We start from the raw sequence: 139,012 nt of genomic DNA, 5'->3' as shown, positions 1-139,012 counted from the left end.
GCCTCCTTCCTGTTGTCTGGTAGTAGATTGGTACCACTACTGGCTCCTTCCTGTTGTCTGGTAGTAGATTGGTACCACTACTGTCTCCTTCCTGTTGTCTGGTAGTAGATTGGTACCACTACTGCCTCCTTCCTGTTGTCTGGTAGTAGATTGGTACCACTACTGCCACCTTCCTGTTGTCTGGTAGTAGATTGGTACCACTACTGTCTCCTTCCTGTTGTCTGGTAGTAGATTGGTACCACTACTGTCTCCTTCCTGTTGTCTGGTAGTAGATTGGTACCACTACTGCCTCCTTCCTGTTGTCTGGTAGTAGATTGGTACCACTACTGTCTCCTTCCTGTTGTCTGGTAGTAGATTGGTACCACTACTGTCTCCTTCCTGTTGTCTGGTAGTAGATTGGTACCACTACTGCCTCCTTCCTGTTGTCTGGTAGTAGATTGGTACCACTACTGTCTCCTTCCTGTTGTCTGGTAGTAGATTGGTACCACTACTGCCTCCTTCCTGTTGTCTGGTAGTAGATTGGTACCACTACTGTCTCCTTCCTGTTGTCTGGTAGTAGATTGGTACCACTACTGTCTCCTTCCTGTTGTCTGGTAGTAGATTGGTACCACTACTGTCTCCTTCCTGTTGTCTGGTAGTAGATTGGTACCACTACTGCCTCCTTCCTGTTGTCTGGTAGTAGATTGGTACCACTACTGCCTCCTTCCTGTTGTCTGGTAGTAGATTGGTACCACTACTGTCTCCTTCCTGTTGTCTGGTAGTAGATTGGTACCACTACTGCCTCCTTCCTGTTGTCTGGTAGTAGATTGGTACCACTACTGCCTCCTTCCTGTTGTCTGGTAGTAGATTGGTACCACTACTGCCTCCTTCCTGTTGTCTGGTAGTAGATTGGTACCACTACTGCCTCCTTCCTGTTGTCTGGTAGTAGATTGGTACCACTACTGTCTCCTTCCTGATGTCTGGTAGTAGATTGGTACCACTACTGCCTCCTTCCTGTTGTCTGGTAGTAGATTGGTACCACTACTGTCTCCTTCCTGTTGTCTGGTAGTAGATTGGTACCACTACTGTCTCCTTCCTGTTGTCTGGTAGTAGATTGGTACCACTACTGCCTCCTTCCTGTTGTCTGGTAGTAGATTGGTACCACTACTGTCTCCTTCCTGTTGTCTGGTAGTAGATTGGTACCACTACTGCCTCCTTCCTGTTGTCTGGTAGTAGATTGGTACCACTACTGCCTCCTTCCTGTTGTCTGGTAGTAGATTGGTACCACTACTGTCTCCTTCCTGATGTCTGGTAGTAGATTGGTACCACTACTGCCTCCTTCCTGTTGTCTGGTAGTAGATTGGTACCACTACTGTCTCCTTCCTGTTGTCTGGTAGTAGATTGGTACCACTACTGTCACCTTCCTGTTGTCTGGTAGTAGATTGGTACCACTACTGCCTCCTTCCTGTTGTCTGGTAGTAGATTGGTACCACTACTGTCTCCTTCCTGTTGTCTGGTAGTAGATTGGTACCACTACTGCCTCCTTCCTGTTGTCTGGTAGTAGATTGGTACCACTACTGCCTCCTTCCTGTTGTCTGGTAGTAGATTGGTACCACTACTGTCTCCTTCCTGTTGTCTGGTAGTAGATTGGTACCACTACTGTCTCCTTCCTGTTGTCTGGTAGTAGATTGGTACCACTACTGTCTCCTTCCTGTTGTCTGGTAGTAGATTGGTACCACTACTGTCTCCTTCCTGTTGTCTGGTAGTAGATTGGTACCACTACTGCCTCCTTCCTGTTGTCTGGTAGTAGATTGGTACCACTACTGTCTCCTTCCTGTTGTCTGGTAGTAGATTGGTACCACTACTGTCTCCTTCCTGTTGTCTGGTAGTAGATTGGTACCACTACTGCCTCCTTCCTGTTGTCTGGTAGTAGATTGGTACCACTACTGTCTCCTTCCTGTTGTCTGGTAGTAGATTGGTACCACTACTGCCTCCTTCCTGTTGTCTGGTAGTAGATTGGTACCACTACTGTCTCCTTCCTGTTGTCTGGTAGTAGATTGGTACCACTACTGTCTCCTTCCTGTTGTCTGGTAGTAGATTGGTACCACTACTGTCTCCTTCCTGTTGTCTGGTAGTAGATTGGTACCACTACTGTCTCCTTCCTGTTGTCTGGTAGTAGATTGGTACCACTACTGCCTCCTTCCTGTTGTCTGGTAGTAGATTGGTACCACTACTGTCTCCTTCCTGTTGTCTGGTAGTAGATTGGTACCACTACTGTCTCCTTCCTGTTGTCTGGTAGTAGATTGGTACCACTACTGTCTCCTTCCTGTTGTCTGGTAGTAGATTGGTACCACTACTGCCTCCTTCCTGTTGTCTGGTAGTAGATTGGTACCACTACTGTCTCCTTCCAACTGCCTGGTAGTAGATTGGTACCACTACTGCCTCCTTCCTGTTGTCTGGTAGTAGATTGGTACCACTACTGCCTCCTTCCTGTTGTCTGGTAGTAGATTGGTACCACTACTGTCTCCTTCCTGTTGTCTGGTAGTAGATTGGTACCACTACTGTCTCCTTCCTGTTGTCTGGTAGTAGATTGGTACCACTACTGCCTCCTTCCTGTTGTCTGGTAGTAGATTGGTACCACTACTGCCTCCTTCCTGTTGTCTGGTAGTAGATTGGTACCACTACTGTCTCCTTCCTGTTGTCTGGTAGTAGATTGGTACCACTACTGTCTCCTTCCTGTTGTCTGGTAGTAGATTGGTACCACTACTGTCTCCTTCCTGTTGTCTGGTAGTAGATTGGTACCACTACTGCCTCCTTCCTGTTGTCTGGTAGTAGATTGGTACCACTACTGCCTCCTTCCTGTTGTCTGGTAGTAGATTGGTACCACTACTGTCTCCTTCCTGTTGTCTGGTAGTAGATTGGTACCACTACTGCCTCCTTCCTGTTGTCTGGTAGTAGATTGGTACCACTACTGCCTCCTTCCTGTTGTCTGGTAGTAGATTGGTACCACTACTGCCTCCTTCCTGTTGTCTGGTAGTAGATTGGTACCACTACTGCCTCCTTCCTGTTGTCTGGTAGTAGATTGGTACCACTACTGCCTCCTTCCTGTTGTCTGGTAGTAGATTGGTACCACTACTGTCTCCTTCCTGTTGTCTGGTAGTAGATTGGTACCACTACTGCCTCCTTCCTGTTGTCTGGTAGTAGATTGGTACCACTACTGTCTCCTTCCTGTTGTCTGGTAGTAGATTGGTACCACTACTGTCTCCTTCCTGTTGTCTGGTAGTAGATTGGTACCACTACTGCCTCCTTCCTGTTGTCTGGTAGTAGATTGGTACCACTACTGCCTCCTTCCTGTTGTCTGGTAGTAGATTGGTACCACTACTGTCTCCTTCCTGTTGTCTGGTAGTAGATTGGTACCACTACTGTCTCCTTCCTGTTGTCTGGTAGTAGATTGGTACCACTACTGCCTCCTTCCTGTTGTCTGGTAGTAGATTGGTACCACTACTGTCTCCTTCCTGTTGTCTGGTAGTAGATTGGTACCACTACTGCCTCCTTCCTGTTGTCTGGTAGTAGATTGGTACCACTACTGCCTCCTTCCTGTTGTCTGGTAGTAGATTGGTACCACTACTGCCTCCTTCCTGTTGTCTGGTAGTAGATTGGTACCACTACTGCCTCCTTCCTGTTGTCTGGTAGTAGATTGGTACCACTACTGCCTCCTTCCTGTTGTCTGGTAGTAGATTGGTACCACTACTGCCTCCTTCCTGTTGTCTGGTAGTAGATTGGTACCACTACTGTCTCCTTCCTGTTGTCTGGTAGTAGATTGGTACCACTACTGTCTCCTTCCTGTTGTCTGGTAGTAGATTGGTACCACTACTGCCTCCTTCCTGTTGTCTGGTAGTAGATTGGTACCACTACTGCCTCCTTCCTGTTGTCTGGTAGTAGATTGGTACCACTACTGCCTCCTTCCTGTTGTCTGGTAGTAGATTGGTACCACTACTGTCTCCTTCCTGTTGTCTGGTAGTAGATTGGTACCACTACTGCCTCCTTCCTGTTGTCTGGTAGTAGATTGGTACCACTACTGCCTCCTTCCAGCTGTCTGGTAGTAGATTGGTACCACTACTGCCTCCTTCCTGTTGTCTGGTAGTAGATTGGTACCACTACTGCCTCCTTCCTGTTGTCTGGTAGTAGATTGGTACCACTACTGCCTCCTTCCTGTTGTCTGGTAGTAGATTGGTACCACTACTGCCTCCTTCCTGTTGTCTGGTAGTAGATTGGTACCACTACTGCCTCCTTCCTGTTGTCTGGTAGTAGATTGGTACCACTACTGCCTCCTTCCTGTTGTCTGGTAGTAGATTGGTACCACTACTGCCTCCTTCCTGTTGTCTGGTAGTAGATTGGTACCACTACTGTCTCCTTCCTGTTGTCTGGTAGTAGATTGGTACCACTACTGCCTCCTTCCTGTTGTCTGGTAGTAGATTGGTACCACTACTGCCTCCTTCCTGTTGTCTGGTAGTAGATTGGTACCACTACTGCCTCCTTCCTGTTGTCTGGTAGTAGATTGGTACCACTACTGCCTCCTTCCTGTTGTCTGGTAGTAGATTGGTACCACTACTGCCTCCTTCCTGTTGTCTGGTAGTAGATTGGTACCACTACTGCCTCCTTCCTGTTGTCTGGTAGTAGATTGGTACCACTACTGTCTCCTTCCTGTTGTCTGGTAGTAGATTGGTACCACTACTGTCTCCTTCCTGTTGTCTGGTAGTAGATTGGTACCACTACTGCCTCCTTCCTGTTGTCTGGTAGTAGATTGGTACCACTACTGTCTCCTTCCTGTTGTCTGGTAGTAGATTGGTACCACTACTGCCTCCTTCCTGTTGTCTGGTAGTAGATTGGTACCACTACTGTCTCCTTCCTGTTGTCTGGTAGTAGATTGGTACCACTACTGCCTCCTTCCTGTTGTCTGGTAGTAGATTGGTACCACTACTGCCTCCTTCCTGTTGTCTGGTAGTAGATTGGTACCACTACTGTCTCCTTCCTGTTGTCTGGTAGTAGATTGGTACCACTACTGCCTCCTTCCTGTTGTCTGGTAGTAGATTGGTACCACTACTGTCTCCTTCCTGTTGTCTGGTAGTAGATTGGTACCACTACTGCCTCCTTCCTGTTGTCTGGTAGTAGATTGGTACCACTACTGCCTCCTTCCTGTTGTCTGGTAGTAGATTGGTACCACTACTGTCTCCTTCCTGTTGTCTGGTAGTAGATTGGTACCACTACTGCCTCCTTCCTGTTGTCTGGTAGTAGATTGGTACCACTACTGTCTCCTTCCTGTTGTCTGGTAGTAGATTGGTACCACTACTGCCTCCTTCCTGTTGTCTGGTAGTAGATTGGTACCACTACTGTCTCCTTCCTGTTGTCTGGTAGTAGATTGGTACCACTACTGCCTCCTTCCTGTTGTCTGGTAGTAGATTGGTACCACTACTGCCTCCTTCCTGTTGTCTGGTAGTAGATTGGTACCACTACTGCCTCCTTCCTGTTGTCTGGTAGTAGATTGGTACCACTACTGTCTCCTTCCTGTTGTCTGGTAGTAGATTGGTACCACTACTGCCTCCTTCCTGTTGTCTGGTAGTAGATTGGTACCACTACTGTCTCCTTCCTGTTGTCTGGTAGTAGATTGGTACCACTACTGCCTCCTTCCTGTTGTCTGGTAGTAGATTGGTACCACTACTGTCTCCTTCCTGTTGTCTGGTAGTAGATTGGTACCACTACTGTCTCCTTCCTGTTGTCTGGTAGTAGATTGGTACCACTACTGCCTCCTTCCTGTTGTCTGGTAGTAGATTGGTACCACTACTGCCTCCTTCCTGTTGTCTGGTAGTAGATTGGTACCACTACTGTCTCCTTCCTGTTGTCTGGTAGTAGATTGGTACCACTACTGCCTCCTTCCTGTTGTCTGGTAGTAGATTGGTACCACTACTGCCTCCTTCCTGTTGTCTGGTAGTAGATTGGTACCACTACTGTCTCCTTCCTGTTGTCTGGTAGTAGATTGGTACCACTACTGCCTCCTTCCTGTTGTCTGGTAGTAGATTGGTACCACTACTGCCTCCTTCCTGTTGTCTGGTAGTAGATTGGTACCACTACTGCCTCCTTCCTGTTGTCTGGTAGTAGATTGGTACCACTACTGCCTCCTTCCTGTTGTCTGGTAGTAGATTGGTACCACTACTGCCTCCTTCCTGTTGTCTGGTAGTAGATTGGTACCACTACTGCCTCCTTCCTGTTGTCTGGTAGTAGATTGGTACCACTACTGCCTCCTTCCTGTTGTCTGGTAGTAGATTGGTACCACTACTGTCTCCTTCCTGTTGTCTGGTAGTAGATTGGTACCACTACTGTCACCTTCCTGTTGTCTGGTAGTAGATTGGTACCACTACTGCCTCCTTCCTGTTGTCTGGTAGTAGATTGGTACCACTACTGTCTCCTTCCTGTTGTCTGGTAGTAGATTGGTACCACTACTGTCTCCTTCCTGTTGTCTGGTAGTAGATTGGTACCACTACTGCCTCCTTCCTGTTGTCTGGTAGTAGATTGGTACCACTACTGTCTCCTTCCTGTTGTCTGGTAGTAGATTGGTACCACTACTGCCTCCTTCCTGTTGTCTGGTAGTAGATTGGTACCACTACTGTCTCCTTCCTGTTGTCTGGTAGTAGATTGGTACCACTACTGTCTCCTTCCTGTTGTCTGGTAGTAGATTGGTACCACTACTGCCTCCTTCCTGTTGTCTGGTAGTAGATTGGTACCACTACTGCCTCCTTCCTGTTGTCTGGTAGTAGATTGGTACCACTACTGTCTCCTTCCTGTTGTCTGGTAGTAGATTGGTACCACTACTGCCTCCTTCCTGTTGTCTGGTAGTAGATTGGTACCACTACTGCCTCCTTCCTGTTGTCTGGTAGTAGATTGGTACCACTACTGTCTCCTTCCTGTTGTCTGGTAGTAGATTGGTACCACTACTGCCTCCTTCCTGTTGTCTGGTAGTAGATTGGTACCACTACTGCCTCCTTCCTGTTGTCTGGTAGTAGATTGGTACCACTACTGTCTCCTTCCTGTTGTCTGGTAGTAGATTGGTACCACTACTGTCTCCTTCCTGTTGTCTGGTAGTAGATTGGTACCACTACTGTCTCCTTCCTGTTGTCTGGTAGTAGATTGGTACCACTACTGTCTCCTTCCTGTTGTCTGGTAGTAGATTGGTACCACTACTGCCTCCTTCCTGTTGTCTGGTAGTAGATTGGTACCACTACTGCCTCCTTCCTGTTGTCTGGTAGTAGATTGGTACCACTACTGCCTCCTTCCTGTTGTCTGGTAGTAGATTGGTACCACTACTGTCTCCTTCCTGTTGTCTGGTAGTAGATTGGTACCACTACTGCCTCCTTCCTGTTGTCTGGTAGTAGATTGGTACCACTACTGCCTCCTTCCTGTTGTCTGGTAGTAGATTGGTACCACTACTGCCTCCTTCCTGTTGTCTGGTAGTAGATTGGTACCACTACTGTCTCCTTCCTGTTGTCTGGTAGTAGATTGGTACCACTACTGCCTCCTTCCTGTTGTCTGGTAGTAGATTGGTACCACTACTGCCTCCTTCCTGTTGTCTGGTAGTAGATTGGTACCACTACTGCCTCCTTCCTGTTGTCTGGTAGTAGATTGGTACCACTACTGTCTCCTTCCTGTTGTCTGGTAGTAGATTGGTACCACTACTGTCTCCTTCCTGTTGTCTGGTAGTAGATTGGTACCACTACTGCCTCCTTCCTGTTGTCTGGTAGTAGATTGGTACCACTACTGTCACCTTCCTGTTGTCTGGTAGTAGATTGGTACCACTACTGTCTCCTTCCTGTTGTCTGGTAGTAGATTGGTACCACTACTGTCTCCTTCCTGTTGTCTGGTAGTAGATTGGTACCACTACTGCCTCCTTCCTGTTGTCTGGTAGTAGATTGGTACCACTACTGTCTCCTTCCTGTTGTCTGGTAGTAGATTGGTACCACTACTGTCTCCTTCCTGTTGTCTGGTAGTAGATTGGTACCACTACTGCCTCCTTCCTGTTGTCTGGTAGTAGATTGGTACCACTACTGTCTCCTTCCTGTTGTCTGGTAGTAGATTGGTACCACTACTGCCTCCTTCCTGTTGTCTGGTAGTAGATTGGTACCACTACTGTCTCCTTCCTGTTGTCTGGTAGTAGATTGGTACCACTACTGTCTCCTTCCTGTTGTCTGGTAGTAGATTGGTACCACTACTGTCTCCTTCCTGTTGTCTGGTAGTAGATTGGTACCACTACTGCCTCCTTCCTGTTGTCTGGTAGTAGATTGGTACCACTACTGCCTCCTTCCTGTTGTCTGGTAGTAGATTGGTACCACTACTGCCTCCTTCCTGTTGTCTGGTAGTAGATTGGTACCACTACTGCCTCCTTCCTGTTGTCTGGTAGTAGATTGGTACCACTCCTGCCTCCTTCCTGTTGTCTGGTAGTAGATTGGTACCACTACTGCCTCCTTCCTGTTGTCTGGTAGTAGATTGGTACCACTACTGTCTCCTTCCTGTTGTCTGGTAGTAGATTGGTACCACTACTGTCACCTTCCTGTTGTCTGGTAGTAGATTGGTACCACTACTGCCTCCTTCCTGTTGTCTGGTAGTAGATTGGTACCACTACTGTCACCTTCCTGTTGTCTGGTAGTAGATTGGTACCACTACTGTCTCCTTCCTGTTGTCTGGTAGTAGATTGGTACCACTACTGTCTCCTTCCTGTTGTCTGGTAGTAGATTGGTACCACTACTGCCTCCTTCCTGTTGTCTGGAAGTAGATTGGTACCACTACTGTCTCCTTCCTGTTGTCTGGTAGTAGATTGGTACCACTACTGTCTCCTTCCTGTTGTCTGGTAGTAGATTGGTACCACTACTGCCTCCTTCCTGTTGTCTGGTAGTAGATTGGTACCACTACTGTCTCCTTCCTGTTGTCTGGTAGTAGATTGGTACCACTACTGCCTCCTTCCTGTTGTCTGGTAGTAGATTGGTACCACTACTGTCTCCTTCCTGTTGTCTGGTAGTAGATTGGTACCACTACTGTCTCCTTCCTGTTGTCTGGTAGTAGATTGGTACCACTACCGTCTCCTTCCTGTTGTCTGGTAGTAGATTGGTACCACTACTGTCACCTTCCTGTTGTCTGGTAGTAGATTGGTACCACTACTGCCTCCTTCCTGTTGTCTGGTAGTAGATTGGTACCACTACTGTCTCCTTCCTGTTGTCTGGTAGTAGATTGGTACCACTACTGTCTCCTTCCTGTTGTCTGGTAGCAGATTGGTACCACTACTGTCTCCTTCCTGTTGTCTGGTAGTAGATTGGTACCACTACTGCCTCCTTCCTGTTGTCTGGTAGTAGATTGGTACCACTACTGTCTCCTTCCAACTGCCTGGTAGTAGATTGGTACCACTACTGCCTCCTTCCTGTTGTCTGGTAGTAGATTGGTACCACTACTGTCTCCTTCCTGTTGTCTGGTAGTAGATTGGTACCACTACTGTCTCCTTCCTGTTGTCTGGTAGTTGATTGGTACCACTACTGTCTCCTTCCTGTTGTCTGGTAGTAGATTGGTACCACTACTGTCTCCTTCCTGTTGTCTGGTAGTAGATTGGTACCACTACTGTCTCCTTCCTGTTGTATGGTAGTAGATTGGTACCACTACTGCCTCCTTCCTGTTGTCTGGTAGTAGATTGGTACCACTACTGTCTCCTTCCTGTTGTCTGGTAGTAGATTGGTACCACTACTGCCTCCTTCCTGTTGTCTGGTAGTAGATTGGTACCACTACTGTCTCCTTCCTGTTGTCTGGTAGTAGATTGGTACCACTACTGTCTCCTTCCTGTTGTCTGGTAGTAGATTGGTACCACTACTGCCTCCTTCCAACTGCCTGGTAGTAGATTGGTACCACTACTGCCTCCTTCCTGTTGTCTGGTAGTAGATTGGTACCACTACTGTCTCCTTCCTGTTGTCTGGTAGTAGATTGGTACCACTACTGTCTCCTTCCTGTTGTCTGGTAGTAGATTGGTACCACTACTGTCTCCTTCCTGTTGTCTGGTAGTAGATTGGCACCACTACTGTCTCCTTCCTGTTGTCTGGTAGTAGATTGGTACCACTACTGCCTCCTTCCTGTTGTCTGGTAGTAGATTGGTACCACTACTGTCTCCTTCCTGTTGTCTGGTAGTAGATTGGTACCACTACTGCCTCCTTCTTGTTGTCTGGTAGTAGATTGGTACCACTACTGTCACCTTCCTGTTGTCTGGTAGTAGATTGGTACCACTACTGCCTCCTTCCTGTTGTCTGGTAGTAGATTGGCACCACTACTGTCTCCTTCCTGTTGTCTGGTAGTAGATTGGTACCACTACTGCCTCCTTCCTGTTGTCTGGTAGTAGATTGGTACCACTACTGTCACCTTCCTGTTGTCTGGTAGTAGATTGGTACCACTACTGTCTCCTTCCTGTTGTCTGGTAGTAGATTGGTACCACTACTGTCTCCTTCCTGTTGTCTGGTAGTAGATTGGTACCACTACTGTCTCCTTCCTGTTGTCTGGTAGTAGATTGGTACCACTACTGCCTCCTTCCTGTTGTCTGGTAGTAGATTGGTACCACTACTGCCTCCTTCCTGTTGTCTGGTAGTAGATTGGTACCACTACTGTCTCCTTCCTGTTGTCTGGTAGTAGATTGGTACCACTACTGTCTCCTTCCTGTTGTCTGGTAGTAGATTGGTACCACTACTGCCTCCTTCCTGTTGTCTGGTAGTAGATTGGTACCACTACTGCCTCCTTCCTGTTGTCTGGAAGTAGATTGGTACCACTACTGTCTCCTTCCTGTTGTCTGGTAGTAGATTGGTACCACTACTGTCTCCTTCCTGTTGTCTGGTAGTAGATTGGTACCACTACTGCCTCCTTCCTGTTGTCTGGTAGTAGATTGGTACCACTACTGTCTCCTTCCTGTTGTCTGGTAGTAGATTGGTACCACTACTGCCTCCTTCCTGTTGTCTGGTAGTAGATTGGTACCACTACTGTCTCCTTCCTGTTGTCTGGTAGTAGATTGGTACCACTACTGTCTCCTTCCTGTTGTCTGGTAGTAGATTGGTACCACTACTGTCTCCTTCCTGTTGTCTGGTAGTAGATTGGTACCACTACTGTCACCTTCCTGTTGTCTGGTAGTAGATTGGTACCACTACTGCCTCCTTCCTGTTGTCTGGTAGTAGATTGGTACCACTACTGTCTCCTTCCTGTTGTCTGGTAGTAGATTGGTACCACTACTGTCTCCTTCCTGTTGTCTGGTAGCAGATTGGTACCACTACTGTCTCCTTCCTGTTGTCTGGTAGTAGATTGGTACCACTACTGCCTCCTTCCTGTTGTCTGGTAGTAGATTGGTACCACTACTGTCTCCTTCCAACTGCCTGGTAGTAGATTGGTACCACTACTGCCTCCTTCCTGTTGTCTGGTAGTAGATTGGTACCACTACTGTCTCCTTCCTGTTGTCTGGTAGTAGATTGGTACCACTACTGTCTCCTTCCTGTTGTCTGGTAGTTGATTGGTACCACTACTGTCTCCTTCCTGTTGTCTGGTAGTAGATTGGTACCACTACTGTCTCCTTCCTGTTGTCTGGTAGTAGATTGGTACCACTACTGTCTCCTTCCTGTTGTCTGGTAGTAGATTGGTACCACTACTGTCTCCTTCCTGTTGTATGGTAGTAGATTGGTACCACTACTGCCTCCTTCCTGTTGTCTGGTAGTAGATTGGTACCACTACTGTCTCCTTCCTGTTGTCTGGTAGTAGATTGGTACCACTACTGTCTCCTTCCTGTTGTCTGGTAGTAGATTGGTACCACTACTGCCTCCTTCCTGTTGTCTGGTAGTAGATTGGTACCACTACTGCCTCCTTCCTGTTGTCTGGTAGTAGATTGGTACCACTACTGCCTCCTTCCAACTGCCTGGTAGTAGATTGGTACCACTACTGCCTCCTTCCTGTTGTCTGGTAGTAGATTGGTACCACTACTGTCTCCTCCCTGTTGTCTGGTAGTAGATTGGTACCACTACTGTCTCCTTCCTGTTGTCTGGTAGTAGATTGGTACCACTACTGTCTCCTTCCTGTTGTCTGGTAGTAGATTGGCACCACTACTGTCTCCTTCCTGTTGTCTGGTAGTAGATTGGTACCACTACTGCCTCCTTCCTGTTGTCTGGTAGTAGATTGGTACCACTACTGTCTCCTTCCTGTTGTCTGGTAGTAGATTGGTACCACTACTGCCTCCTTCTTGTTGTCTGGTAGTAGATTGGTACCACTACTGTCACCTTCCTGTTGTCTGGTAGTAGATTGGTACCACTACTGCCTCCTTCCTGTTGTCTGGTAGTAGATTGGTACCACTACTGTCTCCTTCCTGTTGTCTGGTAGTAGATTGGTACCACTACTGTCTCCTTCCTGTTGTCTGGTAGTAGATTGGTACCACTACTGTCTCCTTCCTGTTGTCTGGTAGTAGATTGGTACCACTACTGCCTCCTTCCTGTTGTCTGGTAGTAGATTGGTACCACTACTGCCTCCTTCCTGTTGTCTGGTAGTAGATTGGTACCACTACTGTCTCCTTCCTGTTGTCTGGTAGTAGATTGGTACCACTACTGCCTCCTTCCTGTTGTCTGGTAGTAGATTGGTACCACTACTGCCTCCTTCCTGTTGTCTGGTAGTAGATTGGTACCACTACTGCCTCCTTCCTGTTGTCTGGTAGTAGATTGGTACCACTACTGCCTCCTTCCTGTTGTCTGGTAGTAGATTGGTACCACTACTGCCTCCTTCCTGTTGTCTGGTAGTAGATTGGTACCACTACTGTCTCCTTCCTGTTGTCTGGTAGTAGATTGGTACCACTACTGTCTCCTTCCTGTTGTCTGGTAGTAGATTGGTACCACTACTGTCTCCTTCCTGTTGTCTGGTAGTAGATTGGTACCACTACTGTCTCCTTCCTGTTGTCTGGTAGTAGATTGGTACCACTACTGCCTCCTTCCTGTTGTCTGGTAGTAGATTGGTACCACTACTGCCTCCTTCCTGTTGTCTGGTAGTAGATTGGTACCACTACTGTCTCCTTCCTGTTGTCTGGTAGTAGATTGGTACCACTACTGTCTCCTTCCTGTTGTCTGGTAGTAGATTGGTACCACTACCGTCTCCTTCCTGTTGTCTGGTAGTAGATTGGTACCACTACTGTCTCCTTCCTGTTGTCTGGTAGTAGATTGGTACCACTACTGCCTCCTTCCTGTTGTCTGGTAGTAGATTGGTACCACTACTGCCTCCTTCCTGTTGTCTGGTAGTAGATTGGTACCACTACTGCCTCCTTCCTGTTGTCTGGTAGTAGATTGGTACCACTACTGCCTCCTTCCTGTTGTCTGGTAGTAGATTGGTACCACTACTGCCTCCTTCCTGTTGTCTGGTAGTAGATTGGTACCACTACTGTCTCCTTCCTGTTGTCTGGTAGTAGATTGGTACCACTACTGCCTCCTTCCTGTTGTCTGGTAGTAGATTGGTACCACTACTGTCTCCTTCCTGTTGTCTGGTAGTAGATTGGTACCACTACTGCCTCCTTCCTGTTGTCTGGTAGTAGATTGGTACCACTACTGTCTCCTTCCTGTTGTCTGGTAGTAGATTGGTACCACTACTGCCTCCTTCCTGTTGTCTGGTAGTAGATTGGTACCACTACTGTCTCCTTCCTGTTGTCTGGTAGTAGATTGGTACCACTACTGCCTCCTTCCTGTTGTCTGGTAGTAGATTGGTACCACTACTGTCTCCTTCCTGTTGTCTGGTAGTAGATTGGTACCACTACTGTCTCCTTCCTGTTGTCTGGTAGTAGATTGGTACCACTACTGTCTCCTTCCTGTTGTCTGGTAGTAGATTGGTACCACTACTGCCTCCTTCCTGTTGTCTGGTAGTAGATTGGTACCACTACTGTCTCCTTCCTGTTGTCTGGTAGTAGATTGGTACCACTACTGCCTCCTTCCTGTTGTCTGGTAGTAGATTGGTACCACTACTGTCTCCTTCCTGTTGTCTGGTAGTAGATTGGTACCACTACTGCCTCCTTCCTGTTGTCTGGTAGTAGATTGGTACCACTACTGCCTCCTTCCTGTTGTCTGGTAGTAGATTGGCACCACTACTGCCTCCTTCCTGTTGTCTGGTAGTAGATTGGTACCACTACTGCCTCCTTCCTGTTGTCTGGTAGTAGATTGGTACCACTACTGCCTCCTTCCTGTTGTCTGGTAGTAGATTGGTACCACTACTGCCTCCTTCCTGTTGTCTGGTAGTAGATTGGTACCACTCCTGCCTCCTTCCTGTTGTCTGGTAGTAGATTGGTACCACTACTGCCTACTTCCTGTTGTCTGGTAGTAGATTGGTACCACTACTGTCTCCTTCCTGTTGTCTGGTAGTAGATTGGTACCACTACTGCCTCCTTCCTGTTGTCTGGTAGTAGATTGGTACCACTACTGCCTCCTTCCTGTTGTCTGGTAGTAGATTGGTACCACTACTGCCTCCTTCCTGTTGTCTGGTAGTAGATTGGTACCACTACTGTCTCCTTCCTGTTGTCTGGTAGTAGATTGGTACCACTCCTGCCTCCTTCCTGTTGTCTGGTAGTAGATTGGTACCACTACTGTCTCCTTCCTGTTGTCTGGTAGTAGATTGGTACCACTACTGCCTCCTTCCTGTTGTCTGGTAGTAGATTGGTACCACTACTGTCTCCTTCCTGTTGTCTGGTAGTAGATTGGTACCACTACTGCCTCCTTCCTGTTGTCTGGTAGTAGATTGGTACCACTACTGCCTCCTTCCTGTTGTCTGGTAGTAGATTGGTACCACTACTGTCTCCTTCCTGTTGTCTGGTAGTAGATTGGTACCACTACTGTCTCCTTCCTGTTGTCTGGTAGTAGATTGGTACCACTACTGCCTCCTTCCTGTTGTCTGGTAGTAGATTGGTACCACTACTGTCTCCTTCCTGTTGTCTGGTAGTAGATTGGTACCACTACTGTCTCCTTCCTGTTGTCTGGTAGTAGATTGGTACCACTACTGTCTCCTTCCTGTTGTCTGGTAGTAGATTGGTACCACTACTGCCTCCTTCCTGTTGTCTGGTAGTAGATTGGTACCACTACTGCCTCCTTCCTGTTGTCTGGTAGTAGATTGGTACCACTACTGCCTCCTTCCTGTTGTCTGGTAGTAGATTGGTACCACTACTGTCTCCTTCCTGTTGTCTGGTAGTAGATTGGTACCACTACTGTCTCCTTCCTGTTGTCTGGTAGTAGATTGGTACCACTACTGCCTCCTTCCTGTTGTCTGGTAGTAGATTGGTACCACTACTGCCTCCTTCCTGTTGTCTGGTAGTAGATTGGTACCACTACTGTCTCCTTCCTGTTGTCTGGTAGTAGATTGGTACCACTACTGTCTCCTTCCTGTTGTCTGGTAGTAGATTGGTACCACTACTGCCTCCTTCCTGTTGTCTGGTAGTAGATTGGTACCACTACTGCCTCCTTCCTGTTGTCTGGTAGTAGATTGGTACCACTACTGTCTCCTTCCTGTTGTCTGGTAGTAGATTGGTACCACTACTGCCTCCTTCCTGTTGTCTGGTAGTAGATTGGTACCACTACTGCCTCCTTCCTGTTGCCTGGTAGTTTCCCCTCCTCCTACTACACTCTGTTGTTCAACACCAATACCTTATCCAGAGCCTCATCACTAAGATGGGCCAACATCAATCAATCAAGTTTATTTTATATAGCCCTTCGTACATCAGCTAATATCTCGAAGTGCTGTACAGAAACCCAGCCTAAAACCCCAAACAGCTAGTAATGCAGGTGTAGAAGCACGGTGGCTAGGAAAAACTCCCTAGAAAGGCCAAAACCTAGGAAGAAACCTAGAGAGGAACCAGGCTATGAGGGTTGGCCAGTCCTCTTCTGGACATAACATAGCACACCTCATCTTTCCCAGGTGAAGTTAACCCAGCCGTACCTATTGCCCTTTTCACCTCTGCCATGGCGCATTCTACGCATCATGTACATCCTCCCTCCTATCCAGCACTCCAGGATGCCCCTCCTCTCTTGTTCTCTCTCTCCCCCTCCTCTGACAAATTTACCGAGCGATGCACTTAGACAAACGCTTTGGCCATCATCTCTGCCTTCTCCACACCTGCTACTGCCACATCCTTCCCACTCGTCAACGCTGGATAATCCCACTCCCTTCTGACCCCACTCATCCTCTTAGTCATCCCCCACACTTCTCCCACAGGTGTCGCCCTTCCAATGGTGTCACAGAACCGATGCCAACATGACCTCTTTGCCTGACGGATAGTTCTCCTCATCAGGGATGAGTGGCTACTCTCCTCATCACTCCTTCCGTGGCCTCCTACTGCTCTTAAACGCTAGTAAAAACCAAATGCATGCTTGTCAACCGTTCGCTGCCCGCACCCGCCCGCCTGACTAGCATCACTACTCTGGACGGTTCCGACCTAGAATATGTGGACAACTATAAATACCTAGGTGTCTGGTTAGACTGTAAACTCTCCTTCCAAACTCATATTAAACATCTCCAATCCAAAATCAAATCTAGAATCGGGTTTCTATTCCGCAACAAAGCCTCCTTCACTCACGCCGCCAACTTACCCTAGTAAAACTGACTATCCTACCAATCCTCGACTTCGGCGATGTCATCTACAAAATATCTTCCAATACTCTACTCAGCAAACTGGATGCAGTCTATCACAATGCCATCCGTTTTGTTACCAAATCACCTTATACCACCCACCACTGCGGCCTGTATGCTCTAGTCGGCTGGCCCTCGCTACATGTTCGTCGCCAGACCCACTGGCTCCAGGTCATCTATAAGTCTATGCTAGGTAAAGCTCCGCCTTATCTCAGTTCACTGGTCACGATAACAACACCCACCCGTAGCACACGCTCCAGCAGGTATAGCTCACTGATCATCCCCAAAGCCAACACCTCATTTGGCCGCCTTTCCTTCCAGTTCTCTGCTGCCAGTGACTGGAACGAATTGCAAAAATCGCTGAAGTTGGAGACTTTTATTTCCCTCACCAACTTTAAACATCAGCTATCTGAGCAGCTAACCGATCGCTGCAGCTGTACATAGTCCATCTGTAAATAGCCCACCCAATCTACCTACCTCATCCCCATACTGTTTTTATTTACTTTTCTGCTCTTTTGCACACCAGTATCTCTACTTGCACATCATCATCTGCTCATTTATCACTCCAGTGTTAATCTGCTAAATTGTAATTATTCGCTCCTATGGCCTATTTATAGCCTTACCACCTCTCGCCATTTGCACACACTGTATATAGACTTTCTTTTTTCTACTATGTTATTGACTTGTTTATTGTTTATTCCATGTGTAACTCTGTGTTGTTGTTTGTGTCGAACTGCTTTGCTTTATTTTGGCCAGGTCGCAGTTGTAAATGAGAACATGTTCTCAACTTGCCTACCTGGCTAAATAAAGGGGAAACAAAAAACGAAATAAAAAGGGTCTGGGGTTTCCCAAACTCCGTCCTGGGTGTACGTTTTGGCTGATTAAAATAACCAACTCATAATCAAGCTTTGATTATTTGAATCAGCTGTGTCGCGTTAGAGCAACAACCAAAACCGGCACCCAGGACCGAGTTTGGGAACCCCTGGCGTAGATGACGTAGATACCCCCCCCACACACAGTTGGCTGACTCTCCGCCGTAGATGGCTGTCAGTTGGGGCTAGCCAGCTAACTCACCTTTGACAACGATAACATTCAGACTATTTTCGCAAGGCAGAAATAGCAATACCAAAATGGATCAACAGTTTGAGGAAATAGATTCGTCTGGGCAGTGGCAAAACCTTTATAATGTAAGTTGGTCATTCAATGTGTTATTTTTGGTTGCTAACCTAGCAAACGTTAGCTATGTTGCTAACTAAATAGGCTAGCTATCTGCCGGTTACCAGCTAGCAATTATGCACATTCTCCATCATACTAGTTAGCCCAAACGATGTAATTTTAACGGTATATTGAATGGATAATACTAGTCAAACTGGTGTTCATCCTGAAAGATAAACTAAGCTTTACAGGAAAAGAGTCAGACTTCCGGAAAACGTGCATCAACATTAGCTGGCTAGCCTGTTTCTGAGAAGTCGCAAAGACTTCCTGAAATACTATGTGCGCATGTGTTGCCAATGCCATGTCTAGGAAACTGGGCAGATTACAGTGAAGTGGATGTCTAGAACACAAGTTAACAACCTATATAACTAGCTTCTCGGCCACAAGGAACACTGTTTTCTAATTCTAGTTAATATGAGAGCGTTATAGGTCATGTTTGATTTGTTTTTCGTGCATGTACATGCACGCTAGTAGTCCATGAGCCAGGGGGCCCGGTCGGGATCACTTGGGTCAACGATTCTTTTGAAGGTTTATATCCCTAGAGTTGAAACGTGTGTGATAGCAGTGTAGCAACGGCAGCTTTCTGTCTGTTATCACAGTTTGTTTTATCCCGTTAATTTTTCCAATAGGGATTTTACTATGACAAACAATGTCAGTAGACAACAAGGTATTGCTCACTTATACCCTTTTAATCATATATAATTGTTACGCTTAGATTCACAGTTATCCATCAGACATATTTTCAGAATGTTCTGGTCAATAGCCCTCTAGTGTACATATCAGAATGACTTGTATAAATAGCTTTAAAAAGGAAACCCTATCTGACAAGTGGTTCTGAAAGGTCATGAAATTACCTTTCCAATTTTATATATAATGTAAACAACTTTGAAAGCACCAACAACAACAACTATTGTTTATAAATCGCCCATATTGTAACATTGTAATGGGGCAGCTATGTTTTTGAAATGTGACTTTGGTTATAGAATCACCAAGTTGCTCACACACACACACAGCTAGAACAGGTTTTTAAAGGGATTTGTATTTACAGGGCCGTCACAGAATTCACACCATTAACCCCACAGAAGCCTTTTCCCAATATGGCCGCTCAACAACTCTATGCAGTCTTATTGGACAATTTCACAGGACCTGCATGAAATATAATTGTACTATGCCCATAAATGTTCATAGTGATGTAGAATTAACAACCACATGAGGCAGATATATATATAAAGATGTTGAATTATTCACATAATTGTAAGAATGTAGCCAGAAATCTTTCTAAATCGCTGACTTCTGATGTTCTGATCAATAATGGCAACATGTCGTCTTCAAACATGTGAAATGGATATGTACATGTGAAGCAGTCATGGATGTGAGTTGATTACAACGGTGTCCCAGTAGCTGCTTTCATTATGAGGACTATAATCCTAATGCCTGCATTCCATTACAATGTAGTCAAATCCAATGTTGGGTCTGTTGAGGCCAATTATATTACTTTTAGTATTATAGTAGCAGGGTTATAGAGGTTCTAGGCTAGGGATAGGACACAGGGTTATAGACAGTTATAGTAGATGGGCTAGGGACAGGATATATGTTATAGTAGATGGTCTAGGCTAGGGACAGGATATATGTTATAGACAGGGTTATAGTAGAGGGTCTAGGGACAGGATATATGTTATAGACAGGGTTATAGTAGAGGGTCTAGGGACAGGATATATGTTATAGACAGGGTTATAGTAGAGGGTCTAGGGACAGGATATATGTTATAGACAGGGTTATAGTAGAGGGTCTAGGGACAGGATATATGTTATAGACAGGGTTATAGTAGAGGGTCTAGGGACAGGATATATGTTATAGACAGGGTTATAGTAGAGGGTCTAGGGACAGGATATATGTTATAGACAGGGTTATAGTAGAGGGTCTAGGGACAGGATATATGTTATAGACAGGGTTATAGTAGAGGGTCTAGGGACAGGATATATGTTATAGACAGGGTTATAGTAGAGGGTCTAGGGACAAGATATATGTTATAGACAGGGTTATAGTAGAGGGGCTAGGGACAGGATATATGTTATAGACATGGTTATAGTAGAGGGTCTGGGGACAGGATATATGTTATAGACAGGGTTATAGTAGAGGGGCTAGGGACAGGATATATGTTATAGACAGGGTTATAGTAGAGGGTCTAGGGACAGGATATATGTTATAGACAGGGTTATAGTAGAGGGGCTAGGGAAAGGATATATGTTATAGACAGGGTTATAGTAGAGGGTCTAGGGACAGGATATATGTTATAGACAGGGTTATAGTAGAGGGGCTAGGGAAAGGATATATGTTATAGACAGGGTTATAGTAGAGGGTCTAGGGACAGGATATATGTTATAGACAGGGTTATAGTAGATGGTCTAGGGACAGGATATATGTTATAGACAGGGTTATAGTAGAGGGTCTAGGGACAGGATATATGTTATAGACAGGGTTATAGTAGAGGGTCTAGGGACAGGATATATGTTATAGACAGGGTTATAGTAGAGGGTCTAGGCTAGGGACAGGATATATGTTATAGACAGGGTTATAGTAGAGGGTCTAGGCTAGGGACAGGATATATGTTATAGACAGGGTTATAGTAGAGGGTCTGGGCTAGGGGCAGGATATATGTTATAGACCGGGTTATAGTAGAGGGTCTAGGGACAGGATATAGTTAGGTAGTGTATACCCAGAAGCAAGCTGACCTAGCTAATTAGTTAGGTAGTGTATACCCAGTAGTAAGCTGACCTAGCTAGTTAGTTAGGTAGTGTATACCCGGTAGCCAGTAGTAAGCTGACCTAGCTAATTAGTTAGGTAGTGTATACCCAGTAGTAAGCTGACCTAGCTAGTTAGTTAGGTAGTGTATACCCGGTAGCCAGTAGTAAGCTGACCTAGCTAGTTAGTTAGGTAGTGTATACCCAGTAGTAAGCTGACCTAGCTAATTAGTTAGGTAGTGTATACCCGGTAGTAAGCTGACCTAGCTAATTAGTTAGGTAGTGTATACCCGGTAGTAAGCTGACCTAGCTAATTAGTTAGGTAGTGTATACCCAGTAGTAAGCTGACCTAGCTAATTAGTTAGGTAGTGTATACCCAGTAGCCAGTAGTAAGCTGACCTAGCTAGTTAGTTAGGTAGTGTATACCCGGTAGTAAGCTGACCTAGCTAATTAGTTAGGTAGTGTATACCCGGTAGTAAGCTGACCTAGCTAATTAGTTAGGTAGTGTATACCCAGTAGTAAGCTGACCTAGCTAGTTAGTTAGGTAGTGTATACCCGGTAGCTAGTAGTAAGCTGACCTAGCTAGTTAGTTAGGTTGTGTATACCCGGTAGCTAGTAGTAAGCTAACCTAGCTAATTAGTTATGTAGTGTATACCCAGTAGTAAGCTGACCTAGCTAATTAGTTAGGTAGTGTATACCCGGTATTAAGCTGACCTAGCTAATTAGTTAGGTAGTGTATACCCGGTAGCCAGTAGTAAGCTGACCTAGCTAATTAGTTAGGTAGTGTATACCCAGTAGTAAGCTGACCTAGCTAATTAGTTAGGTTGTGTATACCTGGTAGTAAGCTGACCTAGTTAGTTAGTTAGGTAGTGTATACCCAGTAGTAAGCTGACCTAGCTAATTAGTTAGGTAGTGTATACCCAGTAGTAAGCTGACCTAGCTAATTAGTTAGGTAGTGTATACCCAGTAGTAAGCTGACCTAGCTAATTAGTTAGGTAGTGTATACCCAGTAGTAAGCTGACCTAGCTAATTAGTTAGGTAGTGTATACCCAGTAGCCAGCTGACCTAGCTAATTAGTTAGGTAGTGTATACCCGGTAGTAAGCTGACCTAGTTAGTTAGTTAGGTAGTGTATACCCTCTAGCCAGTAGTAAGCCTTCCTCAGAAGTTTATAACTTGTTTGTTAATGCTCTTACTGCAGATGTCTGCTGGTAGTTGCTGTAGATAAAGACCTGTACACATTTCAATGACAATCAAATTCACAGTCACTGGCTGGTATTTGTTCTGGTTCTTTCTCAGGAAATCCGAAACCAAGCTAGCGACTATTCATATAAGATGGCAAAACTTCCAGAGAATCAGAATCGAAACCGATACAGAGATGTCAGCCCCTGTGAGTATTTTTGTCTGTGCAACTATCATTCATGTAGTACCCTACACTAGTCATCAATGTGATGAATGTTTACACCTTGACGATTCACAATAGTTTTAATTTACACATTTTAAACATCTTTTGTCTCTGGTTTCAGATGATCACAGTCGCGTTAAACTTGAAAAATCTGAAAATGACTACATCAATGCAAGTTTAGTCATGGTGGAGGAAGCTCAAAGATCCTATATTCTGTCTCAGGTCAGTACATACAAGTAGTTTAGTCATGGTGGAGGAAGCTCAAAGATCCTATATTCTGTCTCAGGTCAGTACATACAAGTAGTTTAGTCATGGTGGACGAAGCCCAAAGATCCTACATTGTGTCTCAGGTCAGTACATACAAGTAGTTTAGTCATGGTGGACGAAGCCCAAAGATCCTATATTCTGTCTCAGGTCAGTACATACAAGTAGTTTAGTCATGGTGGACGAAGCTCAAAGATCCTATATTCTGTCTCAGGTCAGTACATACAAGTAGTTTAGTCACGGTGGACGAAGCCCAAAGATCCTATATTCTGTCTCAGGTCAGTACATACAAGTAGTTTAGTCATGGTGGACGAAGCTCAAAGATCCTATATTCTGTCTCAGGTCAGTACATACAAGTAGTTTAGTCATGGTTGAGGAAGCCCAAAGATCCTATATTCTGTCTCAGGTCAGTACATACAAGTAGCTCAGACGTTTCCATTCATTATGTACTGATCACTGAAATGAGGTTTTCACTAAACAGGTACTAGGGATTGTGGATCTACATGTTGAGGGTTGGTCTGTGATGAGGCAGTGTGTTGTCTGTGTTTCAGTTGGTGATGAGGCAGTGTGTTGTCTGTGTTTCAGTTGGTGATGAGGCAGTGTGTTGGTCTGTGTTTCAGTTGGTGATGAGGCAGTGTGTTGTCTGTGTTTCAGTTGGTGATGAGGCGGTGTGTTGTCTGTGTTTCAGTTGGTGATGAGGCAGTGTGTTGTCTGTGTTTCAGTTGGTGATGAGGCGGTGTGTTGTCTGTGTTTCAGTTGGTGATGAGGCAGTGTGTTGTCTGTTTCAGTTGGTGATGAGGCGGTGTGTTGTCTGTGTTTCAGTTGGTGATGAGGCGGTGTGTTGTCTGTTTCAGTTGGTGATGAGGCAATGTGTTGTCTGTGTTTCAGTTGGTGATGAGGCAGTGTGTTGTCTGTGTTTCAGTTGGTGATGAGGCAGTGTGTTGGTCTGTGTTTCAGTCTGTGATGAGGCAGTGTGTTGTCTGTGTTTCAGTTGGTGATGAGGCAGTGTGTTGGTCTGTGTTTCAGTTGGTGATGAGGCAGTGTGTTGGTCTGTGTTTCAGTTGGTGATGAGGCAGTGTGTTGGTCTGTGTTTCAGTTGGTGATGAGGCAGTGTGTTGGTCTGTGTTTCAGTTGGTGATGAGGCAGTGTGTTGTCTGTTTCAGTTGGTGATGAGGCAGTGTGTTGTCTGTGTTTCAGTTGGTGATGAGGCAGTGTGTTGTCTGTGTTTCAGTTGGTGATGAGGCGGTGTGTTGTCTGTGTTTCAGTTGGTGATGAGGCGGTGTGTTGTGTTTCAGTTGGTGATGAGGCGGTGTGTTGTCTGTGTTTCAGTTGGTGATGAGGCAGTGTGTTGTCTGTGTTTCAGTTGGTGATGAGGCAGTGTGTTGTGTTTCAGTTGGTGATGAGGCAGTGTGTTGTCTGTGTTTCAGGTGATGAGGCAGTGTGTTGTCTGTGTTTCAGTCTGTGATGAGGCAGTGTGTTGTGTTTTCTCCCAAAGGGCCCCCTGAAGAACACCTGCGGCCACTTCTGGTTGATGGTCTGGGAGCAGAACTCCAAAGCTGTTATAATGCTGAACAGAATCGTAGAGAAGGGGTCTGTAAGTAGCCTACATGTTATAATGCTGAACAGAATCCTAGAGAAGGGGTCTGTAAGTAGCCTACATGTTATAATGCTGAACAGAATCCTAGAGAAGGGGTCTGTAAGTAGCCTACATGTTATAATGCTGAACAGAATCCTAGAGAAGGGGTCTGTAAGTAGCCTACATGTTATAATGCTGAACAGAATCGTAGAGAAGGGGTCTGTAAGTAGCCTACATGTTATAATGCTGAACAGAATCATAGAGAAGGGGTCTGTAAGTAGACTACATACATGTTATAAAGCGGAACAGAATCATAGAGAAGGGCTCTGTAAGTAGCCTACATGTTATAATGCTGAACAGAATCCCAGAGAAGGGGTCTGTAAGTAGCCTACATGTTATAATGCTGAACAGAATCCTAGAGAAGGGGTCTGTAAGTAGCCTACATGTTATAATGCTGAACAGAATCCTAGAGAAGGGGTCTGTAAGTAGCCTACATGTTATAATGCTGAACAGAATCCTAGAGAAGGGGTCTGTAAGTAGCCTACATGTTATAATGCTGAACAGAATCATAGAGAAGGGGTCTGTAAGTAGCCTACATACATGTTATAAAGCGGAACAGAATCATAGAGAAGGGGTCTGTAAGTAGCCTACATAATGTTATAATGCTGAACAGACTCCTAGAGAAGGGGTCTGTAAGTAGCCTACATGTTATAATGCTGAACAGAATCCTAGAGAAGGGGCCTGTAAGTAGCCTACATGTTATAATGCTGAACAGAATCATAGAGAAGGGGTCTGTCAGTAGCCTACATACATGTTATAAAGCGGAACAGAATCATAGAGAAGGGGTCTGTAAGTAGCCTACATAATGTTATAATGCTGAACAGACTCCTAGAGAAGGGGTCTGTAAGTAGCCTACATGTTATAATGCTGAACAGAATCCTAGAGAAGGGGCCTGTAAGTAGCCTACATGTTATAATGCGGAACAGACTCCTAGAGAAGGGATCTGTAAGTAGCCTACATGTTATAATGCTGAACAGAATCCTAGAGAAGGGGTCTGTAAGTAGCCTACATGTTATAATGCTGAACCGTATCCTAGAGAAGGGGTCTGTAAGTAGCCTACATGTTATAATGCTGAACAGAATCCTAGAGAAGGGGTCTGTAAGTAGCCTACATGTTATAATGCTGAACAGAATCCTAGAGAAGGGGTCTGTAAGTAGCCTACATGTTATAATGCTGAACAGAATCCTAGAGAAGGGGTCTGTAAGTAGCCTACATGTTATAATGCTGAACAGAATCCTAGAGAAGGGGTCTGTAAGTAGCCTACATGTTATAATGCTGAACAGAATCCTAGAGAAGGGGTCTGTAAGTAGCCTACATGTTATAATGCTGAACAGAATCCTAGAGAAGGGGTCTGTAAGTAGCCTACATAATGTTATAATGCTGAACCGTATCCTAGAGAAGGGGTCTGTAAGTAGCCTACATGTTATAATGCTGAACAGAATCCTAGAGAAGGGGTCTGTAAGTAGCCTACATGTTATAATGCTGAACAGAATCCTAGAGAAGGGGTCTGTAAGTAGCCTACATGTTATAATGCTGAACAGAATCGTAGAGAAGGGGTCTGTAAGTAGCCTACATGTTATAATGCTGAACAGAATCCTAGAGAAGGGGTCTGTAAGTAGCCTACATGTTATAATGCTGAACAGAATCCCAGAGAAGGGGTCTGTAAGTAGCCTACATGTTATAATGCTGAACAGAATCCTAGAGAAGGGGTCTGTAAGTAGCCTACATGTTATAATGCTGAACAGAATCCTAGAGAAGGGGTCTGTAAGTAGCCTACATAATGTTATAATGCTGAACAGAATCCTAGAGAAGGGGTCTGTAAGTAGCCTACATAATGTTATAATGCTGAACAGACTCCTAGAGAAGGGGTCAGTAAGTAGCCTACATGTTATAATGCTGAACAGAGTCCCAGAGAAGGGATCTGTAAGTAGCCTACATGTTATAATGCTGAACAGAATCCCAGAGAAGGGGTCTGTAAGTAGCCTACATGTTATAATGCTGAACAGAATCCTAGAGAAGGGGTCTGTAAGTAGCCTACATGTTATAATGCTGAACAGAATCCTAGAGAAGGGGTCTGTAAGTAGCCTACATGTTATAATGCTGAACAGAATCCCAGAGAAGGGGTCTGTAAGTAGCCTACATGTTATAATGCTGAACAGAATCCCAGAGAAGGGGTCTGTAAGTAGCCTACATGTTATAATGCTGAACAGAATCCTAGAGAAGGGGTCTGTAAGTAGCCTGCATGTTATAATGCTGAACAGAATCCTAGAGAAGGGGTCTGTAAGTAGCCTACATGTTATAATGCTGAACAGAATCCTAGAGAAGGGGTCTGTAAGTAGCCTACATGTTATAATGCTGAACAGAATCCTAGAGAAGGGGTCTGTAAGTAGCCTACATGTTATAATGCTGAACAGAATCCTAGAGAAGGGGTCTGTAAGTAGCCTACATGTTATAATGCTGAACAGAATCCTAGAGAAGGGGTCTGTAAGTAGCCTACATGTTATAATGCTGAACAGAATCCTCGAGAAGGGGTCTGTAAGTAGCCTACATGTTATAATGCTGAACAGAATCCCAGAGAAGGGGTCTGTAAGTAGCCTACATGTTATAATGCTGAACAGAATCGTAGAGAAGGGGTCTGTAAGTAGCCTACATGTTATAATGCTGAACAGAATCCTAGAGAAGGGGTCTGTAAGTAGCCTACATAATGTTATAATGCTGAACAGAATCCTAGAGAAGGGATCTGTAAGTAGCCTACATGTTATAATGCTGAACAGAATCGTAGAGAAGGGGTCTGTAAGTAGCCTACATGTTATAATGCTGAACAGAATCGTAGAGAAGGGATCTGTAAGTAGCCTACATGTTATAATGCTGAACAGAATCCTAGAGAAGGGGTCTGTAAGTAGCCTACATGTTATAATGCTGAACAGAATCCTAGAGAAGGGATCTGTAAGTAGCCTACATGTTATAATGCTGAACAGAATCCTAGAGAAGGGGTCTGTAAGTAGCCTACATGTTATAATGCTGAACAGAATCCTAGAGAAGGGGTCTGTAAGTAGCCTACATGTTATAATGCTGAACAGAATCCTAGAGAAGGGATCTGTAAGTAGCCTACATGTTATAATGCGGAACAGAATCCTAGAGAAGGGGTCTGTAAGTAGCCTACATAATGTTATAATGCTGAACAGAATCCTAGAGAAGGGATCTGTAAGTAGCCTACATGTTATAATGCTGAACAGAATCCTAGAGAAGGGGTCTGTAAGTAGCCTACATGTTATAATGCTGAACAGAATCCTAGAGAAGGGGTCTGTAAGTAGCCTACATGTTATAATGCTGAACAGAATCCTAGAGAAGGGATCTGTAAGTAGCCTACATGTTATAATGCTGAACAGAATCCTAGAGAAGGGGTCTGTAAGTAGCCTACATGTTATAATGCTGAACAGAATCCTAGAGAAGGGGTCTGTAAGTAGCCTACATAATGTTATAATGCTGAACAGAATCCTAGAGAAGGGATCTGTAAGTAGCCTACATGTTATAATGCTGAACAGAATCCTAGAGAAGGGGTCTGTAAGTAGCCTACATAATGTTATAATGCTGAACAGAATCCTAGAGAAGGGGTTGGCATCCCTCTCTGACAGACAAGCCTGTGCTTTAGGTTTACACCACACTCTAGGCCACAACACCAAGTATGGACCAACACACCGCGGTTCATTGTACAGTAATCCCTCGTTTATCGCGGGGGTTACGTTCCGAAAATGACCCGCGATAAGTGAAATCCGCGAAATAGAAAACTTTTTTTTTTTTTACAATTAGCAACTATTACATGTATACAAATACAGTGACTCACGTGTAGGCCGTTTCACTGCTCTTCAGACTGGGCCGCTGCATCCTGACTGCGCTCTGCAGTGTTCTCTTCTTCTGAAGCCCGCGGTGCAGGTGTGTTTGTTCGGGAGAAGAACATAGTGATAGGCAGCTGTTGTCGCTCTTTTTTCTTCTTTGCAAAAAGATCCTTGTACACCGACATGCCACCATCGATTACGTTGGAGAACTGTAATGAACGGCTCATCAAAGGGTCCCATTCCTCAGCTACTCGCTTAAGTTCAGTGGCCATTCGCACCATGGTTGCTAAGCGATGGTTGCTAAGCGATGATTTTATGTACGTACACATAACTGCACGAGACGACAAAATGATAGCACAATTCGTAGCATGTTTTGATACAAGAAGCGGGAGTGAGTTTTTAGCGAATCAGAATGCAGAGCACAATGCACCAAAAAAAATAAAAAAATGCATTATGAAAATCCGCGAAATAGCGAATCCGCGATAAGTGAACCGCGAAGTGGCGAGGGATCACTGTATCTCTGTCCAGGGTACTGTGATCATCATGCACAGATGGACCAGGGACCTGCAGGAGCTAGTTAGCCATCCCATCAGGTGTTCAGGTTGGGCTAATCACTAATGTATTGTCCCCCTGAGGGACAGACTGACTGATGTATTGTCCCCCTGAGGGACAGACTGACTGATGTATTGTCCCACTGCGGGACAGACTGACTGATGTATTGTCCCCCAACAGGAGAAGTGTGCTCAGTACTACAGCTGAGGAACAGACTGACTGATGTATTGTCCCCCTGAGAGACAGACTGACTGATGTATTGTCCCCCTGAGGGACAGACTGACTGATGTATTGTCCCACTGCGGGACAGACTGACTGATGTATTGTCCCCCAACAGGAGAAGTGTGCTCAGTACTACAGCTGAGGGACAGACTGACTGATGTATTGTCCCCCAACAGGAGAAGTGTGCTCAGTACTACAGCTGAGGAACAGACTGACTGATGTATTGTCCCCCAACAGGAGAAGTGTCCTCAGTACTACAGCTGAGGAACAGACTGACTGATGTATTGTCCCCCAACAGGAGAAGTGTCCTCAGTACTACAGCTGAGGGACAGACTGACTGATGTATTGTCCCACTGCGGGACAGACTGACTGATGTATTGTCCCACTGCGGGACAGACTGACTGATGTATTGTCCCACTGCGGGACAGACTGACTGATGTATTGTCCCACTGCGGGACAGACTGACTGATGTATTGTCCCACTGCGGGACAGACTGACTGATGTATTGTCCCACTGAGGGACAGACTGACTGATGTATTGTCCCACTGCGGGACAGACTGACTGATGTATTGTCCCCCAACAGGAGAAGTGTCCTCAGTACTACAGCTGAGGGACAGACTGACTGATGTATTGTCCCACTGAGGGACAGACTGACTGATGTTTTGTCCCCCCCAACAGGAGAAGTGTCCTCAGTACTACAGCTGAGGGACAGACTGACTGATGTATTGTCCCACTGAGGGACAGACTGACTGATGTATTGTCCCCCTGAGGGACAGACTAACTGATGTATTGTCCCCCCCAACAGGAGAAGTGTCCTCAGTACTACAGCTGAGGGACAGACTGACTGATGTATTGTCCCACTGAGACAGACTGACTGATGTATTGTCCCACTGCGGGACAGACTGACTGATGTATTGTCCCACCGAGGGACAGACTGACTGATGTATTGTCCCACTGAGGGACAGACTGACTGATGTATTGTCCCACTGCGGGACAGACTGACTGATGTATTGTCCCCCTGCGGGACAGACTGACTGATGTATTGTCCCCCTGCGGGACAGACTGACTGATGTATTGTCCCCCTGCGGGACAGACTGACTGATGTATTGTCCCACTGAGGGACAGACTGACTGATGTATTGTCCCACTGCGGGACAGACTGACTGATGTATTGTCCCCCAACAGGAGAAGTGTCCTCAGTACTACAGCTGAGGGACAGACTGACTGATGTATTGTCCCACTGAGGGACAGACTGACTGATGTTTTGTCCCCCCCAACAGGAGAAGTGTCCTCAGTACTACAGCTGAGGGACAGACTGACTGATGTATTGTCCCACTGAGGGACAGACTGACTGATGTATTGTCCCCCTGAGGGACAGACTAACTGATGTATTGTCCCCCCCAACAGGAGAAGTGTCCTCAGTACTACAGCTGAGGGACAGACTGACTGATGTATTGTCCCACTGCGGGACAGACTGACTGATGTATTGTCCCACCGAGGGACAGACTGACTGATGTATTGTCCCACTGCGGGACAGACTGACTGATGTATTGTCCCACTGCGGGACAGACTGACTGATGTATTGTCCCACTGCGGGACAGACTGACTGATGTATTGTCCCCCTGCGGGACAGACTGACTGATGTATTGTCCCCCTGCGGGACAGACTGACTGATGTATTGTCCCCCTGCGGGACAGACTGACTGATGTATTGTCCCCCTGCGGGACAGACTGACTGATGTATTGTCCCACTGCGGGACAGACTGACTGATGTATTGTCCCACCGAGGGACAGACTGACTGATGTATTGTCCCACTGCGGGACAGACTGACTGATGTATTGTCCCACTGCGGGACAGACTGACTGATGTATTGTCCCCCTGCGGGACAGACTGACTGATGTATTGTCCCCCTGCGGGACAGACTGACTGATGTATTGTCCCCCTGCGGGACAGACTGACTGATGTATTGTCCCACTGCGGGACAGACTGACTGATGTATTGTCCCACTGAGGGACAGACTGACTGATGTATTGTCCCCCAACAGGAGAAGTGTCCTCAGTACTACAGCTGAGGGACAGACTGACTGATGTATTGTCCCCCTGAGAGACAGACTGACTGATGTATTGTCCCACTGAGGGACAGACTGACTGATGTATTGTCCCCCCCAACAGGAAAAGTGTCCTCAGTACTACAGCTGAGGGACAGACTGACTGATGTATTGTCCCCACTGAGGGACAGACTGACTGATGTATTGTCCCACTGAGGGACAGACTGACTGATGTATTGTCCCACTGAGGGACAGACTGACTGATGTATTGTCCCCACTGAGGGACAGACTGACTGATGTATTGTCCCACTGAGGGACAGACTGACTGATGTATTGTCCCACTGAGGGACAGACTGACTGATGTATTGTCCCCCAACAGGAGAAGTGTCCTCAGTACTACAGCTGAGGAACAGACTGACTGATGTATTGTCCCCCAACAGGAGAAGTGTGCTCAGTACTACAGCTGAGGGACAGACTGACTGATGTATTGTCCCCCTGAGGGACAGACTGACTGATGTATTGTCCCACTGAGGGACAGACTGACTGATGTATTGTCCCCCTGAGGGACAGACTGACTGATGTATTGTCCCACTGAGACAGACTGACTGATGTATTGTCCCCCTGAGGGACAGACTGACTGATGTATTGTCCCACTGAGGGACAGACTGACTGATGTATTGTCCCCCTGAGGGACAGACTGACTGATGTATTGTCCCCCAACAGGAGAAGTGTCCTCAGTACTACAGCTGAGGAACAGACTGACTGATGTATTGTCCCCCAACAGGAGAAGTGTCCTCAGTACTACAGCTGAGGGACAGACTGACTGATGTATTGTCCCCCAACAGGAGAAGTGTCCTCAGTACTACAGCTGAGGGACAGACTGACTGATGTATTGTCCCACTGAGGGACAGACTGACTGATGTATTGTCCCACTGAGAGACAGACTGACTGATGTATTGTCCCCCCAACAGGAGAAGTGTGCTCAGTACTGGCCTACAGCTGAGGGACACCAGCTGTCTTACACTGACACGGGGTTCGTTGTGACGCTCGTGAAGGAAGAGGACAAGTCCTACTACATCATACGAGTGTTGGAGCTGAGGAACACAGAGGTGAGCTCTGCTTCTCCACGGACTCTGTGTCATGAGGACGTTAACACGGTCACTGTAATTAAATCACATGCCTTTTTTGTCCAGACAGGAGGAACCAGAGAGATATACCATTTTCACTACACCACCTGGCCTGACTTCGGCGTCCCAGAATCCCCGGCCTCTTTCCTCAACTTCCTGGTCAAGGTGCGGGAGTCTGGCTCATTGGGGACGGAGCACGGGCCCGCCGTGGTCCACTGCAGCGCTGGGATTGGACGCTCGGGAACCTTCTCATTGGTTGACACGTGTCTCATCCTGGTAACATCAATACTTCCTGTTTTGACATTGTAATTGAATGCCCAACTTGGTATGAAAGTAGACTAGTGTCCTGTTCAGGGGCTGTACTTGGACATTAGTCTGGTTCCTGCTACAGACACAGGAGATTCTGTCTCGGACAAGGCTTCACTACTTGGTATGAGAGTAGACTAGTGTCCTGTTCAGGGGCTGTACTTGGACATTAGGCTGGTTCCTGCTACAGACACAGGAGATTCTGTCTCGGACAAGGCTTCACTACTTGGTATGAAAGTAGACTAGTGTCCTGTTCAGGGGCTGTACTTGGACATTAGGCTGGTTCCTGCTACAGACACAGGAGATTCTGTCTCGGACAAGGCTTCACTACTTGGTATGAAAGTAGACTAGCGTCCTGTTCAGGGGCTGTACTTGGACATTCAGCTGGTTCCTGCTACAGACACAGGAGATTCTGTCTCGGACAAGGCTTCACTACTTGGTATGAAAGTAGACTAGCGTCCTGTTCAGGGGCTGTACTTGGACATTAGGCTGGTTCCCGCTACAGACACAGGAGATTCTGTCTCGGACAAGGCTTCACTACTTGGTATGAAAGTAGACTAGCGTCCTGTTCAGGGGCTGTACTTGGACATTAGGCTGGTTCCCGCTACAGACACAGGAGATTCTGTCTCGGACAAGGCTTCACTACTTGGTGTTTCACATCAGCTCCTGGTCAAACTGTATTTTCTTTTTATTATTATTTCACCTTTATTTAACCAGGTAGGCCAGTTGAGAACAAGTTCTCATTTACAACTGCGACCTGACCAAGATAAAAGCAAAGCAGTGCGACACAAACAACAACACAGAGTTACACATAATCAAACGTACAGTCAAATAATACAATAGAAAAGTCTATGTACAGTGTGTGTACAAATGTATTAAGATCAGGGAGGTAAGGCAGTAAATAGGCCATAGAGGTGAAATAATTACAATTTAGCGAGATACTCTGGTGCAAAGGAGCAAAAAATATATAACAATATGGGGATGAGGTAGTTGGGTGGGCTATTTACAGATGGGCTATGTCTCCAGTCTAAATTCACTGCATTATGTTGAACAGCCAGTCTTCACTTGTCCCTGATGTTGGAGGTTAAGTCATTCTCTCTCTCTCCCGTCCAGATGGACAAGAGGAAGGACCCGTCGTCAGTGGACATTCAGAGGGTTCTGCTGGACATGAGGGAGTACCGGATGGGTCTGATCCAGACTCCTGACCAGCTACGTTTCTCCTACAGGGCTGTCCTGGAGGGAGCCAAGAGCATCATGGGGGACTGCTCTGTACAGGTAACACCGCTAACACTAACCACACACCTAGCTAGCTAGAGGGAGCCAAGAGCATCATGGGGGACTGCTCTGCACAGGTAACACCGCTAACACTAACCACACACCTAGCTAGCTGGAGGGAGCCAAGAGCATCATGGGGGACTGCTCTGTACAGGTAACACCGCTAACACTAACCACACACCTAGCTAGCTAGAGGGAGCCAAGAGCATCATGGGGGACTGCTCTGTACAGGTAACACCGCTAACACTAACCACACACCTAGCTAGCTAGAGGGAGCCAAGAGCATCATGGGGGACTGCTCTGTACAGGTAACACCGCTAACACTAACCACACACCTAGCTAGCTGGAGGGATCCAAGAGCATCATGGGGGACTGTACAGGTAGGGAGACTGCTCTATCTGTCTGTCTGAGGAGCTGTTGGTCATGAAGTACTGGTCTGTCTACAGAGCCAGTGGAGCGAGCTGTCCAGAGAGGACAGAGCGACAGTGTGTGAATCACCGCCCGCCCCCACTCTACCCCCACCACGGCCTTTAGACACCCCCACTCTACCCCCGCCACGGCCTTCAGACGCCCCCACTCTACCCCCGCCACGGCCTTTAGACACCCCCACTCTACCCCCACCACGGCCTTCAGACGCCCCCGCTCTACCCCCGCCACGACCTTCAGACGCCCCCACTCTACCCCCGCCACGGCCTTCAGACACCCCCACTCTACCCCCGCCACGGCCTTTAGACACCCCCACTCTACCCCCACCACGGCCTTCAGACGCCCCCGCTCTACCCCCACCACGGCCTTTAGATAGCCCCGCCCCCACTCTACCCCCACCACGGCCTTTAGATGGCCCCGCCCCCACTCTACCCCCGCCACGGCCTTCAGACACCCCCACTCTACCCCCACCACGACCTTCAGACACCCCCACTCTACCCCCTCCACGGCCTTCAGACACCCCCACTCTACCCCCACCACGACCTTCAGACACCCCCACTCTACCCCCTCCACGGCCTTCAGACACCCCCACTCTACCCCCTCCACGGCCTTCAGACACCCCCACTCTACCCCCTCCACGGCCTTCAGACACCCCCACTCTACCCCCGCCACGACCTTCAGACGCCCCCGCTCTACCCCCACCACGGCCTTTAGATGGCCCCGCCCCCACTCTACCCCCGCCACGGCCTTTAGACGCCCCCACTCTACCCCCGCCACGACCTTTAGACACGCCCGCCCCCCCGTCCCCCAGTCGTCCCTCCGTAAAGCCCAGCGGCCAGCCACGGCCCTGTGTGGAGCCTGAGGCTGTGGCGTTGTCCAGAGAGGACCGGACGTCAGGAGACGGGACAGATCCAGACAGCTCAGAGAAGGACCTGGCGGAGGTGCCATGGTCAGTAAACCTCGAGGTGTATTCCCCCTCTCCAGCTTCTTTCTATCGCCTGCTTAACTCCTCCTGCTGAAGCTGTGGGCCTTTAGTGCCGGGCAGACTGTTCAGATGGCGCTCAATTAGGACCCCTTCTAGACTCACATGTTTAGATGGCACTCAATTAGGACCCCTTCTAGACTCACATGTTTAGATGGCATTCAATTAGGACCCCTTCCAGACTCACATGGTTAGATGGCACTCAATTAGGACCCCTTCCAGACTCACATGTTTAGATGGCACTCAATTAGGACCCCTTCCAGACTCACATGTTTAGATGGCACTCAATTAGGACCCCTTCCAGACTCACATGTTTAGATGGCACTCAATTAGGACCCCTTCCAGACTCACATGTTTAGATGGCACTCAATTAGGACCCCTTCCAGACTCACATGTTTAGATGGCACTCAATTAGGACCCCTTCCAGACTCACATGTTTAGATGGCACTCAATTAGGACCCCTTCCAGACTCACATGTTTAGATGGCACTCAATTAGGACCCTTCCAGACTCACATGTTTAGATGGCACTCAATTAGGACCCCTTCCAGACTCACATGTTTAGATTTCATTCAATTAGGACCCTTCCAGACTCACATGTTTAGATGGCACTCAATTAGGACCCCTTCCAGACTCACATGTTTAGATTTCATTCAATTAGGATCCCTTCCAGACTCACATGTATAGTTGGCACTCAACTAGGACCCTTCTAGACTCACATGTTTAGATGGCACTCAATTAGGACCCTTCTAGACTCACATGTTAAGATGGCACTCAATTAGGACCCCTTCTAGACTCACATGTTTAGATGGCACTCAATTAGGACCCTTCTAGACTCACATGTTTAGATGGCACTCAATTAGGACCCCTTCTAGACTCACATGTTTAGATGGCACTCAATTAGGACCCCTTCCAGACTCACATGTTTAGATGGCATTCAATTAGGACCCTTCTAGACTCACATGTTTAGATGGCACTCAATTAGGACCCCTTCTAGACTCACATGTTTAGATGGCACTCAATTAGGACCCCTTCCAGACTCACATGTTTAGATGGCATTCAATTAGGACCCCCTTCCAGACTCACATGTTTAGATGGCACTCAATTAGGACCCCTTCCAGACTCACATGTTTATATGGCACTCAATTAGGACCCCTTCCAGACTCACATGTTTAGATGGCACTCAATTAGGACCCCTTCTAGACTCACATGTTTAGATTTCATTCAATTAGGACCCTTCCAGACTCACATGTTTAGATGGCACTCAATTAGGACCCCTTCCAGACTCACATGTTTAGATGGCACTCAACTAGGACCCTTCTAGACTCACATGTTTAGATGGCACTCAATTAGGACCCTTCCAGACTAACATGTTTAGATGGCACTCAATTAGGACCCCTTCTAGACTCACATGTTTAGATGGCACTCAATTAGGACCCCTTCCAGACTCACATGTTTAGATTTCATTCAATTAGGATCCCTTCTAGACTCACATGTTTAGATGGTATTCAATTAGGACCCCTTCTAGACTCACATGTTTAGATGGCACTCAATTAGGACCCTTCCAGACTCACATGTTTAGATGGCACTCAATTAGGACCCTTCCAGACTCACATGTTTAGATGGCTTTCAATTAGGATCGTTTCAGACTCACATGTTTAGATGGCACTCAATTAGGATCGTTTCAGACTCACATGTTTAGATGGCATTCAATTAGGATCGTTTCAGACTCACATGTTTAGATGGCACTCAATTAGGACCCTTCTAGACTCTCATGTTTAGATGGCACTCAATTAGGACCCCTTCCAGACTCACATGTTTAGATGGCACTCAATTAGGACCCCTTCCAGACTCACATGTTTAGATGGCACTCAATTAGGACCCCTTCTAGACTCACATGTTTAGATTTCATTCAATTAGGACCCTTCCAGACTCACATGTTTAGATGGCACTCAATTAGGACCCCTTCCAGACTCACATGTTTAGATGGCACTCAATTAGGACCCCTTCCAGACTCACATGTTTAGATGGCATTCAATTAGGACCCCCTTCCAGACTCACATGTTTAGATGGCACTCAATTAGGACCCCTTCCAGACTCACATGTTTAGATGGCACTCAATTAGGACCCCTTCCAGACTCACATGTTTAGATGGCACTCAATTAGGACCCCTTCTAGACTCACATGTTTAGATTTCATTCAATTAGGACCCTTCTAGACTCACATGTTTAGATGGCACTCAATTAGGACCCTTCCAGACTAACATGTTTAGATGGCACTCAATTAGCACCCCTTCCAGACTCACATGTTTAGATGGCACTCAATTAGGACCCCTTCCAGACTCACATGTTTAGATGGCATTCAATTAGGATCCCTTCCAGACTCACATGTTTAGATGGCACTCAATTAGGACCCCTTCTAGACTCACATGTTTAGATGGCACTCAATTAGGACCCCTTCTAGACTCACATGTTTAGATGGCACTCAATTAGGACCCTTCTAGACTCACATGTTTAGATGGCACTCAATTAGGACCCTTCCAGACTCACATGTTTAGATGGCACTCAACTAGGACCCCTTCCAGACTCACATGTTTAGATGGCACTCAATTAGGACCCCTTCCAGACTCACATGTTTAGATTTCATTCAATTAGGATCCCTTCCAGACTCACATGTTTAGTTGGCACTCAACTAGGACCCTTCTAGACTCACATGTTTAGATGGCACTCAATTAGGACCCTTCTAGACTCACATGTTAAGATGGCACTCAATTAGGACCCCTTCTAGACTCACATGTTTAGATGGCACTCAATTAGGACCCCTTCTAGACTCACATGTTTAGATTTCATTCAATTAGGACCCTTCCAGACTCACATGTTTAGATGGCACTCAATTAGGACCCCTTCCAGACTCACATGTTTAGATGGCACTCAACTAGGACCCTTCTAGACTCACATGTTTAGATGGCACTCAATTAGGACCCTTCCAGACTAACATGTTTAGATGGCACTCAATTAGGACCCCTTCTAGACTCACATGTTTAGATGGCACTCAATTAGGACCCCTTCCAGACTCACATGTTTAGATGGCATTCAATTAGGACCCCCTTCCAGACTCACATGTTTAGATGGCACTCAATTAGGACCCCTTCCAGACTCACATGTTTAGATGGCACTCAATTAGGACCCTTTCCAGACTCACATGTTTAGATGGCACTCAATTAGGACCCCTTCTAGACTCACATGTTTAGATTTCATTCAATTAGGACCCTTCCAGACTCACATGTTTAGATGGCACTCAATTAGGACCCCTTCTAGACTCACATGTTTAGATGGCACTCAATTAGGACCCCTTCTAGACTCACATGTTTAGATGGCACTCAATTAGGACCCTTCTAGACTCACATGTTTAGATGGCACTCAATTAGGACCCCTTCTAGACTCACATGTTTAGATGGCACTCAATTAGGACCCCTTCCAGACTCACATGTTTAGATGGCACTCAATTAGGACCCCTTCCAGACTCACATGTTTAGATGGCACTCAATTAGGACCCCTTCCAGACTCACATGTTTAGATGGCATTCAATTAGGATCCCTTCCAGACTCACATGTTTAGATGGCACTCAATTAGGACCCCTTCTAGACTCACATGTTTAGATGGCACTCAATTAGGACCCCTTCCAGACTCACATGTTTAGATGGCACTCAATTAGGATCCCTTCTAGACTCACATGTTTAGATGGCACTCAATTAGGATCCCTTCTAGACTCACATGTTTAGATGGCACTCAATTAGGATCGTTTCAGACTCACATGTTTAGATGGCACTCAATTAGGATCGTTTCAGACTCACATGTTTAGATGGCATTCAATTAGGATCGTTTCAGACTCACATGTTTAGATGGCACTCAATTAGGACCCTTCTAGACTCTCATGTTTAGATGGCACTCAATTAGGACCCCTTCCAGACTCACATGTTTAGATGGCACTCAATTAGGACCCCTTCTAGACTCACATGTTTAGATGGCACTCAATTAGGACCCCTTCTAGACTCACATGTTTAGATGGCACTCAATTAGGACCCTTCTAGACTCACATGTTTAGATGGCACTCAATTAGGACCCCTTCTAGACTCACATGTTTAGATGGCACTCAATTAGGACCCCTTCCAGACTCACATGTTTAGATGGCACTCAATTAGGACCCCTTCCAGACTCACATGTTTAGATGGCACTCAATTAGGACCCCTTCCAGACTCACATGTTTAGATTTCATTCAATTAGGATCCCTTCCAGACTCACATGTTTAGTTGGCACTCAACTAGGACCCTTCTAGACTCACATGTTTAGATGGCACTCAATTAGGACCCTTCTAGACTCACATGTTTAGATGGCACTCAATTAGGACCCCTTCTAGACTCACATGTTTAGATGGCACTCAATTAGGACCCCTTCCAGACTCACATGTTTAGATGGCACTCAATTAGGACCCCTTCCAGACTCACATGTTTAGATGGCATTCAATTAGGACCCCCTTCCAGACTCACATGTTTAGATGGCACTCAATTAGGACCCCTTCCAGACTCACATGTTTAGATGGCACTCAATTAGGACCCCTTCCAGACTCACATGTTTAGATGGCACTCAATTAGGACCCCTTCCAGACTCACATGTTTAGATGGCACTCAATTAGGACCCCTTCCAGACTCACATGTTTAGATGGCACTCAATTAGGACCCCTTCTAGACTCACATGTTTAGATTTCATTCAATTAGGACCCTTCTAGACTCACATGTTTAGATGGCACTCAATTAGGACCCTTCCAGACTAACATGTTTAGATGGCACTCAATTAGCACCCCTTCCAGACTCACATGTTTAGATGGCACTCAATTAGGACCCCTTCCAGACTCACATGTTTAGATGGCATTCAATTAGGATCCCTTCCAGACTCACATGTTTAGATGGCACTCAATTAGGACCCCTTCTAGACTCACATGTTTAGATGGCACTCAATTAGGACCCCTTCTAGACTCACATGTTTAGATGGCACTCAATTAGGACCCTTCTAGACTCACATGTTTAGATGGCACTCAATTAGGACCCTTCCAGACTCACATGTTTAGATGGCACTCAACTAGGACCCCTTCCAGACTCACATGTTTAGATGGCACTCAATTAGGACCCCTTCCAGACTCACATGTTTAGATTTCATTCAATTAGGATCCCTTCCAGACTCACATGTTTAGTTGGCACTCAACTAGGACCCTTCTAGACTCACATGTTTAGATGGCACTCAATTAGGACCCTTCTAGACTCACATGTTAAGATGGCACTCAATTAGGACCCCTTCTAGACTCACATGTTTAGATGGCACTCAATTAGGACCCCTTCTAGACTCACATGTTTAGATTTCATTCAATTAGGACCCTTCCAGACTCACATGTTTAGATGGCACTCAATTAGGACCCCTTCCAGACTCACATGTTTAGATGGCACTCAACTAGGACCCTTCTAGACTCACATGTTTAGATGGCACTCAATTAGGACCCTTCCAGACTAACATGTTTAGATGGCACTCAATTAGGACCCCTTCTAGACTCACATGTTTAGATGGCACTCAATTAGGACCCCTTCCAGACTCACATGTTTAGATGGCATTCAATTAGGACCCCCTTCCAGACTCACATGTTTAGATGGCACTCAATTAGGACCCCTTCCAGACTCACATGTTTAGATGGCACTCAATTAGGACCCTTTCCAGACTCACATGTTTAGATGGCACTCAATTAGGACCCCTTCTAGACTCACATGTTTAGATTTCATTCAATTAGGACCCTTCCAGACTCACATGTTTAGATGGCACTCAATTAGGACCCCTTCTAGACTCACATGTTTAGATGGCACTCAATTAGGACCCCTTCTAGACTCACATGTTTAGATGGCACTCAATTAGGACCCTTCTAGACTCACATGTTTAGATGGCACTCAATTAGGACCCCTTCTAGACTCACATGTTTAGATGGCACTCAATTAGGACCCCTTCCAGACTCACATGTTTAGATGGCACTCAATTAGGACCCCTTCCAGACTCACATGTTTAGATGGCACTCAATTAGGACCCCTTCCAGACTCACATGTTTAGATGGCATTCAATTAGGATCCCTTCCAGACTCACATGTTTAGATGGCACTCAATTAGGACCCCTTCTAGACTCACATGTTTAGATGGCACTCAATTAGGACCCCTTCCAGACTCACATGTTTAGATGGCACTCAATTAGGATCCCTTCTAGACTCACATGTTTAGATGGCACTCAATTAGGATCCCTTCTAGACTCACATGTTTAGATGGCACTCAATTAGGATCGTTTCAGACTCACATGTTTAGATGGCACTCAATTAGGATCGTTTCAGACTCACATGTTTAGATGGCATTCAATTAGGATCGTTTCAGACTCACATGTTTAGATGGCACTCAATTAGGACCCTTCTAGACTCTCATGTTTAGATGGCACTCAATTAGGACCCCTTCCAGACTCACATGTTTAGATGGCACTCAATTAGGACCCCTTCCAGACTCACATGTTTAGATGGCACTCAATTAGGACCCCTTCTAGACTCACATGTTTAGATTTCATTCAATTAGGACCCTTCCAGACTCACATGTTTAGATGGCACTCAATTAGGACCCCTTCCAGACTCACATGTTTAGATTTCATTCAATTAGGATCCCTTCCAGACTCACATGTTTAGTTGGCACTCAACTAGGACCCTTCTAGACTCACATGTTTAGATGGCACTCAATTAGGACCCTTCTAGACTCACATGTTAAGATGGCACTCAATTAGGACCCCTTCTAGACTCACATGTTTAGATGGCACTCAATTAGGACCCTTCTAGACTCACATGTTTAGATGGCACTCAATTAGGACCCCTTCTAGACTCACATGTTTAGATGGCACTCAATTAGGACCCCTTCCAGACTCACATGTTTAGATGGCATTCAATTAGGACCCCCTTCCAGACTCACATGTTTAGATGGCACTCAATTAGGACCCCTTCCAGACTCACATGTTTAGATGGCACTCAATTAGGACCCCTTCCAGACTCACATGTTTAGATGGCACTCAATTAGGACCCCTTCTAGACTCACATGTTTAGATTTCATTCAATTAGGACCCTTCCAGACTCACATGTTTAGATGGCACTCAATTAGGACCCCTTCCAGACTCACATGTTTAGATGGCACTCAACTAGGACCCTTCTAGACTCACATGTTTAGATGGCACTCAATTAGGACCCTTCCAGACTAACATGTTTAGATGGCACTCAATTAGGACCCCTTCTAGACTCACATGTTTAGATGGCACTCAATTAGGACCCCTTCCAGACTCACATGTTTAGATGGCATTCAATTAGGACCCCCTTCCAGACTCACATGTTTAGATGGCACTCAATTAGGACCCCTTCCAGACTCACATGTTTAGATGGCACTCAATTAGGACCCTTTCCAGACTCACATGTTTAGATGGCACTCAATTAGGACCCCTTCTAGACTCACATGTTTAGATTTCATTCAATTAGGACCCTTCCAGACTCACATGTTTAGATGGCACTCAATTAGGACCCCTTCTAGACTCACATGTTTAGATGGCACTCAATTAGGACCCCTTCTAGACTCACATGTTTAGATGGCACTCAATTAGGACCCTTCTAGACTCACATGTTTAGATGGCACTCAATTAGGACCCCTTCCAGACTCATTTTTAGATGGCACTCAATTAGGACCCCTTCCAGACTCATTTTTAGATGGCACTCAATTAGGACCCCTTCCAGACTCATTTTTAGATGGCACTCAATTAGGACCCCTTCTAGACTCACATGTTTAGATGGCACTCAATTAGGACCCCTTCCAGACTCACATGTTTAGATGGCATTCAATTAGGACCCCCTTCCAGACTCACATGTTTAGATGGCATTCAATTAGGACCCCCTTCCAGACTCACATGTTTAGATGGCATTCAATTAGGACCCCCTTCCAGACTCACATGTTTAGATGGCACTCAATTAGGACCCTTCCAGACTCACATGTTTAGATGGCACTCAATTAGGACCCCTTCCAGACTCATTTTTAGATGGCACTCAATTAGGACCCCTTCCAGACTCACATGTTTAGATGGCACTCAATTAGGACCCCTTCTAGACTCACATGTTTAGATGGCACTCAATTAGGACCCCCTTCCAGACTCACATGTTTAGATGGCACTCAATTAGGACCCCTTCCAGACTCACATGTTTAGATGGCACTCAATTAGGACCCCTTCCAGACTCACATGTTTAGATGGCACTCAATTAGGACCCCTTCCAGACTCACATGTTTAGATGGCACTCAATTAGGACCCCCTTCCAGACTCACATGTTTAGATTTCATTCAATTAGGACCCCTTCCAGACTCACATGTTTAGATTTCATTCAATTAGGATCCCTTCCAGACTCACATGTTTAGTTGGCACTCAACTAGGACCCTTCTAGACTCACATGTTTAGATGGCACTCAATTAGGACCCCTTCCAGACTCATTTTTAGATGGCACTCAATTAGGACCCCTTCCAGACTCATTTTTAGATGGCACTCAATTAGGACCCCTTCTAGACTCACATGTTTAGATGGCACTCAATTAGGACCCTTCTAGACTCACATGTTTAGATTTCATTCAATTAGGACCCTTCCAGACTCACATGTTTAGATGGCACTCAATTAGGACCCCTTCCAGACTCACATGTTTAGATTTCATTCAATTAGGATCCCTTCCAGACTCACATGTTTAGTTGGCACTCAACTAGGACCCTTCTAGACTCACATGTTTAGATGGCACTCAATTAGGACCCTTCTAGACTCACATGTTAAGATGGCACTCAATTAGGACCCCTTCTAGACTCACATGTTTAGATGGCACTCAATTAGGACCCTTCTAGACTCACATGTTTAGATGGCACTCAATTAGGACCCCTTCTAGACTCACATGTTTAGATGGCACTCAATTAGGACCCCTTCCAGACTCACATGTTTAGATGGCATTCAATTAGGACCCCCTTCCAGACTCACATGTTTAGATGGCACTCAATTAGGACCCCTTCCAGACTCACATGTTTAGATGGCACTCAATTAGGACCCCTTCCAGACTCACATGTTTAGATGGCACTCAATTAGGACCCCTTCTAGACTCACATGTTTAGATTTCATTCAATTAGGACCCTTCCAGACTCACATGTTTAGATGGCACTCAATTAGGACCCCTTCCAGACTCACATGTTTAGATGGCACTCAATTAGGACCCCTTCTAGACTCGCATGTTTAGATGGCACTCAATTAGGACCCCTTCCAGACTCGCATGTTTAGATGGCACTCAATTAGGACCCCTTCCAGACTCACATGTTTAGATGGCACTCAATTAGGACCCCTTCCAGACTCACATGTTTAGATGGCATTCAATTAGGACCCCCTTCCAGACTCACATGTTTAGATGGCACTCAATTAGGACCCCTTCCAGACTCACATGTTTAGATGGCACTCAATTAGGACCCCTTCCAGACTCACATGTTTAGATGGCACTCAATTAGGACCCCTTCCAGACTCACATGTTTAGATTTCATTCAATTAGGACCCTTCCAGACTCACATGTTTAGATGGCACTCAATTAGGACCCCTTCCAGACTCACATGTTTAGATGGCACTCAATTAGGACCCCTTCCAGACTCACATGTTTAGATGGCACTCAATTAGGACCCCTTCCAGACTCACATGTTTAGATGGCACTCAATTAGGACCCCTTCCAGACTCACATGTTTAGATGGCACTCAATTAGGACCCCTTCCAGACTCACATGTTTAGATGGCACTCAATTAGGACCCCTTCCAGACTCACATGTTTAGATGGCACTCAATTAGGACCCCTTCTAGACTCACATGTTTAGATGGCACTCAATTAGCACCCCTTCCAGACTCACATGTTTAGATGGCACTCAATTAGGACCCCTTCCAGACTCACATGTTTAGATGGCACTCAATTAGGACCCCTTCCAGACTCATATGTTTAGATGGCACTCAATTAGGACCCCTTCCAGACTCATATGTTTAGATGGCACTCAATTAGGACCCTTCTAGACTCACATGTTTAGATGGCACTCAATTAGGACCCTTCCAGACTCACATGTTTAGATGGCACTCAATTAGGACCCCTTCCAGACTCACATGTTTAGATGGCACTCAATTAGGACCCCTTCCAGACTCACATGTTTAGATGGCACTCAATTAGGACCCCTTCTAGACTCACATGTTTAGATGGCACTCAATTAGGACCCCTTCTAGACTCACATGTTTAGATGGCACTCAATTAGCACCCCTTCCAGACTCATTTTTAGATGGCACTCAATTAGGACCCCTTCCAGACTCATTTTTAGATGGCACTCAATTAGGACCCCTTCCAGACTCATTTTTAGATGGCACTCAATTAGGACCCTTCTAGACTCTCATGTTTAGATGGCACTCAATTAGGACCCCTTCCAGACTCGCATGTTTAGATGGCACTCAATTAGGACCCCTTCCAGACTCGCATGTTTAGATGGCACTCAATTAGGACCCCTTCCAGACTCACATGTTTAGATGGCACTCAATTAGGACCCCTTCCAGACTCACATGTTTAGATGGCACTCAATTAGGACCCCTTCCAGACTCACATGTTTAGATGGCACTCAATTAGGACCCCTTCTAGACTCACATGTTTAGATGGCACTCAATTAGCACCCCTTCCAGACTCATTTTTAGATGGCACTCAATTAGGACCCCTTCCAGACTCATTTTTAGATGGCACTCAATTAGGACCCCTTCCAGACTCATTTTTAGATGGCACTCAATTAGGACCCTTCTAGACTCTCATGTTTAGATGGCACTCAATTAGGACCCCTTCCAGACTCACATGTTTAGATGGCACTCAATTAGGACCCCTTCCAGACTCGCATGTTTAGATGGCACTCAATTAGGACCCCTTCCAGACTCGCATGTTTAGATGGCACTCAATTAGGACCCCTTCCAGACTCGCATGTTTAGATGGCACTCAATTAGGACCCCTTCCAGACTCACATGTTTAGATGGCACTCAATTAGGACCCCTTCCAGACTCACATGTTTAGATAGCACTCAATTAGGACCCCTTCCAGACTCACATGTTTAGATGGCACTCAATTAGGACCCCTTCCAGACTCACATGTTTAGATGGCACTCAATTAGGACCCCTTCCAGACTCACATGTTTAGATGGCACTCAATTAGGACCCCTTCCAGACTCACATGTTTAGATGGCACTCAATTAGGACCCCTTCCAGACTCACATGTTTAGATGGCACTCAATTAGGACCCCTTCCAGACTCACATGTTTAGATGGCACTCAATTAGGACCCCTTCCAGACTCACATGTTTAGATGGCACTCAATTAGGACCCCTTCCAGACTCACATGTTTAGATGGCACTCAATTAGGACCCCTTCCAGACTCACATGTTTAGATGGCACTCAATTAGGACCCCTTCCAGACTCACATGTTTAGATGGCACTCAATTAGGACCCCTTCCAGACTCACATGTTTAGATGGCACTCAATTAGGACCCCTTCCAGACTCACATGTTTAGATGGCACTCAATTAGGACCCCTTCCAGACTCACATGTTTAGATGGCACTCAATTAGGACCCCTTCCAGACTCATATGTTTAGATGGCACTCAATTAGGACCCTTCTAGACTCACATGTTTAGATGGCACTCAATTAGGACCCTTCCAGACTCACATGTTTAGATGGCACTCAATTAGGACCCCTTCCAGACTCACATGTTTAGATGGCACTCAATTAGGACCCCTTCCAGACTCACATGTTTAGATGGCACTCAATTAGGACCCCTTCTAGACTCACATGTTTAGATGGCACTCAATTAGCACCCCTTCCAGACTCATTTTTAGATGGCACTCAATTAGGACCCCTTCCAGACTCATTTTTAGATGGCACTCAATTAGGACCCCTTCCAGACTCATTTTTAGATGGCACTCAATTAGGACCCTTCTAGACTCTCATGTTTAGATGGCACTCAATTAGGACCCCTTCCAGACTCGCATGTTTAGATGGCACTCAATTAGGACCCCTTCCAGACTCGCATGTTTAGATGGCACTCAATTAGGACCCCTTCCAGACTCACATGTTTAGATGGCACTCAATTAGGACCCCTTCCAGACTCACATGTTTAGATGGCACTCAATTAGGACCCCTTCCAGACTCACATGTTTAGATGGCACTCAATTAGGACCCCTTCCAGACTCACATGTTTAGATGGCACTCAATTAGGACCCTTCCAGACTAACATGTTTAGATGGCACTCAATTAGCACCCCTTCCAGACTCACATGTTTAGATGGCACTCAATTAGGACCCCTTCCAGACTCACATGTTTAGATGGCATTCAATTAGGATCCCTTCCAGACTCACATGTTTAGATGGCACTCAATTAGGACCCCTTCTAGACTCACATGTTTAGATGGCACTCAATTAGGACCCCTTCTAGACTCACATGTTTAGATGGCACTCAATTAGGACCCTTCTAGACTCACATGTTTAGATGGCACTCAATTAGGACCCTTCCAGACTCACATGTTTAGATGGCACTCAACTAGGACCCCTTCCAGACTCACATGTTTAGATGGCACTCAATTAGGACCCCTTCCAGACTCACATGTTTAGATTTCATTCAATTAGGATCCCTTCCAGACTCACATGTTTAGTTGGCACTCAACTAGGACCCTTCTAGACTCACATGTTTAGATGGCACTCAATTAGGACCCTTCTAGACTCACATGTTAAGATGGCACTCAATTAGGACCCCTTCTAGACTCACATGTTTAGATGGCACTCAATTAGGACCCCTTCTAGACTCACATGTTTAGATTTCATTCAATTAGGACCCTTCCAGACTCACATGTTTAGATGGCACTCAATTAGGACCCCTTCCAGACTCACATGTTTAGATGGCACTCAACTAGGACCCTTCTAGACTCACATGTTTAGATGGCACTCAATTAGGACCCTTCCAGACTAACATGTTTAGATGGCACTCAATTAGGACCCCTTCTAGACTCACATGTTTAGATGGCACTCAATTAGGACCCCTTCCAGACTCACATGTTTAGATGGCATTCAATTAGGACCCCCTTCCAGACTCACATGTTTAGATGGCACTCAATTAGGACCCCTTCCAGACTCACATGTTTAGATGGCACTCAATTAGGACCCTTTCCAGACTCACATGTTTAGATGGCACTCAATTAGGACCCCTTCTAGACTCACATGTTTAGATTTCATTCAATTAGGACCCTTCCAGACTCACATGTTTAGATGGCACTCAATTAGGACCCCTTCTAGACTCACATGTTTAGATGGCACTCAATTAGGACCCCTTCTAGACTCACATGTTTAGATGGCACTCAATTAGGACCCTTCTAGACTCACATGTTTAGATGGCACTCAATTAGGACCCCTTCTAGACTCACATGTTTAGATGGCACTCAATTAGGACCCCTTCCAGACTCACATGTTTAGATGGCACTCAATTAGGACCCCTTCCAGACTCACATGTTTAGATGGCACTCAATTAGGACCCCTTCCAGACTCACATGTTTAGATGGCATTCAATTAGGATCCCTTCCAGACTCACATGTTTAGATGGCACTCAATTAGGACCCCTTCTAGACTCACATGTTTAGATGGCACTCAATTAGGACCCCTTCCAGACTCACATGTTTAGATGGCACTCAATTAGGATCCCTTCTAGACTCACATGTTTAGATGGCACTCAATTAGGATCCCTTCTAGACTCACATGTTTAGATGGCACTCAATTAGGATCGTTTCAGACTCACATGTTTAGATGGCACTCAATTAGGATCGTTTCAGACTCACATGTTTAGATGGCATTCAATTAGGATCGTTTCAGACTCACATGTTTAGATGGCACTCAATTAGGACCCTTCTAGACTCTCATGTTTAGATGGCACTCAATTAGGACCCCTTCCAGACTCACATGTTTAGATGGCACTCAATTAGGACCCCTTCCAGACTCACATGTTTAGATGGCACTCAATTAGGACCCCTTCTAGACTCACATGTTTAGATTTCATTCAATTAGGACCCTTCCAGACTCACATGTTTAGATGGCACTCAATTAGGACCCCTTCCAGACTCACATGTTTAGATTTCATTCAATTAGGATCCCTTCCAGACTCACATGTTTAGTTGGCACTCAACTAGGACCCTTCTAGACTCACATGTTTAGATGGCACTCAATTAGGACCCTTCTAGACTCACATGTTAAGATGGCACTCAATTAGGACCCCTTCTAGACTCACATGTTTAGATGGCACTCAATTAGGACCCTTCTAGACTCACATGTTTAGATGGCACTCAATTAGGACCCCTTCTAGACTCACATGTTTAGATGGCACTCAATTAGGACCCCTTCCAGACTCACATGTTTAGATGGCATTCAATTAGGACCCCCTTCCAGACTCACATGTTTAGATGGCACTCAATTAGGACCCCTTCCAGACTCACATGTTTAGATGGCACTCAATTAGGACCCCTTCCAGACTCACATGTTTAGATGGCACTCAATTAGGACCCCTTCTAGACTCACATGTTTAGATTTCATTCAATTAGGACCCTTCCAGACTCACATGTTTAGATGGCACTCAATTAGGACCCCTTCCAGACTCACATGTTTAGATGGCACTCAACTAGGACCCTTCTAGACTCACATGTTTAGATGGCACTCAATTAGGACCCTTCCAGACTAACATGTTTAGATGGCACTCAATTAGGACCCCTTCTAGACTCACATGTTTAGATGGCACTCAATTAGGACCCCTTCCAGACTCACATGTTTAGATGGCATTCAATTAGGACCCCCTTCCAGACTCACATGTTTAGATGGCACTCAATTAGGACCCCTTCCAGACTCACATGTTTAGATGGCACTCAATTAGGACCCTTTCCAGACTCACATGTTTAGATGGCACTCAATTAGGACCCCTTCTAGACTCACATGTTTAGATTTCATTCAATTAGGACCCTTCCAGACTCACATGTTTAGATGGCACTCAATTAGGACCCCTTCTAGACTCACATGTTTAGATGGCACTCAATTAGGACCCCTTCTAGACTCACATGTTTAGATGGCACTCAATTAGGACCCTTCTAGACTCACATGTTTAGATGGCACTCAATTAGGACCCCTTCCAGACTCATTTTTAGATGGCACTCAATTAGGACCCCTTCCAGACTCATTTTTAGATGGCACTCAATTAGGACCCCTTCCAGACTCATTTTTAGATGGCACTCAATTAGGACCCCTTCTAGACTCACATGTTTAGATGGCACTCAATTAGGACCCCTTCCAGACTCACATGTTTAGATGGCATTCAATTAGGACCCCCTTCCAGACTCACATGTTTAGATGGCATTCAATTAGGACCCCCTTCCAGACTCACATGTTTAGATGGCATTCAATTAGGACCCCCTTCCAGACTCACATGTTTAGATGGCACTCAATTAGGACCCTTCCAGACTCACATGTTTAGATGGCACTCAATTAGGACCCCTTCCAGACTCATTTTTAGATGGCACTCAATTAGGACCCCTTCCAGACTCACATGTTTAGATGGCACTCAATTAGGACCCCTTCTAGACTCACATGTTTAGATGGCACTCAATTAGGACCCCCTTCCAGACTCACATGTTTAGATGGCACTCAATTAGGACCCCTTCCAGACTCACATGTTTAGATGGCACTCAATTAGGACCCCTTCCAGACTCACATGTTTAGATGGCACTCAATTAGGACCCCTTCCAGACTCACATGTTTAGATGGCACTCAATTAGGACCCCCTTCCAGACTCACATGTTTAGATTTCATTCAATTAGGACCCCTTCCAGACTCACATGTTTAGATTTCATTCAATTAGGATCCCTTCCAGACTCACATGTTTAGTTGGCACTCAACTAGGACCCTTCTAGACTCACATGTTTAGATGGCACTCAATTAGGACCCCTTCCAGACTCATTTTTAGATGGCACTCAATTAGGACCCCTTCCAGACTCATTTTTAGATGGCACTCAATTAGGACCCCTTCCAGACTCATTTTTAGATGGCACTCAATTAGGACCCCTTCTAGACTCACATGTTTAGATGGCACTCAATTAGGACCCTTCTAGACTCACATGTTTAGATTTCATTCAATTAGGACCCTTCCAGACTCACATGTTTAGATGGCACTCAATTAGGACCCCTTCCAGACTCACATGTTTAGATTTCATTCAATTAGGATCCCTTCCAGACTCACATGTTTAGTTGGCACTCAACTAGGACCCTTCTAGACTCACATGTTTAGATGGCACTCAATTAGGACCCTTCTAGACTCACATGTTAAGATGGCACTCAATTAGGACCCCTTCTAGACTCACATGTTTAGATGGCACTCAATTAGGACCCTTCTAGACTCACATGTTTAGATGGCACTCAATTAGGACCCCTTCTAGACTCACATGTTTAGATGGCACTCAATTAGGACCCCTTCCAGACTCACATGTTTAGATGGCATTCAATTAGGACCCCCTTCCAGACTCACATGTTTAGATGGCACTCAATTAGGACCCCTTCCAGACTCACATGTTTAGATGGCACTCAATTAGGACCCCTTCCAGACTCACATGTTTAGATGGCACTCAATTAGGACCCCTTCTAGACTCACATGTTTAGATTTCATTCAATTAGGACCCTTCCAGACTCACATGTTTAGATGGCACTCAATTAGGACCCCTTCCAGACTCACATGTTTAGATGGCACTCAATTAGGACCCCTTCTAGACTCGCATGTTTAGATGGCACTCAATTAGGACCCCTTCCAGACTCGCATGTTTAGATGGCACTCAATTAGGACCCCTTCCAGACTCACATGTTTAGATGGCACTCAATTAGGACCCCTTCCAGACTCACATGTTTAGATGGCATTCAATTAGGACCCCCTTCCAGACTCACATGTTTAGATGGCACTCAATTAGGACCCCTTCCAGACTCACATGTTTAGATGGCACTCAATTAGGACCCCTTCCAGACTCACATGTTTAGATGGCACTCAATTAGGACCCCTTCCAGACTCACATGTTTAGATTTCATTCAATTAGGACCCTTCCAGACTCACATGTTTAGATGGCACTCAATTAGGACCCCTTCCAGACTCACATGTTTAGATGGCACTCAATTAGGACCCCTTCCAGACTCACATGTTTAGATGGCACTCAATTAGGACCCCTTCCAGACTCACATGTTTAGATGGCACTCAATTAGGACCCCTTCCAGACTCACATGTTTAGATGGCACTCAATTAGGACCCCTTCCAGACTCACATGTTTAGATGGCACTCAATTAGGACCCCTTCCAGACTCACATGTTTAGATGGCACTCAATTAGGACCCCTTCTAGACTCACATGTTTAGATGGCACTCAATTAGCACCCCTTCCAGACTCACATGTTTAGATGGCACTCAATTAGGACCCCTTCCAGACTCACATGTTTAGATGGCACTCAATTAGGACCCCTTCCAGACTCATATGTTTAGATGGCACTCAATTAGGACCCTTCTAGACTCACATGTTTAGATGGCACTCAATTAGGACCCTTCCAGACTCACATGTTTAGATGGCACTCAATTAGGACCCCTTCCAGACTCACATGTTTAGATGGCACTCAATTAGGACCCCTTCCAGACTCACATGTTTAGATGGCACTCAATTAGGACCCCTTCCAGACTCACATGTTTAGATGGCACTCAATTAGGACCCCTTCTAGACTCACATGTTTAGATGGCACTCAATTAGGACCCCTTCTAGACTCACATGTTTAGATGGCACTCAATTAGCACCCCTTCCAGACTCATTTTTAGATGGCACTCAATTAGGACCCCTTCCAGACTCATTTTTAGATGGCACTCAATTAGGACCCCTTCCAGACTCATTTTTAGATGGCACTCAATTAGGACCCTTCTAGACTCTCATGTTTAGATGGCACTCAATTAGGACCCCTTCCAGACTCGCATGTTTAGATGGCACTCAATTAGGACCCCTTCCAGACTCGCATGTTTAGATGGCACTCAATTAGGACCCCTTCCAGACTCGCATGTTTAGATGGCACTCAATTAGGACCCCTTCCAGACTCACATGTTTAGATGGCACTCAATTAGGACCCCTTCCAGACTCACATGTTTAGATGGCACTCAATTAGGACCCCTTCTAGACTCACATGTTTAGATGGCACTCAATTAGCACCCCTTCCAGACTCATTTTTAGATGGCACTCAATTAGGACCCCTTCCAGACTCATTTTTAGATGGCACTCAATTAGGACCCCTTCCAGACTCATTTTTAGATGGCACTCAATTAGGACCCTTCTAGACTCTCATGTTTAGATGGCACTCAATTAGGACCCTTCTAGACTCTCATGTTTAGATGGCACTCAATTAGGACCCCTTCCAGACTCACATGTTTAGATGGCACTCAATTAGGACCCCTTCCAGACTCGCATGTTTAGATGGCACTCAATTAGGACCCCTTCCAGACTCGCATGTTTAGATGGCACTCAATTAGGACCCCTTCCAGACTCACATGTTTAGATGGCACTCAATTAGGACCCCTTCCAGACTCACATGTTTAGATGGCACTCAATTAGGACCCCTTCCAGACTCACATGTTTAGATAGCACTCAATTAGGACCCCTTCCAGACTCACATGTTTAGATGGCACTCAATTAGGACCCCTTCCAGACTCACATGTTTAGATGGCACTCAATTAGGACCCCTTCCAGACTCACATGTTTAGATGGCACTCAATTAGGACCCCTTCCAGACTCACATGTTTAGATGGCACTCAATTAGGACCCCTTCCAGACTCACATGTTTAGATGGCACTCAATTAGGACCCCTTCCAGACTCACATGTTTAGATGGCACTCAATTAGGACCCCTTCCAGACTCACATGTTTAGATGGCACTCAATTAGGACCCCTTCCAGACTCACATGTTTAGATGGCACTCAATTAGGACCCCTTCCAGACTCACATGTTTAGATGGCACTCAATTAGGACCCCTTCCAGACTCACATGTTTAGATGGCACTCAATTAGGACCCCTTCCAGACTCACATGTTTAGATGGCACTCAATTAGGACCCCTTCCAGACTCACATGTTTAGATGGCACTCAATTAGGACCCCTTCCAGACTCACATGTTTAGATGGCACTCAATTAGGACCCCTTCCAGACTCACATGTTTAGATGGCACTCAATTAGGACCCCTTCCAGACTCATATGTTTAGATGGCACTCAATTAGGACCCTTCTAGACTCACATGTTTAGATGGCACTCAATTAGGACCCTTCCAGACTCACATGTTTAGATGGCACTCAATTAGGACCCCTTCCAGACTCACATGTTTAGATGGCACTCAATTAGGACCCCTTCCAGACTCACATGTTTAGATGGCACTCAATTAGGACCCCTTCTAGACTCACATGTTTAGATGGCACTCAATTAGCACCCCTTCCAGACTCATTTTTAGATGGCACTCAATTAGGACCCCTTCCAGACTCATTTTTAGATGGCACTCAATTAGGACCCCTTCCAGACTCATTTTTAGATGGCACTCAATTAGGACCCTTCTAGACTCTCATGTTTAGATGGCACTCAATTAGGACCCCTTCCAGACTCGCATGTTTAGATGGCACTCAATTAGGACCCCTTCCAGACTCGCATGTTTAGATGGCACTCAATTAGGACCCCTTCCAGACTCGCATGTTTAGATGGCACTCAATTAGGACCCCTTCTAGACTCGCATGTTTAGATGGCACTCAATTAGGACCCCCTTCCAGACTCACATGTTTAGATGGCACTCAATTAGGACCCCTTCTAGACTCACATGTTTAGATGGCACTCAATTAGGACCCCTTCCAGACTCGCATGTTTAGATGGCACTCAATTAGGACCCCTTCCAGACTCGCATGTTTAGATGGCACTCAATTAGGACCCCTTCCAGACTCGCATGTTTAGATGGCACTCAATTAGGACCCCTTCCAGACTCGCATGTTTAGATGGCACTCAATTAGGACCCCTTCCAGACTCGCATGTTTAGATGGCACTCAATTAGGACCCCTTCCAGACTCGCATGTTTAGATGGCACTCAATTAGGACCCCTTCCAGACTCGCATGTTTAGATGGCACTCAATTAGGACCCCTTCCAGACTCACATGTTTAGATGGCACTCAATTAGGACCCCTTCCAGACTCACATGTTTAGATGGCACTCAATTAGGACCCCTTCCAGACTCACATGTTTAGATGGCACTCAATTAGGACCCCTTCCAGACTCACATGTTTAGATGGCACTCAATTAGGACCCCTTCCAGACTCACATGTTTAGATGGCACTCAATTAGGACCCCTTCCAGACTCACATGTTTAGATGGCACTCAATTAGGACCCCTTCCAGACTCACATGTTTAGATGGCACTCAATTAGGACCCCTTCCAGACTCACATGTTTAGATGGCACTCAATTAGGACCCCTTCCAGACTCACATGTTTAGATGGCACTCAATTAGGACCCCTTCCAGACTCACATGTTTAGATGGCACTCAATTAGGACCCCTTCCAGACTCACATGTTTAGATGGCACTCAATTAGGACCCCTTCCAGACTCACATGTTTAGATGGCACTCAATTAGGACCCCCTCCAGACTCACATGTTTAGATGGCACTCAATTAGGACCCCCTTCCAGACTCACATGTTTAGATGGCACTCAATTAGGACCCCTTCTAGACTCACATGTTTAAATGGCACTCAATTAGGACCCCTTCCAGACTCACATGTTTAGATGGCACTCAATTAGGACCCTTCTAGACTCACATGTTTAGATGGCACTCAATTAGGACCCTTCTAGACTCACATGTTTAGATGGCACTCAATTAGGACCCCTTCCAGACTCACATGTTTAGATGGCACTCAATTTGGACCCCTTCTAGACTCACATGTTTAGATGGCACTCAATTAGGACCCCTTCTAGACTCACATGTTTAGATGGCACTCAATTAGGACCCCTTCTAGACTCACATGTTTAGATGGCACTCAATTAGGACCCCTTCTAGACTCACATGTTTAGATGGCACTCAATTAGGACCCCTTCCAGACTCACATGTTTAGATTTCATTCAATTAGGATCCCTTCCAGACTCACATGTTTAGATCGCACTCAATTAGGATCGTTTCAGACTCACATGTTTAGATGTCATTCAATTAGGATCGTTTCAGACTCACATGTTTAGATGGCACTCAATTAGGACCCTTCTAGACTCTCATGTTTAGATGGCACTCAATTAGGACCCCTTCCAGACTCACATGTTTAGATTTCATTCAATTAGGACCCCTTCCAGACTCACATGTTTAGATGGCACTCAATTAGGACCCCTTCCAGACTCACATGTTTAGATGGCACTCAATTAGGACCCCTTCCAGACTCACATGTTTAGATGGCACTCAATTAGGACCCCTTCCAGACTCACATGTTTAGATGGCACTCAATTAGGACCCCTTCCAGACTCACATGTTTAGATGGCACTCAATTAGGACCCCTTCCAGACTCACATGTTTAGATGGCACTCAATTAGGACCCCCTCCAGACTCACATGTTTAGATGGCACTCAATTAGGACCCCTTCCAGACTCACATGTTTAGATGGCACTCAATTAGGACCCTTCTAGACTCACATGTTTAGATGGCACTCAATTAGGACCCTTCTAGACTCACATGTTTAGATGGCACTCAATTAGGACCCCTTCCAGACTCACATGTTTAGATGGCACTCAATTTGGACCCCTTCTAGACTCACATGTTTAGATGGCACTCAATTAGGACCCCTTCTAGACTCACATGTTTAGATGGCACTCAATTAGGACCCCTTCTAGACTCACATGTTTAGATGGCACTCAATTAGGACCCCTTCCAGACTCACATGTTTAGATTTCATTCAATTAGGATCCCTTCCAGACTCACATGTTTAGATCGCACTCAATTAGGATCGTTTCAGACTCACATGTTTAGATGTCATTCAATTAGGATCGTTTCAGACTCACATGTTCAGATGGCACTCAATTAGGACCCTTCTAGACTCTCATGTTTAGATGGCACTCAATTAGGACCCCTTCCAGACTCACATGTTTAGATTTCATTCAATTAGGACCCCTTCCAGACTCACATGTTTAGATGGCACTCAATTAGGACCCCTTCCAGACTCACATGTTTAGATTTCATTCAATTAGGATCCCTTCCAGACTCACATGTTTAGTTGGCACTCAACTAGGACCCTTCTAGACTCACATGTTTAGATGGCAATCAATTAGGACCCTTCCAGACTAACATGTTTAGATGGCACTCAATTAGGACCCTTCCAGACTCACATGTTTAGATGGCACTCAATTAGGACCCTTCCAGACTCACATGTTTAGATGGCACTCAATTAGGACCCTTTCCAGACTCACATGTTTAGATGGCTTTCAATTAGGATCGTTTCAGACTCACATGTTTAGATGGCACTCAATTAGGATCGTTTCAGACTCACATGTTTAGATGGCATTCAATTAGGATCGTTTCAGACTCACATGTTCAGATGGCACTCAATTAGGACCCTTCTAGACTCTCATGTTTAGATGGCACTCAATTAGGACCCCTTCCAGACTCACATGTTTAGATTTCATTCAATTAGGACCCCTTCCAGACTCACATGTTTAGATGGCACTCAATTAGGACCCCTTCCAGACTCATATGTTTAGATGGCACTCAATTAGGACCCTTCTAGACTCACATGTTTAGATGGCACTCAATTAGGACCCTTCCAGACTCACATGTTTAGATGGCACTCAATTAGGACCCCTTCCAGACTCACATGTTTAGATGGCACTCAATTAGGACCCCTTCCAGACTCACATGTTTAGATGGCACTCAATTAGGACCCCTTCCAGACTCACATGTTTAGATGGCACTCAATTAGGACCCCTTCCAGACTCACATGTTTAGATGGCACTCAATTAGGACCCCTTCCAGACTCACATGTTTAGATGGCACTCAATTAGGACCCCTTCCAGACTCACATGTTTAGATGGCACTCAATTAGGACCCCTTCCAGACTCACATGTTTAGATGGCACTCAATTAGGACCCCTTCCAGACTCACATGTTTAGATGGCACTCAATTAGGACCCCTTCCAGACTCACATGTTTAGATGGCACTCAATTAGGACCCCTTCCAGACTCACATGTTTAGATGGCACTCAATTAGGACCCCTTCCAGACTCACATGTTTAGATGGCACTCAATTAGGACCCCTTCCAGACTCACATGTTTAGATGGCACTCAATTAGGACCCCTTCCAGACTCACATGTTTAGATGGCACTCAATTAGGACCCCTTCCAGACTCACATGTTTAGATGGCACTCAATTAGGACCCCTTCCAGACTCACATGTTTAGATGGCACTCAATTAGGACCCCTTCCAGACTCACATGTTTAGATGGCACTCAATTAGGACCCCTTCCAGACTCACATGTTTAGATGGCACTCAATTAGGACCCCTTCCAGACTCACATGTTTAGATGGCACTCAATTAGGACCCCTTCCAGACTCACATGTTTAGATGGCACTCAATTAGGACCCCCTCCAGACTCACATGTTTAGATGGCACTCAATTAGGACCCCCTTCCAGACTCACATGTTTAGATGGCACTCAATTAGGACCCCTTCCAGACTCACATGTTTAAATGGCACTCAATTAGGACCCCTTCCAGACTCACATGTTTAGATGGCACTCAATTAGGACCCTTCTAGACTCACATGTTTAGATGGCACTCAATTAGGACCCTTCTAGACTCACATGTTTAGATGGCACTCAATTAGGACCCCTTCCAGACTCACATGTTTAGATGGCACTCAATTTGGACCCCTTCTAGACTCACATGTTTAGATGGCACTCAATTAGGACCCCTTCTAGACTCACATGTTTAGATGGCACTCAATTAGGACCCCTTCTAGACTCACATGTTTAGATGGCACTCAATTAGGACCCCTTCCAGACTCACATGTTTAGATGGCACTCAATTAGGACCCCTTCCAGACTCACATGTTTAGATCTCATTCAATTAGGATCCCTTCCAGACTCACATGTTTAGATGTCATTCAATTAGGATCGTTTCAGACTCACATGTTTAGATGGCACTCAATTAGGACCCTTCTAGACTCATGTTTAGATGGCACTCAATTAGGACCCCTTCCAGACTCACATGTTTAGATTTCATTCAATTAGGACCCCTTCCAGACTCACATGTTTAGATGGCACTCAATTAGGACCCCTTCCAGACTCACATGTTTAGATGGCACTCAATTAGGACCCCTTCCAGACTCACATGTTTAGATGGCACTCAATTAGGACCCCTTCCAGACTCACATGTTTAGATGGCACTCAATTAGGACCCCTTCCAGACTCACATGTTTAGATGGCACTCAATTAGGACCCCTTCCAGACTCACATGTTTAGATGGCACTCAATTAGGACCCCCTCCAGACTCACATGTTTAGATGGCACTCAATTAGGACCCCCTTCCAGACTCACATGTTTAGATGGCACTCAATTAGGACCCCTTCTAGACTCAAATGTTTAAATGGCACTCAATTAGGACCCCTTCCAGACTCACATGTTTAGATGGCACTCAATTAGGACCCTTCTAGACTCACATGTTTAGATGGCACTCAATTAGGACCCTTCTAGACTCACATGTTTAGATGGCACTCAATTAGGACCCCTTCCAGACTCACATGTTTAGATGGCACTCAATTTGGACCCCTTCTAGACTCACATGTTTAGATGGCACTCAATTAGGACCCCTTCTAGACTCACATGTTTAGATGGCACTCAATTAGGACCCCTTCTAGACTCACATGTTTAGATGGCACTCAATTAGGACCCCTTCCAGACTCACATGTTTAGATTTCATTCAATTAGGATCCCTTCCAGACTCACATGTTTAGATCGCACTCAATTAGGATCGTTTCAGACTCACATGTTTAGATGTCATTCAATTAGGATCGTTTCAAACTCACATGTTCAGATGGCACTCAATTAGGACCCTTCTAGACTCTCATGTTTAGATGGCACTCAATTAGGACCCCTTCCAGACTCACATGTTTAGATTTCATTCAATTAGGACCCCTTCCAGACTCACATGTTTAGATGGCACTCAATTAGGACCCCTTCCAGACTCACATGTTTAGATTTCATTCAATTAGGATCCCTTCCAGACTCACATGTTTAGTTGGCACTCAACTAGGACCCTTCTAGACTCACATGTTTAGATGGCAATCAATTAGGACCCTTCCAGACTAACATGTTTAGATGGCACTCAATTAGGACCCTTCCAGACTCACATGTTTAGATGGCACTCAATTAGGACCCTTCCAGACTCACATGTTTAGATGGCACTCAATTAGGACCCCTTCCAGACTCACATGTTTAGATGGCTTTCAATTAGGATCGTTTCAGACTCACATGTTTAGATGGCACTCAATTAGGATCGTTTCAGACTCACATGTTTAGATGGCATTCAATTAGGATCGTTTCAGACTCACATGTTTAGATGGCATTCAATTAGGATCGTTTCAGACTCACATGTTTAGATGGCACTCAATTAGGACCCCTTCTAGACTCTCATGTTTAGATGGCACTCAATTAGGACCCCTTCCAGACTCACATGTTTAGATGGCACTCAATTAGGACCCCTTCCAGACTCACATGTTTAGATGGCACTCAATTAGGACCCCTTCTAGACTCACATGTTTAGATGGCACTCAATTAGGACCCCTTCCAGACTCACATGTTTAGATTTCATTCAATTAGGATCCCTTCCAGACTCACATGTTTAGTTGGCACTCAACTAGGACCCTTCTAGACTCACATGTTTAGATGGCACTCAATTAGGACCTCTTCTAGACTCACATGTTTAGATGGCACTCAATTAGGACCCCTTCTAGACTCACATGTTTAGATGGCACTCAATTAGGACCCCTTCTAGACTCACATGTTTAGATGGCACTCAATTAGGACCCCTTCTAGACTCACATGTTTAGATGGCACTCAATTAGGACCCCTTCCAGACTCACATGTTTAGATTTCATTCAATTAGGATCCCTTCTAGACTCACATGTTTAGATGGTATTCAATTAGGAACCCTTCTAGACTCACATGTTTAGATGGCACTCAATTAGGACCCTTCCAGACTCACATGTTTAGATGGCACTCAATTAGGACCCTTCCAGACTCACATGTTTAGATGGCTTTCAATTAGGATCGTTTCAGACTCACATGTTTAGATGGCACTCAATTAGGATCGTTTCAGACTCACATGTTTAGATGGCATTCAATTAGGATCGTTTCAGACTCACATGTTTAGATGGCACTCAATTAGGACCCTTCTAGACTCTCATGTTTAGATGGCACTCAATTAGGACCCCTTCCAGACTCACATGTTTAGATGGCACTCAATTAGGACCCCTTCTAGACTCACATGTTTAGATTTCATTCAATTAGGTCCCTTCCAGACTCACATGTTTAGATTTCATTCAATTAGGATCCCTTCCAGACTCACATGTTTAGTTGGCACTCAACTAGGACCCTTCTAGACTCACATGTTTAGATGGCACTCAATTAGGACCCTTCTAGACTCACATGTTTAGATGGCACTCAATTAGGACCCCTTCCAGACTCACATGTTTAGATGGCACTCAATTAGGACCCCTTCCAGACTCACATGTTTAGATGGCATTCAATTAGGACCCCCTTCCAGACTCACATGTTTAGATGGCACTCAATTAGGACCCCTTCCAGACTCACATGTTTAGATGGCTTTCAATTAGGACCCCTTCCAGACTCACATGTTTAGATGGCACTCAACTAGGACCCCTTCCAGACTCACATGTTTAGATGGCACTCAATTAGGACCCCTTCCAGACTCACATGTTTAGATGGCACTCAATTAGGACCCCTTCCAGACTCACATGTTTAGATGGCACTCAATTAGGACCCCTTCCAGACTCACATGTTTAGATGGCACTCAATTAGGACCCCTTCCAGACTCACATGTTTAGATGGCACTCAATTAGGACCCCTTCCAGACTCACATGTTTAGATGGCACTCAATTAGGACCCCTTCTAGACTCACATGTTTAGATGGCACTCAATTAGGACCCCTTCTAGACTCACATGTTTAGATGGCACTCAATTAGGACCCCTTCTAGACTCACATGTTTAGATGGCACTCAATTAGGACCCCTTCCAGACTCACATGTTTAGATGGCTTTCAATTAGGATCGTTTCAGACTCACATGTTTAGATGGCACTCAATTAGGATCGTTTCAGACTCACATGTTTAGATGGCATTCAATTAGGATCGTTTCAGACTCACATGTTTAGATGGCACTCAATTAGGACCCTTCTAGACTCTCATGTTTAGATGGCACTCAATTAGGACCCCTTCCAGACTCACATGTTTAGATGGCATTCAATTAGGACCCCCTTCCAGACTCACATGTTTAGATGGCACTCAATTAGGACCCCTTCCAGACTCACATGTTTAGATGGCACTCAATTAGGACCCTTTCCAGACTCACATGTTTAGATTTCATTCAATTAGGACCCTTCCAGACTCACATGTTTAGATGGCACTCAATTAGGACCCCTTCCAGACTCACATGTTTAGATGGCACTCAACTAGGACCCTTCTAGACTCACATGTTTAGATGGCACTCAATTAGGACCCCTTCCAGACTAACATGTTTAGATGGCACTCAATTAGGACCCCTTCTAGACTCACATGTTTAGATGGCACTCAATTAGGACCCCTTCCAGACTCACATGTTTAGATGGCACTCAATTAGGACCCCTTCCAGACTCACATGTTTAGATTTCATTCAATTAGGATCCCTTCTAGACTCACATGTTTAGATGGTATTCAATTAGGACCCCTTCTAGACTCACATGTTTAGATGGCACTCAATTAGGACCCTTCCAGACTCACATGTTTAGATGGCACTCAATTAGGACCCCTTCCAGACTCACATGTTTAGATGGCACTCAATTAGGACCCCTTCCAGACTCACATGTTTAGATGGCACTCAATTAGGACCCCTTCCAGACTCACATGTTTAGATGGCACTCAATTAGGACCCCTTCCAGACTCACATGTTTAGATGGCACTCAATTAGGACCCCTTCCAGACTCACATGTTTAGATGGCACTCAATTAGGACCCCTTCTAGACTCACATGTTTAGATGGCACTCAATTAGGACCCCTTCTAGACTCACATGTTTAGATGGCACTCAATTAGGACCCCTTCTAGACTCACATGTTTAGATGGCACTCAATTAGGACCCCTTCCAGACTCACATGTTTAGATGGCTTTCAATTAGGATCGTTTCAGACTCACATGTTTAGATGGCACTCAATTAGGATCGTTTCAGACTCACATGTTTAGATGGCATTCAATTAGGATCGTTTCAGACTCACATGTTTAGATGGCACTCAATTAGGACCCTTCTAGACTCTCATGTTTAGATGGCACTCAATTAGGACCCCTTCCAGACTCACATGTTTAGATGGCATTCAATTAGGACCCCCTTCCAGACTCACATGTTTAGATGGCACTCAATTAGGACCCCTTCCAGACTCACATGTTTAGATGGCACTCAATTAGGACCCCTTCCAGACTCACATGTTTAGATGGCACTCAATTAGGACCCCTTCCAGACTCACATGTTTAGATGGCACTCAATTAGGACCCCTTCCAGACTCACATGTTTAGATGGCACTCAATTAGGACCCCTTCCAGACTCACATGTTTAGATGGCACTCAATTAGGACCCCTTCCAGACTCACATGTTTAGATGGCACTCAATTAGGACCCCTTCCAGACTCACATGTTTAGATGGCACTCAATTAGGACCCCTTCCAGACTCACATGTTTAGATGGCACTCAATTAGGACCCCTTCCAGACTCACATGTTTAGATGGCACTCAATTAGGACCCCCTCCAGACTCACATGTTTAGATGGCACTCAATTAGGACCCCCTTCCAGACTCACATGTTTAGATGGCACTCAATTAGGACCCCTTCTAGACTCACATGTTTAAATGGCACTCAATTAGGACCCCTTCCAGACTCACATGTTTAGATGGCACTCAATTAGGACCCTTCTAGACTCACATGTTTAGATGGCACTCAATTAGGACCCTTCTAGACTCACATGTTTAGATGGCACTCAATTAGGACCCCTTCCAGACTCACATGTTTAGATGGCACTCAATTTGGACCCCTTCTAGACTCACATGTTTAGATGGCACTCAATTAGGACCCCTTCTAGACTCACATGTTTAGATGGCACTCAATTAGGACCCCTTCTAGACTCACATGTTTAGATGGCACTCAATTAGGACCCCTTCTAGACTCACATGTTTAGATGGCACTCAATTAGAATCCCTTCCAGACTCACATGTTTAGATCGCACTCAATTAGGATCGTTTCAGACTCACATGTTTAGATGGCACTCAATTAGGATCGTTTCAGACTCACATGTTTAGATGGCACTCAATTAGGACCCTTCTAGACTCTCATGTTTAGATGGCACTCAATTAGGACCCCTTCCAGACTCACATGTTTAGATTTCATTCAATTAGGACCCCTTCCAGACTCACATGTTTAGATGGCACTCAATTAGGACCCCTTCCAGACTCACATGTTTAGATGGCACTCAATTAGGACCCCTTCCAGACTCACATGTTTAGATGGCACTCAATTAGGACCCCTTCCAGACTCACATGTTTAGATGACACTCAATTAGGACCCCTTCCAGACTCACATGTTTAGATGGCACTCAATTAGGACCCCTTCCAGACTCACATGTTTAAATGGCACTCAATTAGGACCCCTTCCAGACTCACATGTTTAGATGGCACTCAATTAGGACCCTTCTAGACTCACATGTTTAGATGGCACTCAATTAGGACCCTTCTAGACTCACATGTTTAGATGGCACTCAATTAGGACCCCTTCCAGACTCACATGTTTAGATGGCACTCAATTTGGACCCCTTCTAGACTCACATGTTTAGATGGCACTCAATTAGGACCCCTTCTAGACTCACATGTTTAGATGGCACTCAATTAGGACCCCTTCTAGACTCACATGTTTAGATGGCACTCAATTAGGACCCCTTCCAGACTCACATGTTTAGATTTCATTCAATTAGGACCCCTTCCAGACTCACATGTTTAGATGGCACTCAATTAGGACCCCTTCCAGACTCACATGTTTAGATTTCATTCAATTAGGATCCCTTCCAGACTCACATGTTTAGTTGGCACTCAACTAGGACCCTTCTAGACTCACATGTTTAGATGGCAATCAATTAGGACCCTTCCAGACTAACATGTTTAGATGGCACTCAATTAGGACCCTTCCAGACTCACATGTTTAGATGGCACTCAATTAGGACCCTTCCAGACTCACATGTTTAGATGGCAATCAATTAGGACCCTTCCAGACTAACATGTTTAGATGGCACTCAATTAGGACCCTTCCAGACTCACATGTTTAGATGGCACTCAATTAGGACCCTTCCAGACTCACATGTTTAGATGGCACTCAATTAGGACCCCTTCCAGACTCACATGTTTAGATGGCTTTCAATTAGGATCGTTTCAGACTCACATGTTTAGATGGCACTCAATTAGGATCGTTTCAGACTCACATGTTTAGATGGCATTCAATTAGGATCGTTTCAGACTCACATGTTTAGATGGCATTCAATTAGGATCGTTTCAGACTCACATGTTTAGATGGCACTCAATTAGGACCCCTTCTAGACTCTCATGTTTAGATGGCACTCAATTAGGACCCCTTCCAGACTCACATGTTTAGATGGCACTCAATTAGGACCCCTTCCAGACTCACATGTTTAGATGGCACTCAATTAGGACCCCTTCTAGACTCACATGTTTAGATGGCACTCAATTAGGACCCCTTCCAGACTCACATGTTTAGATTTCATTCAATTAGGATCCCTTCCAGACTCACATGTTTAGTTGGCACTCAACTAGGACCCTTCTAGACTCACATGTTTAGATGGCACTCAATTAGGACCCCTTCTAGACTCACATGTTTAGATGGCACTCAATTAGGACCCCTTCTAGACTCACATGTTTAGATGGCACTCAATTAGGACCCCTTCTAGACTCACATGTTTAGATGGCACTCAATTAGGACCCCTTCTAGACTCACATGTTTAGATGGCACTCAATTAGGACCCCTTCCAGACTCACATGTTTAGATTTCATTCAATTAGGATCCCTTCTAGACTCACATGTTTAGATGGTATTCAATTAGGAACCCTTCTAGACTCACATGTTTAGATGGCACTCAATTAGGACCCTTCCAGACTCACATGTTTAGATGGCACTCAATTAGGACCCTTCCAGACTCACATGTTTAGATGGCTTTCAATTAGGATCGTTTCAGACTCACATGTTTAGATGGCACTCAATTAGGATCGTTTCAGACTCACATGTTTAGATGGCATTCAATTAGGATCGTTTCAGACTCACATGTTTAGATGGCACTCAATTAGGACCCTTCTAGACTCTCATGTTTAGATGGCACTCAATTAGGACCCCTTCCAGACTCACATGTTTAGATGGCACTCAATTAGGACCCCTTCTAGACTCACATGTTTAGATTTCATTCAATTAGGTCCCTTCCAGACTCACATGTTTAGATGGCACTCAATTAGGACCCCTTCCAGACTCACATGTTTAGATTTCATTCAATTAGGATCCCTTCCAGACTCACATGTTTAGTTGGCACTCAACTAGGACCCTTCTAGACTCACATGTTTAGATGGCACTCAATTAGGACCCTTCTAGACTCACATGTTTAGATGGCACTCAATTAGGACCCCTTCCAGACTCACATGTTTAGATGGCACTCAATTAGGACCCCTTCCAGACTCACATGTTTAGATGGCATTCAATTAGGACCCCCTTCCAGACTCACATGTTTAGATGGCACTCAATTAGGACCCCTTCCAGACTCACATGTTTAGATGGCACTCAATTAGGACCCCTTCCAGACTCACATGTTTAGATGGCACTCAATTAGGACCCCTTCTAGACTCACATGTTTAGATTTCATTCAATTAGGACCCTTCCAGACTAACATGTTTAGATGGCACTCAATTAGCACCCCTTCTAGACTCACATGTTTAGATGGCTTTCAATTAGGACCCTTCCAGACTCACATGTTTAGATGGCTTTCAATTAGGATCGTTTCAGACTCACATGTTTAGATGGCACTCAATTAGGATCGTTTCAGACTCACATGTTTAGATGGCATTCAATTAGGATCGTTTCAGACTCACATGTTTAGATGGCACTCAATTAGGACCCTTCTAGACTCTCATGTTTAGATGGCACTCAATTAGGACCCCTTCCAGACTCACATGTTTAGATGGCACTCAATTAGGACCCCTTCTAGACTCACATGTTTAGATTTCATTCAATTAGGTCCCTTCCAGACTCACATGTTTAGATGGCACTCAATTAGGACCCCTTCCAGACTCACATGTTTAGATTTCATTCAATTAGGATCCCTTCCAGACTCACATGTTTAGTTGGCACTCAACTAGGACCCTTCTAGACTCACATGTTTAGATGGCACTCAATTAGGACCCTTCTAGACTCACATGTTTAGATGGCACTCAATTAGGACCCCTTCCAGACTCACATGTTTAGATGGCACTCAATTAGGACCCCTTCCAGACTCACATGTTTAGATGGCATTCAATTAGGACCCCCTTCCAGACTCACATGTTTAGATGGCACTCAATTAGGACCCCTTCCAGACTCACATGTTTAGATGGCACTCAATTAGGACCCCTTCCAGACTCACATGTTTAGATGGCACTCAATTAGGACCCCTTCTAGACTCACATGTTTAGATTTCATTCAATTAGGACCCTTCCAGACTAACATGTTTAGATGGCACTCAATTAGCACCCCTTCTAGACTCACATGTTTAGATGGCTTTCAATTAGGACCCCTTCCAGACTCACATGTTTAGATGGCACTCAACTAGGACCCCTTCCAGACTCACATGTTTAGATGGCACTCAATTAGGACCCCTTCCAGACTCACATGTTTAGATGGCACTCAATTAGGACCCCTTCCAGACTCACATGTTTAGATGGCACTCAATTAGGACCCCTTCCAGACTCACATGTTTAGATGGCACTCATTTAGGACCCCTTCCAGACTCACATGTTTAGATGGCACTCAATTAGGACCCCTTCCAGACTCACATGTTTAGATGGCACTCAATTAGGACCCCTTCCAGACTCACATGTTTAGATGGCACTCAATTAGGACCCCTTCTAGACTCACATGTTTAGATGGCACTCAATTAGGACCCCTTCTAGACTCACATGTTTAGATGGCACTCAATTAGGACCCCTTCTAGACTCACATGTTTAGATGGCACTCAATTAGGACCCCTTCCAGACTCACATGTTTAGATGGCTTTCAATTAGGATCGTTTCAGACTCACATGTTTAGATGGCACTCAATTAGGATCGTTTCAGACTCACATGTTTAGATGGCACTCAATTAGGATCGTTTCAGACTCACATGTTTAGATGGCATTCAATTAGGATCGTTTCAGACTCACATGTTTAGATGGCACTCAATTAGGACCCTTCTAGACTCTCATGTTTAGATGGCACTCAATTAGGACCCCTTCCAGACTCACATGTTTAGATGGCACTCAATTAGGACCCCCTTCCAGACTCACATGTTTAGATGGCACTCAATTAGGACCCCTTCCAGACTCACATGTTTAGATGGCACTCAATTAGGACCCTTTCCAGACTCACATGTTTAGATTTCATTCAATTAGGACCCTTCCAGACTCACATGTTTAGATGGCACTCAATTAGGACCCCTTCCAGACTCACATGTTTAGATGGCACTCAACTAGGACCCTTCTAGACTCACATGTTTAGATGGCACTCAATTAGGACCCCTTCCAGACTAACATGTTTAGATGGCACTCAATTAGGACCCCTTCTAGACTCACATGTTTAGATGGCACTCAATTAGGACCCCTTCCAGACTCACATGTTTAGATGGCACTCAATTAGGACCCCTTCCAGACTCACATGTTTAGATGGTATTCAATTAGGACCCCTTCTAGACTCACATGTTTAGATGGCACTCAATTAGGACCCTTCCAGACTCACATGTTTAGATGGCACTCAATTAGGACCCTTCCAGAATCACATGTTTAGATGGCACTCAATTAGGACCCCTTCCAGACTCACATGTTTAGATGGCTTTCAATTAGGATCGTTTCAGACTCACATGTTTAGATGGCACTCAATTAGGACCCTTCTAGACTCTCATGTTTAGATGGCACTCAATTAGGACCCCTTCCAGACTCACATGTTTAGATTTCATTCAATTAGGACCCCTTCCAGACTCACATGTTTAGATGGCACTCAATTAGGACCCCTTCCAGACTCACATGTTTAGATGGCACTCAATTAGGACCCCTTCCAGACTCACATGTTTAGATGGCACTCAATTAGGACCCCTTCCAGACTCACATGTTTAGATGGCACTCAATTAGGACCCCTTCCAGACTCACATGTTTAGATGGCACTCAATTAGGACCCCTTCCAGACTCACATGTTTAGATGGCACTCAATTAGGACCCCTTCCAGACTCACATGTTTAGATGGCACTCAATTAGGACCCCCTCCAGACTCACATGTTTAGATGGCACTCAATTAGGACCCCCTTCCAGACTCACATGTTTAGATGGCACTCAATTAGGACCCCTTCTAGACTCAAATGTTTAAATGGCACTCAATTAGGACCCCTTCCAGACTCACATGTTTAGATGGCACTCAATTAGGACCCTTCTAGACTCACATGTTTAGATGGCACTCAATTAGGACCCTTCTAGACTCACATGTTTAGATGGCACTCAATTAGGACCCCTTCCAGACTCACATGTTTAGATGGCACTCAATTTGGACCCCTTCTAGACTCACATGTTTAGATGGCACTCAATTAGGACCCCTTCTAGACTCACATGTTTAGATGGCACTCAATTAGGACCCCTTCTAGACTCACATGTTTAGATGGCACTCAATTAGGACCCCTTCTAGACTCACATGTTTAGATGGCACTCAATTAGGACCCCTTCTAGACTCACATGTTTAGATGGCACTCAATTAGGACCCCTTCCAGACTCACATGTTTAGATTTCATTCAATTAGGATCCCTTCTAGACTCACATGTTTAGATGGTATTCAATTAGGAACCCTTCTAGACTCACATGTTTAGATGGCACTCAATTAGGACCCTTCCAGACTCACATGTTTAGATGGCACTCAATTAGGACCCTTCCAGACTCACATGTTTAGATGGCTTTCAATTAGGATCGTTTCAGACTCACATGTTTAGATGGCACTCAATTAGGATCGTTTCAGACTCACATGTTTAGATGGCACTCAATTAGGACCCTTCTAGACTCTCATGTTTAGATGGCACTCAATTAGGACCCCTTCCAGACTCACATGTTTAGATGGCACTCAATTAGGACCCCTTCCAGACTCACATGTTTAGATGGCACTCAATTAGGACCCCTTCTAGACTCACATGTTTAGATTTCATTCAATTAGGTCCCTTCCAGACTCACATGTTTAGATGGCACTCAATTAGGACCCCTTCCAGACTCACATGTTTAGATTTCATTCAATTAGGATCCCTTCCAGACTCACATGTTTAGTTGGCACTCAACTAGGACCCTTCTAGACTCACATGTTTAGATGGCACTCAATTAGGACCCTTCTAGACTCACATGTTTAGATGGCACTCAATTAGGACCCCTTCTAGACTCACATGTTTAGATGGCACTCAATTAGGACCCTTCTAGACTCACATGTTTAGATGGCACTCAATTAGGACCCCTTCCAGACTCACATGTTTAGATGGCACTCAATTAGGACCCCTTCCAGACTCACATGTTTAGATGGCACTCAATTAGCACCCCTTCTAGACTCACATGTTTAGATGGCACTCAATTAGGACCCCTTCTAGACTCACATGTTTAGATTTCATTCAATTAGGACCCTTCCAGACTAACATGTTTAGATGGCACTCAATTAGCACCCCTTCTAGACTCACATGTTTAGATGGCTTTCAATTAGGACCCCTTCCAGACTCACATGTTTAGATGGCACTCAACTAGGACCCCTTCCAGACTCACATGTTTAGATGGCACTCAACTAGGACCCCTTCCAGACTCACATGTTTAGATGGCACTCAATTAGGACCCCTTCCAGACTCACATGTTTAGATGGCACTCAATTAGGACCCCTTCCAGACTCACATGTTTAGATGGCACTCAATTAGGACCCCTTCCAGACTCACATGTTTAGATGGCACTCAATTAGGACCCCTTCCAGACTCACATGTTTAGATGGCACTCAATTAGGACCCCTTCCAGACTCACATGTTTAGATGGCACTCAATTAGGACCCCTTCTAGACTCACATGTTTAGATGGCACTCAATTAGGACCCCTTCTAGACTCACATGTTTAGATGGCACTCAATTAGGACCCCTTCTAGACTCACATGTTTAGATGGCACTCAATTAGGACCCCTTCCAGACTCACATGTTTAGATGGCTTTCAATTAGGATCGTTTCAGACTCACATGTTTAGATGGCACTCAATTAGGATCGTTTCAGACTCACATGTTTAGATGGCATTCAATTAGGATCGTTTCAGACTCACATGTTTAGATGGCACTCAATTAGGACCCTTCTAGACTCTCATGTTTAGATGGCACTCAATTAGGACCCCTTCCAGACTCACATGTTTAGATGGCATTCAATTAGGACCCCCTTCCAGACTCACATGTTTAGATGGCACTCAATTAGGACCCCTTCCAGACTCACATGTTTAGATGGCACTCAATTAGGACCCTTTCCAGACTCACATGTTTAGATTTCATTCAATTAGGACCCTTCCAGACTCACATGTTTAGATGGCACTCAATTAGGACCCCTTCCAGACTCACATGTTTAGATGGCACTCAACTAGGACCCTTCTAGACTCACATGTTTAGATGGCACTCAATTAGGACCCTTCCAGACTAACATGTTTAGATGGCACTCAATTAGGACCCCTTCTAGACTCACATGTTTAGATGGCACTCAATTAGGACCCCTTCCAGACTCACATGTTTAGATGGCACTCAATTAGGACCCCTTCCAGACTCACATGTTTAGATTTCATTCAATTAGGATCCCTTCTAGACTCACATGTTTAGATGGTATTCAATTAGGACCCCTTCTAGACTCACATGTTTAGATGGCACTCAATTAGGACCCTTCCAGACTCACATGTTTAGATGGCACTCAATTAGGACCCTTCCAGAATCACATGTTTAGATGGCACTCAATTAGGACCCCTTCCAGACTCACATGTTTAGATGGCTTTCAATTAGGATCGTTTCAGACTCACATGTTTAGATGGCACTCAATTAGGATCGTTTCAGACTCACATGTTTAGATGGCATTCAATTAGGATCGTTTCAGACTCACATGTTTAGATGGCACTCAATTAGGACCCTTCTAGACTCATGTTTAGATGGCACTCAATTAGGACCCCTTCCAGACTCACATGTTTAGATTTCATTCAATTAGGACCCTTCCAGACTCACATGTTTAGATGGCACTCAATTAGGACCCCTTCTAGACTCACATGTTTAGATGGCACTCAATTAGGACCCCTTCCAGACTCACATGTTTAGATGGCATTCAATTAGGACCCCCTTCCAGACTCACATGTTTAGATGGCACTCAATTAGGACCCCTTCCAGACTCACATGTTTAGATGGCACTCAATTAGGACCCTTTCCAGACTCACATGTTTAGATGGCACTCAATTAGGACCCCTTCTAGACTCACATGTTTAGATTTCATTCAATTAGGACCCTTCTAGACTCACATGTTTAGATGGCACTCAATTAGGACCCCTTCTAGACTCACATGTTTAGATGGCACTCAATTAGGACCCTTCTAGACTCACATGTTTAGATGGCACTCAATTAGGACCCCTTCTAGACTCACATGTTTAGATGGCACTCAATTAGGACCCCTTCCAGACTCACATGTTTAGATGGCATTCAATTAGGACCCCCTTCCAGACTCACATGTTTAGATGGCATTCAATTAGGACCCCCTTCCAGACTCACATGTTTAGATGGCATTCAATTAGGACCCCCTTCCAGACTCACATGTTTAGATGGCACTCAATTAGGACCCCTTCCAGACTCACATGTTTAGATGGCACTCAATTAGGACCCTTCCAGACTCACATGTTTAGATGGCACTCAATTAGGACCCCTTCCAGACTCACATGTTTAGATGGCACTCAATTAGGACCCCTTCCAGACTCACATGTTTAGATGGCACTCAATTAGGACCCCTTCCAGACTCATGTTTAGATGGCACTCAATTAGGACCCCTTCCAGACTCATTTTTAGATGGCACTCAATTAGGACCCCCTTCCAGACTCACATGTTTAGATGGCACTCAATTAGGATCGTTTCAGACTCACATGTTTAGATGGCACTCAATTAGGATCGTTTCAGACTCACATGTTTCGATGGCACTCAATTAGGACCCCTTCCAGACTCACATGTTTAGATGGCACTCAATTAGGACCCCTTCCAGACTCACATGTTTAGATGGCACTCAATTAGGACCCTTCCAGACTCACATGTTTAGATGGCACTCAATTAGGACCCCTTCCAGACTCACATGTTTCGATGGCACTCAATTAGGACCCCTTCTAGACTCACATGTTTAGATGGCACTCAATTAGGACCCCTTCTAGACTCACATGTTTAGATGGCACTCAATTAGGACCCTTCCAGACTCACATGTTTAGATGGCACTCAATTAGGACCCCTTCTAGACTCACATGTTTAGATGGCACTCAATTAGGACCCCTTCTAGACTCACATGTTTAGATGGCACTCAATTAGGACCCCTTCCAGACTCACATGTTTAGATGGCACTCAATTAGGACCCTTTCCAGACTCACATGTTTAGATGGCACTCAATTAGGACCCCTTCCAGACTCACATGTTTAGATGGCACTCAATTAGGACCCCTTCTAGACTCACATGTTTAGATGGCACTCAATTAGGACCCCTTCCAGACTCACATGTTTAGATGGCACTCAATTAGGACCCCTTCCAGACTCACATGTTTAGATGGCACTCAATTAGGACCCCTTCCAGACTCACATGTTTAGATGGCACTCAATTAGGACCCCTTCTAGACTCACATGTTTAGATGGCACTCAATTAGGACCCCTTCCAGACTCACATGTTTAGATTTCATTCAATTAGGATCCCTTCTAGACTCACATGTTTAGATGGTATTCAATTAGGACCCCTTCTAGACTCACATGTTTAGATGGCACTCAATTAGGACCCTTCCAGACTCACATGTTTAGATGGCACTCAATTAGGACCCTTCCAGACTCACATGTTTAGATGGCTTTCAATTAGGATCGTTTCAGACTCACATGTTTAGATGGCACTCAATTAGGATCGTTTCAGACTCACATGTTTAGATGGCATTCAATTAGGATCGTTTCAGACTCACATGTTTAGATGGCACTCAATTAGGACCCTTCTAGACTCTCATGTTTAGATGGCACTCAATTAGGACCCCTTCCAGACTCACATGTTTAGATGGCACTCAATTAGGACCCCTTCCAGACTCACATGTTTAGATGGCACTCAATTAGGACCCCTTCTAGACTCACATGTTTAGATTTCATTCAATTAGGACCCTTCCAGACTCACATGTTTAGATGGCATTCAATTAGGACCCCCTTCCAGACTCACATGTTTAGATGGCACTCAATTAGGACCCCCTTCCAGACTCACATGTTTAGATGGCACTCAATTAGGACCCCTTCCAGACTCACATGTTTAGATGGCACTCAATTAGGACCCTTCTAGACTCACATGTTAAGATGGCACTCAATTAGGACCCCTTCTAGACTCACATGTTTAGATGGCACTCAATTAGGACCCTTCTAGACTCACATGTTTAGATGGCACTCAATTAGGACCCCTTCTAGACTCACATGTTTAGATGGCACTCAATTAGGACCCCTTCCAGACTCACATGTTTAGATGGCATTCAATTAGGACCCCCTTCCAGACTCACATGTTTAGATGGCACTCAATTAGGATCGTTTCAGACTCACATGTTTAGATGGCATTCAATTAGGATCGTTTCAGACTCACATGTTTAGATGGCACTCAATTAGGACCCTTCTAGACTCTCATGTTTAGATGGCACTCAATTAGGACCCCTTCCAGACTCACATGTTTAGATGGCACTCAATTAGGACCCCTTCCAGACTCACATGTTTAGATGGCACTCAATTAGGACCCCTTCTAGACTCACATGTTTAGATTTCATTCAATTAGGTCCCTTCCAGACTCACATGTTTAGATGGCACTCAATTAGGACCCCTTCCAGACTCACATGTTTAGATTTCATTCAATTAGGATCCCTTCCAGACTCACATGTTTAGTTGGCACTCAACTAGGACCCTTCTAGACTCACATGTTTAGATGGCACTCAATTAGGACCCTTCTAGACTCACATGTTTAGATGGCACTCAATTAGGACCCCTTCTAGACTCACATGTTTAGATGGCACTCAATTAGGACCCTTCTAGACTCACATGTTTAGATGGCTTTCAATTAGGACCCCTTCTAGACTCACATGTTTAGATGGCACTCAATTAGGACCCTTCTAGACTCACATGTTTAGATGGCACTCAAGTAGGACCCTTCCAGACTAACATGTTTAGATGGCACTCAATTAGGACCCCTTCTAGACTCACATGTTTAGATGGCACTCAATTAGGACCCCTTCCAGACTCACATGTTTAGATGGCACTCAACTAGGACCCCTTCCAGACTCACATGTTTAGATGGCACTCAATTAGGACCCCTTCCAGACTCACATGTTTAGATTTCATTCAATTAGGATCCCTTCTAGACTCACATGTTTAGATGGTATTCAATTAGGACCCCTTCTAGACTCACATGTTTAGATGGCACTCAATTAGGACCCTTCCAGACTCACATGTTTAGATGGCACTCAATTAGGACCCCTTCCAGACTCACATGTTTAGATGGCATTCAATTAGGACCCCCTTCCAGACTCACATGTTTAGATGGCACTCAATTAGGACCCCTTCCAGACTCACATGTTTAGATGGCACTCAATTAGGACCCCTTCCAGACTCACATGTTTAGATGGCACTCAATTAGGACCCCTTCTAGACTCACATGTTTAGATTTCATTCAATTAGGACCCTTCCAGACTCACATGTTTAGATGGCACTCAATTAGGACCCCTTCCAGACTCACATGTTTAGATGGCACTCAACTAGGACCCTTCTAGACTCACATGTTTAGATGGCACTCAATTAGGACCCTTCCAGACTAACATGTTTAGATGGCACTCAATTAGGACCCCTTCTAGACTCACATGTTTAGATGGCACTCAATTAGGACCCCTTCCAGACTCACATGTTTAGATGGCACTCAACTAGGACCCCTTCCAGACTCACATGTTTAGATGGCACTCAATTAGGACCCCTTCCAGACTCACATGTTTAGATTTCATTCAATTAGGATCCCTTCTAGACTCACATGTTTAGATGGTATTCAATTAGGACCCCTTCTAGACTCACATGTTTAGATGGCACTCAATTAGGACCCTTCCAGACTCACATGTTTAGATGGCTTTCAATTAGGATCGTTTCAGACTCACATGTTTAGATGGCACTCAATTAGGACCCCTTCCAGACTCACATGTTTAGATGGCACTCAATTAGGACCCCTTCTAGACTCACATGTTTAGATTTCATTCAATTAGGACCCCCTTCCAGACTCACATGTTTAGATGGCACTCAATTAGGATCGTTTCAGACTCACATGTTTAGATGGCATTCAATTAGGATCGTTTCAGACTCACATGTTTAGATGGCACTCAATTAGGACCCTTCTAGACTCTCATGTTTAGATGGCACTCAATTAGGACCCCTTCCAGACTCACATGTTTAGATGGCACTCAATTAGGACCCCTTCCAGACTCACATGTTTAGATGGCACTCAATTAGGACCCCTTCTAGACTCACATGTTTAGATTTCATTCAATTAGGTCCCTTCCAGACTCACATGTTTAGATGGCACTCAATTAGGACCCCTTCCAGACTCACATGTTTAGATTTCATTCAATTAGGATCCCTTCCAGACTCACATGTTTAGTTGGCACTCAACTAGGACCCTTCTAGACTCACATGTTTAGATGGCACTCAATTAGGACCCTTCTAGACTCACATGTTTAGATGGCACTCAATTAGGACCCCTTCTAGACTCACATGTTTAGATGGCACTCAATTAGGACCCTTCTAGACTCACATGTTTAGATGGCTTTCAATTAGGACCCCTTCTAGACTCACATGTTTAGATGGCACTCAATTAGGACCCTTCTAGACTCACATGTTTAGATGGCACTCAATTAGGACCCTTCCAGACTAACATGTTTAGATGGCACTCAATTAGGACCCCTTCTAGACTCACATGTTTAGATGGCACTCAATTAGGACCCCTTCCAGACTCACATGTTTAGATGGCACTCAACTAGGACCCCTTCCAGACTCACATGTTTAGATGGCACTCAATTAGGACCCCTTCCAGACTCACATGTTTAGATTTCATTCAATTAGGATCCCTTCTAGACTCACATGTTTAGATGGTATTCAATTAGGACCCCTTCTAGACTCACATGTTTAGATGGCACTCAATTAGGACCCTTCCAGACTCACATGTTTAGATGGCACTCAATTAGGACCCCTTCTAGACTCACATGTTTAGATGGCACTCAATTAGGACCCCTTCCAGACTCACATGTTTAGATGGCATTCAATTAGGACCCCCTTCCAGACTCACATGTTTAGATGGCACTCAATTAGGACCCCTTCCAGACTCACATGTTTAGATGGCACTCAATTAGGACCCCTTCCAGACTCACATGTTTAGATGGCACTCAATTAGGACCCCTTCTAGACTCACATGTTTAGATTTCATTCAATTAGGACCCTTCCAGACTCACATGTTTAGATGGCACTCAATTAGGACCCCTTCCAGACTCACATGTTTAGATGGCACTCAACTAGGACCCTTCTAGACTCACATGTTTAGATGGCACTCAATTAGGACCCTTCCAGACTAACATGTTTAGATGGCACTCAATTAGGACCCCTTCTAGACTCACATGTTTAGATGGCACTCAATTAGGACCCCTTCCAGACTCACATGTTTAGATGGCACTCAATTAGGACCCCTTCTAGACTCACATGTTTAGATGGCACTCAATTAGGACCCCTTCCAGACTCACATGTTTAGATGGCACTCAATTAGGACCCCTTCTAGACTCACATGTTTAGATGGCACTCAATTAGGACCCCTTCCAGACTCACATGTTTAGATGGCACTCAATTAGGACCCCTTCCAGACTCACATGTTTAGATGGCACTCAACTAGGACCCCTTCCAGACTCACATGTTTAGATGGCACTCAATTAGGACCCCTTCCAGACTCACATGTTTAGATTTCATTCAATTAGGATCCCTTCTAGACTCACATGTTTAGATGGTATTCAATTAGGACCCCTTCTAGACTCACATGTTTAGATGGCACTCAATTAGGACCCTTCCAGACTCACATGTTTAGATGGCTTTCAATTAGGATCGTTTCAGACTCACATGTTTAGATGGCACTCAATTAGGACCCCTTCCAGACTCACATGTTTAGATGGCACTCAATTAGGATCGTTTCAGACTCACATGTTTAGATGGCACTCAATTAGGACCCCTTCCAGACTCACATGTTTAGATGGCACTCAATTAGGACCCCTTCTAGACTCACATGTTTAGATTTCATTCAATTAGCACCCCTTCTAGACTCACATGTTTAGATGGCACTCAATTAGGACCCCTTCTAGACTCACATGTTTAGATGGCACTCAATTAGGACCCCTTCTAGACTCACATGTTTAGATGGCATTCAATTAGGACCCCCTTCCAGACTCACATGTTTAGATGGCACTCAATTAGGACCCCTTCCAGACTCACATGTTTAGATGGCACTCAATTAGGACCCTTTCCAGACTCACATGTTTAGATGGCACTCAATTAGGACCCCTTCTAGACTCACATGTTTAGATTTCATTCAATTAGGACCCTTCCAGACTCACATGTTTAGATGGCACTCAATTAGGACCCCTTCTAGACTCACATGTTTAGATGGCACTCAATTAGGACCCCTTCTAGACTCACATGTTTAGATGGCACTCAATTAGGACCCTTCTAGACTCACATGTTTAGATGGCACTCAATTAGGACCCCTTCTAGACTCACATGTTTAGATGGCACTCAATTAGGACCCCTTCCAGACTCACATGTTTAGATGGCATTCAATTAGGACCCCCTTCCAGACTCACATGTTTAGATGGCATTCAATTAGGACCCCCTTCCAGACTCACATGTTTAGATGGCATTCAATTAGGACCCCCTTCCAGACTCACATGTTTAGATGGCACTCAATTAGGACCCTTCCAGACTCACATGTTTAGATGGCACTCAATTAGGACCCCTTCCAGACTCATTTTTAGATGGCACTCAATTAGGACCCCTTCCAGACTCATTTTTAGATGGCACTCAATTAGGACCCCTTCTAGACTCACATGTTTAGATGGCACTCAATTAGGACCCCCTTCCAGACTCACATGTTTAGATGGCATTCAATTAGGACCCCCTTCCAGACTCACATGTTTAGATGGCATTCAATTAGGACCCCCTTCCAGACTCACATGTTTAGATGGCACTCAATTAGGACCCCTTCCAGACTCACATGTTTAGATGGCACTCAATTAGGACCCTTCCAGACTCACATGTTTAGATGGCACTCAATTAGCACCCTTCCAGACTCACATGTTTAGATGGCACTCAATTAGGACCCTTCCAGACTCACATGTTTAGATGGCACTCAATTAGGACCCCTTCCAGACTCATTTTTAGATGGCACTCAATTAGGACCCCTTCCAGACTCATTTTTAGATGGCACTCAATTAGGACCCCTTCCAGACTCATTTTTAGATGGCACTCAATTAGGACCCCTTCTAGACTCACATGTTTAGATGGCACTCAATTAGGATCGTTTCAGACTCACATGTTTAGATGGCACTCAATTAGGATCGTTTCAGACTCACATGTTTAGATGGCACTCAATTAGGATCGTTTCAGACTCACATGTTTCGATGGCACTCAATTAGGACCCCTTCCAGACTCACATGTTTAGATGGCACTCAATTAGGACCCCTTCCAGACTCACATGTTTAGATGGCACTCAATTAGGACCCTTCCAGACTCACATGTTTAGATGGCACTCAATTAGGACCCCTTCTAGACTCACATGTTTAGATGGCACTCAATTAGGACCCCTTCCAGACTCACATGTTTCGATGGCACTCAATTAGGACCCCTTCTAGACTCACATGTTTAGATGGCACTCAATTAGGACCCCTTCTAGACTCACATGTTTAGATGGCATTCAATTAGGACCCCCTTCCAGACTCACATGTTTAGATGGCATTCAATTAGGACCCCCTTCCAGACTCACATGTTTAGATGGCATTCAATTAGGACCCCCTTCCAGACTCACATGTTTAGATGGCACTCAATTAGGACCCCTTCCAGACTCACATGTTTAGATGGCACTCAATTAGGACCCTTCCAGACTCACATGTTTAGATGGCACTCAATTAGGACCCTTCCAGACTCACATGTTTAGATGGCACTCAATTAGGACCCCTTCTAGACTCACATGTTTAGATGGCACTCAATTAGGACCCCTTCTAGACTCACATGTTTAGATGGCACTCAATTAGGACCCCTTCCAGACTCACATGTTTAGATGGCACTCAATTAGGACCCTTTCCAGACTCACATGTTTAGATGGCACTCAATTAGGACCCCTTCTAGACTCACATGTTTAGATGGCACTCAATTAGGACCCCTTCTAGACTCACATGTTTAGATGGCACTCAATTAGGACCCCTTCCAGACTCACATGTTTAGATGGCACTCAATTAGGATCGTTTCAGACTCACATGTTTAGATGGCACTCAATTAGGACCCCTTCCAGACTCACATGTTTAGATGGCACTCAATTAGGACCCCTTCCAGACTCACATGTTTAGATGGCACTCAATTAGGACCCTTCCAGACTCACATGTTTAGATGGCACTCAATTAGGACCTCTTCTAGACTCACATGTTTAGATGGCACTCAATTAGGACCCCTTCTAGACTCACATGTTTAGATGGCACTCAATTAGGACCCCTTCTAGACTCACATGTTTAGATGGCACTCAATTAGGACCCCTTCCAGACTCACATGTTTCGATGGCACTCAATTAGGACCCCTTCTAGACTCACATGTTTAGATGGCACTCAATTAGGACCCCTTCTAGACTCACATGTTTAGATGGCACTCAATTAGGACCCCTTCTAGACTCACATGTTTAGATGGCACTCAATTAGGACCCCTTCTAGACTCACATGTTTAGATGGCACTCAATTAGGACCCCTTCCAGACTCACATGTTTAGATGGCACTCAATTAGGACCCCTTCCAGACTCACATGTTTAGATGGCACTCAATTAGGACCCCTTCCAGACTCACATGTTTAGATGGCACTCAATTAGGACCCCTGCCAGACTCACATGTTTAGATGGCACTCAATTAGGACACCTTCCAGACTCACATGTTTAGATGGCACTCAATTAGGACCCCTTCTAGACTCACATGTTTAGATGACACTCAATTAGGACCCTTCCAGACTCACATGTTTAGATGGCACTCAATTAGGACCCTTCCAGACTCACATGTTTAGATGGCACTCAATTAGGACCCCTTCTAGACTCACATGTTTAGATTTCATTCAATTAGGACCCCTTCCAGACCTCTCTAACCATGTAATGAAACCCTCATCTTATTATCTCATTCCAGTCTGAGGAAGAGACGCAGGGAGGAGCGTATCGCCTGCACGGCCCAGAAGCTTCACCTGATGAAACAGAGACTGACGGACACAGAGAGGCAGAGAGAGCGCTGGCTGTACTGGAGGCCTATCCTGCTCACCATGGGGGCTGGAGCTGCCGTGGCCTTGGGGCTAGTGTTGGTTTGGCACTTCTCCCAGTGATACCCCCTCCCTCTGTCTGAGCTGCCGTGGCCTTGGGGCTAGTGGTGGTTTGGCACTTCTCCCAGTGATTCCCCCTCCCTCTGTCTGAGCTGCCGTGGCCTTGGGGCTAGTGGTGGTTTGGCACTTCTCCCAGTGATACCCCCTCCCTCTGTCTGAGCTGCCGTGGCCTTGGGGCTAGTGGTGGTTTGGCACTTCTCCCAGTGATACCCCCTCCCTCTGTCTGAGCTGCCGTGGCCTTGGGGCTAGTGGTGGTTTGGCACTTCTCTCAGTGATTCCCCCTCTTCTCTGTTGCACTAGTACCTGGGACACGGTACCCCTCTCTCTCTGTAAATTTTGGTTCTTGTTAAAGATCTTCATGGTAACATCTTCTCTCAGGCTGTTGGTGCTCCAGTTAGCAGCACCTGGTGAATATACTGACCCCCCCCCCCCCCCCCTATGCAGCAGCACCTGGTGAAATATACTGTCTGACCCCCCCCCCCCCCATCATGTTCAAAAGGCTCAGTACAAAACAATTTTTCATTTTCTTTCATTCTTTTTTTTGATTTCATTTTAAAAGGTCAGATTGTTTCTTTGATTTGATTGATGTACATATTTCACATGAAGCAATTCAGAGGCTGTGTTTCACCTCTTTTTGTTGGTCCTCTCATAGAGCTCACAGTGGTCCTCTCATAGAGCTCACAGTGGTCCTCTCATAGAGCTCACAGTGGTCCTCTCATAGAGCACACAGTGGTCCTCTCATAGAGCACACAGTGGTCCTCTCATAGAGCTCACAGTGGTCCTCTCATAGAGCTCACAGTGGTCCTCTCATAGAGCTCACAGTGGTCCTCTCATAGAGCTCACAGTGGTCCTCTCATAGAGCTCACAGTGGTCCTCTCATAGAGCTCACAGTGGTCCTCTCATAGAGCTCACAGTGGTCCTCTCATAGAGCTCACAGTGGTCCTCTCATAGAGCTCACAGTGGTCCTCTCATAGAGCTCACAGTGGTCCTCTCGTAGAGCTCACAGTGGTCCTCTCGTAGAGCTCACAGTGGTCCTCTCGTAGAGCACACAGTGGTCCTCTCGTAGAGCACACAGTGGTCCTCTCGTAGAGCTCACAGTGGTCCTCTCGTAGAGCTCACAGTGGTCCTCTCGTAGAGCTCACAGTGGTCCTCTCGTAGAGCTCACAGTGGTCCTCTCGTAGAGCTCACAGTGGTCCTCTCGTAGAGCTCACAGTGGTCCTCTCGTAGAGCTCACAGTGGTCCTCTCGTAGAGCTCACAGTGGTCCTCTCGTAGAGCTCACAGTGGTCCTCTCGTAGAGCTCACAGTGGTCCTCTCGTAGAGCTCACAGTGGTCCTCTCGTAGAGCTCACAGTGGTCCTCTCGTAGAGCTCACAGTGGTCCTCTCGTAGAGCTCACAGTGGTCCTCTCGTAGAGCACACAGTGGTCCTCTCGTAGAGCACACAGTGGTCCTCTCGTAGAGCTCACAGTGGTCCTCTCGTAGAGCTCACAGTGGTCCTCTCGTAGAGCTCACAGTGGTCCTCTCGTAGAGCTCACAGTGGTCCTCTCGTAGAGCTCACAGTGGTCCTCTCGTAGAGCTCACAGTGGTCCTCTCGTAGAGCACACAGTGGTCCTCTCGTAGAGCACACAGTGGTCCTCTCGTAGAGCTCACAGTGGTCCTCTCGTAGAGCTCACAGTGGTCCTCTCGTAGAGCTCACAGTGGTCCTCTCGTAGAGCTCACAGTGGTCCTCTCGTAGAGGTCACAGTGCAACAGGAACATAGAGGTCAGAGGTCAACAATAGAGCTGTTCTCTAACCAACAACATCCTCTGTTTCTCATAATGCTGATGGTGCTTTGATGTGTTCCAGACCAGACACCGTTGTGTCAGCAGGGCCCGGACCGGGCAGAGTTTGGTCTGAACGGTTCTTCCGGTGTGTCAGCAGGGCCCGGACCGGGCAGAGTTTGGTCTGAACGGTTCTTCCGGTGTGTCAGCAGGGCCCGGACCGGGCAGAGTTTGGTCTGAACGGTTCTTCCGGTGTGTCAGCAGGGCCCGGACCGGGCAGAGTTTGGGCTGAACGGTTCTTCCGGTGTGTCAGCAGGGCCCGGACCGGGCAGAGTTTGGTCTGAACGGTTCTTCCGGTGTGTCAGCAGGGCCCGGACCGGGCAGAGTTTGGTCTGAACGGTTCTTCCGGTGTGTCAGCAGGGCCCGGACCGGGCAGAGTTTGGTCTGAACGGTTCTTCCGGTGTGTCAGCAGGGCCCGGACCGGGCAGAGTTTGGTCTGAACGGTTCTTCCGGTGTGTCAGCAGGGCCCGGACTGGGCAGAGTTTGGTCTGAACGGTTCTTCCGGTGTGTCAGCAGGGCCCGGACCGGGCAGAGTTTGGTCTGAACGGTTCTTCCGGTGTGTCAGCAGGGCCCGGACCGGGCAGAGTTTGGTCTGAACGGTTCTTCCGGTGTGTCAGCAGGGCCCGGACCGGGCAGAGTTTGGGCTGAACGGTTCTTCCGGTGTGTCAGCAGGGCCCGGACCGGGCAGAGTTTGGGCTGAACGGTTCTTCCGGTGTGTCAGCAGGGCCCGGACCGGGCAGAGTTTGGTCTGAACGGTTCTTCCGGTGTGTCAGCAGGGCCCGGACCGGGCAGAGTTTGGTCTGACCTATTTGGGTCACGTGTTCTATAGATGGTTCAACATGAATGAATTCATTCATTTTTCTTTAAACTATGAAACCGAACAAAAGGTGAGATGTTATTGTGGACCGGATCCATACAGCGGGTTCCACGTGGTCCGTTAGTCTGGTCTCGACCCACTGGCTGGGTTCTGTTCTACTGGCAGCTGATCCATAGTCAGGATGTCTCTACTAGTGGACTTCTCACTTAGCGAGCTTGTGCAAAGTCTGCTTCTTCGGTTATGTCTGATATGACAAGCTTTGGTAACCTGAGTTTGTTTTATTTAGTTGTAGTATTATTCATCTGATACTGACTGACCCGGCTGGCTGGCTGGCTGGCTGGCTGGCTGACTGACCCGGCTGACTGGCTGGCTGATGCCCAGCAGACAGTAAGGAGAAGTGATTTCTAACAGTAGCCTTGGTCTCTGTTGCAGCAGGTTTGGTCAAAGCACCTGCCAGTCCCAAGGTTAAGGAAATTAATGTTGTTGAAAGCAAGCTAGGTGACAATATGATGGTGGATATATCTTTTAGTTTGTTGCTTTTAAACCCCCCCCCCCCCCCCCCCCCCCCCCCACAATACTTGAATGTGCCTTTAGGATAATCCCAGGGTTTCCATAGTAACGTGCACGCTGTTTGCTATTAGGACAGCGGGACAGAGTTGACTTCATATACCCTGAATGGTCATTGTCCTGTAATACTGTTGGATCAAAAATAAACCGTGTGGAGAACTCAAATCAGAATGTATGGTTGTGTGGCCCACAGTTGCATACTAAATGTGTTGTTAGCGTGTACTAACCTAGGATGAGATGGTCTTCTTAGAGTCATCCTAGGTACTAATGTGATAGAATGACTCGTGGGTTACGTTCTGAAAGGGGCCCTATTCTCTTTTATAGTGCACTACTTTTGCAAAGGGCTCTGGTCTAAAGTAGTGCACTATATAGGGTGCCATAGGGCTCTGGTCTAAAGTAGTGCACTATATAGGGAATAGGGTGCCATAGGGCTGGGGTCTAAAGTAGTGCACTATATAGGGAATAGGGTGCCATAGGGCTCTGGTCTAAAGTAGTGCACTATATAGGGAAAAGGGTGCCATTTGTGACTCAAACATTGTGATACACTGGACGATCCTCCACCATTGGTTATGGTTTAGGCAGGGATTACTGGCCTCAGTAAATACTCAGTTAAATACTGGCGCCTCAGTTAAATACTGGCGCCTCAGTTAAATACTGGCGCCTCAGTTAAATACTGGCGCCTCAGTTAAATACTGGCGCCTCAGTTAAATACTGGCGCCTCAGTTAAATACTGGCGCCTCAGTTAAATACTGGCGCCTCAGGTAAATACTGGCGCCTCAGGTAAATACTGGCGCCTCAGGTAAATACTGGCGCCTCAGGTAAATACTGGCGCCTCAGTTAAATACTGGCGCCTCAGTTAAATACTGGCGCCTCAGTTAAATACTGGCGCCTCAGTTAAATACTGGCGCCTCAGTTAAATACTGGCGCCTCAGTTAAATACTGGCCTCAGAACAGCGTGGACCATCACATTCCATTTGTTTGTTGTTTCCCATGAGATTCAGGGGAGTTTTGTGTCGCTGTGGAGCTGCAGTTAGAACCTGACTGATGTTTTGAAAAACCACCTGAACTTGTTCAATAAAATGTATTTTTTTATAACCGTACATGCTTCTGGCTGAGTTAATCCGTTTTCAATCAGTGACGCTTCTACACAGGTCTTAGAAGGAACTAAAATCTCATGTTTATTTAGAAGAGAGGGAGAGGGGGGAGGGAGGGAGGGGGGAGGGAGGGAGAGGGAGAGGGAGAGGGATGTGATTGTATACAAATGTAAGGGAGGTTTGCAAATTGACCACAAGAAGCCCAAACGGATAATATTTGACTAAAACATAATTTCAGTCTACAAATGATTTGTAATTATGTTCCATCCCCACCGACCATCCAGCGGCTGAATTAATACACAGGGCCTTCAGACAGTAATACACAGGGCCTTCAGACAGTAATACACAGGGCCTTCAGACAGTAATACACAGGGCCTTCAGACAGTAATACACAGGGCCTTCAGACAGTAATACACAGGGCCTTCAGACAGTAATACACAGGGCCTTCAGACAGTGTGTGTTGATACACAGGGCCTTCAGACAGTAATACACAGGGCCTTCAGACAGTAATACACAGGGCCTTCAGACAGTAATACACAGGGCCTTCAGACAGTACGTGTTAATACACAGGGCCTTCAGACAGTACGTGTTAATACACAGGGCCTTCAGACAGTAATACACAGGGCCTTCAGACAGTAATACACAGGGCCTTCAGACAGTAATACACAGGGCCTTCAGACAGTAATACACAGGGCCTTCAGACAGTAATACACAGGGCCTTCAGACAGTAATACACAGGGCCTTCAGACAGTAATACACAGGGCCTTCAGACAGTAATACACAGGGCCTTCAGACAGTAATACACAGGGCCTTCAGACAGTAATACACAGGGCCTTCAGACAGTAATACACAGGGCCTTCAGACAGTAATACACAGGGCCTTCAGACAGTACGTGTTAATACACCCCATGACTTTTTCCATGTTTTGTTTTGTTACAGACTGAATTTAAAATTTAGTTTTTTTTGTCAATCAACATTATTTTTTTACAAATAATTTTTCTTCCATTTTGACAGAGTATTTTGTGTAGATAGTTGATAAACAACAACAATGAAATAAATGTTAATCCCAGTTTGTAACACAACAAAATGTGAAAAAAGTCAAAGGGTGTGAATACTTTCTGACAACCAGAGATATTAGAGAAAGGAGGAGATGGGAATCACACAACCAGAGATGTTAGAGAAAGGAGGAGATGGGAATCCCATAACCAGAGACATTAGAGAATGGAGGAGATGGGAATCACACAACCAGAGATATTAGAGAAAGGAGGAGATGGGAATCCCACAACCAGAAATATTAGAGAAAGGAGGAGATGGGAATCACACAACCAGAGATATTAGAGAAAGGAGGAGATGGGAATCACACAACCAGAGATATTAGAGAAAGGAGGAGATGAGAATCACACAACCAGAGATATTAGAGAAAGGAGGAGATGGGAATCACACAACCAGAGATATTAGAGAAAGGAGGAGATGGGAATCACACAACCAGAGATATTAGAGAAAGGAGGAGATGGGAATCACACAACCAGAGATATTAGAGAAAGGAGGAGATGAGAATCACACAACCAGAGATATTAGAGAAAGGAGGAGATGGGAATCACACAACCAGAGATATTAGAGAAAGGAGGAGATGGGAATCACACAACCAGAGATATTAGAGAAAGGAGGAGATGGGAATCACACAACCAGAGATATTAGAGAAAGGAGGAGATGAGAATCACACAACCAGAGATATTAGAGAAAGGAGGAGATGGGAATCACACAACCAGAGATATTAGAGAAAGGAGGAGATGGGAATCACACAACCAGAGATATTAGAGAAAGGAGGAGATGGGAATCACACAACCAGAGATATTAGAGAAAGGAGGAGATGGGAATCACACAACCAGAGATATTAGAGAAAGGAGGAGATGAGAATCACACAACCAGAGATATTAGAGAAAGGAGGAGATGGGAATCACACAACCAGAGATATTAGAGAAAGGAGGAGATGGGAATCACACAACCAGAGATATTAGAGAAAGGAGGAGATGGGAATCACACAACCAGAGATATTAGAGAAAGGAGGAGATGAGAATCACACAACCAGAGATATTAGAGAAAGGAGGAGATGGGAATCACACAACCAGAGATATTAGAGAAAGGAGGAGATGGGAATCACACAACCAGAGATATTAGAGAAAGGAGGAGATGGGAATCACACAACCAGAGATATTAGAGAAAGGAGGAGATGAGAATCACACAACCAGAGATATTAGAGAAAGGAGGAGATGGGAATCACACAACCAGAGATATTAGAGAAAGGAGGAGATGGGAATCACACAACCAGAGATATTAGAGAAAGGAGGAGATGGGAATCACACAACCAGAGATAGTAGAGAAAGGAGGAGATGGGAATCACATGGATGGGAATCCCATAGCCAGAGATTTTAGAGAAAGGAGGAGATAGGAATCACACAACCAGAGATATTAGAGAAAGGAGGAGATGTGGATCCCATAACCAGAGATATTAGAGAAAGGAGGAGATGGGAATCACACAACCAGAGATATTAAAGAAAGGAGATGGGAATGAGAGATACTAAGATATTCGCCACGCAATCCCTTTTCAAAGTCGGGGTATGATGCCACGTTCTAAAAATGTCCAATTTGATAACTGGTTGTAGATATGCACGTGCCACGTTCAACCAGTTAGCAAGTCGAACGTTTTCCGAGTTCCCGACAAGCACGTGAACGCAGCAATCAGGCCTGGAATTTAGTGGTCATTTCTGAAGGATATTTTTGTCATATGAAACCGCTTGCATTTCCGATGCACTTTTGAGAACAGTGTATTCCCACTAATTGCTATTTTGGAACATTTGTGCATATAGCCTACTGCCTTGTGATTTTATAATCCTGCCTTGTGGGCATCAAGCCTCCTGCCTCGTGGGCATCTAGCCTCCTGCCTCGTGGGCATCTAGCCTCCTGCCTCGTGGGCATCTAGCCTCCTGCCTCGTGGGCATCTAGCCTCCTGCCTCGTGGGCATCTAGCCTCCTGCCTCGTGGGCATCTAGCCTCCTGCCTCGTGGGCATCTAGCCTCCTGCCTCGTGGACATCTAGCCTCCTGCCTCGTGGGCATCTAGCCTCCTGCCTCGTCGGCATCTAGCCTCCTGCCTCGTGGGCATCTAGCCTCCTGCCTCGTGGGCATCTAGCCTCCTGCCTCGTGGGCATCTAGCCTCCTGCCTTGTGGGCATCTAGCCTCCTGCCTCGTGGGCATCTAGCCTCCTGCCTCGTGGGCATCTAGCCTCCTGCCTCGTGGGCATCTAGCCTCCTGCCTCGTGGGCATCTAGCCTCCTGCCTCGTGGGCATCTAGCCTCCTGCCTTGTGGGCATCTAGCCTCATGCCTCGTGGGCATCTAGCCTCCTGCCTCGTGGGCATCTAGCCTCCTGCCTCGTGGGCATCTAGCCTCCTGCCTCATGGGCATCTAGCCTCCTGCCTCGTGGGCATCAAGCCTCCTGCCTCGTGGGCATCTAGCCTCCTGCCTCGTGGGCATCAAGCCTCCTGCCTCGTGGGCATCTAGCCTCCTGCCTCGTGGGCATCTAGCCTCCTGCCTCGTGGGCATCAAGCCTCCTGCCTCGTGGGCATCTAGCCTCCTGCCTCGTGGGCATCTAGCCTCCTGCCTCGTGGGCATCTAGCCTCCTGCCTCGTGGGCATTGCTGTGTTTTTATAATGTGAAGCAATACCCTAATAGTTGATCAACATTTTAAGCTAAACATTCTGATTCTTTTGCATCAGCCTCAATGCTTTTAATTTTATTTTATGTACAGTGGTTGTATTAATTTGTGATCTGACGCTTCCAAACCTGCACCAGAGTCTGTTTTTAGAAAATGTATTTCTCGCAGAGAAGGACAAGATGACCAATAGAATAGGTGAACTTTTGTACTTCGGGGGATAGTAATGTTCACATAGGCTAGTGCTTTCGCTGTTCCTTAGGCCTACTGATCTGGTTGGCTGACGGCAAGGAAATATGGAAATGACTTGAACATCCTCAATATGCACCTTGGAATTGGATAAGAATGACGGGCGCCGTTGCATCCCCGACATCCGGCTTCACTTGTAGCCTACTTCGGTGCTGAGATGCCTGTGAAAAGGACCTGATCACATGACGAACATTGACTAATAAGAATTGAGATATCTGACAGAGCCATGTGAGTGTGAGGTGCTTCGTAGCACGGGGGAATTATAATTATTATATTCCTCCCAAAAGGGCACAACGGACAGTTTAGCTGCAAGCCAAGGATTTCTTCAGGGGGCATTATGATGCTGCTGGGAAATTCATGGATTTCTTCAGGGAGCATTATGATGCTGCTGGGAAATTCATGGATTTCTTCAGGGAGCATTATGATGCTGCTGGGAAATTCATGGATTTCTTCAGGGAGCATTATGATGCTGCTGGGAAATTCATGGATTTCTTCAGGGAGCATTATGATGCTGCTGGGAAATTCATGGATTTCTTCAGGGAGCATTATAATGCTGCTGGGAAATTCATGGATTTCTTTAGGGAGCATTATAATGCTGCTGGGAAATTCATGGATTTCTTCAGGGAGCATTATGATGCTGCTGGGAAATTCATGGATTTCTTCAGGGAGCATTATGATGCTGCTGGGAAATTCATGGATTTCTTTAGGGAGCATTATAATGCTCCTGGGAAATTCATGGATTTCTTTAGGGAGCATTATGATGCTGCTGGGAAATTCTAGACCTGGCAGCAATAGTGGAGAAACCTGCCTGTTTTCATCGATAGTATCCAACATAATGTGACTATTCTAAAGCTAAACGATATTACATAGAATAAGTTAATTATTAAAGATTTCTAATGTTGTACTTCTCCATGAAATTCAATGCTAATGTTTGAGCTTTTTGAGCCTAGCGTCCAATCGACTCCCACTGGAAGCGTTCCAGCAGATCACTGTCGTGACTTGCTGCCTACATGTCAAATGTATGAAATTGACCAAAAAAAGCATGTGATTTTAAAGGTCATGGAGTTTTGACTGCAGAATTCCTGCAGTTGCTCTTCAGAAACTTCATCCTGCAGCCATCGCCTGCATTGTGGGAGGATCTGTCATCAACCAATCATTTAAGTTTTTTTTTTTGTATGACCCATGCGAATGTGACTGAAAGACATGACTGAAACAGGAACCCCTTACAGAAATGTACCGTGGTGCTTTCACTGATACCATGGTATAGTCTGAATCATGGAGATGTACCGTGGTGCTTTCACTGATACCATGGTATAGTCTGAATCATGGAAATGTACAGTGGTGCTTTCACTGATACCATGGTATAGTCTGAATCATGGAGATGTACCGTGGTGCTTTCACTGATACCATGGTATAGTCTGAATCATGGAGATGTACCGTGGTGCTTTCACTGATACCATGGTATAGTCTGAATCATGGAAATGTACCGTGGTGCTTTCACTGATACCATGGTATAGTCTGAATCATGGAAATGTACAGTGGTGCTTTCACTGATACCATGGTATAGTCTGAATCATGGAGATGTACCGTGGTGCTTTCACTGATACCATGGTATAGTCTGAATCATGGAAATGTACCGTGGTGCTTTCACTGATACCATGGTATAGTCTGAATCATGGAAATGTACCGTGGTGCTTTCACTGATACCATGGTGTAGTCTGAATCATGGAACTGTACTGTTAGGTTCTTATATTTCAGAGTAAATAACTCACGGACACTAGAGAAGCTTTAACCAAGTTTAATCCTTCCCAAAGGTTCTGTACAGCTGTAATCAGACAGCAAAACATGTATATCTTCACAGTTTATATACATCCTACTAAAGACATTCCTCCTCCTTTACAGTGTATGGCTCCACAGGAAGCTAATGAAGAGGGTAACAGGATAACAAACATTAATTACTGCCTTAAGAGAATCTGTCCTCACCTCCAAGACCTCAACCCCTCCTTCCTCTAATCCACAGATGTCCATCTGTCTCCCCTGTTTCACTCGTTGCTCTCCTCTCACCCCCCCCACAACACATCCCGAAGCCCTCTGTCTTTCTCCAGAGAACCATTCACTTCTAACATGACACCCAGTCTCCAGAGAACCATTACCTTCTAACATGATACCCAGTCTCTCCAGAGAACCATTCACTTCTAACATGACACCCAGTCTGTTCAGAGAACCATTCACTTCTAACATGACACCCAGTCTCTTCTGAGAACCATTACCTTCTAACATAACACCCAGTCTCTTCAGAGAACCATTACCTTCTAACATGATACCCAGTCTCCTCAGAGAACCATTCACTTCTAACATGACACCCAGTCTCTCCAGAGAACCATTACCTTCTAACATGACACCCAGTCTCCTCAGAGAACCATTCACTTCTAACATGATACCCAGTCTCTTCAGAGAACCATTACCTTCTAACATGATACCCAGTCTCTCCAGAGAACCATTCACTTCTAACATGATACCCAGTCTCTCCAGAGAACCATTCACTTCTAACATGATACCCAGTCTCTTCAGAGAACCATTACCTTCTAACATGACACCCAGTCTCCTCAGAGAACCATTACCTTCTAACATGACACCCAGTCTCTTCAGAGAACCATTCACTTCTAACATGACACCCAGTCTCTTCAGAGAACCATTACCTTCTAACATGACACCCAGTCTCTTCAGAGAACCATTCACTTCTAACATGACACCCAGTCTCCAGAGAACCATTACCTTCTAACATGATACCCAGTCTCTCCAGAGAACCATTCACTTCTAACATGACACCCAGTCTGTTCAGAGAACCATTCACTTCTAACATGACACCCAGTCTCTTCTGAGAACCATTACCTTCTAACATAACACCCAGTCTCTTCAGAGAACCATTACCTTCTAACATGATACCCAGTCTCCTCAGAGAACCATTCACTTCTAACATGACACCCAGTCTCTCCAGAGAACCATTACCTTCTAACATGACACCCAGTCTCCTCAGAGAACCATTCACTTCTAACATGATACCCAGTCTCTTCAGAGAACCATTACCTTCTAACATGATACCCAGTCTCTCCAGAGAACCATTCACTTCTAACATGATACCCAGTCTCTCCAGAGAACCATTCACTTCTAACATGATACCCAGTCTCTTCAGAGAACCATTACCTTCTAACATGACACCCAGTCTCCTCAGAGAACCATTACCTTCTAACATGACACCCAGTCTCTTCAGAGAACCATTCACTTCTAACATGATACCCAGTCTCTTCAGAGAACCATTACCTTCTAACATGATACCCAGTCTCTTCAGAGAACCATTCACTTCTAACATGACACCCAGTCTCTTCAGAGAACCATTCACTTCTAACATGACACACCAGTCTCTTCAGAGAACCATTACCTTCTAACATGATACCCAGTCTCTTCAGAGAACCATTACCTTCTAACATGATACCCAGTCTCTTCAGAGAACCATTACCTTCTAACATGATACCCAGTCTCTTCTGAGAACCATTCACTTCTAACATGATACCCAGTCTCTTCTGAGAACCATTCACTTCTAACATGACACCCAGTCTCTTCAGAAAACCATTACCTTCTAACATGATACCCAGTCTCTTCAGAAAACCATTACCTTCTAACATGATACCCAGTCTCTTCAGAAAACCATTACCTTCTAACATGACACCCAGTCTCTTCAGAAAACCATTGCCTTCTAACATGATACCCAGTCTCTCCAGAGAACCATTCACTTCTAACATGACACCCAGTCTCTTCAGAGAACCATTACCTTCTAACATGATACCCAGTCTCTTCAGAGAACCATTCACTTCTAACATGACACCCAGTCTCTTCAGAGAACCATTCACTTCTAACATGACACACCAGTCTCTTCAGAGAACCATTCACTTCTAACATGACACCCAGTTTCTTCAGAGAACCATTCACTTCTAACATGACACCCAGTCTCCAGAGAACCATTACCTTCTAACATGATACCCAGTCTCTCCAGAGAACCAGTCACTTCTAACATGACACCCAGTCTGTTCAGAGAACCAGTCACTTCTAACATGATACCCAGTTTCTTCAGAGAACCATTCACTTCTAACATGACACACCAGTCTCTCCAGAGAACCATTACCTTCTAACATGATACCCAGTCTCTCCAGAGAACCAGTCACTTCTAACATGACACCCAGTCTGTTCAGAGAACCATTCACTTCTAACATGACACCCAGTCTCCAGAGAACCATTCACTTCTAACATGACACCCAGTCTCTTCAGAGAACCAGTCACTTCTAACATGACACCCAGTCTCTTTCATTTCCTATCATTCATTTACTACCTCAATGATCAAAGTTTAGCCAATTCCAACAGTACCATGGTTTTAGCCTTGAAATATGATGGTACTACCATGGTGCTGCCATTGTACCTACATATTACCATGGTATTAGCCTATGATGGTACTACCATGGGGCTGCCATTATATATAAATATGACCATGGTATTAGCCTATGATGGTACTACCATGGTGCTGCCGTTGTACCTACATATTACCAAGGTATTAACCTATGATGGTACTACCATGGTGCTGCCATTATATATAAATATTACCATGGTATTAGCCTATGATGGTACTACCATGGTGCTGCCATTATATATAAATATCACCATGGTATTAGCCTATGATGGTACTACCATGGTGCTGCCATTGTACCTATATATTACCATGGTATTAACCTATGATGGTACTACCATGGTGCTGCCATTGTACCTATATATTACCATGGTATTAGCCTATGATGGTACTACCATGGTGCTGCCATTATATATAAATATTACCATGGTATTAGCCTATGATGGTACTACCATGGTGCTGCCATTATATATAAATATTACCATGGTATTAGCCTATGATGGTACTACCATGGTGCTGCCATTATATATAAATATTACCATGGTATTAACCTATGATGGTACTACCATGGTGCTGCCATTATATATAAATATTACCATGGTATTAGCCTATGATGGTACTACCATGGTGCTGCCATTATATATAAATATTTCCATGGTATTAGCCTACGATGGTACTACCATGGTGCTGCCATTATATATAAATATTTCCATGGTATTAGCCTACGATGGTACTACCATGGTGCTGCCATTGTACCTATATATTACCATGGTATTAACCTATGATGGTACTACCATGGGGCTGCCATTATATATATATTACCATGGTATTAACCTATGATGGTACTACCATGGGGCTGCCATTGTACCTATATATTACCATGGTATTAACCTATGATGGTACTACCATGGGGCTGCCATTGTACCTATATATTACCATGGTATTAACCTATGATGGTACTACCATGGGGCTGCCATTGTACCTATATATTACCATGGTATTAACCTATGATGGTACTACCATGGGGCTGCCATTGTACCTATATATTACCATGGTTTTAACCTATGATGGTACTACCATGGGGCTGCCATTATATATATATTACCATGGTATTAACCTATGATGGTACTACCATGGGGCTGCCATTGTACCTATATATTACCATGGTATTAACCTATGATGGTACTACCATGGGGCTGCCATTGTACCTATATATTACCATGGTATTAACCTATGATGGTACTACCATGGGGCTGCCATTGTACCTATATATTACCATGGTATTAGCCTATGATGGTACTACCATGGGGCTGCCATTGTACCTATATATTACCATGGTATTAACCTATGATGGTACTACCATGGGGCTGCCATTGTACCTATATATTACCATGGTATTAGCCTATGATGGTACTACCATGGGGCTGCCATTGTACCTATATATTACCATGGTATTAACCTATGATGGTACTACCATGGGGCTGCCATTGTACCTATATATTACCATGGTATTAACCTATGATGGTACTACCATGGGGCTGCCATTGTACCTATATATTACCATGGTATTAACCTATGATGGTACTACCATGGGGCTGCCATTGTACCTATATATTACCATGGTATTAGCCTATGATGGTACTACCATGGGGCTGCCATTGTACCTATATATTACCATGGTATTAACCTATGATGGTACTACCATGGGGCTGCCATTGTACCTATATATTACCATGGTATTAGCCTATGATGGTACTACCATGGGGCTGCCATTGTACCTATATATTACCATGGTATTAACCTATGATGGTACTACCATGGGGCTGCCATTGTACCTATATATTACCATGGTATTAGCCTATGATGGTACTACCATGGGGCTGCCATTGTACCTATATATTACCATGGTATTAACCTATGATGGTACTACCATGGGGCTGCCATTGTACCTATATATTACCATGGTATTAGCCTATGATGGTACTACCATGGTGCTGCCATTGTACCTATATATTACCATGGTATTAGCCTATGATGGTACTACCATGGGGCTGCCATTGTACCTATATATTACCATGGTATTAGCCTATGATGGTACTACCATGGTGCTGCCATTGTACCTATATATTACCATGGTATTAGCCTATGATGGTACTACCATGGGGCTGCCATTGTACCTATATATTACCATGGTATTAACCTATGATGGTACTACCATGGTGCTGCCATTGTACCTATATATTACCATGGTATTAACCTATGATGGTACTACCATGGGGCTGCCATTGTACCTATATATTACCATGGTATTAACCTATGATGGTACTACCATGGTGCTGCCATTGTACCTATATATTACCATGGTATTAGCCTATGATGGTACTACCATGGTGCTGCCATTGTACCTATATATTACCATGGTATTAACCTATGATGGTACTACCATGGGGCTGCCATTGTACCTATATATTACCATGGTATTAACCTATGATGGTACTACCATGGGGCTGCCATTGTACCTATATATTACCATGGTATTAGCCTATGATGGTACTACCATGGTGCTGCCATTGTACCTATATATTACCATGGTATTAACCTATGATGGTACTACCATGGGGCTGCCATTGTACCTATATATTACCATGGTATTAGCCTATGATGGTACTACCATGGTGCTGCCATTGTACCTATATATTACCATGGTATTAACCTATGATGGTACTACCATGGGGCTGCCATTGTACCTATATATTACCATGGTATTAACCTATGATGGTACTACCATGGGGCTGCCATTGTACCTATATATTACCATGGTATTAACCTATGATGGTACTACCATGGGGCTGCCATTGTACCTATATATTACCATGGTATTAACCTATGATGGTACTACCATGGTGCTGCCATTGTACCTATATATTACCATGGTATTAACCTATGATGGTACTACCATGGGGCTGCCATTGTACCTATATATTACCATGGTATTAACCTATGATGGTACTACCATGGGGCTGCCATTGTACCTATATATTACCATGGTATTAACCTATGATGGTACTACCATGGTGCTGCCATTGTACCTATATATTACCATGGTATTAACCTATGATGGTACTACCATGGGGCTGCCATTGTACCTATATATTACCATGGTATTAACCTATGATGGTACTACCATGGGGCTGCCATTGTACCTATATATTACCATGGTATTAACCTATGATGGTACTACCATGGGGCTGCCATTGTACCTATATATTACCATGGTATTAACCTATGATGGTACTACCATGGTGCTGCCATTGTACCTATATATTACCATGGTATTAACCTATGATGGTACTACCATGGGGCTGCCATTGTACCTATATATTACCATGGTATTAGCCTATGATGGTACTACCATGGGGCTGCCATTGTACCTATATATTACCATGGTATTAACCTATGATGGTACTACCATGGGGCTGCCATTGTACCTATATATTACCATGGTATAGATGTGGATCATGGAAATGTACCGTGGTTTTAAACTGCATTATACAGTCTACCATAGTAATGCACAGTTATTAGAAATGGTACTACCACTTTTATTATATGGTAACATCTTTATTAATTGTGCATTACTGTAGTACAATGGCAGTATAATGCATTAAATTAATAAACACCTCAAGGTCAAAAGAGGTTGGTTGCCATTATAGTGACCAGTTGCGGAAAAAGTCCCCAAAAGTCCCCAATACTTGATTAAAGTAAAGATACCTGAATAGAAAATGACTCAAGTAAAAAGTAAAGTCACCCAGTAATGCTACTTGATTAAACATCTAAAAGTATTTGGTTTTAAATATACTTAAATATAAAAAGTAAAAATATAAATCATTTCAAATTCCTTATATTAAGCAAAGCAGACGGCAAAATGTTCTTGTTTTTAACATTTGCGGATAGCCAGGGGCACACTCCAACATAATTTACAGAAGATGCATTTGTGTTTGAGTCTGTTAGATCAGAGGCAGTAGGGATGACCACGTGTTCTCTCGATACGTGTGTGTGAATTGGACCGTTTTCCTAACAAGGGAAAATGTATGGAGTAAAAAGTTAATTTTCTTTAGGAATGTAGTGAAGTAAAAGTTGTCAAATGTAAATACTAGTACGGGCAAGTTTCTGATAAGGTCAGATGCAGGCTACTATTGTTGATCCAAGTTTGTCTGTAATGTCAAAGAAAAAGTGATCATACTTATGTATTGATATCGTTTTTTTGCTCATGTTTGGGTTCCCTGTGTTGCCAACCTGAAATGTGAGAGATATGGTAGCTTAATCTTTGGCATGTTTTAATCATTTACAGTATTTATCGTCCAGGGGTGTAGCGCTTGTTTCGGCCGGCAGAGGGAGCCGGTCTCTCTAGTGGTCTCTTCCGGTACTCTCTCTCTCTACAGCGGCTCTCTCACCAGCCTGCCTCGTCAGCTGAATGACAGAGACAACTGACAACCGGAGAGACAAACACCAGATAAACAAACATATTTTAAACGTTTTCAGGGTGAGCGAGTTATAAAGCATATGGTATGAAACACCAAGAAGCAGAGTGTAATGGTATATTTTTTGACGTTTTGATAGTTGAATTAATTAATATGTTAGCATAGAAGCTAACGTCGGCTAAAGTTAGCTCCAGTCAAGCTAGCCTGGGGGTGTCATGGCAACAGGACCAACGAACGGTCGTTCACACAGTGTAAACAGAAACACATAATTTGCTGTTTTTAGGGATATGTTGAGAATTATATAATGAAAATGTCTCTATGAGATAAGATGAGGATGTATACTTTTTTACAAATTGTTTAGAGTATGTTGGCTATTTAGAATTGAGTATCCAAGTCAGTTGAATAAGAGAGAGAAAACTGAAAACTGCGTTGAAGAGAGAAGCACCTGATAAACTATTTTAAATCTTCAAGGTTTCAGACTCCCTTCATTCCTCTCACCATACCCTATTCAGGTCCCAAGGTTTAATAAGGTACACTAGACCATGTCTGCTGTGGGTTTTCACTGAGTTAAAGGGATTTAATAGGGTACACTACTAGACCCTGTCTGCTGTGGGTTTTCACTATGAGTTAAAGGGGTTTAATAGGGTACACTACTAGACCCTGTCTGCTGTGGGTTTTCACTATGAGTTAAAGGGGTTTAATAGGGTACACTACTAGACCCTGTCTGCTGTGGGTTTTCACTATGAGTTAAAGGGGTTTAATAGGGTACACTACTAGACCATGTCTGCTGTGGGTTTTCACTATGAGTTAAAGGGATTTAATAGGGTACACTACTAGACCCTGTCTGCTGTGGGTTTTCACTATGAGTTAAAGGGGTTTAATAGGGTACACTACTAGACCCTGTCTGCTGTGGGTTTTCACTATGAGTTAAAGGGGTTTAATAGGGTACACTACTAGACCCTGTCTGCTGGGGGTTTTCACTGAGTTAAAGGGGTTTAATAGGGTACACTACTAGACCCTGTCTGCTGGGGGTTTTCACTGAGTTAAAGGGGTTTAATAGGGTACACTACAGTACTAGACCCTGTCTGCTGGGGTTTTACACTATGAGTTAAAGGGGTTTAATATGGTACACTACTAGACCCTGTCTGCTGTGGGTTTTCACTGAGTTAAAGGGGTTTAATAGGGTACACTACACTACTAGACCCTGTCTGCTGTGGGTTTTTCACTGAGTTAAAGGGGTTTAATAGGGTACACTACTAGACCCTGTCTGCTGTGGGTTTTTCACTGAGTTAAAGGGGTTTAATAGGGTACACTACACTACTAGACCCTGTCTGCTGGGGTTTTCACTATGAGTTAAAGGGGTTTAATAGGGTACACTACTAGACCCTGTCTGCTGTGGGTTTTCACTATGAGTTAAAGGGGTTTAATAGGGTACACTACTAGACCCTGTCTGCTGGAGTTTTCACTGAGTTAAAGGGGTTTAATAGGGTACACTAGACCATGTCTGCTGTGGTTTTCACTGAGTTAAAGGGGTTTAATAGGGTACACTACTAGACCCTGTCTGCTGGGGTTTTTCACTGAGTTAAAGGGGTTTAATAGGGTACACTACTAGACCCTGTCTGCTGGGGTTTTCACTGAGTTAAAGGGGTTTAATAGGGTACACTACTAGGCCCTGTCTGCTGGGGTTTTCACTGAGTTAAAGGGGTTTAATAGGGTACACTACACTACTAGACCCTGTCTGCTGTGGGTTTTCACTGAGTTAAAGGGGTTTAATAGGGTACACTACACTACTAGACCCTGTCTGCTGGGGTTTTTCACTGAGTTAAAGGGGTTTAATAGGGTACACTACTAGACCCTGTCTGCTGTGGGTTTTCACTGAGTTAAAGGGGTTTAATAGGGTACACTACTAGACCCTGTCTGCTGTGGGTTTTCACTGAGTTAAAGGGGTTTAATAGCGTACACTACTAGACCCTGTCTGCTGTGGGTTTTCACTGAGTTAAAGGGGTTTAATAGGGTACACTACTAGACCCTGTCTGCTGGGGTTTTTCACTAGGAGTTAAAGGGGTTTAATAGGGTACACTACTAGACCCTGTCTGCTGTGGTTTTCACTGAGTTAAAGGGGTTTAATAGGGTACACTACTAGACCCTGTCTGCTGTGGGTTTTCACTATGAGTTAAAGGGGTTTAATAGGGTACACTACACTACTAGACCCTGTCTGCTGGGGTTTTTCACTGAGTTAAAGGGGTTTAATAGGGTACACTACTAGTCCCTGTCTGCTGGGGTTTTCACTGAGTTAAAGGGGTTTAATAGGGTACACTACTAGACCCTGTCTGCTGGGGTTTACACTGTGAGTTAAAGGGGTTTAATAGGGTACACTACTAGACCCTGTCTGCTGTGGGTTTTCACTGAGTTAAAGGGGTTTAATAGGGTACACTACACTACTAGACCCTGTCTGCTGGGGTTTTTCACTATGAGTTAAAGGGGTTTAATAGGGTACACTACTAGACCCTGTCTGCTGTGGGTTTTCACTGAGTTAAAGGGGTTTAATAGGGTACACTACACTACTAGACCCTGTCTGCTGGGGTTTTTCACTATGAGTTAAAGGGGTTTAATAGGGTACACTACTAGACCCTGTCTGCTGTGGGTTTTCACTGAGTTAAAGGGGTTTAATAGGGTACACTACACTACTAGACCCTGTCTGCTGGGGTTTTTCACTATGAGTTAAAGGGGTTTAATAGGGTACACTACTAGACCCTGTCTGCTGTGGGTTTCACTGAGTTAAAGGGGTTTAATAGGGTACACTACACTACTAGACCCTGTCTGCTGTGGGTTTTTCACTGAGTTAAAGGGGTTTAATAGGGTACACTACTAGACCCTGTCTGCTGGGGTTTTCACTATGAGTTAAAGGGGTTTAATAGGGTACACTACTAGACCCTGTCTGCTGTGGGTTTCACTGAGTTGAAGGGGTTTAATAGGGTACACTACACTACTAGACCCTGTCTGCTGTGGGTTTTTCACTGAGTTAAAGGGGTTTAATAGGGTACACTACTAGACCCTGTCTGCTGTGGGTTTTCACTGAGTTAAAGGGGTTTAATAGGGTACTAGGCCTACGCTTTGCCATTGCAGAGCGAGTAGTCAATGTTGCATTATGTGAGCACCATAAATTATTACGTTTTTGGTCACTTTACCCCCAAAAACGGTGGGACACAGACCATCATAATACATTGTATACAACTCCCATGCTTTCATGTTTCACTACATGCCGCTAGTACAACACCATGGTGTTTTATTCATTGAAGTACCATGGTTAATTTTTACCATGGTAGCTAATGACATGTAAAAAAAAATACATTTGGTCACTACCATGGCAGCAAAATACCATGATAGTAACGTTACCATGGTATTTTTATTTCATTGTACTACCATGGTACATTTTTGTAAGGGACCAACTTTGCCACGATTCATGTACAGTGAAGAAATACAAATAAATGTGATATATGAGGCTCTCTCAATGATTGATTGTATAATGTACCCACATGATTTCAGCTTGTGAGTGTGTGATATTGGGGGTTGGAGCTATGTTTACTTCTCAACAATGGCCACAGCGCCATGTCGAAAAACCATATTAGTGTCCGACTTTCATCAGTTGCTGAAACACCTCCGCTGAATTCACTCCCCTCGACTTTCGTTTTCAGTCGGTTGTTTTTGCCTATACGGGCGTTGCACGGCGCGGCACGTCGACGACGCATGGACAACGCTACACAATGAGCGTTTCACATCTCCTGAAAAGTATATCTGAGAAAACTACAATCAGTTCTCAAACTACAAACTGGTCCTTGTGGGTCCTTCTATAACCGAGTAGTTTATCGCTGACGATTTATAGAAATGTAAAATATTTAATGAAAATATAGCAAATACACGTTAAACAAGACTCAGTCTTCAAAGTGATGGTTTTATCTAATACTTGGTGTGATTATTGTTATTTAATGGAATGGCTTTGTCCTTAGTTAAGACTTTAATTAGACTAACCACTTCAGGCAATGAGGAGGACACATCCCCGCTTCCTTTTCCGCCACACAGTTTAAACTGACAGTTATTGTTGTGGAGGTCTGGGATTGAAGTTTTTGTAGATGGATTTTCCGATCCTTCGTGTTATTCAGGCAAATAAGATAAGACAACTAATAAGCCATTTACATATAGCACTTCTTACCACACGTACAGTGTAGTGTTCATTTAGTAAAACAGGCGAAACGCGGGTGGAAGTCTGCCGAGATGTCTCTGCCACCGGAGAAAGCATCTGAACTAAAGCAGATCATACACAACCATCTGATCAAGGTAGCTAGCTACCGAAGCATTTAAACAAAACACATCCATGTTCATGACCAATCTGATAGCTTATGTGTTCAATACAATGGCGCTAGCTACTTGGAATTGGTACCTCGACGTTTCTCTTACTGATAGAGAACACGAGCTAAAACATGAATAGACATACAGTTGGAGTCATTGAAACTCGTTTTTCAGCCACTCCACAAATTTCTTGTTAACAAACTATAGTTTTGGCAAGTCGGTTAGGACATCTACTTTGTACATGACACAAGTAATTTTTCCAACAATTGTTTACAGACAGATTATTTCACTTATAATTCACTGTATCACAATTCCAGTGGGTCAGAAGTTTACATACACTAAGTTGACTGTGCCTTTAAACAGCTTGGAAAATTCCAGAAAAGTATGTCATGGCTTTAGAAGCTTCTGATAGGCTAATTGACATAATTTGAGTCAATTGGAGGTGTACCTGTAGATGTATTTCAAGGCCTACCTTCAATCTCAGTGCCTCTTTGCTTGACATCATGGGAAAATCAAAAGAAATCAGCCAAGACCTCAGAACAAAAATGTAGACATCAACAAGTCTGGTTCATCCTTGGGAGCAATTTCCAAATGCCTGAAGGTACCACGCTCAAACAATAGTACGCAAGTATAAACGCCATGGGACCACGCAGCCGTCATACCGCTCAGGAGGGAGACGCGTTCTGTCTCCTAGAGATGAACGTACTTTGGTGCGAAAAGTGCAAATCAATCCCAGAACATCAGCAAAGGACCTTGTGAAGATGCTGGAGGAAATTGGTACAAAAGTATCTATCCACAGTAAAACGAGTCCTATATCGACATAACCTGAAAGGCCGCTCAGCAAGGAAGAAGCCACTGCTCCAAAACCGGCGTAAAAAAGCCAGACTACGGTCTGCAACTGCATATAGGGACAAAGATCGTACTTTTTGGAGAAATGTCCTCTGGTCTGATGAAACAAAATAGAACTGTTTGGCAATAATGACCATCGTTATGTTTGGAGGAAAAAGAGGGATGCTTGCAAGCCCGAAGAACACCATCCCAACCGTGAAGCACGGGGGTGGCAGCATCATGTTGTGGGGGTGCTTTGCTGCAGGAGGGACTGGTGCACTTCACAAAATAGATGGCATCATGAGGAAGTAAAATGATGTGGATATATTGAAGCAACATCTCAAGACATCAGTCAGGAAGTTAAAGCTTGGTTGCAAAAGTGTCTTCCAAATGGACAATGACCCCAAGCATACTTCCAAAGTTGTGGCAAAATGGCTTAAGGACAACAAAGTCAAGGTATTGGAGTGGCCATCAAAGCCCTGACCTCAATCCCATAGAAAATTTGTGGGCAGAACTGAAAAAGCATGTGCGAGCAAGGAGGCCTACAAACCTGACTCAGTTACACCAGCTCTGTCAGGAGGAATGGACCAAAATGCACCCAACTTATTGTGGAAAGCTTGTGGAAGGCTACCCGAAACATTTGACCCAAGTTAAACAATTTGAAGGCAATGCTACCAAATACTAATTGAGTGTATGTAAACTTCTGACCCACTGGGAATGTGATGAAAGAAATAAAAGCTGAAATAAATCATTCTACTATTATTCTGACATTTCACATTCTTAAAATAAAGTGGTGATCCTAGCTGACCTAAAACAGATAATTTTTCAGAGGATTAAATGTCAGGAATTGTGAAAAACTGAGTTTAAATGTATTTGGCTAAGGTATATGTAAACTTCCGACTTCAACTGTAGCTAGCTATGCACAGGGAAACACTTCTAGTTAAAGAGAGACTGTTGAATTATTCCACTGTTGCCGTTGATCGAGAACAGCCAGGAGTGGGGGCTTGAACCATTCTGTTCTAAGATCCTGTGACTAGTAGTAACGTGTGTTTTGTCAGATGAACATCCATGGGAAGATCCGGGATGTGTTGGCAGAGACCGTGAGAGAGGATCTGGAACCTGGACATAGCTCTCTCTCTGAGGAGGACTTCCTCCGGGCTCTGCAACGCAGGGGAATCGTAGACGATGTCATGAAGGATCTTCGTTTCTCCAAGGTGAGTTAATGGGAAATCTTCCGTTCAGACGACACATTTATTATCGGAGTTTGAATGCAACTTTCTACGGAAGTCCAGAGAGGACATGAATACACACAACAACAAAAAAATCCCCTTATGTCGAGATCAAGACTTATCTGATGATCACTACATAACAAACGTTGTTTAATTTGAGACCACGAGGTAATTGAAAGTACCACACATCATTCATTTGTACCATGCAGGATTAACCACCTCATCAAGGAGCCCTGTGGCTGTATTGATTGCAATGCACTCCTGGGGCATTTAAGCCCTGAACAATGCCTGACAAGCAGCTCACAATGCACTCCTGGGGCATTTAAGCCCTGACCAATGCCTGACAAGCAGCTCACAATGCACTCCTGGGGCATTTAAGCCCTGACCAATGCCTGACAAGCAGCTCACAATGCACTCCTGGGGCATTTAAGCCCTGACCAATGCCTGACAAGCAGGTCACAACGCACTCCTGGGGCATTTAAGCCCTGAACAATGCCTGACAAGCAGCTCACAATGCACTCCTGGGGCATTTAAGCCCTGAACAATGCCTGACAAGCAGCTCACAATGCACTCCTGGGGCATTTAAGCCCTGAACAATGCCTGACAAGCAGCTCACAATGCACTCCTGGGGCATTTAAGCCCTGAACAATGCCTGACAAGCAGCTCACAATGCACTCCTGGGGCATTTAAGCCCTGACCAATGCCTGACAAGCAGGTCACAATGCACTCCTGGGGCATTTAAGCCCTGAACAATGCCTGACAAGCAGGTCACAATGCACTCCTGGGGCATTTAAGCCCTGAACAATGCCTGACAAGCAGCTCACAATGCACTCCTGGGGCATTTAAGCCCTGAACAATGCCTGACAAGCAGCTCACAATGCACTCCTGGGGCATTTAAGCCCTGAACAATGCCTGACAAGCAAGTCACAATGCACTCCTGGGGCATTTAAGCCCTGAACAATGCCTGACAAGCAGGTCACAACGCACTCCTGGGGCATTTAAGCCCTGAACAATGCCTGACAAGCAGCTCACAATGCACTCCTGGGGCATTTAAGCCCTGACCAATGCCTGACAAGCAGCTCACAATGCACTCCTGGGGCATTTAAGCCCTGAACAATGCCTGACAAGCAGCTCACAACGCACTCCTGGGGCATTTAAGCCCTGAACAATGCCTGACAAGCAGCTCACAATGCACTCCTGGGGCATTTAAGCCCTGACCAATGCCTGACAAGCAGGTCACAATGCACTCCTGGGGCATTTAAGCCCTGAACAATGCCTGACAAGCAGCTCACAATGCACTCCTGGGGCATTTAAGCCCTGAACAATGCCTGACAAGCAGCTCACAATGCACTCCTGGGGCATTTAAGCCCTGAACAATGCCTGACAAGCAGCTCACAATGCACTCCTGGGGCATTTAAGCCCTGAACAATGCCTGACAAGCAAGTCACAATGCACTCCTGGGGCATTTAAGCCCTGAACAATGCCTGACAAGCAGGTCACAACGCACTCCTGGGGCATTTAAGCCCTGAACAATGCCTGACAAGCAGCTCACAATGCACTCCTGGGGCATTTAAGCCCTGAACAATGCCTGACAAGCAAGTCACAACGCACTCCTGGGGCATTCCACTGTGGGCTCTGCTGCCTCAGCCAGACTGTCAGTCTATCATCAACACTGATCCACCGTGGGCTCTGATCCACCGTGGGCTCTGATCCACCGTGGGCTCTGATCCACCGCGGGCTCTGATCCACCGCGGGCTCTGATCCACCGCGGGCTCTGATCCACCGCGGGCTCTGCTGCCTCAGCCAGACTGTCAGTCTATCATCAACACTGATCCACTCCAATTTATAGAGTTTTTCTCGTCATCTCAACAAAACAACTTTTGTTATGTAGTGTTCATGACATAAACAAGATGTGATCTCAACATAATGAGGGGGTTAGTAGTGTTCATGACATAAATAAGTTGTGATCTCAACATAATGAGGGGGTTTGTAGTGTTCATGACATAAATAAGATGTGATCTCAACATAATGAGGGGGTTTGTAGTGTTCATGACATAAATAAGTTGTGATCTCAACATAATGAGGGGGTTTGTAGTGTTCATGACATAAATAAGATGTGATCTCAACATAATGAGGGGGTTTGTAGTGTTCATGACATAAATAAGATGTGATCTCAACATAATGAGGGGGGTTGTAGTGTTCATGACATAAATAAGATGTGATCTCAACATAATGAGGGGGTTTGTAGTGTTCATGACATAAATAAGTTGTGATCTCAACATAATGAGGGGGTTAGTAGTGTTCATGACATAAATAAGATGTGATCTCAACATAATGAGGGGGTTTGTAGTGTTCATGACATAAATAAGTTGTGATCTCAACATAATGAGGGGGTTTGTAGTGTTCATGACATAAATAAGATGTGATCTCAACATAATGAGGGGGTTTGTAGTGTTCATGACATAAATAAGATGTGATCTCAACATAATGAGGGGGTTTGTAATGTTCATGACATAAATAAGTTGTGATCTCAACATAATGAGGGGGTTTGTAGTGTTCATGACATAAATAAGATGTGATCTCAACATAATGAGGGGGTTAGTAGTGTTCATGACATAAATAAGATGTGATCTCAACATAATGAGGGGGTTTGTAGTGTTCATGACATAAATAAGATGTGATCTCAACATAATGAGGGGGTTTGTAGTGTTCATGACATAAATAAGATGTGATCTCAACATAATGAGGGGGTTTGTAGTGTTCATGACATAAATAAGATGTGATCTCAACATAATGAGGGGGTTTGTAGTGTTCATGACATAAATAAGATGTGATCTCAACATAATGAGGGGGTTTGTAGTGTTCATGACATAAATAAGATGTGATCTCAACATAATGAGGGGGTTAGTAGTGTTCATGACATAAATAAGTTGTGATCTCAACATAATGAGGGGGTTTGTAGTGTTCATGACATAAATAAGTTGTGATCTCAACATAATGAGGGGGTTTGTAGTGTTCATGACATAAATAAGATGTGATCTCAACATAATGAGGGGGTTAGTAGTGTTCATGACATAAATAAGATGTGATCTCAACATAATGAGGGGGTTTGTAGTGTTCATGACATAAATAAGATGTGATCTCAACATAATGAGGGGGTTTGTAGTGTTCATGACATAAATAAGATGTGATCTCAACATAATGAGGGGGGTTGTAGTGTTCATGACATAAATAAGATGTGATCTCAACATAATGAGGGGGTTTGTAGTGTTCATGACATAAATAAGTTGTGATCTCAACATAATGAGGGGGTTTGTAGTGTTCATGACATAAATAAGATGTGATCTCAACATAATGAGGGGGTTAGTAGTGTTCATGACATAAATAAGTTGTGATCTCAACATAATGAGGGGGTTTGTAGTGTTCATGACATAAATAAGTTGTGATCTCAACATAATGAGGGGGTTTGTGGTGTTCATGACATAAATAAGATGTGATCTCAACATAATGACGGGGTTTGTAGTGTTCATGACATAAATAAGTTGTGATCTCAACATAATGAGGGGGTTTGTAGTGTTCATGACATAAATAAGTTGTGATCTCAACATAATGAGGGGGTTTGTGGTGTTCATGACATAAATAAGATGTGATCTCAACATAATGACGGGGTTTGTAGTGTTCATGACATAAATAAGTTGTGATCTCAACATAATGAGGGGGTTTGTAGTGTTCATGACATAAATAAGATGTGATCTCAACATAATGAGGGGGTTTGTAGTGTTCATGACATAAATAAGTTGTGATCTCAACATAATGAGGGGGTTTGTAGTGTTCATGACATAAATAAGATGTGATCTCAACATAATGAGGGGGTTTGTAGTGTTCATGACATAAATAAGTTGTGATCTCAACATAATGAGGGGGTTTGTAGTGTTCATGACATAAATAAGATGTGATCTCAACATAATGAGGGGGTTTGTAGTGTTCATGACATAAATAAGATGTGATCTCAACATAATGAGGGGGTTTGTAGTGTTCATGACATAAATAAGTTGTGATCTCAACATAATGAGGGGGTTAGTAGTGTTCATGACATAAATAAGATGTGATCTCAACATAATGAGGGGGTTTGTAGTGTTCATGACATAAATAAGTTGTGATCTCAACATAATGAGGGGGTTTGTAGTGTTCATGACATAAATAAGATGTGATCTCAACATAATGAGGGGGTTAGTAGTGTTCATGACATAAATAAGATGTGATCTCAACATAATGAGGGGGTTTGTAGTGTTCATGACATAAATAAGATGTGATCTCAACATAATGAGGGGGTTAGTAGTGTTCATGACATAAATAAGTTGTGATCTCAACATAATGAGGGGGTTTGTAGTGTTCATGACATAAATAAGTTGTGATCTCAACATAATGAGGGGGTTTGTAGTGTTCATGACATAAATAAGATGTGATCTCAACATAATGAGGGGGTTTGTAGTGTTCATGACATAAATAAGTTGTGATCTCAACATAATGAGGGGGTTTGTAGTGTTCATGACATAAATAAGATGTGATCTCAACATAATGAGGGGGTTAGTAGTGTTCATGACATAAATAAGATGTGATCTCAACATAATGAGGGGGTTTGTAGTGTTCATGACATAAATAAGATGTGATCTCAACATAATGAGGGGGTTAGTAGTGTTCATGACATAAATAAGATGTGATCTCAACATAATGAGGGGGTTAGTAGTGTTCATGACATAAATAAGATGTGATCTCAACATAATGAGGGGGTTTGTAGTGTTCATGACATAAATAAGATGTGATCTCAACATAATGAGGGGGTTAGTAGTGTTCATGACATAAATAAGATGTGATCTCAACATAATGAGGGGGTATGTAGTGTTCATGACATAAATAAGATGTGATCTCAACATAATGAGGGGGGTTTGTAGTGTTCATGACATAAATAAGATGTTATCTCAACATAATGAGGGGGTTAGTAGTGTTCATGACATAAATAAGATGTTATCTCAACATAATGAGGGGGTTAGTAGTGTTCATGACATAAATAAGATGTGATCTCAACATAATGAGGGGGTTTGTAGTGTTCATGACATAAATAAGATGTGATCTCAACATAATGAGGGGGTTTGTAGTGTTCATGACATAAATAAGATGTGATCTCAACATAATGAGGGGGTTAGTAGTGTTCATGACATAAATAAGATGTGATCTCAACATAATGAGGGGGTTTGTAGTGTTCATGACATAAATAAGATGTGATCTCAACATAATGAGGGGGTTAGTAGTGTTCATGACATAAATAAGTTGTGATCTCAACATAATGAGGGGGTTTGTAGTGTTCATGACATAAATAAGATGTGATCTCAACATAATGAGGGGGTTTGTAGTGTTCATGACATAAATAAGATGTGATCTCAACATAATGAGGGGGTTTGTAGTGTTCATGACATAAATAAGATGTGATCTCAACATAATGAGGGGGTTTGTAGTGTTCATGACATAAATAAGATGTGATCTCAACATAATGAGGGGGTTTGTAGTGTTCATGACATAAATAAGATGTGATCTCAACATAATGAGGGGGTTTGTAGTGTTCATGACATAAATAAGATGTGATCTCAACATAATGAGGGGGTTTGTAGTGTTCATGACATAAATAAGATGTGATCTCAACATAATGAGGGGGTTTGTAGTGTTCATGACATAAATAAGATGTGATCTCAACATAATGAGGGGGTTTGTAGTGTTCATGACATAAATAAGATGTGATCTCAACATAATGAGGGGGTTAGTAGTGTTCATGACATAAATAAGATGTGATCTCAACATAATGAGGGGGTTTGTAGTGTTCATGACATAAATAAGATGTGATCTCAACATAATGAGGGGGTTTGTAGTGTTCATGACATAAATAAGATGTGATCTCAACATAATGAGGGGGTTTGTAGTGTTCATGACATAAATAAGATGTGATCTCAACATAATGAGGGGGTTTGTAGTGTTCATGACATAAATAAGATGTGATCTCAACATAATGAGGGGGTTTGTAGTGTTCATGACATAAATAAGATGTGATCTCAACATAATGAGGGGGTTTGTAGTGTTCATGACATAAATAAGATGTGATCTCAACATAATGAGGGGGTTTGTAGTGTTCATGACATAAATAAGATGTGATCTCAACATAATGAGGGGGGTTTGTAGTGTTCATGACATAAATAAGATGTGATCTCAACATAATGAGGGGGTTTGTAGTGTTCATGACATAAATAAGATGTGATCTCAACATAATGAGGGGGGTTTGTAGTGTTCATGACATAAATAAGATGTGATCTCAACATAATGAGGGGGGTTTGTAGTGTTCATGACATAAATAAGATGTGATCTCAACATAATGAGGGGGTTTGTAGTGTTCATGACATAAATAAGATGTGATCTCAACATAATGAGGGGGGTTTGTAGTGTTCATGACATAAATAAGTTGTGATCTCAACATAATGAGGGGGTTTGTAGTGTTCATGACATAAATAAGTTGTGATCTCAACATAATGAGGGGGTTAGTAGTGTTCATGACATAAATAAGTTGTGATCTCAACATAATGAGGGGGTTTGTAGTGTTCATGACATAAATAAGTTGTGATCTCAACATAATGAGGGGGTTTGTATTATGTATTTGTTCATATGTCCTCTCTGGGCTTCCGTACCTTCTTAACGTTGACTCTGTTTTGATAGGAAGTGCCTGACACAGAGTTAGGACTCCAGAGCACTCCAAAGCCCGCAACTCACTTTATTGACAAGGACCCGACAAAGCTCAAGAAAAGTAAGAACAACTGTTACCGGGCAGATTGAACGAGCAGTCTCTTGTAGCACCTAAAGTTCCCTTACTACTGTTCAGTGTCAAATGATTGTATTTCTGTCCTCCCAGCCAACATGGACCCAGCGAGGAGGTACCTGTACCTCCAGGTCCTGGGGGGTAAGGCCTTTCTAGAGCACCTCCAGGAGCCAGAGCCTCTACCTGGTCAGGTCTGCTCCACCTTCACCCTCTACCTGCACTTCAGGAACCAGCGCTTCCGCTCCAAGCCTGTCCCCTGTGCCTGTGAGCCAGACCTGCAGGAGGGCTTCCTGCTGGAGATACACAGAGAGGGACTGGGTACAGACTGGTTTACTTCCTGACTGCCTGATATTACACAACTAGCTTCCTGCTGGAGATACACAGAGAGGGACTGGGTACAGACTGGTTTACTTCCTGACTGCCTGATATTACACAACTGGCTTCCTGCTGGAGATACACAGAGAGGGACTGAGTACAGACTGGTTTACTTCCTGCTGGAGATACACAGAGAGGGACTGGGTACAGACTGGTTTACTTCCTGCTGGAGATACACAGAGAGGGACTGGGTACAGACTGGTTTACTTCCTGCTGGAGATACACAGAGAGGGACTGGGTACAGACTGGTTTACTTCCTGACTGCCTGATATTACACAACTGGCTTCCTGCTGGAGATACACAGAGAGGGACTGGGTACAGACTGGTTTACTTCCTGACTGCCTGATATTACACAACTGGCTTCCTGCTGGAGATACACAGAGAGGGACAAGGAACAGACTGGTTTACTTCCTGATATTACACAACTGGCTTCCTGCTGGAGATACACAGAGAGGGACTAGGTACAGACTGGTTTACTTCCTGCTGGAGATACACAGAGAGGGACTGGGTACAGACTGGTTTACTTCCTGACTTCCTGATATTACACAACTAGCTTCCTGCTGGAGATACACAGAGAGGGACAAGGAACAGACTGGTTGACTTCCTGATATTACACAACTGGCTTCCTGCTGGAGATACACAGAGAGGGACTGGGTACAGACTGGTTGACTTCCTGATATTACACAACTGGCTTCCTGCTGGAGATACACAGAGAGGGACTGGGTACAGACTGGTTTACTTCCTGCTGGAGATACACAGAGAGGGACTGGGTACAGACTGGTTTACTTCCTGCTGGAGATACACAGAGAGGGACTGGGTACAGACTGGTTTACTTCCTGACTGCCTGATATTACACACCTGGCTTCCTGCTGGAGATACACAGAGAGGGACTGGGTACAGACTGGTTTACTTCCTGACTGCCTGATATTACACAACTGGCTTCCTGCTGGAGATGCACAGAGAGGGACTGGGTACAGACTGGTTTACTTCCTGCTGGAGATACACAGAGAGGGACTGGGTACAGACTGGTTTACTTCCTGACTTCCTGATATTACACAACTGGCTTCCTGCTGGAGATACACAGAGAGGGACTGGGTACAGACTGGTTGACTTCCTGACTGCCTGATATTACACACCTGGCTTCCTGCTGGAGATACACAGAGAGGGACTGGGTACAGACTGGTTGACTTCCTGACTGCCTGATATTACACACCTGGCTTCCTGCTGGAGATGCACAGAGAGGGACTGAGTACAGACTGGTTTACTTCCTGCTAGAGATACACAGAGAGGGACTGGGTACAGACTGGTTTTACTTCCTGCTGGAGATACACAGAGAGGGACTGGGTACAGACTGGTTTACTTCCTGACTGTCTGATATTACACAACTGGCTTCCTGCTGGAGATACACAGAGAGGGACTGGGTACAGACTGGTTTACTTCCTGACTTCCTGATATTACACAACTGGCTTCCTGCTGGAGATACACAGAGAGGGACTGGGTACAGACTGGTTTACTTCCTGACTGCCTGATATTACACAACTGGCTTCCTGCTGGAGATACACAGAGAGGGACTGGGTACAGACTGGTTTACTTCCTGACTGCCTGATATTACACAACTGGCTTCCTGCTGGAGATACACAGAGAGGGACTGGGTACAGACTGGTTTACTTCCTGACTGTCTGATATTACACAACTGGCTTCCTGCTGGAGATACACAGAGAGGGACTGGGTACAGACTGGTTTACTTCCTGTTGGAGATACACAGAGAGGGACTGGGTACAGACTGGTTTACTTCCTGCTGGAGATACACAGAGAGGGACTGGGTACAGACTGGTTTACTTCCTGACTGGAGATACACAGAGAGGGACTGTGTACAGACTGGTTTACTTCCTGCTTGTGATACACAGAGAGGGACTGGGTACAGACTGGTTTACTTCCTGACTGCCTGATATTACACAACTGGCTTCCTGCTGGAGATACACAGAGAGGGACTGGGTACAGACTGGTTTACTTCCTGACTGCCTGATATTACACAACTGGCTTCCTGCTGGAGATACACAGAGAGGGACTAGGTGCAGACTGGTTTACTTCCTGCTGGAGATACACAGAGAGGGACTGGGTACAGACTGGTTTACTTCCTGACTGCCTGATATTACACAACTGGCTTCCTGCTGGAGATACACAGAGAGGGACTGGGTACAGACTGGTTTACTTCCTGACTGCCTGATATTACACAACTGGCTTCCTGCTGGAGATACACAGAGAGGGACTGGGTACAGACTGGTTTACTTCCTGACTGCCTGATATTACACAACTGGCTTCCTGCTGGAGATACACAGAGAGGGACTGAGTACAGACTGGTTTACTTCCTGCTGGAGATACACGGAGAGGGACTGGGTACAGACTGGTTTACTTCCTGCTGGAGATACACAGAGAGGGACTGGGTACAGACTGGTTTACTTCCTGCTGGAGATACACAGAGAGGGACTGGGTACAGACTGGTTTACTTCCTGACTGCCTGATATTACACAACTGGCTTCCTGCTGGAGATACACAGAGAGGGACTGGGTACAGACTGGTTTTCTTCCTGACTGCCTGATATTACACAACTGGCTTCCTGCTGGAGATACACAGAGAGGGACTGAGTACAGACTGGTTTACTTCCTGCTAGAGATACACAGAGAGGGACTGGGTACAGACTGGTTTACTTCCTGACTGCCTGATATTACACACCTGGCTTCCTGCTGGAGATACACAGAGAGGGACTGGGTACAGACTGGTTTACTTCCTGACTTCCTGATATTACACAACTGGCTTCCTGCTGGAGATACACAGAGAGGGACTAGGTACAGACTGGTTTACTTCCTGCTGGAGATACACAGAGAGGGACTAGGTACAGACTGGTTTACTTCCTGCTGGAGATACACAGAGAGGGACTGGGTACAGACTGGTTTACTTCCTGACTGCCTGATAATACACAACTGGCTTCCTGCTGGAGATACACAGAGAGGGACTGAGTACAGACTGGTTTACTTCCTGCTGGAGATACACAGAGAGGGACTGGGTACAGACTGGTTTACTTCCTGCTGGAGATACACAGAGAGGGACTGGGTACAGACTGGTTTACTTCCTGCTGGAGATACACAGAGAGGGACTGGGTACAGACTGGTTTACTTCCTGACTGCCTGATATTACACAACTGGCTTCCTGCTGGAGATACACAGAGAGGGACTGGGTACAGACTGGTTTACTTCCTGACTGCCTGATATTACACAACTGGCTTCCTGCTGGAGATACACAGAGAGGGACTGGGTACAGACTGGTTAACTTCCTGCTGGAGATACACAGAGAGGGACTGGGTACAGACTGGTTTACTTCCTGACTGCCTGATATTACACAACTGGCTTCCTGCTGGAGATACACAGAGAGGGACTGAGTACAGACTGGTTTACTTCCTGTTGGAGATACACGGAGAGGGACTGGGTACAGACTGGTTTACTTCCTGCTGGAGATACACAGAGAGGGACTGGGTACAGACTGGTTTACTTCCTGCTGGAGATACACAGAGAGGGACTGGGTACAGACTGGTTTACTTCCTGACTGCCTGATATTACACAACTGGCTTCCTGCTGGAGATACACAGAGAGGGACTGGGTACAGACTGGTTTACTTCCTGACTGCCTGATATTACACAACTGGCTTCCTGCTGGAGATACACAGAGAGGGACTGAGTACAGACTGGTTTACTTCCTGCTGGAGATACACGGAGAGGGACTGGGTACAGACTGGTTTACTTCCTGCTGGAGATACACAGAGAGGGACTGGGTACAGACTGGTTTACTTCCTGCTGGAGATACACAGAGAGGGACTGGGTACAGACTGGTTTACTTCCTGACTGCCTGATATTACACAACTGGCTTCCTGCTGGAGATACACAGAGAGGGACTGGGTACAGACTGGTTTTCTTCCTGACTGCCTGATATTACACAACTGGCTTCCTGCTGGAGATACACAGAGAGGGACTGAGTACAGACTGGTTTACTTCCTGCTAGAGATACACAGAGAGGGACTGGGTACAGACTGGTTTACTTCCTGACTGCCTGATATTACACACCTGGCTTCCTGCTGGAGATACACAGAGAGGGACTGGGTACAGACTGGTTTACTTCCTGACTTCCTGATATTACACAACTGGCTTCCTGCTGGAGATACACAGAGAGGGACTAGGTACAGACTGGTTTACTTCCTGCTGGAGATACACAGAGAGGGACTGGGTACAGACTGGTTTACTTCCTGTTGGAGATACACAGAGAGGGACTGGGTACAGACTGGTTTACTTCCTGACTGCCTGATATTACACAACTGGCTTCCTGCTGGAGATACACAGAGAGGGACTGGGTACAGACTGGTTGACTTCCTGACTTCCTGATATTACACAACTGGCTTCCTGCTGGAGATACACAGAGAGGGACTAGGTACAGACTGGTTTACTTCCTGCTGGAGATACACAGAGAGGGACTGGGTACAGACTGGTTTACTTCCTGTTGGAGATACACAGAGAGGGACTGGGTACAGACTGGTTTACTTCCTGACTTCCTGATATTACACAACTGACTTCCTGCTGGAGATACACAGAGAGGGACTGAGTACAGACTGGTTTACTTCCTGCTAGAGATACACAGAGAGGGACTGGGTACAGACTGGTTGACTTCCTGACTTCCTGATATTACACAACTGGCTTCCTGCTGGAGATACACAGAGAGGGACTGGGTACAGACTGGTTGACTTCCTGACTTCCTGATATTACACACTCGGCTTCCTGCTGGAGATACTGGTTTACTTGCGACAACATTGCCTCCTTTAATCTATTTGATCTTTTTTTATTATTTTTTATTTTTTTACCCTTTTTCTCCCCAAGTTCGTAGTATCCAATTGTTAGTAATTACTATCTTGTCTCATCGCTACAACTCCCGTACGGGCTCGGGAGAGACGAAGGTCGAAAGTCATGCGTCCTCTGAAGCACAACCCAACCAAGCTGCACTGCTTCTTAACACAGCGCGCCTCCAACCCGGAAGCCAGCCGCACCAATGTGTCGGAGGGAACACCGTGCACCTGGTCCCCTTGGTTAGCGTGCACTGCGCCCGGCCCGCCACAGGAGTCGCTGGTGCGCGATGAGACAAGGATATCCGGTCTAAGGCACTGCATCGCCACAAGGAGTCGCCACAAGGAGTGCTAGAGGTGTCACTACAGACCCGGGTTCGATACCGGGCTGTATCACAACCGGCTGTGATCGGGAGTCCCTTAGGGCGGCGCACAATTGTCCCAGCGCTGTCCGGGTTAGGGGAGGGTTTGGCCGGGGGGGGCTTTACTTGGCTAATCGCGCTCATCTCTCGCCTGCAGGCTACTTCGGTCGTCAGTTTGATCGGTGTTTCCTCCGGTCGTCAGTTTGATCGGTGTTTCCTCCGGTCGTCAGTTTGATCGGTGTTTCCTCCGGTCGTCAGTTTGATCGGTGATTCATCCGACACATTGGTGCGACTGGCTTCCGGGTTAAGCAGTCAGGTATTAAGAAGTGTGGTTTGGCGGGTCATGTTTCAGAAGACACATGACTCGACCTTCGTCTCCCGAGCCCGTTAGGGAGTTACAGCGATGAGACAAGATAGAAATTGGGGAGAAAAAGGGGGTAATACCAGCAACAACAACGTAATAATTGATCGTCTCTGAAGAGGCGTATTGTTCCGGACCTTTCCTTTGTCTCTGTGTCTTACAGGCGATGGCAGTAAGATGGCAGATGCCACCACGATGTTGTCTATCTGTGACCCGGTCCACCTGGTGTTGATAAAGAGAGACACGTCCAGCGAAACCACCCTGGTCTCCTCTTATTTCCTGGACTGGAGGACCGTCCTCTCCTCTCCCTCTGGGAAGACCAGCATTGCTGTAGAGCTGCTTGGAGTCGGTAGGGACACTTAAATTATTTGAGGTTTAATTTTCTGAAGGAAAATTAACCTGCATTTTCTATTAATTAGCCTGATTTACACCCAGTTAAATACATATAAATTAAAGATAAAAGAGAGGGAAAACATCCTGTCTGCTGTTCTGGGTTTCTGTTCTGTTCCAACTGTCGGTAGTGACTGTAAGGTGTTTCTGGTCTGTCCTAACAGGTAGTGAATGTAAGGTAACAGCTGGTCTGTCCTAACAGGTGTTCAGTATGTCTCTGTATCCTAACAGGTGTTCAGTATGTCTCTGTGTCCTAACAGGTGTTCAGTATGTCTCTGTGTCCTAACAGGTGTTCAGTATGTCTCTGTGTCCTAACAGGTGTTCAGTATGTCTCTGTGTCCTAACAGGTGTTCAGTATGTCTGTATCCTAACAGGTGTTCAGTATGTCTCTGTGTCCTAACAGGTGTTCAGTATGTCTCTGTGTCCTAACAGGTGTTCAGTATGTCTCTGTGTCCTAACAGGTGTTCAGTATGTCTCTGTGTCCTAACAGGTGTTCAGTATGTCTGTATCCTAACAGGTGTTCAGTATGTCTCTGTATCCTAACAGGTAGTGAATGTAAGGTAACAGCTGGTCTGTCCTAACAGGTGTTCAGTATGTCTGTATCCTAACAGGTGTTCAGTATGTCTCTGTATCCTAACAGGTGTTCAGTATGTCTCCTCTGTGTCCTAACAGGTAGTGAATGTAAGGTAACAGCTGGTCTGTCCTAACAGGTGTTCAGTATGTCTCTGTATCCTAACAGGTGTTCAGTATGTCTCTGTATCCTAACAGGTAGTGAATGTAAGGTAACAGCTGGTCTGTCCTAACAGGTGTTCAGTATGTCTCTGTATCCTAACAGGTAGTGAATGTAAGGTAACAGCTGGTCTGTCCTAACAGGTGTTCAGTATGTCTCTGTATCCTAACAGGTGTTCAGTATGTCTCTGTATCCTAACAGGTGTTCAGTATGTCTCTGTGTCCTAACAGGTGTTCAGTATGTCTCTGTATCCTAACAGGTGTTCAGTATGTCTCTGTATCCTAACAGGTAGTGAATGTAAGGTAACAGCTGGTCTGTCCTAACAGGTGTTCAGTATGTCTCTGTATCCTAACAGGTGTTCAGTATGTCTCTGTATCCTAACAGGTGTTCAGTATGTCTCCTCTGTATCCTAACAGGTAGTGAGTGTAAGGTAACAGCTGGTCTGTCCTAACAGGTGTTCAGTATGTCTCCTCTGTGTCCTAACAGGTAGTGAATGTAAGGTAACAGCTGGTCTGTCCTAACAGGTGTTCAGTATGTCTCTGTATCCTAACAGGTGTTCAGTATGTCTCTGTATCCTAACAGGTGTTCAGTATGTCTCTGTGTCCTAACAGGTGTTCAGTATGTCTCTGTATCCTAACAGGTGTTCAGTATGTCTCTGTATCCTAACAGGTAGTGAATGTAAGGTAACAGCTGGTCTGTCCTAACAGGTGTTCAGTATGTCTCTGTATCCTAACAGGTGTTCAGTATGTCTCTGTATCCTAACAGGTGTTCAGTATGTCTCTGTGTCCTAACAGGTGTTCAGTATGTCTCTGTGTCCTAACAGGTGTTCAGTATGTCTCCTCTGTGTCCTAACAGGTAGTGAATGTAAGGTAACAGCTGGTCTGTCCTAACAGGTGTTCAGTATGTCTCTGTATCCTAACAGGTGTTCAGTATGTCTCTGTATCCTAACAGGTAGTGAATGTAAGGTAACAGCTGGTCTGTCCTAACAGGTGTTCAGTATGTCTCTGTATCCTAACAGGTAGTGAATGTAAGGTAACAGCTGGTCTGTCCTAACAGGTGTTCAGTATGTCTCTGTATCCTAACAGGTAGTGAGTGTAAGGTAACAGCTGGTCTGTCCTAACAGGTGTTCAGTATGTCTCTGTATCCTAACAGGTAGTGAGTGTAAGGTAACAGCTGGTCTGTCCTAACAGGTGTTCAGTATGTCTCCTCTGTGTCCTAACAGGTAGTGAATGTAAGGTAACAGCTGGTCTGTCCTAACAGGTGTTCAGTATGTCTCTGTATCCTAACAGGTGTTCAGTATGTCTCTGTGTCCTAACAGGTAGTGAATGTAAGGTAACAGCTGGTCTGTCCTAACAGGTGTTCAGTATGTCTCTGTATCCTAACAGGTGTTCAGTATGTCTCTGTATCCTAACAGGTAGTGAATGTAAGGTAACAGCTGGTCTGTCCTAACAGGTGTTCAGTATGTCTCCTCTGTATCCTAACAGGTAGTGACTGTAAGGTAACAGCTGGTCTGTCCTAACAGGTGTTCAGTATGTCTCTGTGTCCTAACAGGTAGTGAGTGTAAGGTAACAGCTGGTCTGTCCTAACAGGTGTTCAGTATGTCTCTGTATCCTAACAGGTGTTCAGTATGTCTCTGTATCCTAACAGGTAGTGAGTGTAAGGTAACAGCTGGTCTGTCCTAACAGGTGTTCAGTATGTCTCTGTATCCTAACAGGTGTTCAGTATGTCTCTGTATCCTAACAGGTAGTGAGTGTAAGGTAACAGCTGGTCTGTCCTAACAGGTGTTCAGTATGTCTCTGTATCCTAACAGGTAGTGAGTGTAAGGTAACAGCTGGTCTGTCCTAACAGGTGTTCAGTATGTCTCTGTGTCCTAACAGGTGTTCAGTATGTCTCCTCTGTATCCTAACAGGTAGTGAATGTAAGGTAACAGCTGGTCTGTCCTAACAGGTGTTCAGTATGTCTCCTCTGTATCCTAACAGGTAGTGAATGTAAGGTAACAGCTGGTCTGTCCTAACAGGTGTTCAGTATGTCTCTGTATCCTAACAGGTGTTCAGTATGTCTCTGTATCCTAACAGGTGTTCAGTATGTCTCTGTGTCCTAACAGGTAGTGAATGTAAGGTAACAGCTGGTCTGTCCTAACAGGTGTTCAGTATGTCTCTGTATCCTAACAGGTAGTGAATGTAAGGTAACAGCTGGTCTGTCCTAACAGGTGTTCAGTATGTCTCTGTATCCTAACAGGTAGTGAATGTAAGGTAACAGCTGGTCTGTCCTAACAGGTGTTCAGTATGTCTCTGTATCCTAACAGGTGTTCAGTATGTCTCTGTATCCTAACAGGTAGTGAGTGTAAGGTAACAGCTGGTCTGTCCTAACAGGTGTTCAGTATGTCTCCTCTGTATCCTAACAGGTAGTGAGTGTAAGGTGACGGCTGGTGTACTCAACCTGAGTCTTGAACTGTACCCTCCTCTGTCAGAGATCCTGTCACCTGACATCATCACCACCCAGGTCAGAGGTCATGCTATGCTACTATGCTCTGTCATGTTGTCACGCTACGATTCCCTGACATCTGATGTTGTTCCTTCCCTAAGAGGCGGCCGTCGATAATGGTTGTTCCTGGTTCTCGTTATCTGCAGCAATCCCTGGAGCGGCAGAAGACGGCGGAGAAGGAGAGGCTGTTCCTGGTTTATGCTAAACAGTGGTGGAGAGAGTTTCTGGAGATCAGACAGGCAAACCAGTCCAAACTGGTCAAGATCTTTGCTCAGGTTCCTCACAATGTTTTTGTTGTAATACTCGTGTTTTAATATAATACTGATGTATTAGTGTTTTAATAATATTCAAAAACATTGTTGTGTGTGTTGAGAATGGTGTCAACCGGCCAGTGTGTTAGCTGTGCCGGGGGTTAGCTGTGCCGGGTGTTAGCCGTGCTGGGTGTTAGCTGGGCTGTGTGTTAGCTGGGCTGTGTGTTAGCTGGGCTGTGTGTTAGCTGGGCTGTGTGTTAGCTGGGCTGTGTGTTAGCTTTGCTGTGTGTTAGCTTTGCTGTGTGTTAGCTGTGCTGTGTGTTAGCCGTACTGGGTGTTAGCTGGGCTGTGTGTTAGCTGTGTTAGCTGTGTTGGGTGTTAGCTTTGCTGTGTGTTAGCCGTGCTGGGTGTTAGCCGTGCTGGGTGTTAGCCGTGCTGGGTGTTAGCCGTGCTGGGTGTTAGCCGTGCTGGGTGTTAGCCGTGCTGGGTGTTAGCCGTGCTGGGTGTTAGCCGTGCTGGGTGCTAGCCGTGCTGGGTGTTAGCTTTGCTGGGTGTTAGCCGTGCTGGGTGTTAGCCGTGCTGGGTGTTAGCCGTGCTGGGTGTTAGCCGTGCTGGGTGTTAGCCGTGCTGGGTGTTAGCCGGGCTGTGTGTTAGCCGGGCTGTGTGTTAGCCGTGCTGTGTGTTAGCCGTGCTGGGTGTTAGCCGTGCCGGGTGTTAGCCTTGCCGGGTGTTAGCCGTGCCGTGTGTTAGCCGTGCCGGGGGTTAGCCGTGCCGGGGGTTAGCCGTGCCGGGGGTTAGCCGTGCCGGGTGTTAGCCGGGCCGGGTGTTAGCCGGGCCGTGTGTTAGCCGGGCCGTGTGTTAGCCGTGCCGTGTGTTAGCCGTGCCGTGTGTTAGCCGTGCCGGGGGTTAGCCGTGCCGGGGGTTAGCCGTGCCGGGTGTTAGCCGTGCCGGGTGTTAGCCGTGCCGGGTGTTAGCCGTGCCGGGTGTTAGCCGTGCCGGGTGTTAGCCGTGCCGGGTGTTAGCCGTGCCGGGTGTTAGCCGTGCCGGGTGTTAGCCGTGCCGGGTGTTAGCCGTGCCGGGTGTTAGCCGTGCCGGGTGTTAGCCGTGCCGGGTGTTAGCCGTGCCGGGTGTTAGCCGTGCCGGGTGTCAGCCGTGCCGGGTGTCAGCCGTGGCGGGTGTCAGCCGTGGCGGGTGTCAGCCGGGCTGGGTGTCAGCCGGGCTGGGTGTCAGCCGGGCTGGGTGTCAGCCGGGCTGGGTGTCAGCCGTGCTGGGTGTCAGCCGGGCTGGGTGTCAGCCGGGCTGGGTGTCAGCCGTGCTGGGTGTCAGCCGTGCTGGGTGTCAGCCGTGCTGGGTGTCAGCCGTGCTGGGTGTCAGCCGTGCTGGGTGTCAGCCGTGCTGGGTGTCAGCCGGGCTGGGTGTCAGCCGGGCTGGGTGTCAGCCGGGCTGGGTGTCAGCCGGGCTGGGTGTCAGCCGTGCTGGGTGTCAGCCGTGCTGGGTGTCAGCCGTGCTGGGTGTCAGCCGGGCTGGGTGTCAGCCGGGCTGGGTGTCAGCCGGGCTGGGTGTCAGCCGGGCTGGGTGTCAGCCGGGCTGGGTGTCAGCCGGGCTGGGTGTCAGCCGGGCTGGGTGTCAGCCGGGCTGGGTGTCAGCCGGGCTGGGTGTCAGCCGGGCTGGGTGTCAGCCGGGCTGGGTGTCAGCCGGGCTGGGTGTCAGCCGTGCTGGGTGTCAGCCGGGCTGGGTGTCAGCCGGGCTGGGTGTCAGCCGGGCTGGGTGTCAGCCGGGCTGGGTGTCAGCCGGGCTGGGTGTCAGCCGGGCTGGGTGTCAGCCGGGCTGGGTGTCAGCCGGGCTGGGTGTCAGCCGGGCTGGGTGTCAGCCGGGCTGGGTGTCAGCCGGGCTGGGTGTCAGCCGGGCTGGGTGTCAGCCGTGCTGGGTGTCAGCCGTGCTGGGTGTCAGCCGGGCTGGGTGTCAGCCGGGCTGGGTGTTAGCCGGGCTGTATTTGAACGTTGCTGTGTTGCAGGATGAGAACGGCGTCAACAGGCCAGTGTGTTCCTACGTGCGTGTCCTGCGTGCTGGTCGTCTCCTGGAGAGTCCCCGTCAGGCGGCCCGTTTCGTTAGCCTGCTGGGCCTGGAGAAGGCCCCCGTGGTGGGGGGGGGAGGTAAACAGGAGCAGTGGTGCTCCCTTCTGGCCTTCCTCTGTAGAAACAAGGTGAGGACTGGCTCTGAACCACACACCACACCACACCACACCACACCACACCACACCACACCACACCACACACACACACACACACACACACACACACACACACACACACCGACTGGCTCTGTTTTGAACCACACACACACACCACACACACACACACCACACACACCACACCACACCACACCACACCACACACACCCACACACCACACACACACACACACACACACACACACCGACTGGCTCTGTTTTGAACCACACACACACACCACACACACACACACCACACACACCACACCACACCACACCACACACACAGAGCCTTAATCATTTAGACAGCTGTAATACTATTAAGTGTTTAACCTCTGAGAACTCATCTCTCTCTATGTTCTAATCTTCAGTGGTGGAATTGTAAAATAATTGATTTATGAAACGGTTAAACTGTCTATTATGAGAAGATGTATTTATATCCTGATGGACGGTTCTGGGATTTCCCCAGTGCAGCAGAATGAATAAATGCCTCCTCTCCTCTTCTATCCTCTCCTCTCTTCCTCCTCTCCTCCTCTCATCTTCTCCCCTCTCCCTGTCCCCTCTCTTCTATCCTCTCCTCTCCCCCTCTCCCCCTCCTCTCTTCCTCTCCCCCTCTCTCCCTCCTCCCCTCCTCTCTTCCTCCTCTCTCCCTCTCCCCTCTCCTCTCTCCTCTCTCCTCTCCTCTTCTATCCTCCCTTCCACACCCCTCCTCCTCTCTTCCTCCTCTCCTCCTCTCCTCTCCTCTCTCCTCTCTCCCTTCCTCTCCTCTACGATGGCAGACACAGCTCTCACAAAGTGGTCTTTGTCACAGATGGTTCCATTCCAGGGAAATTAATTTAGCTTGGTCAGTCCCTGCTTGCTCTGTCTCCAGCTCTGCACGACTGTCCTCCTTCTTTACCCTTCCAGGAAACATGGATCAGTCCTCCCTCTACAGTACAGTCCACATTACATCAGTCCTCCCTCTACAGTACAGTCCACATTACATCAGTCCTCCCTCTACAGTAGAGTCCACATTACATCAGTCCTCCCTCTACAGTAGAGTACAGTCCACATTACATCAGTCCTCCCTCTACAGTAGAGTACAGTCCACATTACATCAGTCCTCCCTCTACAGTAGAGTACAGTCCACATTACATCAGTCCTCCCTCTACAGTACAGTCCACATTACATCAGTCCTCCCTCTACAGTACAGTCCACATTACATCAGTCCTCCCTCTACAGTACAGTCCACATTACATCAGTCCTCCCTCTACAGTACAGTCCACATTACATCAGTCCTCCCTCTACAGTACAGTCCACATTACATCAGTCCTCCCTCTACAGTACAGTCCACATTACATCAGTCCTCCCTCTACAGTACAGTCCACATTACATCAGTCCTCCCTCTACAGTACAGTCCACATTACATCAGTCCTCCCTCTACAGTACAGTCCACATTACATCAGTCCTCCCTCTACAGTACAGTCCACATTACATCAGTCCTCCCTCTACAGTACAGTCCACATTACATCAGTCCTCCCTCTACAGTAGAGTACAGTCCACATTACATCAGTCCTCCCTCTACAGTACAGTCCACATTACATCAGTCCTCCCTCTACAGTAGAGTCCACATTACATCAGTTCTCCCTCTACAGTAGAGTCCACATTACATCAGTCCTCCCTCTACAGTACAGTCCACATTACATCAGTCCTCCCTCTACAGTAGAGTACAGTCCACATTACATCAGTCCTCCCTCTACAGTACAGTCCACATTACATCAGTCCTCCCTCTACAGTACAGTCCACATTACATCAGTCCTCCCTCTACAGTAGAGTACAGTCCACATTGCATCAGTCCTCCCTCTACAGTACAGTCCACATTACATCAGTCCTCCCTCTACAGTACAGTCCACATGACATCAGTCCTCCCTCTACAGTAGAGTACAGTCCACATTACATCAGTCCTCCCTCTACAGTAGAGTACAGTCCACATTACATCAGTCCTCCCTCTACAGTACAGTCCACATTACATCAGTCCTCCCTCTACAGTACAGTCCACATGACATCAGTCCTCACTCTACAGTACAGTCCACATTACATCAGTCCTCCCTCTACAGTAGAGTCCACATGACATCAGTCCTCCCTCTACAGTAGAGTACAGTCCACATTACATCAGTCCTCACTCTACAGTACAGTCCACATTACATCAGTCCTCCCTCTACAGTACAGTCCACATTACATCAGTCCTCCCTCTACAGTACAGTCCACATTACATCAGTCCTCCCTCTACAGTACAGTCCACATTACATCAGTCCTCCCTCTACAGTAGAGTCCACATTACATCAGTCCTCCCTCTACAGTAGAGTCCACATTACATCAGTCCTCCCTCTACAGTAGAGTCCACATTACATCAGTCCTCACTCTACAGGAGAGTACAGTCCACGTTACATCAGTCCTCCCTCTACAGTACAGTCCACATTACATCAGTCCTCCCTCTACAGTACAGTCCACATTACATCAGTCCTCCCTCTACAGTAGAGTACAGTCCACATTACATCAGTCCTCCCTCTACAGTAGAGTACAGTCCACATTACATCAGTCCTCACTCTACAGGAGAGTACAGTCCACATTACATCAGTCCTCCCTCTACAGTAGAGTACAGTCCACATTACATCAGTCCTCCCTCTACAGTACAGTCCACATTATATCAGTCCTCCCTCTACAGTACAGTCCACATTACATCAGTCCTCACTCTACAGTACAGTCCACATTACATCAGTCCTCCCTCTACAGTACAGTCCACATTACATCAGTCCTCCCTCTACAGTAGAGTAAAGTCCACATTACATCAGTCCTCCCTCTACAGTACAGTCCACATTACATCAGTCCTCACTCTACAGTAGAGTACAGTCCACATTACATCAGTCCTCCCTCTACAGTACAGTCCACATTACATCAGTCCTCCCTCTACAGTAGAGTACAGTCCACATTACATCAGTCCTCCCTCTACAGTAGAGTACAGTCCACATTACATCAGTCCTCCCTCTACAGTACAGTCCACATTACATCAGTCCTCCCTCTACAGTACAGTCCACATTACATCAGTCCTCCCTCTACAGTACAGTCCACATTACATCAGTCCTCCCTCTACAGTACAGTCCACATTACATCAGTCCTCCCTCTACAGTAAAGTCCACATTACATCAGTCCTCCCTCTACAGTAGAGTCCACATTACATCAGTCCTCCCTCTACAGTAGAGTCCACATTACATCAGTCCTCACTCTACAGGAGAGTACAGTCCACGTTACATCAGTCCTCCCTCTACAGTACAGTCCACATTACATCAGTCCTCCCTCTACAGTAGAGTAGAGTCCACATTACATCAGTCCTCCCTCTACAGTACAGTCCACATTACATCAGTCCTCCCTCTACAGTAGAGTCCACATTACATCAGTCCTCCCTCTACAGTACAGTCCACATTACATCAGTCCTCCCTCTACAGTAGAGTACAGTCCACATTACATCAGTCCTCCCTCTACAGTAGAGTCCACATTACATCAGTCCTCCCTCTACAGTAGAGTCCACATTACATCAGTCCTCCCTCTACAGTAGAGTACAGTCCACATTACATCAGTCCTCACTCTACAGTAGAGTACAGTCCACATTACATCAGTCCTCCCTCTACAGTAAAGTCCACATTACATCAGTCCTCCCTCTACAGTAAAGTCCACATTACATCAGTCCTCCCTCTACAGTACAGTCCACATTTCATCAGTCCTCCCTCTACAGTACAGTCCACATTACATCAGTCCTCCCTCTACAGTAGAGTAGAGTCCACATTACATCAGTCCTCCCTCTACAGTACAGTCCACATTACATCAGTCCTCCCTCTACAGTAGAGTACAGTCCACATTGCATCAGTCCTCCCTCCACAGTAGAGTACAGTCCACATTGCATCAGTCCTCCCTCTACAGTACAGTCCACATTACATCAGTCCTCCCTCTACAGTAGAGTACAGTCCACATTGCATCAGTCCTCCCTCTACAGTAGAGTACAGTCCACATTGCATCAGTCCTCCCTCTACAGTACAGTCCACATTACATCAGTCCTCCCTCTACAGTACAGTCCACATTACATCAGTCCTCCCTCTACAGTAGAGTCCACATTACATCAGTCCTCCCTCTACAGTAGAGTCCACATTACATCAGTCCTCTCTCTACAGGAGAGTACAGTCCACATTACATCAGTCCTCCCTCTACAGTACAGTCCACATTACATCAGTCCTCACTCTACAGTACAGTCCACATTACATCAGTCCTCACTCTACAGTACAGTCCACATTACATCAGTCCTCCCTCTACAGTACAGTCCACATTACATCAGTCCTCCCTCTGCAGTACAGTCCACATTACATCAGTCCTCCCTCTGCAGTACAGTCCACATTACATCAGTCCTCCCTCTACAGTAGAGTACAGTCCACATTACATCAGTCCTCCCTCTACAGTAGAGTCCACATTACATCAGTCCTCCCTCTACAGTAGAGTACAGTCCACATTACATCAGTCCTCCCTCTGCAGTACAGTCCACATTACATCAGTCCTCCCTCTACAGTACAGTCCACATTACATCAGTCCTCCCTCTACAGTACAGTCCACATTACATCAGTCCTCCCTCTACAGTACAGTCCACATTACATCAGTCCTCCCTCTACAGTAGAGTCCACATTACATCAGTCCTCCCTCTACAGTAGAGTACAGTCCACATTACATCAGTCCTCCCTCTACAGTACAGTCCACATTACATCAGTCCTCCCTCTACAGTACAGTCCATATTACATCAGTCCTCCCTCTACAGTAGAGTCCACATTACATCAGTCCTCCCTCTACAGTAGAGTACAGTCCACATGACATCAGTCCTCCCTCTACAGTAGAGTACAGTCCACATTACATCAGTCCTCCCTCTACAGTAGAGTACAGTACATATTACATCAGTCCTCCCTCTACAGTACAGTCCACATTACATTAGTCCTCCCTCTACAGTACAGTCCACATGACATCAGTCCTCCCTCTACAGTAGAGTCCACATTACATCAGTCCTCCCTCTACAGTACAGTCCACATTACATCAGTCCTCACTCTACAGTATAGTACAGTCCACATTACATAAGTCCTCCCTCTACAGTACAGTCCACATTACATAAGTCATCCCTCTACAGGAGAGTACAGTCCACATTACATCAGTCCTCCCTCTACAGTATAGTAAAGTCCACATTACATCAGTCCTCCCTCTACAGTACAGTCCACATTACATCAGTCCTCACTCTACAGTATAGTACAGTCCACATTACATCAGTCCTCCCTCTACAGTACAGTCCACAATACATCAGTCCTCCCTCTACAGTATAGTACAGTCCACATTACATCAGTCCTCCCTCTACAGTACAGTCCACATTACATCAGTCCTCCCTCTACAGTAGAGTACAGTCCACATTACATCAGTCCTCCCTCTACAGTACAGTCCACATTGCATCAGTCCTCCCTCTACAGTACAGTCCACATTACATCAGTCCTCCCTCTACAGTAGAGTCCACATTACATCAGTCCTCCCTCTACAGTACAGTCCACATTACATCAGTCCTCCCTCTACAGTACAGTCCACAATACATCAGTCCTCCCTCTACAGTACAGTCCACATTACATCAGTCCTCACTCTACAGTAGAGTACAGTCCACATTACATTAGTCCTCACTCTACAGTACAGTACAGTCCACATTACATCAGTCCTCACTCTACAGTAGAGTACAGTCCACATTACATCAGTCCTCACTCTACAGTACAGTACAGTCCACATTACATCAGTCCTCCCTCTACAGAAGAGTCCACATTACATCAGTCCTCCCTCTACAGTACAGTCCACATTACATCAGTCCTCCCTCTACAGTAGAGTACAGTCCACATTGCATCAGTCCTCCCTCTACAGTAGAGTACAGTCCACATTACATCAGTCCTCCCTCTACAGTAGAGTACAGTCCACATTACATCAGTCCTCCCTCTACAGTACAGTCCACATTACATCAGTCCTACCTCTACAGTACAGTCCACATTACATCAGTCCTCCCTCTACAGTAGAGTAGAGTCCACATTACATCAGTCCTCCCTCTACAGAAGAGTCCACATTACATCAGTCCTCCCTCTACAGTACAGTCCACATTACATCAGTCCTCCCTCTACAGTAGAGTCCACATTACATCAGTCCTCCCTCTACAGTACAGTCCACATTACATCAGTCCTCCCTCTACAGTAGAGTCCACATTACATCAGTCCTCCCTCTACAGTACAGTCCACATTACATCAGTCCTCCCTCTACAGTACAGTCCACAATACATCAGTCCTCCCTCTAGATTACAGTCCACAATACATCAGTCCTCCCTCTACAGAAGAGTCCACATTACATCAGTCCTCCCTCTACAGTACAGTCCACATTACATCAGTCCTCCCTCTACAGTAGAGTAGAGTCCACATTACATCAGTCCTCCCTCTACAGTAGAGTACAGTCCACATTACATGAGTCCATCCCTCTACAGTACAGTCCACATTACATCAGTCCTCCCTCTACAGTAGAGTCCACATTACATCAGTCCTCCCTCTACAGTAGAGTACAGTCCACATTACATCAGTTCTCCCTCTACAGTAGAGTACAGTCCACATTACATCAGTCCTCCCTCTACAGTACAGTCCACATTACATCAGTCCTCCCTCTACAGTAGAGTACAGTCCACATTACATCAGTCCTCCCTCTACAGTAGAGTACAGTCCACATTACATCAGTCCTCCCTCTACAGTAGAGTCCACATTACATCAGTCCTCCCTCTACAGTACAGTCCACATTACATCAGTCCTCCCTCTACAGTAGAGTACAGTCCACATTACATCAGTCCTCCCTCTACAGTACAGTCCACATTACATCAGTCCTCCCTCTACAGTAGAGTCCACATTACATCAGTCCTCCCTCTACAGTAGAGTCCACATTACATCAGTCCTCCCTCTACAGTACAGTCCACATTACATCAGTCCTCCCTCTACAGTAGAGGCCACATTACATCAGTCCTCCCTCTACAGTAGAGTCCACATTACATCAGTCCTCCCTCTACAGTAGAGTCCACATTACATCAGTCCTCCCTCTACAGTACAGTCCACATTACATCAGTCCTCCCTCTACAGTAGAGTACAGTCCACATTACATCAGTCCTCCCTCTACAGTACAGTCCACATTACATCAGTCCTCCCTCTACAGTACAGTCCACATTACATCAGTCCTCCCTCTACAGTAGAGTACAGTCAACATTACATCAGTCCTCCCTCTACAGTAGAGTACAGTCCACATTACATCAGTCCTCCCTCTACAGTACAGTCCACATTACATCAGTCCTCCCTCTACAGTACAGTCCACATTACATCAGTCCTCCCTCTACAGTACAGTCCACATTACATCAGTCCTCCCTCTACAGTAGAGTACAGTCCACATTACATCAGTCCTCCCTCTACAGTAGAGTCCACATTACATCAGTCCTCTCTCTACAGTACAGTACACATTACATCAGTCCTCCCTCTACAGTACAGTCCACATTACATCAGTCCTCCCTCTACAGTAGAGTCCACATTACATCAGTCCTCCCTCTACAGTACAGTCCACATTACATCAGTCCTCCCTCTACAGTACAGTCCACATTACATCAGTCCTCCCTCTACAGTAGAGTCCACATTACATCAGTCCTCCCTCTACAGTACAGTCCACATTACATCAGTCCTCCCTCTACAGTAGAGTAGAGTCCACATTACATCAGTCCTCCCTCTACAGTAGAGTACAGTCCACATTACATCAGTCCTCCCTCTACAGTACAGTCCACATTACATCAGTCCTCCCTCTACAGTACAGTCCACATTACATCAGTCCTCCCTCTACAGTAGAGTACAGTCCACATTACATCAGTCCTCCCTCTACAGTAGAGTCCACATTACATCAGTCCTCCCTCTACAGTACAGTCCACATTACATCAGTCCTCCCTCTACAGTACAGTCCACATTACATCAGTCCTCCCTCTACAGTAGAGTACAGTCCACATTACATCAGTCCTCCCTCTACAGTAGAGTACAGTCCACATTACATCAGTCCTCCCTCTACAGTACAGTCCACATTACATCAGTCCTCCCTCTACAGGAGAGTACAGTCCACATTACATCAGTCCTCCCTCTACAGTACAGTCCACATTACATCAGTCCTCCCTCTACAGTACAGTCCACATTACATCAGTCCTCCCTCTACAGTACAGTCCACATTACATCAGTCCTCCCTCTACAGTAGAGTCCACATTACATCAGTCCTCCCTCTACAGTAGAGTAAAGTCCACATTACATCAGTCCTCCCTCTACAGTACAGTCCACATTGCATCAGTCCTCCCTCTACAGTACAGTCCACATTACATCAGTCCTCCCTCTACAGTACAGTCCACATTACATCAGTCCTCCCTCTACAGTAGAGTCCACATTACATCAGTCCTCCCTCTACAGTAGAGTAAAGTCCACATTACATCAGTCCTCCCTCTACAGTACAGTCCACATTGCATCAGTCCTCCCTCTACAGTACAGTCCACATTACATCAGTCCTCCCTCTACAGTACAGTCCACATTACATCAGTCCTCCCTCTACAGTAGAGTACAGTCCACATTGCATCAGTCCTCCCTCTACAGTAGAGTAGAGTCCACATTACATCTGTCCTCCCTCTAGATTACAGTCCACAATACATCAGTCCTCCCTCTACAGTACAGTCCACATTACATTAGTCCTCCCTCTACAGTACAGTCCACATTACATCAGTCCTCCCTCTACAGTACAGTCCACATTGCATCAGTCCTCCCTCTACAGTACAGTCCACATTACATCAGTCCTCCCTCTACAGTAGACTACAGTCCACATTACATCAGTCCTCCCTCTACAGTACAGTCCACATTACATTAGTCCTCCCTCTACAGTACAGTCCACATTACATCAGTCCTCCCTCTACAGTAGAGGCCACATTACATCAGTCCTCCCTCTACAGTAGAGTACAGTCCACATTGCATCAGTCCTCCCTCTACAGTAGAGTCCACATTTCATCAGTCCTCCCTCTACAGTACAGGCCACATTACATCAGTCCTCCCTCTACAGTAGAGTACAGTCCACATTACATTAGTCCTCCCTCTACAGTACAGTCCACATTACATCAGTCCTCCCTCTACAGTAGAGTCCACATTACATCAGTCCTCCCTCTACAGTAGAGTACAGTCCACATTACATCAGTCCTCCCTCTACAGTACAGTCCACATTACATCAGTCCTCCCTCTACAGTAGAGTAGAGTCCACATTACATCAGTCCTCACTCTACAGTAGAGTACAGTCCACATTACATCAGTCCTCCCTCTACAGTAGAGTAGAGTCCACATGACATCAGTCCTCCCTCTACAGTAGAGTACAGTCCACATTACATCAGTCCTCCCTCTACAGTACAGTCCACATTACATCAGTCCTCCCTCTACAGTAGAGTACAGTCCACATTACATCAGTCCTCCCTCTACAGTAGAGTCCACATGACATCAGTCCTCCCTGTACAGTACAGTCCACATTGCATCAGTCCTCCCTCTACAGTAGAGTCCACATTACATCAGTCCTCCCTCTACAGTACAGTCCACATTACATCAGTCCTCCCTCTACAGTAGAGTCCACATTACATCAGTCCTCCCTCTACAGTACAGTCCACATTACATCAGTCCTCCCTCTACAGTACAGTCCACATTACATCAGTCCTCCCTCTACAGTACAGTCCACATTACATCAGTCCTCCCTCTACAGTAGAGTAGAGTCCACATTACATCAGTCCTCACTCTACAGTACAGTCCACATTACATTAGTCCTCCCTCTACAGTACAGTCCACATTACATCAGTCCTCCCTCTACAGTACAGTCCACATTACATCAGTCCTCCCTCTACAGTAGAGTACAGTCCACATTACATCAGGGCTGGTCATCATGTCTCAGTCTGTTAGAGTTAGGAACTGAGACATGATGACCAGCCCTGTTAGAGTTAGGAACTGAGACATGATGACCAGCCCTGTTAGAGTTAGGAACTGAGACATGATGACCAGCCCTGTTAGAGTTAGGAACTGAGACATGATGACCAGCCCTGTTAGAGTTAGGAACTGAGACATGATGACCAGCCCTGTTAGAGTTAGGAACTGAGACATGATGACCAGCCCTGTTAGAGTTAGGAACTGAGACATGATGACCAGCCCTGTCAGAGTTAGGAACTGAGACATGATGACCAGCCCTGTTAGAGTTAGGAACTGAGACATGATGACCAGCCCTGTTAGAGTTAGGAACTGAGACATGATGACCAGCCCTGTAGGTTAGAGTTAGGAACTGAGACATGATGACCAGCCCTGTTAGAGTTAGGAACTGAGACATGATGACCAGCCCTGTTAGAGTTAGGAACTGAGACATGATGACCAGCCCTGTAGGTTAGAGTTAGGAACTGAGACATGATGACCAGCCCTGTAGGTTAGAGTTAGGAACTGAGACATGATGACCAGTCCTGTTAGAGTTAGGAACTGAGACATGATGACCAGCCCTGTTAGAGTTAGGAACTGAGACATGATGACCAGCCCTGTTAGAGTTAGGAACTGAGACATGATGACCAGCCCTGTTAGAGTTAGGAACTGAGACATGATGACTAGCCCTGTAGGTTAGAGTTAGGAACTGAGACATAATGACCAGCCCTGTTAGAGTTAGGAACTGAGACATGATGACCAGCCCTGTAGGTTAGAGTTAGGAACTGAGACATGATGGCCAGCCCTGTTAGAGTTAGGAACTGAGACATGATGACCAGCCCTGTTAGAGTTAGGAACTGAGACATGATGACCAGCCCTGTTAGAGTCTGGAACTGAGACATGATGACCAGCCCTGTTAGAGTTTGGAACTGAGACATGATGACCAGCCCTGTAGGTTAGAGTTAGGAACTGAGACACGATGACCAGCCCTGTTAGAGTTAGGAACTGAGACATGATGACCAGCCCTGTTAGAGTTAGGAACTGAGACATGATGACCAGCCCTGTAAGAGTTAGGAACTGAGACATGATGACCAGCCCTGTTAGAGTTAGGAACTGAGACATGATGACCAGCCCTGTTAGAGTTAGGAACTGAGACATGATGACCAGCCCTGTTAGAGTTAGGAACTGAGACATGATGACCAGCCCTGTTAGAGTCTGGAACTGAGACATGATGACCAGCCCTGTTAGAGTTAGGAACTGAGACATGATGACCAGCCCTGTTAGAGTTAGGAACTGAGACATGATGACCAGCCCTGTTAGAGTTAGGAACTGAGACATGATGACCAGCCCTGTTAGAGTTAGGAACTGAGACATGATGACCAGCCCTGTTAGAGTTAGGAACTGAGACATGATGACCAGCCCTGTTAGAGTTAGGAACTGAGACATGATGACCAGCCCTGTAGGTTAGAGTTAGGAACTGAGACATGATGACCAGTCCTGTTAGAGTTAGGAACTGAGACATGATGACCAGCCCTGTAGGTTAGAGTTAGGAACTGAGACATGATGACCAGCCCTGTTAGAGTTAGGAACTGAGACATGATGACCAGCCCTGTTAGAGTTAGGAACTGAGACATGATGACCAGCCCTGTTAGAGTTTGGAACTGAGACATGATGACCAGCCCTGTTAGAGTTAGGAACTGAGACATGATGACCAGCCCTGTAGGTTAGAGTTAGGAACTGAGACATGATGACCAGCCCTGTAGATTAGAGTTAGGAACTGAGACATGATGACCAGCCCTGTAGGTTAGAGTTAGGAACTGAGACATGATGACCAGCCCTGTTAGAGTTAGGAACTGAGACATGATGACCAGCCCTGTTAGAGTTAGGAACTGAGACATGATGACCAGCCCTGTTAGAGTTAGGAACTGAGACATGATGACCAGCCCTGTAGGTTAGAGTTAGGAACTGAGACATGATGACCAGCCCTGTAGGTTAGAGTTAGGAACTGAGACATGATGACCAGCCCTGTTAGAGTTAGGAACTGAGACATGATGACCAGCCCTGTAGGTTAGAGTTAGGAACTGAGACATGATGACCAGCCCTGTTAGAGTTAGGAACTGAGACATGATGACCAGCCCTGTTAGAGTTAGGAACTGAGACATGATGACCAGCCCTGTTAGAGTTAGGAACTGAGACATGATGACCAGCCCTGTAGGTTAGAGTTAGGAACTGAGACATGATGACCAGCCCTGTAGGTTAGAGTTAGGAACTGAGACGTGATGACCAGCCCTGTAGGTTAGAGTTAGGAACTGAGACGTGATGACCAGCCCTGTTAGAGTTAGGAACTGAGACATGATGACCAGTCCTTTTAGAGTTAGGAACTGAGACATGATGACCAGCCCTGTTAGAGTTAGGAACTGAGACATGATGACCAGCCCTGTAGGTTAGAGTTAGGAACTGAGACATGATGACCAGCCCTGTAGGTTAGACTTAGGAACTGAGACATGATGACCAGCCCTGTAGGTTAGAGTTAGGAACTGAGACATGATGACCAGCCCTGTTAGAGTTAGGAACTGAGACATGATGACCAGCCCTGTTAGAGTTAGGAACTGAGACATGATGACCAGCCCTGTAGGTTAGAGTTAGGAACTGAGACATGATGACCAGCCCTGTAGGTTAGAGTTAGGAACTGAGACATGATGACCAGCCCTGTAGGTTAGAGTTAGGAACTGAGACATGATGACCAGCCCTGTAGGTTAGAGTTAGGAACTGAGACATGATGACCAGCCCTGTTAGAGTTAGGAACTGAGACATGATGACCAGCCCTGTTAGAGTTAGGAACTGAGACATGATGACCAGCCCTGTAGGTTAGAGTTAGGAACTGAGACATGATGACCAGCCCTGTAGGTTAGAGTTAGGAACTGAGACATGATGACCAGCCCTGTTAGAGTTAGGAACTGAGACATGATGACCAGCCCTGTTAGAGTTAGGAACTGAGACATGATGACCAGCCCTGTTAGAGTTAGGAACTGAGACATGATGACCAGCCCTGTTAGAGTTAGGAACTGAGACATGATGACCAGCCCTGTAGGTTAGAGTTAGGAACTGAGACATGATGACCAGCCCTGTTAGAGTTAGGAACTGAGACATGATGACCAGCCCTGTTAGAGTTAGGAACTGAGACATGATGACCAGCCCTGTAGGTTAGAGTTAGGAACTGAGACATGATGACCAGCCCTGTAGGTTAGAGTTAGGAACTGAGACATGATGACCAGCCCTGTAGGTTAGAGTTAGGAACTGAGACATGATGACCAGCCCTGTAGGTTAGAGTTAGGAACTGAGACGTGATGACCAGCCCTGTTAGAGTTAGGAACTGAGACATGATGACCAGCCCTGTTAGAGTTAGGAACTGAGACATGATGACCAGTCCTTTTAGAGTTAGGAACTGAGACATGATGACCAGCCCTGTAGGTTAGAGTTAGGAACTGAGACATGATGACCAGCCCTGTTAGAGTTAGTAACTGAGACATGATGACCAGCCCTGTTAGAGTTAGGAACTGAGACATGATGACCAGCCCTGTAGGTTAGAGTTAGGAACTGAGACATGATGACCAGCCCTGTTAGAGTTAGGAACTGAGACATGATGACCAGCCCTGTTAGAGTTAGGAACTGAGACATGATGACCAGCCCTGTTAGAGTTAGGAACTGAGACATGATGACCAGCCCTGTTAGAGTTAGGAACTGAGACATGATGACCAGCCCTGTAGGTTAGAGTTAGGAACTGAGACATGATGACCAGCCCTGTAGGTTAGAGTTAGGAACTGAGACATGATGACCAGCCCTGTTAGAGTTAGGAACTGAGACATGATGACCAGCCCTGTTAGAGTTAGGAACTGAGACATGATGACCAGCCCTGTAGGTTAGAGTTAGGAACTGAGACATGATGACCAGCCCTGTAGGTTAGAGTTAGGAACTGAGACATGATGACCAGCCCTGTAGGTTAGAGTTAGGAACTGAGACATGATGACCAGCCCTGTAGGTTAGAGTTAGGAACTGAGACATGATGACCAGCCCTGTTAGAGTTAGGAACTGAGACATGATGA

General features: G+C 45.5%; 2 protein-coding genes across 4 annotated transcripts in view; both read left to right on the top strand.

Annotated features, from left to right (window-relative positions):
• The first annotated feature begins 17,635 nt into the window (after nucleotides 1–17,635).
• On the top strand, nucleotides 17,636–82,768 carry LOC129843507 (tyrosine-protein phosphatase non-receptor type 2-like). 3 transcript variants are annotated; one of them, XM_055912267.1, is made up of 10 exons: nucleotides 17,636–17,855; nucleotides 21,922–22,012; nucleotides 22,149–22,249; nucleotides 23,787–23,885; nucleotides 31,555–31,692; nucleotides 31,777–31,986; nucleotides 33,130–33,291; nucleotides 33,738–34,176; nucleotides 34,414–34,666; nucleotides 82,157–82,768. In XM_055912267.1, the coding sequence occupies exons 1-10, from the start codon at nucleotides 17,799–17,801 to the stop codon at nucleotides 82,344–82,346; spliced, it is 1,740 nt and encodes a 579-aa protein (XP_055768242.1). In that variant the 5' UTR covers nucleotides 17,636–17,798; the 3' UTR covers nucleotides 82,347–82,768. The 3 variants fall into 3 exon arrangements, with proteins under 3 accessions (XP_055768242.1, XP_055768241.1, XP_055768240.1); XM_055912266.1 differs by lacking the exons at nucleotides 17,636–17,855; nucleotides 21,922–22,012; nucleotides 22,149–22,249; ... (1 more) ...; nucleotides 34,414–34,666; nucleotides 82,157–82,768 and adding an exon at nucleotides 23,927–26,720 and having other exon boundaries at nucleotides 33,130–33,368; nucleotides 33,738–33,822; XM_055912265.1 differs by lacking the exons at nucleotides 17,636–17,855; nucleotides 21,922–22,012; nucleotides 22,149–22,249; ... (2 more) ...; nucleotides 34,414–34,666; nucleotides 82,157–82,768 and adding an exon at nucleotides 23,928–26,720 and having other exon boundaries at nucleotides 33,130–33,657.
• A 20,811-nt stretch (nucleotides 82,769–103,579) lies between these two features.
• The window catches only part of LOC129843506 (centrosomal protein of 76 kDa-like), a 61,439-nt gene continuing 26,006 nt past the window's right edge, over nucleotides 103,580–139,012 (top strand). The window contains exons 1-8 of the mRNA XM_055912263.1: nucleotides 103,580–103,863; nucleotides 105,762–105,917; nucleotides 112,689–112,776; nucleotides 112,882–113,106; nucleotides 118,931–119,116; nucleotides 122,292–122,389; nucleotides 122,518–122,646; nucleotides 124,637–124,825. Of these exons, the coding sequence (XP_055768238.1) occupies nucleotides 103,801–103,863; nucleotides 105,762–105,917; nucleotides 112,689–112,776; nucleotides 112,882–113,106; nucleotides 118,931–119,116; nucleotides 122,292–122,389; nucleotides 122,518–122,646; nucleotides 124,637–124,825 (1,134 nt within the window). The 5' untranslated portion in view covers nucleotides 103,580–103,800. The remainder of the gene's footprint in view (nucleotides 103,864–105,761; nucleotides 105,918–112,688; nucleotides 112,777–112,881; nucleotides 113,107–118,930; nucleotides 119,117–122,291; nucleotides 122,390–122,517; nucleotides 122,647–124,636; nucleotides 124,826–139,012) is intronic.

Source organism: Salvelinus fontinalis, unplaced genomic scaffold, assembly GCF_029448725.1.
Source record: "Salvelinus fontinalis isolate EN_2023a unplaced genomic scaffold, ASM2944872v1 scaffold_0150, whole genome shotgun sequence".
In the NCBI taxonomy this organism is placed as follows: domain Eukaryota; kingdom Metazoa; phylum Chordata; class Actinopteri; order Salmoniformes; family Salmonidae; genus Salvelinus; species Salvelinus fontinalis.
The sequence above is the reverse complement of the archived record's forward strand: the minus strand, read 5'-3'. Positions and strand labels throughout refer to the sequence as shown.

Bases quoted from the DNA above. Each gene is read 5' to 3' on its own strand.
- LOC129843507 (XM_055912266.1), top strand. From the start codon at position 24,741: ATGCTGAACAGACTCCTAGAGAAGGGGTCTGTAAGTAGCCTACATGTT. The intron at 31,693-31,776 runs GTGAGCTCTGCT...TTTTTTGTCCAG, and splicing joins TGGAGCTGAGGAACACAGAG to ACAGGAGGAACCAGAGAGAT. The intron at 31,987-33,129 runs GTAACATCAATA...TCTCCCGTCCAG, and splicing joins TTGACACGTGTCTCATCCTG to ATGGACAAGAGGAAGGACCC.